Source organism: Rhinopithecus roxellana, chromosome 7, assembly GCF_007565055.1.
Source record: "Rhinopithecus roxellana isolate Shanxi Qingling chromosome 7, ASM756505v1, whole genome shotgun sequence".
In the NCBI taxonomy this organism is placed as follows: Eukaryota; Metazoa; Chordata; class Mammalia; order Primates; family Cercopithecidae; genus Rhinopithecus; species Rhinopithecus roxellana.
The window spans coordinates 92,681,877-92,826,055 of NC_044555.1; the positions used below are offsets into that span (position 1 = coordinate 92,681,877).

Genomic DNA, 144,179 nt, shown 5'->3' on the forward strand with positions numbered 1-144,179 from the left:
TACAGGAAGTTTTGGGCAAAAAGAAACCAAAACTTAAACATTTCTGGAGACACTGCCTGGGCCACCCTCCTGGAATGAAGATCTGAGGTCAGGGTAGCTGGAAAAAAAAAAAAAAAAAAAAAAAAAAAAAAATCCTTCTACAACTTTTGCCTTCTCTTGGATCGAAGCACGACCTCTACTCTGAAACAGAGTCATACAGCTCCACTCAGTGGCAGTCTCTAGGTAGTGCACCGAGAGAGTCTGCAGCAGCCACCCAGACCCAATGAATCAGAACCCTGAAAGACAGAGGAGAGGTGGTTATGTTATTTTATTTAATCCCCACGAGGTTTTGATGTGATGCAACATTTGAGAATTTCAGGCCAAACTTGTGCTTTCTCTATGACATGAGAACTTTTTAATTTAATCCCCACGAGATTCTGATGTGCTGCCACATTTGAGAATTTCTGGCCAAACTCGTGTGGTTTCTCTATGACATGAAGGCTTTTTCTGATGCCAATTAGTATGGCAGGAGGCACCTGGGCAAAGCAGAACCTAGACCCTCTCTTTGCTCTTTGCATTCTCTTCTCAGGAGTTTCCTTCTTTCTCATCAACTATCACTTCTCAGTGCGTGATTATGTATTAGGTGCTGTGGTGATATAGCATGGCACAAGACAAACAACATGTCTGTTCTCGTGGGGCTTACAGGGAGAAAGACAGCAAATCTATACTTACAGATGGTGATAGGTTCTATGAAGGTAGTAGACAGATATAGCACTGAGACAGAAAATAACCGAGGTTAGAGAAGGCCTCTTTGAGGAGTTGACATTGAAGCTGAGACTTGAAGGTTGAGAAGAAGCCAGCCATGGGAAGAGTAGAAGCAAAGTCTTGCACACCAAGGAGCAAGCTTGGCAAGCAGACTGCAGGCTAGATTTCGGCCCACCCTACACCTCAGCTGGATACCTTTGTGTAGAGAACAATCTGCACAATCTTACGTGGGAGTAAGGGGTAAGGGGATTGTTCCAGCAGATGGAATTTCATGGGTAGGAAAGAATATGTATTCTAGAAATTACGAGAACAGTGCCAGGCAAAGACTAGATCACACAGGGTCTTATGGGGTAAGATAAGGAGTTTGTATCTTATTTAATTCACAAGAAGTCAGTGAAGGTTTTTATTTTTTATTTTTTATTTTTATTTTTTAATTTTTTTTGAGACGGAGTCTCACTCTGTCGCCCGGGCTGGAGTGCAGTGGCCGGATCTCAGCTCACTGCAAGCTCCGCCTCCCGGGTTCACGCCATTCTCCTGCCTCAGCCTCCCGAGTAGCTGGGACTACAGGCACCCGCCACCTCGCCCGGCTAGTTTTTTGTATTTTTTTTAGTAGAGACGGGGTTTCACAGTGTTAGCCAGGATGGTCTCGATCTCCTGACCTCATGATCCGCCCGTCTCGGCCTCCCAAAGTGCTGGGATTACAGGCTTGAGCCACCGCGCCCGGCCGAAGGTTTTCAAACAGGACGACTGAAAAGATATGAATTATATTCTTTAAAAAGCTCCCTAGTTGTGCAGAGAATCCACTGGAAGGGGAAAAACCAATTAGGAGGCTATTGAGTAGTCGAATCAGAAATTCTAATGGTTTGCATTAGAATGAGAGTATTAATAGTTGAAGAGGTGAGAAATGGACAGATTTGAGAGATGTTTAGGAGGTAAACTGACGGAATGGATGTAGAAAGGAATTAAAGAGGGCAACCAGGTTTCCGATTAAAGCATCTTGGTGGGTAGAAGTGCCATTTCTTAAGAAGGAAGAACAAGCAGAGAGGAGGAGCAAATCAAGAATGACATTTTAGCTACTTCAAGTTGGAGAGATCTGTGAGATACTCAAGTGGAGATGCCAAGTCAAATTTGTTATAAACTTGGAAGAGGGGTTTGAGACACAGATATCAATTTGGAAATTATAATCACTGGGTTATCTTCAAGGCCTTGAAACAAAGATTAGATCACTGAGGGAAGGGAGTATAGAGAGGCAAAGTCCCAGAACAGAGCCCAGAGAAACTCTAGTTTTGGGGGAATGAGGTGAAGAGTGGCCAAAGAGGAGAAAACTCAGAAAATCCTGACAGAAATGCCATAGAAATCCTGAAAGAGGCTGTTTAAGGAAGAGTAATGTGGGTAGCTGCTGCTGAAGGATCAAGGAAACCGAGAATAGAAAGAGACTGATGGCTTTGACCACATGGTAGTCATTGCGGACCATAATCGGAGCAAGGGCACCCAAAATAAGAAGTGGTGGTCAGAGTGTGGAATTCTTAAGATTTTTTAATCTTGAGATTTTGGGAGTGATGTATATTTTCATTAAGAAAGGTATAGGATCCTTGGCATGGTCCTGAGAGTAAGTGGATGAGGTAGGGTAGACGGCAAATCATTGGAAATGTAGAAGCTAAGAAACAGAAATGTTTGTGTGTTCAATGGCAAAATTGTCAAAAATTTGGGGTGGAGAGAAAGTGTAGTGAAACTGTGGTTGCCAAGCAGCCTTGAACGTACTCATGACCACAAATTTTTAGTCAACTTAGTCAACCAATTTTCAATATTTTTATCTGCTTCATTTAGTGGCAAGGAAAAAGTAATAGAATGCAATTCAACTAGAGTTGGGGTTTTGCCTAGTAGATATGATAGACAGCTGAGAGGAGAAAGGGAATGGAGTGACTTTAACATGAGTAGGTATTGGTTTCCTATTGCTGCTGTAACAAATCACCACAAACTTTGTGGCTTAAAATACAGACTTATAATATTAGAGTTGCAGAGGTCGGAAGTGTCATTGAGCTGAAATCAAGGTGTAGGCAGAGCTGTATTCCTTCTGGAGACTCTAGAGGAGAATCTGTTTCTTTGACTTTTCCAGCTTCTACAGCCTGCCCACATTCACTGGCTTATAGTTCCCTTCCTCCATCTTTAAAGCCAGCAACATCAGGCCAAGTCTTTCTCATACTGCCATCTCTTTGGTTCTCTCTTCTAATTTCCTCTCCCACTTTTAAGGACGCTTGTGATTGCATTGGGCCTATCTGGCTAATCCAGAATAATCTCCCTATCCTAAAGTCAACTGATTAGCAACATTAACTCTATCTGCAACCTTAATTCCCCTCTGCCAGGTAACCTAACAGACCCACAGGGTTCTGGGGATTAGGACACGGGCATCTTTGGGGAGGCCAGCATTCTGCCTGTGATAATAACAACACATAATGGATGGAATTTATGTAAGTAGGCAAATGAAGAAGATGGTAGGAAGGTAGAGTGAAAAAGTGGTTAGGTCAGCAGATTGGGGAAATAATCTGATGGAATTGAAACATTGTAGCAGTAGAGAAGAAATTTTCTAAATGGTGCCATTTCTGGTAATGGAAAGTGGAAAAGGCTAGTGTAGGACCATGGGGGTAAGTATCTGATGTAAGGTTATAGAAAAGATCAGACGAGGAGGTCATGGAAGTGGAATTCCAGGGCATGGGATGAGTCATCCCTGTGGGTGTTAAAGTCACCAAGAATGATGAACAAACTTCAGTGTAGGGAAGAAGACTGAGGATGCAAGGAAAGGCATAAACCCCACAAGTTAGATGAGCCTGGAAGTGAAAAGGAGCCTGTGGTGGTGCAGACTTGCCCAGAATTGGAAGAATGGAGCCCTGACATGCAACTCCACTCCCAGGGACTGAGCTCAAAGTCACAGAGTCTGTGCAATGACACCCTTAGGATGTGGGGGTCAAGGTCAAATCCCAAGAGAGATCAGCATTCCAGACTGTCCCCCACCCTTCTCATGGCTTCCACGAGCAGCAGGAAGTGCTGGACTTGAGGACTGTGGGCTCTCCCCCGCCTGGAGGGAGATGGCACTCTTGTGCCAGATTAGGCACAGAGTAGGCACCCACAGCCTACTCTGGCTGTGACACAGTAGACTAGGAGGCAAGCAAGGGACCAAGTCACTCCCTGTATGTGGGGGGCGGGGGCAGGGTCTCCCCTGGGGAGTGAGATCCCTCATTGTCCCCAGCCCCACAGCAGAATCACACTAGGTTGCAAAAGCAGAAATCTCATAGGAGGCCAGGGAGACGATCCCAAGAGAGAAAGGAAGAGGGGATAGCAAGGCCCTTTGTAGACAGTCAAGCCCTAGGCAGGGAGAAGAGAAACACCATTCATGGTGATAGTGATTCCAAAGCCCTTTGCTTCATTTAGCAAACATTTATCAAACACTGACCTGGTGCAGAGCCCTGTGGCAGGCACTGTGGGTGCTACAAACTTGAGGCAGGCCTGGATGTTCACCCTAAAGGGCCTGTGCTTTCTTAGAGGAGCTAAACCATGTCCACACATATCACTGTCATTCAGGATAGTGTCTGGTTAGGGTGGTGGGGGACAGATATAGAAAAGTGGGCTGCCTGTAGGCAATGAGTTTTGAGCCAGGCTGTAAAGGAGATCTTTGGGCTGGTCTTCCAGGGGTGTTCTCTGCCATCCCAACATTAAGTGGAAATCTCTGAGGGTTGTTGTGGCTTTAGGTCTCTCCCTCTGGCCCACTTTGACCCTGATGGTGGGTCTGCAAATGGAAAGGACTTGGCCACTTCTGTTGACTGATAGACGGAGGTGGGGTGGGGAAAGAGAGCACCTTTCCCTAAGAAAATCTGAAATCCTGGGTTGTGCCAACTACCTGGCTTGGCAAAGATCAGGTGTCATTGGTGGGATAGCTGGAGATAAAGGAAAAGTAGCAACTACATACCAGAGATAAGGGAATGTGACATCCTGGATGGGTCTGCATCTGCAGGCAACAGGCTCAGGCAGATAACCAAGGCTATGGAGATTGTTCCATGGACCTCTAGCTCACGTACTTGCCATGAAGAGAGCCCCAATGCGGGAGCTGGGAGGACACTCTCCCTCAGTTTCACTTCAGGTAGTTTCACCTCACTTCTTGAAAGCACACCTGCTCAGCTTTTTCCTTTCTCTTCTGTTTGCTGGTGCTAACTAGTTTCCCCTCCCTGGGACTTGGAAACAACTGGTAAGATAGTTTACTGCCACTGCAACAGAACCATCTCCTCCAGGATCTGCCTCACTCCTTGACAACAACTTGCTCCATAACAAGCCCAGTGCCCAGTCCTATCTCCTTGCAGAAAGAAGCAGCTACTGCTGTGCACTTTTTGCCCTAGAGACCTCAAAATTGACAGCAGTCATCACATTGTGTTTCACACTCATTGATAAGTGGACAAGGCAACTGAAGAGGAAATGATTTAGTATAAACTGGAGTCTCGGCAAATATATTGGAACGTTGACACTATGCAGCTGGGAGGGCTCAGCTTCCAGAGGTCTGAGCTAACCTCCACCCCAAAGAGGGGCATAGGAATGATGGGGGAAGAGGCACTAGGATGTAAACCGTGAGCAGTCTGTCATCTTTGGATTTCATCAGTCAAACAAGCAAGAGGTACAAATGACAGTTGTAAGGAGGCATGGCATTGGTGAATGGAAGGCACTCAATAAATTTGGTAAATGAATAAATAAATGGTTTAGTGAATAAGGTTGATCACTTTAGGCAGGAGGTGAAGAAGATCGGAGGGCACTGACCAGGCAAATACAGAAAAGAATGGTGGTACAGGCCAGGCGCGGTGGCTTATGCCTGTAATCCCAGCACTTTGGAAGGCTGAGGCTGGCAGATCACGAGGTCAGGAGATTGAGACCATCCTGGCTAACACAGTGAAACCCCGTCTCTACTAAAAATACAAAAAAATTAGCCGGGCATGGTGGCGGGCACCTGTAGTCCCAGCTACTCGGGAGACTGAGGCAGGAGAATGGCGTGAACCTGGGAGGTGGAGCTTGCAGTGAGCCGAGATCATGCCACTGCACTCCAGCCTGAGCGACAAAGCAAGACTCCGTCTCAAAAAAAAAAAAAAAAAAAAAAATCGTGGTACAAAGAGGAGTATGCGTCCTATGGAAGGCAGGAAACCTACTTAGTATAGTAATTACATAATAGTCTCCATATTGCTTCTGGGCCTTGCAGAACCTAAAATGTTTCCTCTCTGCCCTTTACAGAAGTTTCCCCAATCCAGGGTCCCTCCATATTGGACCACTATAGTGTTGCTAATAATCGTAAAATTAAAAGGACAGGACTTGTGTGGACCTAAAGGCTAGCCCTGGACACTAAGGCCTCAAAGAAAAGGTGGAGTTCTGGATTCTGAGTTGTCCTAGAGCTTAAGGGCCTTGATCTTCATTGGACGCAGAGCATGTCAATCTGAAGTTTTCAGCAAATGAGCTTAGAGCTCACTGTGAACCCCTGGTTGACCCTCCCGGTCCCGCCCCCTGTCACTTGCCAACCAGAATCTTTCCCGCCTTGTCTAAGTCCTCTCAGGCCAGCCTTGGCAGGAGGCTCCTGGGATTGGCTCACTGCCCTCCCCACCTTAGGGTGTCCTCAGAGACAGACTCTTATTCCCTCAGTAAGGAGACAGACTCTTATTCTCTCAGCAGCCAGACCCTCACCTCCCCTCAGCCACAACCACCTCAGAGGCCACCGACTTCACCATCGTCACCTCAGCCTAGTCGCCACTCCAGTCGAGACACTGACTGGCGTCATGTCTGCCACAGGGGATCAAGACCCGATCCAAGAGGACCAGGAGGGCCCAGTGAGCCAGGAGAGAGCACAGGCCGAGGCGGGAGGTGACCGGGAGGCTGGTGACTCTGGCCCCGACAGTGGCGACATGGTGCCCGTGGCCGAGGTGGCCGGAGTCACAGGGCCCACGAGAGGCCTCAGGGAGGAGGAGGGTGAGCAGGCGGCAGGTTTGGCCACAGCCCCTGGGGTCAGGAACCCCGAGGAAGACTCGGAGATCAGGATAGTAGTGGAGATGGTGGAGGAGGAGGAGGAGGAGGAGGGGGAGGAGGAGGAGGAAGAGGAGGAGGAGGACGAGGAAGAGAGGAACGAGGCGGGCAACTTTGACTTGGTCGTGGCCACCCATCGCTACCCCATAATAGGCTTTCGCGTGGAGTTTCTGGACATGGTCCAGTCCCTTCTCCACCGCATCTATCACAATGACCACATCCTGATCGGGATGCGTGGCGGCCGCCTGATGCAGAGGTCCCGCACTGCGGCGCCCAGTGGCTCAAATGAGCCCCCACTGTTGCTGGTGCGTGAGAGGCTGGGCGTGGGGGCCACGGGCCCTGAGGGCGAGGGCTTGGGCCTGCTCCAGGAGGCCGCGTCGGTCCCAGAGCCTGAGGTGCCAGCAGACTGGGCTGAGATGACCAGGGAGCCTGCAGAAGAGCCCACAGAGGAGGCCTCAGAGGAGCCCACAGAGGAGGCCACAGAGGAGGAGCTTTCAGAGGAGGCCGCAGAGGAACCGGCCACAGAGGAACCGGCTGCAGAGGAGGAGGCCACAGAGGAACCGGCCGCAGAGGAGGCTGCTGCCCCCGAGGGTGAGGAACGGGCTATCTGCAGTGGCGGGGAGGCAGGGACCCGTGCACCCGAGGGTTCTAGGCAGGGCCGCGGTGCATGCACAGCTGGTGAAGAGGGTGGTGAAGTGGGGGTCCGGGCCTCGGGTGGTGAAGTTTGGGTCAGGGCCCTCCTGAAACTTAAGGCCAAATGTGTCCCAATGAGTCGAAGCCCAATTCTCTAATGACCTCTATGGTTTTGAGAAAACATGCTGCCCTCTACCAACCTGTATTTAATAGGAGATCTGAGACCATCTATGCCATTTGGGGGGCCCACAGATGAATGGCCGGGTAGATAGGAGTTCAGGAGGGAGCTCAGCAGGAAACAGAAGGGACACCAGAAAGAAAAGAACAGGCAAATGGCAGACATCCTTTTTGGTTCTTAGCTTTTCGAAGTGTAAAGATTCTTGGAAAGTTGATCCCCAAATGATGAAGTGATACATTGGCCCTTGGTAAAAATGAAACATTCAGGGGGGTGAGGAACCAATGAGCTTCACCATAGAATTTGTCTTTTGAGGTAACAAATATTTTCCCAACAAAGTTCAGACCAAAACACTTGGAATGAGATCAGACACAATGATTCTAATCTCTTCTTCTCCAAAGAACTAGAAATAATCAGCAGCTGTGGGTGGGATATTTACTGGAAAAAAGGGAAATAGTGTCACTGTGGAAATGATCAAGCAGCAGCAACGTAAGGTCCATGGAACTGTTGTGAAAACAGGAAGATGGCCAGCTATTCCTTCCTTAGTTAAGTCTATCCTCCTGCTTTTCCTGAGGGTGGAGTACGGGAAGCCGCTGCTAGTTATAAATTGGGCTATATTTTCTGCGAATGTCGGGTCCCAACGTCTCTATTATTCTTCACTAAAGAAGTCACTAAACATCAGCATGAAAAGTGGGATGAAAAGGCCCAAGATGCTGCAGGCAAGGAAGAGAAAGAACAAGAAAAAGAAAGATGCGAAAAACAAGGTGAAGAACTCCAAAGGGACCTAGACGCAATAGAGGGGAAGCTGAGAAAATCCAGGTATCTGTGTATAGCTTTGAGAATCACTCAACTATTCCTGGCATTTACCTGTTACTGACAGTTTTATTTAAAAAAAAAAATTCCCAGTAAATTAATTAAGAAAATGTTTCAGTTTAAAACTTCAATTTAACTTACTTAAAATGTTACTAGAATATTCATGTACCTAGTAATATGAACTGCAGTGTGTTCTGAAATATACTTCATGGCTACTCGTTTGTTCATGTTGAGGTCTTTTGTCCTCTAGCTTCAGGACTACTAACAAGTGTCAAATGTATCAGATCTACTACCTAAGACCAATATTTGTGTAGAAAACAGTTGCCAGATGCAGCATCTAACTTTGTTGGGCCACACATTAGTTGGGCCTTTATTAGCCACAGAAATGCAGGCATTCATAGTAACTAGGAGGCAACTCAATGCCTTTTACAAAGTGACTACTTACAAATAGCAAAAAGCTAAGAATTTCAAGTAGGACCACATTTAATGACTAATACCTAAATATTTGTTTAGCTATATATCTTTGTATTTTATGTGACAAATGAAAAGAATGTGTGTAATTAAGTCTTAAGGCATATCTGTCTTTGAGTATATTTAAATGGTTAATATTTTTTCTTCTTTTTTTTTTTTTTTGCATTTTCACAGCTGTATATTTCATAACAGCTTCTTTCCCATATGGTAGATATAGAAACTAAGGGTCTGGGAGGGTAAGGGAGTATCATTTGTGGAACTAACACAGGCTGTTAAAGCTCGAGAGATTTATTTAAATCCCAAAATTGCCTCTCATATAAAAACAACAACAACAAGCTTTTCTGGTGCTAGGGAGACAAGGTTGGTGTGAGCATATGACTGGAACCATCAGTTCCACAAGCACCCTGATATCTAAGCTTGCGAGTTACAAAAGGAAAATGTGTTCTTCTCTACTTGTTTAAGATATAGCACACAAATGTTGCAGATATACACAGAGCTGGCCATTTTCTTCTATTTAGAAAGTCACTGGTGCTGCTTAATGTACCATTGTTTATTTTTTTCTCATTTCATTCCATAGTTGGGAAGAATAGAAAGAAGATGAAGAAAGAAGACTCTGCTGTTCATTGTTTTTATTTTATTTTATTCAGATGCCTGCGAGAATTTTAACACATATCATTCCAAAGTTCTTTACCTCAAAAGTGGTATCTAGTGACATCTAACTTCTATCTTTCACAAATATATCTGACAGTGTTTGTTCAAGTTAAAAATAAAAGTTTGTTTTAAATGAATAAATTGAAACACGGGGAGATTTTTCAATAAATAATTCTTGACTCAAATCTCTCTTTTACCTCTTTGTTTTGGCCCACCATACCTTCATTGAAAGGTATTACTTTCCACCATTTGGTAAGATTGTTTTAAATTCTTTTACTGCAGCCAAAAGTCAATTAAAATGTCAAGTTTAAAACCACTTTTGAAAAGAGAGAGATGGGGCTCAAGTCTTTAGAGCTGTGCTGTCTACTACCTTAGTCACTAGTAACGTTGTGGCCGCTGAGCGCTTGTAATATGGCTAGTCTGATTAATATGTCTGTAAGTGTGAAAATAATATTGCAAATCTTACTAATGACTTTCATGCTGATTACATGTTGAGATGATAATACTTGAATTAAAATGAAATATTAAAGTTTTTGTTGGTTTCTTTTTATTTTCTAATGTGGCTACTAGAACATTTAGAATTACCCATGTAGATCACATTATATGTCTATTGGGCAATACTGCTCTAGAGCACGGTTTTGAAGAAAACTTCGTGGATGACCCAGGTTGCCTAGAAGCCACATGGTATTGCTGAGCTTGGGCCCAGACTTTGATTTGGAGCAGTGGTTCTCAAAGTTTGGCCCCCAAGCAGTGTCATCAGCATTACCTGGGAATTCTCAGACTCCACCCAAGACCTACGGAATCTGAAAATCTAGGGTGGAGTCAGCAATCTGTGTTTTAACAAGCCCCCCCCAGGGGCTTCTGATGAACACTAAGGTTTGAGAACCACTGGTTTCAGGCAACAGAGGAAGAAGTTCAGCACCTCCTGTAGAGCCAGGGTTAATTCACTGGCTCCGGGCTGTTCAGGTAAACTGAAAGGGACAGCAAGGGATGGGCTGGGGAGGAGACTAGAATTCACAGGGGCTGAGGCCTAGGGGGAAAAATGCATAAAGGAAAAAGTCGGGTCCAAAAGGATACAAACATGATACCATGTATATGACTTCTAAGAAAACATGCAAATGATCACCATATATTGATTGTGGGTACATACAGAGAGACTAAAAGGTGTGCATGTAAGAGATGCATACAAGTGTAGCATACAGAAAGACAAGCACATTTGAGATGGTAGTTACCTCTCAGGGAAAGAAAGGGAGGGGCATTCTAGTGGAGAAGGCTCCACAGCAGGCATCAACTATATTTGTAATGTTACATTTCTTAAGCTGAATAGTAGATGCATGGATGTTTATAGTAATGTTTTCTACAATTTTGTGTAGGTCTGAAATATTTCTAAAGTGAGAAGGGGAAGGGGAGTAGTCCTTCCCACATCACTGGGGCAGAACTTACAGGAGGCTGAGAATTCTAGAACCCAACCTGGCCTTTGAGGTCATTATGAACGTACATTTGTCATGGAAGGAGATAAACCATTAAATAAAACATGCTGTATTTGTTTATTTAAATATTTCAAATATTTAGACATATGGGATATGGATCCCAAGTTAAACTCTTGTTCTAAACCCTGAACATGTTACATATGAACCAGGCTCAATATCTGGCCTATAAGTCCTTTCCCTTTCTCCCTCCATGCCACTTTGTTACCTGAACACAGTAGGGCCCCTTGCTTCTGAAAAGTGCTTGTTCCAGTAGCCCATCTTGCTATAGGACTTGGACTTTGTCCCTGACGCAGGCTAGAGTGCAACCACCAATCACCTTGTCTCTTCTGCTCCCCCCCACCACCACACCCCCTCTTTATTCTCCAGGTGTTCAAACCCAAAACCTCTTCAGTGGCCCTTCTCCCCCATACCAACTATCAGTGCGCACCTGAAAGCCATCAGCTTGGTCAGGCACACCTGCGTGGACTCCCTTTACTCTTAGCACCACCTCTTAAGAACATTTTACTTCTCTGACAACCTTCAGCTCTGAGTTGTCAATATCCTATTTGATTTCCCGTCCCATGTCACAGACAGAGATGGACTACAGAATACGCTTTATTAAATTTATTTGCTTTGCATATATCATAAATCAAAAAAGCTAAAGAAGTAGAAAACTTGTCAGAATGTGCCTTTAGGCATTTAAAAAGAACTTAATCTCTTCATTTAAAAACAGCTTTGTTGTTAACTGTGGAAAAGAAATTGTTATTGGAGAGTTCTCAGAGTGAGAATAACTGAATACAGGTTCACTGTGAAAAAAAGGAAGAGAGGTGTAACAGCTGTGTTGTTAATTGTGGAAAAGAAATTGTTATTGGAGAGTTCTCAGAGTGAGAATAACTGAATACAGGTTCGCTGTGAAAAAAAGGAAGAGAGGTGTAACAGCTGTGTTGTTAATTGTGGAAAAGAAATTTTTATTGGAGAGTTCTCAGAGTGAGAATAACTGAATACAGGTTCACTGTGAAAAAAAGGAAGAGAGGTGTAACAGCTGTGTTGTTAATTGTGGAAAAGAAATTGTTATTGGAGAGTTCTCAGAGTGAGAATAACTGAATACAGGTTGACTGTGAAAAAGGGAAGGGAGGTATAACAGCTAATCTACCAGGAGTACCCAGATAAAGGGCATCTACCTTAATATATTGTTCACTATGGGAATACAAAGGAAATAAAATTCACTCAATCAAAATAGCATTATCAAAATGGCAAAGGCACGGTATCAGGAAAAATAGATGTTATATAGAGAAAATGCAACATTTAGCATGTAATTGTACTGTGTCACATTATACCAGCATCAGCAAAACCCAGCACCAAGTGTTTAGCTCCGACACCTCACTACCTCTCTGGATTTTTTTGCATGGGGCAGCACCCCACTCAGAATATAAAGGCACAGTCAGATGTCCAGGTCTTCATTTCTGTTTAAGCAAAGCAGCACAGTGTAACAGAGGCAGGCACAGTGACAACTATACTGAGAAGTCACTTCTGGGTCTCCTAGAAAAATGAGCTAGGTTTACTGCCCAGACATCCAAAGGGAGCTCTCCCTTAGTGTTTGGTGGGTTTGGGGGATGGAATGAAGGGAAAGACATAGAAAGGAAGATTTAACTAACTTCTAGTGAACCTAAATGAGATTCTAGGGTGGTCTGCATTTCAGAAAGCCAGCCAATTAAGGAACTGGCTCTGGGGGTAAAGGTGCCTACATCTTCATCCTTAGCCGAGGAGTTCTTAACGGAGGCTGTGCTACAAAAGAAAAAGACTGTGTGGCAAGATGGGAAGGGAGGCATCAACATTTGCTGGGCTACTTGCCCCCACCCCTCATAGCTGACCATCCCTCTCATTCTCTTTCTCACTCTCCCTTTTTGGTCTTCCCTCTTCTCCGTGGCTGGGAGATGAGTGGGTCACTGGAAGGTAGTGTCTCTCCAGCCTAGTAACTTTTGAGGTGTGTGCCCCTAGGAATGAGGGTGGGGAAAAGCTGATTTACCCACTTAACGCTTCCAGGTAGCAGAAAGTTCATTTCTCAGTGGCTTTGGGATTGCACTCTTGCTTTGGACTAAAACCTTGTGAAGCAAAGATAGCTGAGGGAAAAGGACAAGAAGCTACATGGAGTTCTCCACCTTAAGGCTGGAACCAGAGAGGAAGGGGTTCCAGTGGCCCCAGATGTGCATTGAGGCAGTAAGCTTGCCATAAGCCTGATGGAAAGTACAGCTTTTGGCATCTGTAGAACTCTAATTTCAATAGGGTCTTCAGTGCTTAACAGGATATATGTGATAGTGATTTCTGTGTGATCAGAGAGGGTCACGGTAGTATTGGGACAAGAAGCAAAATGCTGATGGACTAACTATCCAGAGGAGTAAGATAATTCCCAAGAAGCATTCTGCATCATAGGGAGGTGCTCGCTGCAGCCAGGCCTGTGACAGGTTGACGTGAGGCATGTCCAAAGAGGGAGTTTTGTGTAAGTGCTCTGCGTGTTACTATCACCCAAGGAGAAAGCATCAGGGGCCCCCAGGGACACAGGGAAGATGTGTCAAGCGGTGATAGGCTGTGCAGAAATTTTCTTGGAGACCCAGAATTTTCACTTCCACCACCTCTTTTAGGAGTCTTTGCAAAGTTTGGAACAACAACCAAATAATTGCAGCATCTATCTAGGCTCATAAAACCTAAAGGCCAATCTTTGGGTCAAATCATCTGAATGTTTCCATTCCAAAGTTAAAGACTTTGCAATTCTACAGCAGTGCAAATGTTTTCCATAGTTTTAATAGAGGAAATGCTGGGTTTCTGGGTGCTGGCAGTGGCTATATGGAAGGTTAAGCATTCATGGCATTTATTTCATTCAAATAATTATGTTTTAATTCACATTTCTAAGGCTACTTTGCTTAATAAATTCTTATTTTGCTTAATAAATTCTTATTTTGCTTAATACTTATTTTGCTTAATAAAAGTGGTCACAGTAAAAAGATCACTACATAGAATTAATACAGCTATTAGCAATTATCATTTAAAATGCTGATGCTTGGCCAGGCGTGGTGGCTCACGCCTGTAATCCCAGCACTTTGGGAGGCCGAGGCGGGAGGATTACGAGGTCAGGAGATCGAGACCATCCTGGCCAACATGGTGAAACCCCGTCTCTACTAAAAATGCGAAAACAAAATTAGCCGGGCATGATGGCGAGTGCCTGTAGTCCCAGCTACTGGGGAGGCTGAGGCGGGAGAATGGCGTGAACCCAGGAGGCGGCGCTTGCAGTGAGCGGAGATCGTGCCACTGCATTCCAGTCTGGGTAACACAGCGAGACTCCATCTCAAAAAAATAAAAATTTTTTTAAAAAATGCTGATGCTTCACACAAGAGCTCTTTATTGCATCATCTCTGCCATGTAGCTCCATGCTTTGGCTTTCTTCCTGGCCAGGGAAAACCAGACAGGCTCAACTGGCTCAACTGGCTTCTGGAACTTGGCTGGGAGAATTGAAGATCGTTTGGTTTCTTTTTCCATGGCAGGCACTTGCAGTATCTTCTGAGCTTCAAATCCAACTGGAACCACAGCAAATAACACACAAGCAATAAGGAGTCCCAGAGATATTGGGGTATGTTGCTTATGGAATGCCAAAATGTTTCCTCCTTTCAGGCTTCCTCTGATCCCCCTGCTCTAGTGCTTTCTAAACCCTTCTCCCTTTGGTGCCAGACTTCTAAAATTTAGGGCCTGTGTGATGCCATGTGTGATATGTCAAAGGTGTAAAATCAACATGGCTATGGCCACAGGGCCCTGGGCATGGGAAGGCCTGGGAGGTAATACCTATGCCTATAACTGCCAATCTTTGGGTGGTTATTCCTGGATTGTCTTACATCTTTGAACTAAGACCAGAGGGAAACATATTGTATCTGCTTAGTTTCTAAAATTTCAAATAAGGTAATGTTATTTGTGTTTGCCAATCCATGATTTCATGTGAAATGAATTGATTGATGACTCAATAGATGCACCCAGTAAAAGTTGATGGTAAATAATATCGCACCAACCCAACTACCCCAGTCAAGCAGACTACCTCCCTACTCCTAATTCGACTCCCTCCCTCATCCTGCTTATCGTCAATTGACTTAGTGACTTAGACTCAACCAGTGGTTCTCAATCCTGGCTACACATTAGAATCACCTAGGGCTCTTTTAAAAATGCCAATGCCCGTGCTGTTTCCTGAAGCAAATGAATTAGAATCTCTAAGGATGGAGCCAGGACCATCTGTAATTTTTTTAAAAACTCACCAGGTGATTCTGATGCACAGTGACAGTTGTGATTCACTTGACAGGAGTATAGTGCCCATGAGGCCATTAAAAGCTGTGAGCAAGTCAACTGCTGCTATTTCATGGCCAGAAAATGGGTTCCTGAATTCCTGGTCTAATTTCTTCATGAGTGGGATTAAGGGAGAGGACAAAGATGGTTCAATATAAATCCATCCTCCACTCCCCTGCTCCTGCTGAAAAAATTCTCTCTAGCACACAACTCTTTCTGGTGAGATCACATTTTGTTATGTCCCAGTAGAGTATTCCTCTCAGCTGTCAACATTTCCTCACCACTTACACATCCCTGCTCAGAATACAGAGAGGCTTAAACAAGCCTTCTAAATAATTAAAAACAATTGAATATCATTGGGCCTTAGAGTGAATTATTTTCAACAGTTTCATTGGAGATGTAGAAAGTGAGAGAACACCTCTTTGCTATGAACTGGAAAGTGACTTGGTACTTTCCTCTTGCATACCCAACCAGAAGGATGTTTCAGTGAGTGACCACAGTTTTGTGCCTAGACAGCTTCTTTGATGAGGCAAAAGACTGGAAGACCCTCTGAAAGTTATATACTGGACTTGTATTAGTCAAAATAATTAGATTTTTCTAAAATAAGCTGTATCTAATTAAAGAGCCACAAGAGAAATCATTAAGCTGACTTGGGAGGTAAGAGACCAGTATTACCTGAGCTTGAAATTGCAAAAGTTTCACTACATTTTGCCGGGGCTGTTTTCCAAGAGGTCAGGATGTATGCTTTTACCTGATTTTGTAGGCTTAGGTGGCTTCATCTGTGCTCTCTTCTCCTGTTTATGGACACTGGAAGTGAAAATCTTTTTAGGTTGGTTTTCATTTTCAGGGCCAGCTCCCTTTAATACAAAAATGAAAACAGAAAGCTTGTAAGTTCTGACATTAAAATGGCAGATTGCTTATTCAGAGAACCATAGAGTGCAAGCCCTGTCCTGGGTACTATGAGTTTAACAGTATCCAAAAGGAAAGATTAGAGATATATGGATAGATAAGGAGAGAAATAGCATTGAGACTTTTGGCTTAAAATTTAGGTTCACAAAACCTAAGCTGGCTCAAGTTTACCACCTTTCAGACCAAAGAGAAAGAGCTGTCTAATTTTACAAATAGTGAAAGCAGGTTAACAAGAGAATTATTGAACTTGAGAACAACCTTTTCCTTAGCACTTTACCAACACTTAACAGCAAGCTAACAGAACATGGTAGTTGCAAACAAATCTGATCAATTCATTCAAGTGAGTTCCATAAGATTTCTACTTTTCAAAACTAGCTGACATATGACTTGAAGCATTTCTCACATTAGAAAGTAATATACCTGTAGGTCTTTCCAAAATTCTGCAGTTTATTCTTTTCAAATTAACCTCTTCATAATTGGTCTAAATTAGTGAGTTTATATACACTAATGTATCCCTCCTGACAAAAGCTTTAATCAGGCTGAGAGCAGTGGCCTATAATCCCAACACTTTGTGAGGCTCAGGCAGGAGGATCACTTGAGCCCAGGAGTTCAAGACCAGCCTGGGCAACATAGTGAGACCCATCTTCACAAAAAAATTAAAAATTAGCTGGGCATGGTGGCATACACCTATAGTGCCTATAGTTGCAGCTACTACGGCGGGGATGAAGGGGAAGGATAATTGAGCCTGGGAGGTTGACACTGCAGTAAGCTGTGATTGCGCCACTGCACTCCAGCCAGGACGACAGAATGAGAACCTGTCTCAAAAAAAAAAAAAAAAAAAAAAAAAAGAGGCTTTAATAAAGGTGGACTTTACCCCTGTGTGATCCTGCCCCCGTGTAAATACTAACGATGAAAAAGAAAAGACCTTTAAAGCAAAGAGTTACACAGGTCCTCGCATGGTCCTTCAACAAATTTAGTAAGCACTTAAAAGTATAGCAGCTTAGACATATCTCTTGATATGTGAATCTGGTATGTTTCCTTGAGTCAGTTTTCTGCAGGTTTGATAAGAGGAGAAAGGCACCATCCCATCAGCTCTTATCCACATGTGGTAGTTAGCCTAGTTTACCACATCACATTTTATAACTTACAGGTAGGTGCCACACCAAACCAAATCAATATGTAGAAATCCAAACATCAAACACAGAAAGGGAGCTTGTTTTGTACTGATACGGAAAAGTGCCCAGAAATAAAATGTTAAATGAAAAAAAAAACAGTATTTATAGTTTGATTCCATTTATAAACATGTAGATAGATAGATAGATAGATAGATAGATAGATAGATAGATAGATAGGCATAAAATATCTGTAAAGGTAATCACTCAACTCTTACCCCAGTTATTACCTTTAGGTATTTTTTTAAGCTATGAGGATGCAAAGGCATAAGAATGTTACAATGGACTTTGGGGACTCTGAAGGAAAGGGTGAGAAGGCGGTGAGGGATAAAATACTATGAATTGGGTTACAGTGCACCAAAATCTCACAAATCACCATCAAATAACTTACTCATGTAAACAAATACCACCTGTTCCCCCCAAACCTTTTTTTTTAGGGAAATAAAACATTTCCTTTTTTATGGTAATAAAAAATTAAAAATTAAATAAAATGTCTTACTCCTTATTTCTCAACCAATTTTGTGGAAACTTGCTTTAGAATATTGAGGGCAGAATTTATTTTGTAGATTCTCTCTATATTCATGACTTTACACAACACCCCCCCACACGCACATGCACTTTTGAGAAAGGGTCTCACTCTGTCACCCAGGCTAGAGTGTAGTGGCGTGATCTTGACTCACTACAGCCTCCATGCCTGGACTCAAGCGATCCTCCTACCTCAGCCTCCCACCTCAGTAGCTGGGAATGTCAGTGCATGTCACCACACCCAGCTATGTTTTTGTATTTTTAGTAAAGATGGAGTTTCAGCATGTTGCTCAAGCTGGTCTTGAACTCCTGAGCTCAAGGAATCCACCTACCTTGGCCTCCCAGAGTGCTGGGATTATAAGCATGAGCCACCGCACCTGGCCTGCACAAACCCTTTAAGAGCATAAAAGCAGGGCACATTTGTATAAATGCAAAGCAAGTCTTTCCCTAAAGACTCCTTCTGCCTTGATTAATGCTCCCAAAGAGAGGGGGTGCTGCATGTCCGCAAAGTTCCCAATAGAAGCCTAATCAGTGATTCCAGCAACCTTTTTGGAGTGTTTTCTTGGCTACCCCAGGTCCTACCCCATATTTAGGCTCCTTAGGCTCAGCATTGGCTCCAGCTCTGCTCTTAGTTTTCAGCTCTTTCATAGGAATGTGGGCCTTGAAACTCCTCTGCTTCTGCTTTGCCATAGTTATCCAAACTGGCTCTGAGACAGCATAATCTGACTGTTGACCATCAGGCTTTCCTGAGAAAGAAATGAAAGGAGTTAGAACTGAAGCAAGGCAGGCAGGGTCTTGAGCCTGGCTGGGGCTTACCCACAATAATATCCCAAATGGGACCCTTGTTAATTGCCAAAGGAAAATAAACAGATATCAACCAGAGAAGCCCCCCCTTTTTTGGGCCCTCCCTACAACTTGGCAAGGCAGGAATTCCTTGGGTAGTAAAGGAGCTGTACTTAAAAGTGGGCATCCTGTCCCTTTACTGGACCCTTCCTTTGTCCATCCCTCGTCCCATCTGCAAATCAGGGTAGGATAACGCTTGCCAGGGGTGGGCTGGGAAAATCCAAGGATGCCAGAGGCTCAGGCCATTGATGCCATTCCTCTAACTCCTAGAAAAATCTTAAGAGTATTTGTTACTTAATAGTCCCTCGTACAAGTGTGTGGTTACATAAGTGTGGTTACAGGAATATAAAAGACTTTCCCAAGGATGGAGTGTGAAGGTCCAAAGGTTTTGGGAAACATTAGTGCACAAAAGATCGCCTAGCTCTAAATTCTTAGATATTTCAGGTGAGCGAAGACACATTTATGGCAAATTAAGATTTCAGGCTGAGAGACTGAATATAATGTTCTACTATTGAGTTGGCTTTAAAAATCCACATGGTGTTAGGGAGGGGCTTAATGCATGTAAACGTATTTTGAGAAAAGCATAAAATTCCATCCAAATGTAAGGTGTGCAGAGGGTGAGGAAGAGGGAATAGGGAGATGGTCATGTGTCTACTGTGGAATGTAGATGGATGTCCAGAGGGGGACCCTATTGGGAAAGGGAAGACTCAAAATTAACTACCTCCAAATCTATTAAATCTAGAATGGGGCACTATTTTGCTCCCAAACCCATAAGCCAGCCCTGTCAAAGCCACAATTCAGTAAGCAAGGCTAGAATAGACTTTAATGCCCATTCAAGGCTTTGATTTCCAGTTTTTCTTTCCACTTGATATCTACTTGCCATCTGGAGAGATAAAAGCCTTACCTGGGATCTTGCAAGCAGGTTGCTTCTTGGCCATGCTTTCAGATTTGGGCCTGCTCTGTTGCTTCTCTGCAACGTTAGATATTTTGGTGAGGTTCCCTGCAACATGCAGGAGCCCCTGGAAAGTGCTTGTTGTGATTTTATGCCCCCTGTCTACAGAGGATGAAATTGGGCCTGAGAGCACTGAAGCAAGCTGGTTGAAGTTATCTTGTTTCTCACTCTTATACTTCTGTGAGGAAGGGGCTCTTTTCAGTCGAACTCCAAAAAGCTTTTCAACATCATCCTGGTTGGATAGGTTTGCATGCTCGTTATTATTACTATCACCACTCTCAAGATCTTCTTTCTTAGAGCAAATGCCCCCAGAAGTGGATGTTTGCCCGGCAGGGGCAGTGGTGAGCTTCCCAGGTTTGGTAGCAGGGGCCAGGATGCTCTTTATGGGGTGTTTGGAACCTTGGCTGAATTTATTGGTTTTCTTTGCAAAAGCTTGATCTCTTCGTAGGAACCAGTTGTCAGAATTGCTCTCAAAAATAGATCGCCTAGCAGCAGCATTCACAGAACTTGAATGAACCTGTTGCTGGAAAGGGCTACTTGGAGGCAGGTGCTTCTCACCGCTGCTCTGCTTTACAGGTACATTCGCTGGGCCCTTTGATGACATCTGTGGCTGGAATTTAGACCTATCTGAGGCTTGGGAAGAATGTTTGGGAGGCAGCTGCTTTTTAGAATTCCTCCACTCTTTAGGAGAGCTGGCAGAAACAGAGGAGACTTTTTGCTCATACTCAGGTTTCCTCAAGCCCTGGGAAAGCTGTCTGGGAGACAGCTGCTCTTTAAAACTGCTGCACTTCCCAGGAGCTCTCTCTGAATATGAGAAAACTTTCTGTGGGTCTTCAGGCCTCCCCAAGGGCTGTAAAGGGTGCTTCATAGGTAGCATCTTTGAAGAAATGCCTCCCTTAGGATTAGCACTCCCTGAATCTGAGAAAACTTGGTGCTTGATTTTAGGCTTCGACAAAAATTTGGAAGGAAGATTGGGAGGCAGAGGTGCCACTTCACTGCCCCTCTTAAGAGCAGAGCTCTCTGAAAAGATTTGCTGGGCCATAAATTTCACAAACGACTGGGTTGGACGCCTGGGAATCCGTGATTTCTTAGAAATGCCTTCAACAGCCATTTTCTCTAGACGTGAGGTCATTTCCCGAACTTTAGACCTCTTTAAGAACTGGGTAGCGTATTGGGGAGGCAATGGGCTCCCAGAAATGCCTGCCTCAACAGCAGCCCTCTCGAAATTTGAGGACAGTTGCTGGACTTTATTTCCCACGGTAAACCAGGAAAGATATCTGGGAAGCAGCTGCTCCTTAGAAATGTCCTCTTCAACAGTAGTGCTTTCTGGATGTGCAGAGAGTTGATACAGTTCCTCAAATTTAGGGGTCACCCATGGCTGGGAAGTGTATTTGGAAGGTGTTGGTGCCACAGGACTGCTGCATTCTGCAGAAGTACTCATTGAGTCTAGGAACTTAGGCCTCTCCGAGGGCTGGGAAAGGCATCTGGGAGGCAGCGACTCCACATAAGTGCCTTCCTCAACAGCTGTGCTTTCTGAGATTTGCTGGATTTGAGGATCTGTCAAGGACGGAGGAGAATATCTGGGGAGTAGTGGCTCCACAGAAATGACTCTCTCAACAGCAACGTCCTCTGAACCAGAGAACATGTCTTGTTGAACTTTAGGATTCATTAAGGGCTGGCAAAGAAGTTTAGGAGGCAGCAGCTTCATAGAAATGCTGTCTTCAACAGCCATGCTCTTTGGAGATGAGGAAACTTCTTGCTCCACTTTAGGGTTCACCCATGGCTGGAAAGGGTGTCTTGGAGGGATTGGCTCCACAGAACCACTCTGTTTTACAGAAGTGCCCACTGAACTGGTGGGGACTTGTTGCTGAACAGTAGGACTCATAATGGGCTGAGAAGGGCATCTGGAAGGCTGCTGCTGTGTAGAAGCATTCTGCTCTTCAGGAGTATTATTTGAAGCAGAGGAGACTTCTTGTTGGTCTTTGGGCTTTCCCAAGGCCTGAGCAGGGTGTCTGAGAGGCAGGTCTTCCTCTGAGCTGCTGCAATCCTCAGAACTGTTGTACTTTTCAACATAACTGCTTGATTCTGTGAAGACTTCTTCATCTTCAGGCTCTTCTAAAGCCTGGGAGGGGCATCTGGGGTCCAGCTCCTCCTCAGAGCTGCTCAAGTCCTCAACAAAACTTTTTGATTCTGAGAAGACTTCCTGTTTATCTTCAAACTTCCCCAAGGACTGGGAAGAGTGACCATGAGCCAGTTCTTCAGAACCATCCCCCTCCTCAAGAATATTCTCTGAATCTGAGGAGACTTCTTCAGCATCAGGCTTCCTTGAGGACTGAAAAAGGTTTCTGGGAGGCAGAGTCTTGGCATAAACATCTCCTTTGGCTGTAGTACTTGTCATACCCAAAACACTTGCTGTAAAGGCCTGGTGAACATTTCCAGAAGGCTTTTCTTTGCAGATAGTTTGAACATCCTGGGCTGACTCCATTTTGGATTGGGCCTTTGATGAATCAAAGCTGAAAGCTTCTTTATCTTCTAACTGGATATGAGAAGGAGGCATAGACACCTGAGCCTCTGCTGCTACTGAGAGAATGGCTTCCTCTTGGGTTGTAGAAAGACTTTCCACCATCAGTGAAAGAGAAGCTCTGGCTTCTGTCTTCTCAGCTCCAGAAGCCACATCTTCATGGTATGGTTGTGGATCACTGACCATGGAATTGTCCATGTTTTCAGGTATGGGCTGTGTTGCTGATGCTTTTCTGGATCCGAAATCTATGCCATCATTTCTCCTTCCCATGTCATCTTTATCTGAAAGCAACCCCTGAGGGGTAGTGGTTTCTGGTTGTGGAGTTGTAGGCTGCTCCATGTTGTCCTTCTCCAAGGACAAGTGCGAGAAAGGGACATTCCTGGCAGTCTTATTGGTAGGCGAAGACCCAGCTCTATCGCCCAGGCCATACCCTTCACTGGATTGTTTAAGGCTTCTTCCTTTGAATTCACACTCACTCAATCCTGAAATACTTGCTCCTTTTCTTCTCTGTCTTCTTCCATATGCTGCTGACATTGGATAGCTCTGACTCTCAGAAGCATCAGTGTTTGGAGCCTGGTCTGTTGTCTTCTTATCATACATCTCAGTATTGTTGTTCTGTTCCTGGCTTGAGGAATCTGCACCAAACAGAAATAAGGAAGGAGAAATGCATGTGACTTTGACTTCCTAAAATAAGAATACTGTGCCCTGGCCCAATGGTACCTATTTGCTACTGAATTTCCTAGTATGAGGAAGTAGCTATTTGGAAGACAGAGGGCAACTTGGTCACTATTAGGTTTCTGCAGTTGGACATTTTTAAGCCAAAGAGAAATCCTAGTTCTAGAAACTGATTCCAGGGTTGGCTTATCACCTTTTTACCAATAGTCTGGTCCACCATTCAGTGTGAGACACATCAGAAGGCAAATTTTGAACCTGTAACAATGACTACCTTTGGGGAAACTGACTAGGGAAGGAGGAATGGAATTTTTTACTTTCTAATTAGCATTTCTATTTTCTACATAATATTTATCTGAACTACTTGAAATTTCATATCATGTGCATGTATTGCTTTTTTTTTTTTTTTTTTTTAGACGGAATCTCATTCTGTCACCCAGGCTGGAGTGAAATTGAAAAATTAATTATGGTTCTATTTTACACTCTACCCAAAAGACAAATTTCACACTTTGAATTCATACCTCATACCAGGCTGCAATGGCACAATCTCGGCTCACTGCAACCTCTGACTCTCAGGTTCAAGCAATTCTCCTGCCTCAGGCTCCTGAGTAGCTGGGATTACAGACACATGACACCACGTCCGGATAACTTTTGTATTTTTAGTAGAGATGGGGCTTCACCATGTTGATCAGGCTGGTCTCAAACTCCTGACATTGTGACCCGCCTGCCTCAGCCTCCCAATATGCTGGGGTTACAGGCATGAGCCACCGTGCCCGGCCATATTGCTTTGCTTTTAAGAAGGGGTCAATAGGAGTTATCTGGGAGGCAAGATTATGGCCCCCTTTTCTTCTTTTTTTCTACCCTCATATTAAAACAATCCTACTTGTTTTTATTCCCAAGATGCAGATTGGAGACATTGTTAGCATGTCTCTCCCACTTGGAAAGACAAAATAGTATGTAGATATTCATGCTGTGAGCTTTTTCCAAGAAGCAACACAGGAACTTAACAGAAAGAGTGAAGCCAGGTGACAATAAACTATAATAATCCATTAAAAAGTGGGCAAAGGACATGAATAAACAGTTCTCAAAAGAAGATATACAAATGGACAACAAACATATGAAAAATGCTCAATATCACTAATCACGAGGGAAATGCAAATTGAAACACAATGCGATATCATCTTACCTCAGCCAGAATGGCCATTATGAAAAAGTCAAAAAAACAATAGATGGTGGGATGAATGTGATAAAAAGAGAATACTTACACACTGCTGGTGGGAATGTCAATTAGTGCAAACTCTATGGAAAACAGTATGGAAATTTCCCAAAGAACTAAAAATAGATCTATGATTCAATCCAGTAATCCCACTACTGAGTATCTACCCAAAGGAAAAGAAGTCATTATATCAAAAAGACACCTGCACACATATGTTTATTGAAGCACAATTCACAATTGCAAGGATATGGAATCAACCTAAGTGCCCATCATCCTATGAGTAGATAAAGAAAATGTCAAGCACAAGGTAGTAGTTGTACAGATTACTCCTCTCCTTTCTTCTGGTACTTTTTTTTTTTTTTTTTTTTTTTTTTTTTTTTTTTTTTTTTTGAGACAGTCTTGCTCTGTCGCCCAGGCTGGAGTGCAGTGGCGCGATCTCAGCTCACTGCAAGCTCCGCCTCCCGGGTTCACGCCATTCTCCTGCTTCAGCCTCCCGAGTAGCTGGGACTACAGGCGCCCGCCACCTCGCCCGGCTAGTTTTTCATATATATATATATTTTTTTTTAGTAGAGACGGGGTTTCACCATGTTAGCCAGGATGGTTTCGATCTCCTGACCTCGTGATCCGCCCGTCTCGGCCTCCCAAAGTGCTGGGATTACAGGCTTGAGCCACCGCGCCCGGCAGTTTTCTAAGGAACTCACTTTGATCCCCAGATGGAAGGGCCCCTCGCTGCCTTTCTTCCCTCACTATCTGCTGCATCCCTAGCTCCATCTAGTGGTTTCATACCCAGCATACGGCGCTGAGAATAGCTGACTGCACTCCAAACCACTTCCATGATATGGAAAATCAACTAAAGAAAATGTGATACTACTCAGGCATAACAAAGAATGAAATAATGTCTTTTGTAGCAACTTGGATGAAACTGGAGGCCAATATTCTAAGTGAAGTAACCCAGGAATTGAAAACCGAATACCACATGTTCTCCCTTATAAATGGGAGCTAAGCTATGGGTATGCAAAGGCATACAGAATGGTATAATGGACACCGGAGACTCAGAAAGTGGGAAGGGTAGGAGGGGGTGAGGGATGAAAAGCTACATAATGTATGCAATGTACATTACTCGAGTGACAGGTGCACTAAAATCCTAGACTTCACCACTATACAATTTATCCGTGTAACCAAAAACCACTTGTACCCCCAAAGCTATTGAAATAAAAACATTCTTTAAACCAATCATATGTAATATACATGCAAAGAAATTCTTGGAATGCCTTAACAATTGCATTGGTCCACAGGCTTCAGGTCAAGCACAAGGTAGTAGTCGTACAGATTACTCCTCTCCTTTCTTCTAGTTCTAAGGAACTCTCTTTGATCCCCAGATGGAAGGGCCCCTCGCTGCCTTTCTTCCCTCACTATCTGCTGCATCCCTAGCTCCATCTAGTAGTTTCATATCCAGCATACAGCGCTGAGAATAGCTGACTGTGCTCCAAACAACTTCCATGATATGGAAAATCAACTAAAGTATCTGCCCCCATGGATACTGACTCAGTTCTATCCTCTGTGTGTAAAAGAGACAACTATTAAAAAATAAAGCTCAAAGGCTGGGTGCAGTGGCTCACGCCTGTAATCCCAGCACTTTGGGAGGCCGAGGCGGGTGGATCACGAGGTCAGGAGATCGAGATCATCCTGGCTAACACGGTGAAACCCCGTCTCTACTAAACATACAAAAAAATTAGCCAGGTGTGGTGACGGGTGCCTGTAGTCCCAGCTACTAGGGAGGCTGAGTCAGGAGAATTGCTTGAACCAGGGAGGCGGAGGTTGCAGTGAGCTGAGATCGCGCCACTGCACTCCAGCTTCGGTGACAGAGTGAGACTCCGTCTCAAAAAAATAAGTAAATAAATAAATAAAAATAAAGCTCAAAAAGATTTTTTTTTAAAGTACTCATTTAATCTTCCTTTTTCTTTCTTTTTTTTTTTTTTCTGGAGAGTTTTGTGGTTTTCTTAGTTTTCATGGGAAAATGTGTTTAGGAATATCCTGTCTTTGAACCCACATGTGAAATCCTTTGTGGCAAAAATGTAACATAACTGTTCAACTTAATTTGAGGAACTGGATTTTTTATCAAATATTACTTGAAATCAGCTTGCCACCAGCTGGAGCTAACATCAACATATCCACACGCATAAACACATAGAGAGATTTTCACTCTGGTGATATTTGTTGTTTGGGGATTTGATAGGTGTTGGCTGCCAAGGACATCTGTCTGCAGCTGCATAACCCCTCTTTGTCCATGGATGTGGGCAATAGTATCATTATTAAGAAAGTCATTTTCTCTCTACAGGAAGAGAAAGGCAACTTTTAAAAAATGATTTTTTGGCCAATTATGTTATTCCTTTCTGGTTCTTTTGCTGAGGAAGAATGCTGAAGGGAAATCAGTGACTGTCCTCCCGTAACTGGGCTCACTGAGGAACTCAGCATGTACGTTAGCCTCAGAGAGGATGAAACAAATTCACAAACAAAATACCTCTCTTGTTGGAAATTCATTTAGATAAAGTAAGAATCCAGGTATGATCCTTTACCTGAACCACACACAAGTGGCAATTGTATTACTTTGGCAGTTTAGATGGAGAAGCCTGGACCACATTTTCTGCATATAAAATTGAAAGCTCTCTGAAGACCAAGGGCAGCAGTCTTGGGTAATTCTTGGGTACAGCTCCTATCAACGTAGCACTGTGCAATGAAGTCTGTCATACATGTTTCTGAGTGAGGGTGAAGATATGCTAACCTGCACTGTCCATTCCCAGCTTCTTTTGGTTGGTTTCTTTTGGTTTGGTTATACTCTTTTCTTCTTCAGAAACCAATGGAGGGTTTGGCTCCTCCTGCTTTGGTTCCACCTGAAATAGGAAAAGAAAGAGCTTGAATCCTACTGAATTGCTTTCCAACCACTCCTGCATGGTTGCCAAAGAAAAAGCATCAGGAAAAATAGTTCTTGATGCTGGGCGTGTAACAATACCGTTAAAGATGGACGTTATTTCAATGGAGATATTTCCAAGGATTTCTTAATGGAATTGTTTCCCCCAAGAGATCCTTGGGGATCATTTTACCTATTGAAAGTGGTTCATCCGGGTTTGGAGTTTCTAATGTCTGAGTGACACACTGCAGGGATCTCTCTAAAATACCCTGGAAATGACTGAACCACACTGGAAGGTCACGAATCTGAAAATGGGGTCGTTGGGCCTGACAACAATCATGCCCTCGGCCATATTGGGATTCTCAGATTTGCTTCACCAGACCTGTGAGCTAAATTCAAATCCTTTTTGGCTTCTTTTCAGGGAATTTAATGAAAGCATGAATTATCTCTTTCCAGATCAAAAGAAGAAAAAGAATTGGGGTTTTGTTGGGAGGGAAAGGAGAAAAAGCTGAAAGGTTCAGCCCTTACACTGGATGGGCTGAATTTGGTTTAGTATAAACAAAGTTTTCTGATGATTACAATACAGCTCTGGAAATGTCAGTGTAGCACTGCACTGAACAGTGTCCGGAATTTGCTTAGTGTAAGCCTTTATGTCATACATGTAAAGACAAACATACAACTCTTTACACTCCCACTCAAAGTACCTGTGCAAACAGACACAGCTCATAATAATTTATTTTTGAGAAAATGTGGCCAGATTGGGCTAGATTCAAAATCTCTTCATCATTTACTTGCTGCGTGACCTTGGGCAAGTTATTCTCTGAATCACTGTGTCTACATCGAAAAATAAGAGACCAGGAGAAACCTCCTGTGGGACTTGCAGATCTAAGAAATTACAGAGCAGGGAGAAAGTGGTAGTAGTCCCTGTGTCATAAATGATCCTGGATCTTTTTTATATTCATCCACATGACAGGGAGAGAGTCATAGGGAAGAAGTAGATGTTCTGGCCTTATCAGAGGGTAATGCCCAGGCTTTTTCTCAACTAGGCTATACAGAAAGAAGAAAGTTAGAAGGGTCATACTGCTTCCCTCAGCCAACCTTCCCCATCTCCCAGGTTTGTCATGAGGTATTCAGGGCATAATGCATGTATAGGGTTTGGCACCTCACAATTGGTCACCCCTTCTTTGACACCAAACTAAGAAGGTACTCTCAAGGCCACCAGAGGGCTTCCCTCTGCCCCTCTGCTCCTCCACCTGTTCTTTCAACTCGTATTTTGTCTACAACCTAAAGTGAAATTGAGATGCCTAAGCTAGAGGCAAGATGGTGGGATGAAAAAAGTGCTGAGCGGGAAGTCAGAAGACTGGATTCTGGCCCTAGCTCTGCCACCACCTGGGTGTTTGACTTTGGGTAAGTATCTGAAATTATTTGTGCTTTAACGCCCTTCCCTGTAAAATGTTTATACTATACAATCTTTTAGTCTCTTCACCTCTGATTTACAGTCTCTTCCCTTTAGCCCAGAATCACTGGCGAATTCAGTTTTTTATCAAAGTGAGTTTTGTAGCCAACTGACACATCCTTTTAAACACTAAACACTAACATTTTTTAATCCTTAACTTTAAAAACAAAAACAAAAACGGAGTTTTGCTCTGTTGTTCAGGCTATAGTGCAATGGTGTGATCTTGGCTCACCACAACCTCCGCCTCCCGGATTGAAGCGATTCTCCTGCCTCAGCCTCCTGAGTAGCTGGGATTACAGGCATGCGCCACCACACCTGGCTAATTTTGTATTTTTAGTAGAGATGGGGTTTCTCCATGTTGGTCAGGCTGGTCTCGCACTCCCAACCTCAGGTGATCCACCCACCTCGGCCTCCCAAAGTGCTGGGATTACAAGCATGAGCCATTACACCTGCACCTAATCCTTAACTTTTACTAAAAGCCTTTTCCAAAAGCATTATTTCTCTATCTTTTTAAACGGGGATCACAGAAAATTATCTACTTTTTCTAGATGACTTGGACAAATAATGAAATGATCTATTACATTGGACTATGATACAGTGTGACCCTGAAGGACATATTGAGGTGGGCAAGGTTCTTGAGCCCCTATATTAAAGGGCCCCAGATTATTTCTGTCGTTCTCTCTGCTATCAGCTGTCACTTCTCTTTGCTGTCAGGTCTGAGTCTGATCTGTGGCCATGTTTTTAGCACAGTAGATCTGCTTCCTAGAAAGTCATGTGGCATCTATTTGGAGATCTTTGAATGGGTTAACAACTAAGTTCTGGATGTTTAGGGTTGCTGAAAGCTTGACCTCCAAATAAGTGGAATAGTGCTGCAATTTGTAACTCATGAGTCTCATCTGATTAATAACTGAAAGAATCCTGATCTGGGCTAGGGTTGAATATTCTCTACAAATAGGGCTGAGTGAACTCCCAGATGTTAACCCAATAAGCTGTTTATGGGGGTTTAAATCATTCACTGTTTCTGCTTCCTTTTAGTCCCTTCTAATATAAGTTCCACATGGATAGGAAACCACACCCAATAGATGCAAGCTTGCTCACCCTTCTGGGGGTGTCAAGCTCAGGACAGCATCCTTGACTTTGCCAAGCTTACTTAGGGCATGAGTCTCCTACACCATACTATTTCCCTAGTAGTAGTTTGCAAAGGTTGGAACTCATCTTTTCTTATACAAGAGTTTAGTGCCCTGTCTCTTGAAGGACTTACAATCACTTGAAGGTTCTTCTTTTGTTTGTGGGGATTTAAAGTCATCTTGTGGCGAGCAGCTGAAGAATCCAAACAGCCCTCGGTGGTGGCTGGGGTGCTGAAACCAATGGGCAGCTGGGTGCTGCTGGTAGAGGCAAGCGTGGCAAATGCAGTCAAGGACTGTGAGCAATCAGGTCCGGATGATAACTCAGAGAAGCTCTGGAGAAGGTGGGAGAAAATAGACGAGTCAATCCGTATGCTGTTACTGGTCTCAAAAGTTGGATATTCTTCTGGCTGAAGAATTCCTAAAGAAGAAATCCTTCATGAACTACTGTCCCCTTTTCTTACATTTCCTGTCAATAGGCTTATTCATTAGAGGTAAGCTCCATAATTTTGCTGGTTTCCTTGCAGATGAAAACAAGAAACAGGAAGAAGTTTGGGTTACTCCTCTGCTTAGAAAGCTTTCAGGGGCACCCCATTGTCCTCGGGATGGGAATACAACCACTTAATTGAGTTTGCAAAGTCAGAGAGATGGCCTGTTCTCTTGTCCTAGATCCCCTTCTTATCAACAGGACATCTGGCTGGGGTGAGAGGCACAACCAGTTATCAGTGAAACCCAGCAGAGCTCTGGGATTTCTATATTGGAGGGTTGGGTGGAGGGAGGAAATTAGGTTGGAAGAGGGCCTGTCTGCAAGGTGCATTTTCATAGACAGCACACTACCTTTTATTTATATTGACAATTCATGGGTGCAAGACTGATGGGAGGACCCTCGGGAACTGAATGCTCCAACTTCCAGTGGGATAGTGATGGAGCCTGTAACCCCGTCCTCATTATGGTTGGCCTCCATATCTCCATACAACTTGGTTCTGGGACACCTAGTTGAATTCCTCTGTAGGACCTTCAAAATAGTCTCCTCTGGGCTTCTGGACATAGCATTTTCTATATCTCAAAGAGCCTCCCCAGAGCTCTTTCCATTCCTAAGAAGATTTCGATTTCTGTTAGCAGAAGGCCCTTTGAAGATCAGCTGGTAAACTGTCTCTGCTAGATACTAGTAGCGAACGATATATTATAATTTGGCAAGTAGACAGAATTTCCACTTGTGTTTACCCACCAAATTCTCTTCAGGCTAGTTTTGCACAGTGCCAGGGATCCCCTTGGTACTTGCAGCTTTCACATGCCTTCATGGTTCCCACAACCATTGTATGTTGATGCAATGATAACCTTAGCTACTACCTTGGTTATGAAGATGACACTGTCATTCCAGTGCATGGGGACTTAACACAGTGCTAATTGGTCAGGCTGATGACAAATCCTGCAGACCATTCTGCTTTGGATTCAGGGAGAAGACAGTTGCCTTTTGTGGGATCAATCACACAAAAGTAGGATTGATCCCAAGATTTCCTTTACTTCTTTGTGCAACTTTCATCTATGAATTTATATACTGCCTCTTCCTGATATCGTCTAGTTAGATTATGTTATCTACTGGAAATATAAATTTGGTATCAGTGTATAGAGTAAAAGCTCTTCTTTTATTGTTCTGAACGTCTTTCATACTTCAGAGTGGTGTCATAGTTCTGGTCTTTTGGGGGTGGAGGATAACATCTATGCTCCCACTAACCTCACATGATCTGTCTTCCTTTTATCCCTGACCACATTACCAGCCATTTCCTGCTGCAGACACACTGCTGGTCTGCTGTTCTTCAAGCACTTCAGGCATGCTCTCCCCTTAGGGCCATTGTGCCTGCTGTTACCTCTGCTGGGCATGCTCTTCCCCCATGTCCATGTGGCTAGCTCCCCTACTTCCTTCAGGTTTTGATTCAAAAGCCACCTTTTCATGGCCAGATGTGGTGGGCTCACGTCTGTAATCTCAGCACTTTCGGGAGGCTGAGGTATGCAGATCACCTGAGGTCAGGAGTTTGAGATCGGCTTGGCCAACATGGTGAAACTCTGTCTCTACAAAAAATACAAAACTTAGCTGGTGTGGTGGCAGGTGCCTGTAATCCCAGCTACTCGGGAGGCTGAGACAGGAGAATCACTTCAAGCTGGGAGGCGGGGCTTTCAGTGAGCTGAGATCACCCCACTGCACTCCAGCCTGACCAACAAAATGAGAGACTCTGTCTAAAAAAAAAAGGCACCTTTTCAGTGATGTCTTCCCTAGCCAATCTATTTAAAATGTTTGAGCCACTTCGTATCCCCTTCCCTGCATTGTTTTTCTCCCTGTCACTTTTCTCGCTGTCTGACATACTATACGTTTTCCTTATTTAGCTTGCTTATTGTCCATGTCCCCCATTACAATATAAACTCCATGAAGAAGGGTTTTTATCTGTTCTATGTACTACTGTATTGGGGATACAGTACCTCCAACTGTGCTTGTAGTAGTTGCACAAGCACTACATAGTAGTTGCTCAAACATGTTTTTAGAACTGGTGACTTGATTATGTTAAAGGCTTCCACCAGAAGTTGCTTTTCTGAGATGTCATCAGAGCAAGCTCCTCTGTTCCCTGTATTATTTTAGTTATTCTTTCTGAGGCCTCACTAGCTCCAGCCAAAGGTAGAAGGAGAAAAACAAGGAGGTCTCTGAATCTGGAAACCCTAAAAGAACACCATACAACTTGCTTTGCACGAAAGCCAACTTATGATGCCCACATGGCAAGTAAACACATATTTAATAAATATAAAGACCTTTCAATTCAGTTGACATCCCAAACCTTGTGGTATAAACACTAAAGATACTTAGTTTACTTTAGTGAAACTCATTCTATAGCATAACAGAAAAATCACGCTCAGCAAAAATCTGGCAATTTCTAGATTGGGTATGTGCAGGACAGAGTTTATCTGTTTCCAATCACAGCCTAAGCCAAGAGTCCATCAAAATTAATAACAGCCACTGATCTCCCTGTGTGAGCTCGACTCTCACTAAGGAATCTATAGACATCAGTTTAAACACAGACCCACATCCATTCTCAAACCAGGGCTAAAAATTAAAGAGCAAAACCATCAAGCATTCTCCTCATCTGACTATGGAGCTCAAGCTCAGACATGTGATTTAAAACAGTCTTGAGGGGGGTGCCCAAGATGGCCGAATAGGAACAGCTCCAGCCTCCAGCTCCCAGAGTGAGCAACACAGAAGACGGGTGATTTCTGCATTTTCAACTGAGGTACCGAGTTCATCTCACTGGGGCATATTGGACAGTCGGTGCTGGTCAGCGGGTGCAGCTCGACCAGCAAGAGCTGAAGCAGGGTGAGGCACTGCCTCACCTGGGAAGCGCAAGGGGGAAGGGAATCCCTTTTCCTAGCTGAGGAAAACTGAGAGACACAGCACCTGGAAAATCGGGTAACTCCCACCCTACTACTGCGCTTTAACAAGGGTCTTAGCAAACGGCACACCAGAAGATTATATCCCACACCTGGCCTGGAGGGTCCCACGCCCATGGAGCCTCCTTCATTGCTAGCACAGCAGTCTGAGATCTAACTGCAAGGCGGCAGCGAGGCTGCCAGAGGGGCGCCTGCCATTGCTGAGGCTTAAGTAGGTAAACAAAGCCGCTGGGAAGCTCGAATTGGGTGGAGCCCACCGCAGCTCAATAAGGCCTGCCTCCCTCTGTAGACTCCACCTCTGGGGACAGGGCATAGCTAAACAAAAAGCAGCACAAACCTCCGCAGATGTAAATGTCCCTGTCTGACAGCTTTGAAGAGAGGAGTGGTTCTCCCAGCATGGAGGTTGAGATCTGAGAACAGATAGACTGCCTGCTCAAGTGGGTCCCTGACCCCTGAGTAGCCTAACTGGGAAACATCCCCCACTAGGTGCAGACCGACACCTCACACCTCAAATGGCTGGGTACACCTCTGAGACGAAGCTTCCAGAGCAAGAATCAGACAGCAACACTCGCTGTTCGGCAATATTCTATCTTCTGCAGCCCCTGCTGCTGATACCCAGGCAAACAGGGTCTGGAGTGGACATCAAGGAAACTCCAACAGACCTGCAGCTGAGGGTCCTGACTGTTAGAAGGAAAACTAACAAACAGAAAGGACACACACACCAAAACCCCATCAGTATGTCACCATCACCAAAGACCAAAGGCAGATAAAACCACAAAGATGGGGAAAAAGTAGTGCAGAAAAGCTGGAAATTCAAAAAATCAGAGTGCATCTCCCCCTCCAAAGGAATGCAACTCATCGCCAGCAACGGAACAAAGCTAGACGGAGAATGACTTTGACGAGTTGAGAGAAGAAGTCTTCAGTCGATCAAACTTCTCAGAGCTAAAGGAGGAACTATGTACCCAACGCAAAGAAACTGAAAACCTTGAAAAAAGAATGGATGAATGGATGACTAGAATAATCAATGCAGAGAAGACCTTAAAAGAACTGATAGAGATGAAAACCATGACACGAGAACTACGTGACAAATGCACAAGCTTTAGTAACCAACTCAATCAACTGGAAGAAAGAGTATCAGTGATTGAAGATCAAATGAATGAAATGAAGCAAGATGAGAAGTGTAGAGAAAAAAGAGTAAAAAGAAATGAACAAAGCCTCCAAGCAATATGGGATTATGTGAAAAGACCAAATCTACGTCTGATTGGTGTGCCTGAAAGTGACAGGGAAAATGGAACCAAGTTGGAAAACACTCTGCAGGATATCATCCAGGAGAACTTCCCCAACATAGTAAGGCAGGCCAACATTCAAATTCAGGAAATACAGAGAACACCACAAAGATACTCCTCGAGAAGAGCAACTCCAAGACACAATTCTCAGATTCACCAAAGTTGAAATGAAGGAAAAAATGTTAAGGGCAGCCAGAGAGAAAGGTCGGGTTACCCACTAAGGGAAGCCCAACAGACTAACAGCAGATCTCTTGGCAGAAACTCTCCAAGCCAGAAGAGAGTGGGGGCCAATATTCAACATTCTTAAAGAAAAGAATTTTAAACCCAGAATTTCATATCCAGACAAACTAAGTTTCGTATGTGAAAGAGAAATAAAATCCTTTACAGACAAGCAAATGCTTAGAGATTTTGTCACCACCAGGCCTGCCCTACAAGAGATCCTGAAGGAAGCACTAAACATGGAAAGGAACAACTGGTACCAGCCATTGCAAAAACATGCCAAAATGTAAAGTCCATCGATGCTAGGAAGAAACTGCATCAACTAACGAGCAAAATAACCAGCTAATATCATAATGGCAGGATCAAGTTCACACATAACAATATTAGCCTTCAATGTAAATGGACTAAATCATCCAATTAAAAGACACAGAGTGGCAAATTGGATAAAGAGTCAAGACCCATCAGTTTGCTGTATTCAGGAGACCCATCTCACATGCAGAGACACACATAGGCTCAAAATAAAGGGATGGAGGAAGATCTACCAAGCAAATGGAGAACAAAAAAAAGCAGGGGTTGCAATCCTAGTCTCTGATAAAACAGACTTTAAACCATCAAAGATCAAAAGAGACAAAGAAGGCCATTACATAATGGTAAAGGGATCAATTCATCAGGAAGAGCTAACTATCCTAAATATACATGCACCCAATGCAGGAGCACCCGGATTCATAAAGCAAGTCCTTAGAGACTTACAAAGAGACTTAGATTCCCATACAATAAAAATGGGAGACTTTAACACCCCACTGTAATATTAGACAGATCAACAAGACATAAAGTTAACAAGAATATCCAGGAATTGAACTCAGCTCTGCACCAAGCAGACCTAATAGACATCTACAGAACTCTCCACCCCAAATCAACAGAATATACATTCTTCTCAGCACCACATCACACTTATTCCAAAATTGACCACATAGCTGGAAGTAAAGCACTCCTCAGCAAATGTAAAAGAACAGAAATTATAACAAACTGTCTCTCAGACCACAGTGTAATCAAACTAGAACTCAGGATGAAGAAACTCACTCAAAACCACTCAACTACATGGAAACTGAACAACCTGCTCCTGAATGACTACTGGGTACAGAACGAAACGAAGGCAGAAATAAAGATGTTCTTTGAAACCGATGAGAACAAAGATACAACATACCAGAATCTCTGGGACACACTTAAAGTAGTGTGTAGAGGGAAATTTATACCACTAAATGCCCACAAGAGAAAGCTGGGAAGATCTAAAATTGACACTCTAACATCACAATTAAAAGAACTAGAGAAGCAAGAGCAAACACATTCAAAAGCTAGCAGAAGGCAAGAAATAACTAAGATCAGAGCAGAACTGAAGGAGATAGAGACATACAAAACCCTCCAAAAAATCAATGAATCCAGGAGCTGGTTTTTTGAAAAGATCAACAAAATTGATAGACTGCTAGCAAGACTAATAAAGAAGAAAAGAGAGAAGAATCAAATAGACACAATGAAAAATGATAAAGGGGATATCACCACCAATCCCACAGAAATACAAACTACCATCAGAGAATACTATAAACTCCTCTACACAAATAAACTAGAGAATCTAGAAGAAATGGATAATTTCCTGGACACTTACACTCTCCCAAGACTAAACCAGGAAGAAGTTGAATCCCTGAATAGACCAATAGTAGGCTCTGAAATTGAGGCAATAATTCATAGCCTACCAACCAAAAAACGTCCAGGACCAGACAGATTCACAGCCGAATTCTACCAGAGTTACAAGGAGGAGCTGGTACCATTCCTTCTGAAACTATTCCAATCAATAGAAAAAGAGGGAATCATTTTATGAGGCCAACATCATCCTGATACCAAAGCCTGGCAGAGATACAACAAAAAAAAGAGAGTTTTAGACTAATATCCCTGATGAACATCGATACAAAAATCCTCAATAAAATACTGGCAAACCGAATCCAGCAGCACATCAAAAAGCTTATCCACCATGATCAAGTGGGCTTCATCCCTGGGATGCAAGGCTGGTTCAACATATGCAAATCAATAAACCTAATCCAGCATATAAACAGAACCAAAGACAAAAACCATATGATTATCTCAACAGATGCAGAAAAGGCCTTTGACAAAATTTAACAGCCTTCATGCTAAAAACTCTCAATAAATTTGGTATTGATGGAATGTATCTCAAAATAATAAGAGCTATTTATGACAAACCCACAGGCAATATCACACTGAATGGGCAAAAACTGGAAGCATTCCCTTTGAAAACTGGCACAAGACAGGGATGCCCTCTCTTATCACTCCTATTCAACACAGTGTTGGAAGTTCTGGCTAGGGCAATCAGGAAAGAGAAAGAAATAAAGGGTATTCAGTTAGGAAAAGAAGAAGTCAAATTGTCCCTGTTTGCAGATGACATGATTGTATATTTAGAAAACCCCATGGTCTCAGCCCAAAATCTCCTTAAGCTGATAAGCAACTTCAGCAAAGTCTCAGGATACAAAATCAATGTGCAAAAAATCACAAGCATTCTTATACACCAGTAACAGACAAACAGAGAGCCAAATCATGAATGAACTCCCATTCACAATTGCTTCAAAGAGAATAAAATACCTAGGAATCCAACTTACAAGGGATGTCAAGGACCTCTTCAAGGAGAACTACAAACCACTGCTCAGTGAAATAAAAGAGGACACAAACAAATGGAAGAATACACCATGCTCATGAATAGGAAGAATCAATATTGTGAAAATGGCCATACTGCCCAAGGTAATTTATAGTTTCAATGCCATCCCCATCAAGCTACCAATGACTTTCTTCACAGAATTGGAAAAAACTGCTTTAAAGTTCATATGGAACCAAAAAAGACCCCGCATTGACAAGACAATCCTAAGCCAAAAGAACAAAGCTGGAGGCATCACGCTACCTGATTTCAAACTATACTACAAGGCTACAGTAACCAAAACAGCATGGTACTGGTACCAAAACAGAGCTATAGACCAATGGAACAGAACAGAGTCCTCAGAAATAATACCACACATCTACAGCCATCTGATCTTTGACAAACCTGAGAGAAACAAGAAATGGGGAAAGGATTCCCTATTTAATAAATGGTGCTGGGAAAATTGGCTAGCCATAAGTAGAAAGCTGAAACTGGATCCTTTCCTTACTCCTTATATGAAAATTAATTCAAGATGGATTAGAGACTTAAATGTTAGACCTAAAACCATTAAAACCCTAGAAGAAAACCTAGGTAATACCATTCAGGACATAGTCATGGGCAAGGACTTCATGTCTAAAACAGCAAAAGCAACGGCAACAAAAGCCAAAATTGACAAATGGGATCTAATTAAACTAAAGAGCTTCTGCACAGCAAAAGAAACTATAATCAGAGTGAACAGCCAACCTACAGAATGGGAGAACAATTTTTGCAATCTACTCATCTGACAAAGGGCTAATATCCAGAACCTACAAAGAACTCAAATAAATTTATAAGAAAAAAACAAACAACCCCATCAAAAAGTGGGCAAAGGATATGAACAGACACTTCTCAAAAGAAGACATTCATACAGCCAACAGACACATGAAAAAATGCTCATCATCACTGGTCATCAGTGAAATGCAAATCAAAACCACAATGAGATACCATCTCACACTGGTTAGAATGGCAATCATTAAAAATTCAGGAAACAACAGGTGTTGGAGAGGATGTGGAGAAACAGGAACACTTTTACACTGTTGGTGGGACTGTAAACTAGTTCAACCATTGTGGAAAATGGTGTGGCGATTCCTCAAGGATCCGGAACTAGAAATACCATTTGACCAGCCATCCCATTACTGGGTATATACCCAAGGGATTATAAACCATGCTGCTGTAAAGACACATGCACACGTATGTTTTTTGCAGCACTATTCACAATACCAAAGACTTGGAATCAACCCAAATGTCCATCAGTGACAGACTGGATTAAGAAAATGTGGCACATATACACCATGGAATACTATGCAGCCATAAAAAAGGATGAGTTTGTGTCCTTTGTAGGGACATGGATGCAGCTGGAAACCATCTTTCTCAGCAAACTATCACAAGAACAGAAAACCAAACACCACATGTTCTCACTCATAGGTGGGAATTGAACAATGAGATCACTTGGACACAGGAAGGGGAACATCACACACTGGGGCCTATCGTGGGGAGAGGGGAGGGGGGAGGGATAGCATTAGGAGATATACCTAATGTAAATGACGAGTTAATGGGTGCAGCACACCAACATGGTACATGTATACCTATGTAACAAACCTGAACGTTGTGCACATGTACCCTAGAACTTAAAGTATAATAATAAAAAATAAATAAATAAATAAATAAATAAATAAATAAATAAATAAATAAAACAGTCTTAAGAGGATGTCTGTTGTTAGGTTTAGAGTATGTTATGTGAGTATAGATTATATGTATATGTTACGACTTCCCTTAACTCACCAGTGAGTTAAATAAACTATACACTCTCTGAACTCTATGCAGTATTTCTCAATGTATGGCCTGGAATCCCCCAGCACCAAAATCACCTGGAATGAATGTTGCAAAAGCACGTTTTGGGGACATATCAAGGCCTAATGAGTAAGAATATCAGGGGAAAGGCTTTAGAATAGTTTTAACAGGGTTTCCAAATGAGTCTTCCAGGAGCCAAAGTGGAGAACCACTGCCTAGTCCTCTAGCATGACGAGAAAGGCTCCCATTTTCAAATATGAGTACAGCAAGTTCAGGAATAATCCTGTCAGTTGCCTTAGAACAGGAGTCAGAAATATATGGACTCCTTTTGGGAAGTGTGGCTTCTTCTTAGGCCTTCTTAGGTCCTCTTTCCCTCAGTCCTATTGGTTAGCAGCAACCTAGAAAAGTTACCACACGGTGGCTCATGCCTGTAATCCTAGCACATTGGGAGGCCTAGGAGGGCAGATCACGAGGTCAGGAGATCGACACCATCCTGGCTAACACAGTGAAACCCTGTCTCTACTAAAAATACACACACACACAAAAATAGCCAGGCATGGTGGTGCACACCTGTAGTCCCAGCTACTCGGGGGGGCCAAAGCAGGAGAATTGCTTGAACCCGGGAGGCAGAGGTTGCAGTGAGCTGAGATTGCGCCACTGTATTCCAGCCTGGGCGACAGAGCGAGACTGTCTTTAAAAAAAAAAAAAAAAGTTACCACAGGAGCCAACCACAGGATTTTATGAGTTACCCAAGAAAAGCAAATAGAATCCCTTCCTGGCAGAATTCTGAAAGAAAAACAAATGGAGAAAGTGGGACACCTTTCTCTACTTTTCCATCCTCACTCCCCTCCAACCCTACTTCTCCTTCCATGCACTCTGACAGCCGACATACCCTGTCCGAACCCAATCTGCATATTATTTTTTCTTTTGTATAAATGTAAGGGGTAGAAGCGTAGTTTGTTACATGGATATGTCGCATAGAGGTGAAGTCTGAGCTTTTACTTTTACTGTAACCATCACCCAAATAATATACATTATGCCCATTAAGCAATTTGTCATCCCTCACCCTCCTCCCTCGCTCCCACCCTTCCAAATCTCCAATGTTTATTTTCCACACTCTATGTCCACTATGTACACATTATTTAGCTCTCACTTATAAGGGAGAACATTTGGTCCATTATGCGTATTATTAAGTACGGCTGAGATGTTTTCATTTCTTCTCCTGTGTTTTAGAGAGAGTTTAGCACAGACATCTTCAGATTAATATCTGGAATTAAATGGGCTCCTCGTGCCTCAACATCTGGGAGACGTGCCCGGCCTGGTACCTACTAATCCAGAATCTTCTTAGATAAGAAACCTGGGTTGGACCTCGGGCCAGGGGAAAGGATTCTTCAGCACTGGTTGTTAGAGAGCTGAACATTCCTTTGCTGTTAGCTGGGATAAGGGCTTCTCTTTGGAAAATAATAACACATTTTCCCTTCTGTCAAGTTTCTAGACCCAGTGCAAAGGAGTTTAGTCAATAATGCACATTTTGGTAGTCCTTTTTAATGATTTATTTTTCTGTTGTATGATGCTAGGGTTTTCCCCTTTTGAGCAGGGACAGAGAGAAGGTTGACTGTCTTCTTGGAACAAAGGAAAGCTCTGATTGTAATGTCTTAAATAAGGGGATTACCAGGTGGCTATTTAGGCCCAGATTTCATCAAGCATTTGGCCCATAAAGCTGTCACTCTGGGAAAAAATACATTCTGAAACGGACACTGGGATGTTGGAGAGTTGGGTTCTATGTGAGTCAAAACTAAAAGCATGTGTCTGTCTCCACAAGAAGAAACAATTCTTGGTGGGAAAAGTGGTTCTTGGTGGGAAACTTCTGCACCAAGAGGTACTGGCACAGAGTGTGAGACCCAGTAATGGCTGTAGGGATTTTAACTCCCTGGATGTAGCAAAGTGCCCATTCCTGAGAGTTCCTGCACAGCTGCTGCTTCATTCAAAATCTGTGTTACTTAAAGCTGTTGTGGTCAATATTTTTGCCAACTTGAAAGTTCTTGAAGGTGGAATTTCTGATATTCCCTGCAGCCCCCTCCCCCTTCTGTCACAATCTCTTCAATTTCTTAACTAGTATAGAGAATAAGAACATGGACTTTGAAACCAAATAGGCCTGAATATGACATCCTAGCTATACAATTTATTGGCTGTCTGACCCTGAGCAGGTTCCCTAGCCCTTTTGAGCCTCAGTTTTCATGTCTGTAAAATGGGAATAATCATAATACATACTTTGGTTTGTTGTTGTAAAGATTAAATAAAATTATACAAGGAAAGTGCTTAACACAGTGCCTGTTACATAAGAAAGTCTTGATAAATGTTAGCTGTTGTTGCTATTGCTGGGCATTGGTTATACAAAGTTAGATGACTGCTAGAGGCCACATAGTTCAGTGAAAAGTGCTATGGATTTGGTCAGGAGTCCTGGGATCAAGCCCCAGCTCTATCTTTGATTGGCTCTGTGGCCTTGGCCAAGTCACTTCACCTCTTTGAACCTCAATTTTTTTTCATTTACAATGAGAGTCTTTCCTATCTGCTTTACAGAGTTACTGAGAGAATCAAATGTAACTATATATGGAAAATCACTTTGAAAGTTGTAAATTTTTGTGCAATCATGGGGGAGGGAGCATTATGTTCTCCTTTGATGTATTAGAGGGTTTTAAAACTAAAATTTTATTTTATTTTAGAGACAGAGTCTCACTACATTGCCCAGGTGGAAGTACGGTGGCTACACACAGGCATGATCATAGTGCACTACAGCCTCGAGTTCCTAACCTCAAGTGATCTTCCTGCCTCAGTCTCCTGAGTGTCTGAGACTACAGACATACGCAGCAGAGGATTGCTTAAAAAAAAGATGGCTCTGTGCTTCGGAGACTTATTTGTATACAATGCTGTGGAATTATGGTGTAAGTCATCCAGGTAAAGCATGAGACATTACAAAAAGAGGCAAACTTGTAGCACTCTAAATTAACTCCTTATTAACCAATTCAGTGGAATAACTTAACCCTCAAATGTTAACTACCAGCATTTACCCTGCAATGTGACTGAGGCCAGGGAATTTAATCAGCCCAAACTTTAAGCTGTAAGAATTTTACCCTGACAAGGTATATTGACAGCTTATCTTCACAGGTGTGGAACAAAGGACAAAACTCAAACTCATCCCTCTGCTCACCTGAGACAAATGCATATTTGATTGCTTCTTCTGATGTAAAAATGTAGATTCACTGAGGAAGATGAAGGCATAAGTGACTATTCCTCTATCCCCTCTCATATGTAAATTGTGTATTCAGTGAAAAACTGATCAAAGACTCAAAACAACGCAACTATTTGTCTCTTATCTTCCCACACCTTTTAAAATTGTGTTCATCTTTCCCCAATATCCACTTTTTCCCCTTTAAACATTGAAGTCCTCAAAATCATCTTTGGAGAAAGGTACAGACCTGCCTCCTAGGTGCGCATCCTTAACCAGGGCAAAATAAAATTTTCTAATTGTTTCTGACAATTTGTCTTAGGTACTTTTCTGGTTTACAAACCCAACAACAAAAAGATAAATAACCCAATTAATAAATGGGCAAAGGAGAAATCGATATTTCTCCAAAGAAGATACACAAATGGCTAACAAGCACATGAAAAGATACTTAACATCACTATTTACTAGAGAAATGCAAATCAAAACCACAATGAGATACTATTTCACACCCACTAGCATGACTATAATTTTTTTAAAACAGGAACCTAACAAGTGTAATGTAAAGCGGTACTGCTGTTGGGGAAAACAGTTTGATTAAACATAGAATTACCATATGACCCAGCAATTCCACTCCAGGTATATACCCAAAAGAATTGAAAACAGGTGTTCAAACAAAAATTCGTACACGAATGTTCATAATAGCACTATACACAATAACCAAAAGGTAGATAGGACACAAGTGTCTATCAATGGATGAATGGCTAAACAAAACGTGGTACATCCATAAATTGAAATATTATTTAATCATAAATAGAAATGAAGTACTGATAAATGTCATGACATGGATGAACCTCAAACACATTATGCTAAGTGGAAGAAGTCAACACAAAAGCCACATATTGTACGATTCCATTTACGTGAAATATCCAGAGTAGGCAAGTACAGCGATAGAAAGCAGAATAGTTGTTGTCAGGGGCTGGTGGGAGATACGAATGGTGAATAACTGCTCAATAGGAACTGGGCTTCCATTTGGGAGAACCAAACAGGTTCTGGATCTTGATAGTGGTGATGATTGCATCACATTGTGAATGTATGTACTGTCACTGAATTGTATACTTTAAAATGGTTAAAATGATACATTTTATGTGATCTGTATTTTACCACAATAAAAAATGTTATCTAATTCAATTCTTCCACTAATTCAGATTATGCATCCCAATTAATCTGATTTAGTGGTATCCTGCAGAAAATACTTGTAGTCATAACCCAGATCCATAAAACAATAAGCATCCATCCACCTACTACCAGTCTGTGCTTTAACTTTGGTTTTAACCTAATTTGTTTCTTTGTTGACATATCTAACTGAGGGCTGCTTCACTTCATAGGATCTTTTAACATCAAAATAGAGTTTTGTTCTGACTGGTCAATTCTCTTCCTTAAAAATTAGGTTTCTGTTTACTTTTTATTTCCAAAGGTTAATCATTCTAAACTCTACTTCACTCTCAGAGCCCTTTCAAGTTCACCAACAACCAATTCAATTAAACACACATTAGTTTGAGAATGGAAGTGTTGATATGGGCACGCACTACTATACGCTGATTGATATTATCTGGTTGACAAACCTAGACGTATGAAATAGACACATCACCCTCTCATGTGTCAACTGATTTTTCACATGGATATGTGTCTATCAAATAATATTATATGCCTTAACCTCTGATATTTTCTGGATTTCAAAGTAGAGACTATGCTTCAGTAAAAATCTCTATTTTTATCTTCATGAAATAACTCAAAACATCTGCACACTTATTTTTTCCAAAATACTATCTTCTCTTGCTTATACATTAAAAAGGTGATTATTTGGTTCGTAAAATTGGATGGAAAACCACCATGCAAATCAAAAGCCAAGAATGTCAGCTCCTTCCCCAATCATCCCCCTAGTGTTGAGCTCCAGCGGGAGAATAGATGACACAAGAAGAAATTATGCCTCTGATCTGTGAGCCCCCTCAACCTGCCCCTTAATATATACTCACCTGAGTGGCTGTCAAACTCTCATGTGGTAAAGCCTTCTTTTGTGGATTCTTAGGTGACTCATCATCGAGAGAGATTTCTACCAAGTTCTTAGAAATTATGTCAGGTTGGATAACAGGTGGGATGATGCTGAGTCGGCGTTGGCGTGGTGGTGGGTTCTGTCAAGAGGGAGAATAGAAGGAACAAGTTAAAACCTGTGTGCTCTCACCCAAATTAGTGGTTTTCTCTTATTCTTTAATAAGAGAAAGGAATCCAAAGTTGGTTGAAGAACTAAGAATCCAAAGTGAAAAAAATAAGCTCTGGGAAGAATTTCCTACCTCCCCGTCTTCATTTCTAATACCTACTCAAACCAAAGACTACTAGCCTTGATTTCCCCTCTGGGGTGCTGCACACTTTTGCCAGTCCCCAAAGACAGAAACTTCAAATTGCTTGTTCGTGAAAAATCAGAATCCTGATGTTATCTCCTTACTGGTGTTAAATACAAATCTTATTTAGTTCTGATCTTTCTTTTAATGTCTGAATTTGACTTTGGAAGTCCAGTTCTCGTAGAGGCGAATCTTTGAGTTATGACCTGGAATTGGCATCCAAACTACACTCTTTGTTCCTATTATTCCATGAATTATTTGGATTGAATCTTGACTGTGTTAGTTGCTTATCTTAATCCTGTCAAGAATGACTTTCTGGGATTTTAAAGAAAATCTACAGAATTTTAGAATCTATAGATTTTAAAGAAAATCTATGGAGTGGTTTCCTAAAGGGACAAAAATTGATCATTTGGGTTTTCCTTGGGATTCAGCAGACAGTTTAGTTGATTCCATTTTGAAGAAAATGGTACACTTGACTTTGAGGCAGTGGTCCCTGCCATGGTCCTCTTGATGTGGGTCAGAATCCTTGCTTTTTATGTTTAACAAACACTGGCTAAGCATCTACAATGCATTACATCCCATTCTAGGAAATGGGCCTACAACAATAAACAAAACAAATTCTTGCTGTCATGAAGCTGACATGCTTGCTTCTGTTGTGGACTCCGCTCAGCTCAGGGCAGATAGCCTTCAGACACTGTAGCCAAAGAAGGGGCCACAGTGAAGCTTACCGAAGTTATGCTCCTGGGGTGCTCCTGGCCAGGTTCTCCAGTGCTTCCTTATTACTACCAGGCCCCATTGGGAGCTCTTAGGGAGAGGCCATATCAACCAACTCCAAGCCCAGCTTTAATAATAATAACTACAGTAATGACAACTAACTTTTACTAAGGGCTTACAGTGTGCTAAGCAGGGAATGCTCTCCATAGATACATCTCACTGAAGCCTCACAACAATTCTTTAAAGCATTTGCTATTGTGGGCTCCGTTTTATGGATGGGGAAAATGAAGTTTGAGAGATGATGTAACTTCCTCTAATTCTCCCAGTGGCAGAGCAAGCATTTGAAAGGTCTGTCCAGCTTGATGGCCCTTGTTCTTGATCACTGTGAACTGGTGTCTCCTAATTATAAGGGCCAGAAAAGGGAGAGCCCATACTGAAGGCCAAGTTCAAGATGTTTAAAGGCAACAACCGGAATAGATGGTGTGCCTGCTTCCTTAAGAAGGGCTGAGGGACAGTCAAGACCGTGAGCAGTAAGAAAAACTGTTTTGAAGTCTCAGTTTCTTAAATGACTAAATTCAATTTGATTCAACAACAGCAAGATGCTAATAATCTGCCATTGTATCTTTTTAACTATTTGTGCTCAAATAAAGGGAACAGAAATGTCTTGGAGAGTAATGTAGGCATCCACATTCCTAACACTTCAGATGGGACATCAGGTAAAAATCTGGCAGGAAATAAAATCGGTTCAGTGTCAGTATTTCTGACATAACTGTATACCTGGATTTCTTCTTTCACAATCTCCTAGTTGTTCTGAATGTCACTTAATCCATTAGAATCCTGCCCCTTCAAGAGAATCGATCCCACTGGCCAATTCCATGCTTGCCCCAGCTTTTATGTAGCACTGGGTGTCAGGACCCTTGACTTAATGCTATCAACCATCCTTCCATTTGGAATTGTCATTTTGGTACTTAAGGGACGTTTCCCATGCAAAGGTTAGGTTGGTTGTTGATTACTTAGGTCCTATTAATACCCTATGCTGTCTTCAACCTTGTTTTCCAGGGTATCAACTAAGGGATCAGGCCAAAAGTGTGAGGTGTAGGCCCAAACCAAACATTTAAGAAAGCTTGCCTTTAGGCTATTGTGGCCTTCCCCAGCCACTTCCTTGTGAGAAGTAATGCCCGTAGAATATTTTCCTTTAACTTTCACAAAAAAATAATTTTTTTTAAAAAAATAGAATATCTCTGCTATATGAGTCTCTCTGTTGCTGGGACTAAGAGAGGAGGGGAAAGATGGAGGAGTCCAAGAAACCAGTTTCCTCTTTCTGAATGTGAGAACCCTGTGCCACTTGGTCATGGTCATGAGGCTGCAGGGAGTGTAACTATGGCGGTGAGTGAAAGCTTGTGTTGATGTTTAAAACTGAAGATTGAATAGTTCATGGAAATGACTTTTCCTGCTGTAGTACAAGAGGGCAACAGTCTTCTGACCCTAGGGGCTGCTTAACAACTTTAGGGTCAACACTATTAGTGTCTACCTCAGTGTTTTCTCCTCTATAGCTAATGGATCCAGAAGAAAGGAAACCAGAGTGAGAGATGTGGGGTCTTAGCAGGCATGTCAGAAATAAGCCCCACTTACCTTTTGCCAAATGGAAAATAATCATATCTCCAGTGGAGAAGGGTCTCCTTGTGTGACTTTCCCACTTACACAGGGACCTTTGGGCATAATTCCACCCACAGGCTGAGATGGGGAAGACAGCTGTTAAGGGTTGTCTCCTTGACAATATCTCCAGCTCCCCCTGAAGCATTTCTGGATCACAGATATAGTCTGACTGAGTAATGGATCCCTACCATAAGTTTAGGATTAGCTGGAGGCAAGATGCTACATTACGTAGGCACTAAGGTGTACCCTTCTTTCTCTTCAGGCAGGTATAAAGAAGTTGAGTATCTTGGAGTAATGGAAAGATCATGGGGTTTGAGTTTAATACACCTGGGTCAGATTTCCAAGTCTACAACTTACTACCAGGGTGAACTTGAGCACTATCTTTAACTTCTCTGAGTCTTCATTCAATCCTCACAAGCAACCCTTTGAGGTAGATGTTAATATTATAACCACTGTAGATGAGATAAAGAAGGCTCAGAGAAGTTAATCAACTAGCCCAGGGGTCACACAGCCAGTTAGTAGCAGAGTAAGAATTCAAGCATAGATCTGTCCATTTCTGATTTCTGACTCAGCTGCCCATGCTCGGAACAATTCCACTTTGTTACCTCAGTGATCTTGGGGCCAGTAACCCAGAATGCACTTGTAGGCACATTTTGAAGCACAGCTCCAAACATGGCTCCAGACACAACTCCAGACACATTACTCCTAGGTTTAGGTAGAGTTCTGGAAATACGGGATCTCTGTGTAAGAGAGAGAGAAAAACTTGAGGATTGGTATGCCAGCATATAAACAGTGGAATGTTGCTGTCAAAATAATTATTCTTATGGTATGTTAAGAGAAGTGAATATAGGCCAGGCACGGTAGCTCACGCGTGTAATCCCAGCACTTTGGGAGGCCAAGGTGGGAGGGTTGCTTGGGCCCAAGAGTTTGAGACTAGCCTGGGCAACATGGTGAAACCCTGTCTCCACAAAAAGTACCAAAAAATCATCCAGGCGTTACAGGCCTGTAGTCCCAAGTACTCGGGAAGCTGAGGTGTGAGGATCACCTGAGCCTGGGAAGTTGAGGCTGCAGTGAACCATGATCATGCCACTGCACTCCAGCCTAGGTGACAGGGTGAGATCTGTCTCAAAAATAAAATAAAATAAAATAAAATAAAAAAGAAGTGAATATGGCAACACTAATCAACACTGTGTGCCAGGTAATAGGCACATTATATATTTATACATTCTGTCACTCAAGGCTTACAACAGCCCTGTGGGGGTAGGATCAACTGAGAAGCAGAACCAAGTTCCCACTCCTTTTAATTTTGGCAGGGTTAGAGTAGGGAACAGAAGAGAAGTAGTTCAATTAGACACTGATGCTTGAGTCCACTATTACCTGCCGAGGTCTGCCTCTCTGGGGATCCATAGAAGGAAACATTTTACTTGCTGATCTTTCAGGCTCAGGACCCAACATGAAGATGCTATCATGGGATAGGGCTTTGCTCCCCATGCTGCTCTTGACCCTGGACAGAAAGGAAAGGTCTTGTAAAAGCAACCCAAGGGCCATGGGAACTGAAGACAAACGTATGTTCATAATATGGCCCTACCATAGATACCTCAGAGGGAGAGCAGGGATGCATATGTGCTGACATAGAAAGCGGCTCATGAGATAGTAAGTGAAAAAAAATAATGGTATGGTCACATTTAATATATACACACATATATAGTTCACATTCAAAGAAAAAAATCTAGAAGGATATCCACAAATTGTTAGAGGTGGTTCCCTCTGAGGAATGATGCATTAGGGACAGGAAGGAAATGTTCATTTTCTACTTCACGTCCTTCTGTATAATTTTACTTTTTACATTATGAGCATATATCCTTTTTACATAACAGTCTTACTGAGATATGGTTTATATACCATACATTTTGCCCATTTAAAGTATATAATTCAATAGTGGCAATTCTGGGGAATGGGAGGAAAGGCCGTGAGTTTTGCTATTATTACAGTGAGAATTATAAAAGATCTTTTACGCCCAAATTTCTCTCTAGTGTTTTTGTTTTGATTTTAAAAAATATCAAAGACCTTCTCAGATACAGGAGGCTCTCATTCATCAGATCCTTTCCTCTTTCACACAAGAGCTCTACAATATATCTATCCTATTTTCAAAGTCATCCTATGTATCAACTGCCCCTCCCTTCCCCAAGCTTGCTAAATCCAGATGAAAATACCTTCTGATTGGGAATGGTGCCAGGTTGATGATAATTACATGTTAAGAAAGATCAGAAGAAAGATAAAAACAAATGAAAGGCTAAAGACATGAAAGACTCCTTTTTGGAGTGTGGTAATGTATTTTACCTTTTAAAATTTTCAACCAAAGACATCACAGGAAGAGCAAACTACAGACCAATATCTCTTATGAACATAGATGCAAAAATCCTCAATAAAACACTCATGAACTGAATCCAACAGCATATAAAAAGAATTATATACCATGACAAAGTAGGATTTACAAGGAATGATCGGCTTAATGTGTGAAAATCAGTGAATGCCAAACACTATATCAATAGAATAGAAACAAAAACTATATGACCATTTCAATAGATGCAGAAAAAAACATTTGTAAAATTCAGCACCCTTCCATGATAAATGCACTCAATCTTGATAGAAGATATCTGTGAAAAATCACGGCTAATATCATGGTGAAAGGCTGGATGTATTCCCCCTAAGATCAGGAACAAGACAAGGATGACTGCTTTTATCATTTCTATTCAACAGTGTATGGGAGATTATAGACAGGGAAATTAGGTAAGAAAGTGAAATTAATGCCATCCAGAATGGAAAGGAAGAAGTGAAATTATCTCTATTCACAGATGACGTAATTGTGTATATAAAACTCTTAATGAACACACTAAAAATGACTAGAACTAATAAACGAATTCATCTAAGTTGAAGGATACAAGAATGATATACAAAAATTGTATTTCTATACACTTGCAATGAAAAACTTCAAAATGAAATTAAGAAAACACTTCCATTTACAATAGCAACAAAAGAATAAAAACAGGGGCAGAGCAAGATGGCCGAATAGGAAGAGCTCCAGTCTCCAACTCCCAGCGTGAGCGACACAGAAGACAGGTGATTTCTGCATTTTCAAATGAGGTACTGGGGTCATCTCACTAGGGAGTGCTGGATAATCGGTGCTGGTCAGCTGCTGCAGCCCGACCAGCGAGAGCTGAAGCAGGGCGAGGCATCGCCTCACCTGGGAAGTGCAAGGGGGAAGGGAATCCCTTTTTCCAGCCAGGGGAACTGAGACACACAACACCTGGAAAATCGGGTAACTCCCACCCCAATACTGCGCTTTAAGCAAACAGGCACACCAGGAGAATATATCCCACACCTGACCGGGAAGGTCCCATGCCCACGGAGCCTCCCTCATTGCTAACACAGCAGTCTGCGATCTAACCGCAAGGCAGCAGCGAGGCTGGGGGAGGGGCGCCCGCCATTGCTGAGGCTTAAGTAGGTAAACAAAGCCGCTGGGAAGCTCGAACTGGGTGGAGCTCACAGCAGCTCAAGGAAACCTGCCTGTCTCTGTAGACTCCACCTCTGGGGACAGGGCACAGCTAAACAACAACAACAAAAAAGCAGCAGAACCTCTGCAGACGCAAACTACTCTGTCTGACAGCTTTGAAGAGAGCAGTGGATCTGCCAGCACGGAGGTTGAGATCTGAGAAGGGACAGACTGCCTTCTCAAGTGGGTCCCTGACCCCTGAGTAGCCTAACTGGGAGACATCCCCCACTAGGGGCAGTCTGACACCCCACACCTCAAAGGGTGGAGTACACCCCTGAGACGAAGCTTCCAAAGTAAGAATCAGACAGGTACACTCGCTGTTCAGCAATATTCTATCTTCTGCAACCTCTGCTGCTGATACCCAGGCAAACAGGGTCTGGAGTGGACCTCAAGCAATCTCCAACAGACCTACAGCTGAGGGTCCTGACTGTCAGAAGGAAAACTATCAAACAGGAAGCACACCTATACCAAAACCCCATCAGTACGTCACCATCATCAAAGACCAGAGACAGATAAAACCACAAAGATGGGGAAAAAGCAGGGCAGAAAAGCTGGAAATTCAAAAAATAAGAGCGCATTTCCCCCTGCAAAGGAGTGCAGCTCATCGCCAGCAACAAATCGAAGCTGGTCAGAGAATGACTTTGACGAGATGAGAGAAGAAGGCTTCAGTCCATCAAACTTCTCAGAGCTAAAGGAGGAATTACGTACCCAGCGCAAAGAAACTAAAAATCTTGAAAAAAGAGTGGAAGAATTGACAGCTAGACTAATTAATGCAGAGAAGGTCATAAACGAAATGACAGAGATGAAAACCATGACACGAGAAATACGTGACAAATGCACAAACTTCAGTAACCGACTCGATCAACTGGAAGAAAGAGTATCAGTGATTGAGGATCAAATGAATGAAATGAAGCGAGAAGAGAAACCAAAAGAAAAAAGAAGAAAAAGAAATGAACAAAGCCTGCAAGAAGTATGGGATTATGTAAAAAGACCAAATCTACGTCTGATTGGGGTGCCTGAAAGTGAGGGGGAAAATGGAACCAAGTTGGAAAACACTCTTCAGGATATCATCCAGGAGAACTTCCCCAACCTAGTAGGGCAGGCCAACATTCAAATTCAGGAAATACAGAGAACACCACAAAGATACTCCTCGAGAAGAGCAACTCCAAGACACATAATTGCCAGATTCACCAAAGTTAAAATGAAGGAAAAAATCTTAAGGGCAGCCAGAGAGAAAGGTCGGGTTACCCACAAAGGGAAACCCATCAGACTAACAGCAGATCTCTCGGCAGAAACTCTCCAAGCCAGAAGAGAGTGGGGGCCAATATTCAACGTTCTTAAAGAAAAGAATTTTCAACCCAGAATTTCATATCCAGCCAAACTAAGTTTCACAAGTGAAGGAGAAATAAAATCCTTTACAGATAAGCAAATGCTTAGAGATTTTGTCACCACCAGGCCTGCCCTACAAGAGACCCTGAAGGAAGCCCTAAACATGGAAAGGAACAACCGGTACCAGCCATTGCAAAAACATGCCAAAATGTAAAGACCATCGAGGCTAGGAAGAAACTGCATCAACTAACGAGCAAAATAACCAGTTAATATCATAATGGCAGGATCAAGTTCACACATAACAATATTAACCTTAAATGTAAATGGACTAAATGCTCCAATTAAAAGACACAGACTGGCAAACTGGATAAAGAGTCAAGACCCATCAGTCTGCTGCATTCAGGAGACCCATCTCACATGCAGAGACATACATAGGCTCAAAATAAAGGGATGGAGGAAGATCTACCAAGCAAATGGAGAACAAAAAAAAGCAGGGGTTGCAATCCTAGTCTCTGATAAAACAGACTTTAAACCATCAAAGATCAAAAGAGACAAAGAAGGCCATTACATAATGGTAAAGGGATCAATTCAACAGGAAGAGCTAACTCTCCTAAATATATATGCACCCAATACAGGAGCACCCAAATTCATAAAGCAAGTCCTTAGAGACTTACAAAGAGACTTAGACTCCCACACAATAATAATGGGAGACTTCAACACTCCACTGTCAACATTAGACAGATCAACGAGACAGAAAGTTAACAAGGATATCCAGGAATTGAACTCATCTCTGCACCAAGCAGACCTAATAGACATCTATAGAACTCTCCACCCCAAATCAACAGAATATACATTCTTCTCAGCACCACATCGCACTTATTCCAAAATTGACCACATAATTGGAAGTAAAGCACTCCTCAGCAAATGTACAAGAACAGAAATTATAACAAACTGTCTCTCAGACCACAGTGCAATCAAACTAGAACTCAGGACTAAGAAACTCAATCAAAACCGCTCAACTACATGGAAACTGAACAACCTGCTCCTGAATGACTACTGGGTACATAACGAAATGAAGGCAGAAATAGAGATGTTCTTTGAAACCAATGAGAACAAAGATACAACATACCAGAATCTCTGGGACACATTTGAAGCAGTGTGTAGAGGGAAATTTATAGCACTAAATGCCCACAAGAGAAAGCAGGAAAGATCTAAAATTGACACTCTAACATCACAATTAAAAGAACTAGAGTGGCAAGAGCAAACACATTCAAAAGCTAGCAGAAGGCAAGAAATAACTAAGATCAGAGCAGAACTGAAGGAGATAGAGACACAAAAAACCCTCCAAAAAATCAATGAATCCAGGAGTTGGTTTTTTGAAAAGATCAACAAAATTGACAGACCGCTAGCAAGACTAATAAAGAAGAAAAGAGAGAGGAATCAAATAGACGCAATAAAAAATGATAAAGGGGATATCACCACCGACCCCACAGAAATACAAACTACCATCAGAGAATACTATAAACACCTCTACGCAAATCAACTAGAAAATCTAGAAGAAATGGATAATTTCCTGGACACTTACGCTCTCCCCAGACTAAACCAGGAAGAAGTTGAATCACTGAATAGACCAATAGCAGGTTCTGAAATTGAGGCAATAATTAATAGCCTACCAACCAAAAAAAGTCCAGGACCAGATGGATTCACAGCTGAATTCTACCAGAGTTACAAGGAGGAGCTGGTACCATTCCTTCTGAAACTATTCCAATCAATAGAAAAAGAGGGAATCCTCCCTAACTCATTTTATGAGGCCAACATCATCCTGATACCAAAGGCTGGCAGAGACACAACAAAAAAAGAGAATTTTAGACCAATATCCCTGATGAACATCAATGCAAAAATCCTCAATAAAATACTGGCAAACCGGATCCAGCAGCACATCAAAAAGCTTATCCACCATGAGCAAGTGGGCTTCATCCCTGGGATGCAAGGCTGGTTCAACATTCGCAAATCAGTAAACGTAATCCAGCATATAAACAGAACCAAAGACAAGAACCACATGATTATCTCAATAGATGCAGAAAAGGCTTTTGACAAAATTCAACAGCACTTCATGCTAAAAACGCTCAATAAATTCGGTATTGATGGAACGTACCTCAAAATAATAAGAGCTATTTATGACAAACCCACAGCTAATATCATACTGAATGGGCAAAAACTGGAAAAATTCCCTTTGAAAACTGGCACAAGACAGGGATGCCCTCTCTCACCACTCCTATTCAACATAGTGTTGGAAGTTCTGGCTAGGGCAATCAGGCAAGAGAAAGAAATCAAGGGTATCCAGTTAGGAAAAGAAGAAGTCAAATTGTCCCTGTTTGCAGATCACATGATTGCATATTTAGAAAACCCCATTGTCTCAGCCCAAAATCTCCTTAAGCTGATAGGCAACTTCGGCAACGTCTCGGGATACAAAATTAATGTGCAAAAATCACAAGCATTCTTATACATCAGTAACAGACAAACAGAGAGCCAAATCATGAATGAACTTCCATTCACAATTGCTTCAAAGAGAATAAAATACCTAGGAATCCAACTTACAAGGGATGTCAAGGACCTCTTCAAGGAGAACTACAAACCACTGCTCAGTGAAATAAAAGTGGACACAAATAAATGGAAGAACATACCATGCTCATGGATAGGAAGAATCAATATCGTGAAAATGGCCATACTGCCCAAGGTTATTTATAGATTCAATGCCATCCCCATCAAGCTACCAATGAGTTTCTTCACAGAATTGGAAAAAACTGCTTTAAAGTTCATATGGAACCAAAAAAGAGCCCTCATTGCCAAGACAATCCTAAGTCAAAAGGACAAAGCTGGAGGCGTCACGCTACCTGACTTCAAACTATACTACAAGGCTACAGTAACCAAAACAGCATGGTACTGGTACCAAAACAGAGCTATAGACCAATGGAACAGAACAGAGTCCTCAGAAATAATACCACATATCTACAGCCATCTGATCTTTGACAAACCTGAGAGAAACAAGAAATGGGGAAAGGATTCCCTATTTAATAAATGGTGCTGGGAAAATTGGCTAGCCATAAGTAGAAAGCTGAAACTGGATCCTTTCCTTACTCCTTATATGAAAATTAATTCAAGATGGATTAGAGACTTAAATGTTAGACCTAATACCATAAAAACCCTAGAAGAAAACCTAAGTAGTACCATTCAGGACATAGGCATGGGCAAGGACTTCATGTCTAAAACACCAAAAGCAACGGCAGCAAAAGCAAAAATTGACAAACGGGATCTAATTAAACTAAAGAGCTTCTGCACAGCAAAAGAAACTACCATCAGAGTGAACAGGCAACCTACAGAATGGGAGAAAATTTTTGCAATCTACTCATCTGACAAAGGGCTAATATCCAGAATCTACAAAGAACTCAAACAAATATACAAGAAAAAAACAAACAACCCCATCAAAAAGTGGGGAAAGGATATGACCAGACATTTCTCAAAAGAAGACATTCATACAGCCAACAGACACATGAAAAAATGCTCATCATCACTCGCCATCAGAGAAATGCAAATCAAAACCACAATGAGATACCATCTCACACCAGTTAGAATGGCAATCATTAAAAAGTCAGGAAACAACAGGTGTTGGAGAGGATGTGGAGAAACAGGAACACTTTTACACTGTTGGTGGGATTGTAAACTAGTTCAACCATTATGGAAAACAGTATGGCAATTCCTCAAGGATCTGGAACTAGATGTACCATATGACCCAGCCATCCCACTACTGGGTATATACCCAAAGGATTATAAATCATGCTGCTATAAAGACACATGCACACGTATGTTTATTGCGGCACTATTCACAATAGCAAAGACTTGGAATCAACCCAAATGTCCATCTGTGACAGACTGGATTAAGAAAATGTGGCACATATACACCATGGAATACTATGCAGCCATAAAAAAGGATGAGTTTGTGTCCTTTGTAGGGACATGGATGCAGCTGGAAACCATCATTCTTAGCAAACTATCACAAGAAGAGAAAACCAAACACCGCATGTTCTCACTCATAGGTGGGAACTGAACAATGAGATCACTTGGACTCGGGAAGGGGAACATCACACATCGGGGCCTATCATGGGGAGGGGGGAGGGGGGAGGGATTGCATTGGGAGTTATACATGATATAAATGATGAATTGATGGGTGCTGACGAGTTGATGGGTGCAGCACACCAACATGGCACAAGTATACATATGTAACAAACCTGCACGGTATGCACATGTACCCTAGAACTTAAAGTATAATAAAAAATAAATTAATTAAAAAAAAGAAAAAAAAGAATAAAAACATGAAAGTAAATTTAACAAAAGATGTGCAAAACTCATAATCTGAAAACTGTAAGACACTGATGAGAAAAATGCCAAAGACCTGAATAAATTAAAGGAAATCCCATGTTCATTCATTGGAAGACTTAAACTTGTTAAGATGGCAGTACTTCACAAAGTGATCTACAGATTCAGTGCAATTCCTATTGAAATTCCTGCTGGCTTTTTTTTTTTTCCGGAAAATTGATCTTAAAATTCATAGTGGGCCAGACGCGGTGGCTCAAGCCTGTAATCCCAGCACTTTGGGAGGCCGAGAAGGGCGGATCACAAGGTCAGGAGATCGAGACCATCCTGGCTAATACGGTGAAACCCCGTCTCTACTAAAGAATACAAAAAACTAGCCGGGCAACGAGGCGGGTGCCTGTAGTCCCAGCTACTTGGGAGGCGGAGGCAGGAGAATGGTGTGAACCTGGGAGGCGGAGCTTGCAGTGAGCTGAGATCCGGCCACTGCACTCCAGCCTGCCTGGGCGACCGAGCCAGACTCCGTCTCAAAAAAAAAAATTCATAGTGAAATGCAAGGGACCACAAATAGCCAAAATAATCTTGAACAAGAGGAACAAAGTTGGATAACTTATACTTCAATTTCAAAGCTTACTGTAAAACTACAGTAATCAAGACAGTGTAGCACTAGCATAAAGATAGACATATAGATCAGTGGAATAGAGTTGAGAGTTCAGAAATGAACCTATACCTTTATGGTTGATTTTCAGCAAGGGTACCAAGACTATTCAATGAAAAAATAATAGTCTCTTCAACATATGGTGCTGGAGCAACTGGGTATCCATATGCAAAAGAATTAAGTTGGACCTTTATCTCACACCATATATATAAAAATACTATAAAGACACATGCACATGTATGTTTATTGCAGCACTATTCACAATAGCAAAGACTTGGAACCAACCCAAGTGCTTATCAATGATAGACTGGATAGAGAAAATGTGGCACATATACACCATGGAATACTATGCAGTCATAAAAAAGGATGAGCTCATGTCCTTTGCAGGGACATGGATGAAGCTGGAAACCATCATTCTCAGCAGACTAACACAGGAATAGAAAACCAAACACCGCATGTTATCACTCATGAGTGGGAGCTGAACAATGAGAACACATGGACACAGGGAGGGGTACATCATACACTGGGGCCTGTTGGGGGGTGGGGGGCTATGGGAGGGATAGCATTAGGAGAAATGCCTAATGTAGATGATGGGTTGATGTATACAGCAAACTACCATGGCACATGTATACCTATGTAACAAACCTGCACGTTCTGCACATGTATCCCAGAACTTAAAGTGTAATTTTAAAAATTAACTCAAAATGGATTAAAGGCCTAAATATGAGAGCTAAAACTATAACATTCTTAGAAAAAACATAGGATTAAATCTTTGTGATCTTGGATTTGGCAATGGATTTTTAGACATGACACCAAAAGCTCAAGTAACAAAAGAAAAACAAATAGATAAATAGTGACATGGTTTGGCTCTGCGTCCCCACCCAAATTTCATGTCAAATTGTAATCCCCACATGTCGAGGGAGGTACTTGGTGGAAGGTGATTGGATCATGGGGGCAGTTTCCCCCATGCTGTTCTCGTGATAGTGAGTGAGTTATCATGAGAGCTGATGGCTTAAAAGTGTGTGGCAGTTCCCTGCTTGCACTCTGTCTCTACTGCCACCATGTAAGATGTGCCTTGCTTCCCCTTTACCCTCTGCCTTGATTGAACTGTGAGTCAATTAAACCTCTTTTCTTTATAAATTACCCAGTCTCAAGTAGTTCTTTATAGCAGTGAGAATGGACTAATACAAATGGATTTCATCAAAATTTAAAATGTTCGTGCATCAAAGGTTACGAGCAAGAAAATGAAAAGATGACCCACATAATGGAAGAATATATTTGCAAATTATATATCTGATAAGAGTCTTGGATCTGAAACATATAAAGAACTCTTTCTTACTAATAGGAATTCTTTTTATTGAATTCTTAAGGAATTCAATAATAAAAATTTAAATAACCCAATTAGAAAATGAAAAAAATGATGTGAATAGACATTTCTCCAAACAAGAAAGATATACAAATATCTTTTCCAAAGATATACAAATGGCCAACAAGTACATGAAAAGATCCTCAACATCACCAGCTGGCAGGGAAAAACAAATCAACACCATAATGAGATGCCATTTCACACCCAGTAGAATGGCTAGAATCGAAAATTCAGTTCAGATAATAACAAGCATTGGCAAGGCTGTGGAGAAATTGGAACACCCATACAGTGCTGGTGGTGCCCCCATACATTGCTGGCATTAAAATGGCCCAGCCACTTTGGAAAACAGTCTAGCAGTGCCTCAAAAGGTTAAATATATAACGACCATTTGACTCAACAATTCCACTCCTAGGCATATACCCCAGAGAAATAAAAACACATATCTGCCCCAAAACTTGTACACAAATGTTCATAGCAGTATTATTCACAATAGCCAAAAGGTAGAACAACCCAAATATCCATTAACTGATGAATGGATAAAATGTGGTATAGTCATGCAACTGACTACTATTCAGTAGCAAAAAGGATGAAATTCTGATACATGCTACAACATGAATGAACCTTGAAAACATTACACTGAGTACAAGAAGTCAGTAACAAAAGACCACATTCCATTCATGTGAAATGTCCAGAATAGGTAACTCCACAGAGAGAGAAAGCAGATTAATGATTTCTAGGGCCTGGCGGGTGTTGGGGGAAGGTTGAATAGGGAGGACTGGTCAATGGGTACAGGAGTTTATTTTTGAGGTGATGGAAAAGTTCTAAAATTTATTATGATGATGATTGTACAACTCTGTGGATTTACAAAAAAATGTTGAATTTTACCATTTAAGTGGTTTAATTGTATAATATATGAATTATATCTCAATAAAACTGCTACCAAAAAAGAAATCAAGTTCTTGATGCATGATTTTAAATGAATGACCTTTGAAAACATACTAAGTGAAGAGAAGCCAGTCAAAAATAGCCACATATTGTATAATTCCATTCATGTGAAATGTTCACAATAGGCAAATCCATAGAGGCAGAAAGCAGATCAGTGGTTTGAAAGAGGAGAGGGGAATGGAAAATGACTGCTACTGGGTGCAGAGTTTCTTTTTAGGGTGATGAAATGTCCTAAAATTGGGTAATAGTGATAGCTGCACATGCTAAAATGTAGAACTTTGTAGTATGTGAATGACATTTCAAGAAAGCTGTTATATAGAAACATAAAAATTTTAAATAATAAAGTTATTCCTGTTAGGTAGGAAAAAATGTGTATATGTATATAAAAGATGAGATTAGACACGAAAAAATAAAAGAAGAAAAGAAGAAAAAAAGCAAGTAAGCTGATACATGCTACAACATGAATGACTCTTGAAAATATGCTAAGTTAAAACATGCTAAGTGAAACAATCTTTGTATGATTCTACTTACATAAAATATCCAGAATAAACAAATTTATAGAGACAGAAATTAGATTAGTGGTTATTTAGGGGGAAAACTGTTCATTGGTACAGGGTTTCTTTTGGGGGGGATAGCAATGTTAAAAAACAGATAAAATAAACTTTAAAATGTTTAAATGCCCTTTTGGTACTTATTGTCTTTATTACAAAACAATACATATATGTTGGCACTTAAAAAAAATATTTAAATGGTAACTAGAGTAGCAGCTTGGGCATTGTGGAGCTAGCACCCGCCCTGTCTTTATGAGCCAGTGGGGCCTTCATATGGATATATTTGATAATGACACACTATAAGGACAATCTCATGTTATGGGGATCAAAGCAGAACCTACTCTAAGATGGCTTGTGCGCCAACAAGAGAGGAGAGAAGAGAGATGTCTGCTACTTTTTACTAAACTCCTATTTACCTTTTCCCTATAAAACTCTGCTATCCGGGTGGCCCTGGTGTTGGAAGCAACGTAGTCTGCTTTACAAAACAGCAGTCCAGCAGAAAATTACTGTGACTCTCTAGATAAACACTTAATGGGCATATATATGATTGACTCAGCATTGAGAGAGTAATGTTTCCAGACATCTCTATATACACGCATATCCTCAGTATGCACACATAACACGCTTTCATTCACCGCTGCTCTATGATCTACTGGCTCAGATCAGGTTCAGAACCAGTGTAGCATCTGTGACTACCTTGCCTCCTCTGCTTTGTGCAGAAAAACTGAGAGGAAATTTTGGGCTGTGAGTGGGCTTAGAAATGTCTCTCATTTCCATGCTGTGCATTAACCAGAGTGAAGCTGTTGAATTGGCTCTATCGTGCCAAGCCCTCCCTGATCAAAAGATTAAATTAGCACCAATTGTGGCCAAGTTTGTCAGAAATGAAAACTCTTGTCCACTTAACATATCTAGTATTCATTGATCTGTTCCCTGGAGACAAAAAGAAAAAATAAATAAAAAATCGCAAATAAAATCTCAGCCTTTAAGGGCAGTGAAGTATATTATTATAACATCACTCATTAAGAAATCAATTGAAGGAACGGGATTTGTCCATTCCATCAGATACAGCTTAATACAGTCTTGGAAATAGATGTTGGCCCTATGGTACAGGCCAGGGGAAGGCTGGTCATAAGTTTTGTTATGAATGATTGCTTCAGTGAATGAAGAAAGCTGATATCCCTTCCCCAGAGTGACATTTTCCAGGGTTTCTTCCCTTAGCACATTAAGCAAAAGACTGAGATCAGGGGTGATCTTCAGACCCCCTAAGTTAAATCCCCACCTTCTCTCTGTCTCTCTCTCTCTCTCTCTGTCTCTCTCTCTCTCTCTCTCTCTCTCTCTCTCTCTCTCTCTCTCTCTCATTCACGTGTACACACACTTCTGGAAAGGAAGGAACAAGTAAGAGGGAGAAATGTAGCACTTTAGCAGAGATAGTAAACCTGAATGCCCCTCCCTGACCGACCTCCAGGTTTTAGCAGGGCTAGTCTTAGTCTTACTGAACACTGCAAGGCGATGGACTATAATAGTGTTACTTGTGAGGTACTACATAAGCCCCTCTTTCAAAACCGTCTCCCCTACTTCCAGCAAGACTATCTGAAATTCCTCACACTGGAGGCACTTATGAAGGTTGTTCTTAAGGAACCGTATATGATAACTATGAGGCCATTATGTTATGGAATGTATTGGGGGAGGTATTGGGGGCAGTGTAACATGTCAGCTAACTGCCTCATTCCCTGAAGGCTTTGCCTGGTTGGAATGGGCAGCAGGACCGGTGAGCTCTGTGGGGAGTCCAGGTAAGTCTGGTATTTAAGTCCAGGAGAACAGTCCTAAGTAGAACTTCATAGAGGGAGATTTGATTGATCAGGAGACAGCTGGGGATCCTAGGTGTCCAGATCGCACAACAGGATGTGGAAATTTGGGCGCTGCAAATGAATATCTGAATAGCGGTGGCAGTGGTAGCTGGAAACAGTCTTCCTCATGCCCTCTGTGACTATAGCATTTCCCCTAGTCTCCTGGGATGGAAGGAGAAAGGGATCTGGGTTGTTTGCTTGCGTGTATGTTTTTACAGCAACACAGTGATTTCATGCTCATGACCCACCCCACTCACAGCTAGATAGCTTTACTATATGAGGCTTTCATCACTCGTTATGAGATCTTCACCAGATCTGTAGTCTGAGAGCCAGGCAAACAAACCAGACCAAGCCTCCTGAATGATGCAGGCCCTCCTTACCAAATCAAACAGGCCTTCAGGTCCTCATTGGCTGCAGGCCCCACATCTCAAGTTATTTTTGTTGTGACAGGCAGGGCTTCCCCGAATATCTGCACCCTCTTACTCAGTGCTCTTGGGAAGTGGGGTATGCATTTGCAATGCTCCAACCCACTGAGCTGTGCAGCTCAGACAACAAACATGCATATGCACAGAGAGAAAAGCACCACTTCCTACCCCAGACATGACTGCATTGGCAATGGCTCCAAGCCTGGCCCCCACAGGTGGGGACTCTTGGTGTCCCTGATTTGGCTGCCGAAAGGTGACCTAGATCCAACTGTCTGCCTCTTCTCCTGTCCCCATCACTCTCCACCCCATCTGAGCTTACCTGGCCTTAGTTGGTTGATTTTCCCGAACAGGCTCCAGAGAAGAGATGTTAATGTTGCTGCTGGATGAGCTCAGTTCTAGCATTTCTTCTTCCTGGGTATCTTCAGCTTCTTTTTTCTTCTTCTTACCAAAAAAGCTCTTAAGGGCTTTAAATTTGCATTTCTTCTTTCCTGGAAGTGAAAAATGAAAATGAGACAGAGTATGATGGTAAAAGGGAAGAAAGGAGAGGAAATAGGGCCTTCATGACAGGAACGAGGACCGTGATCCCACCCAGGTGGCCTGCAGAGCTTGTACTCAACCCCAATGCTGACAGCACCCTTCAACATTCATTAATAACTCAGTAACAAAGTGTCTGAGTTACTGGTGAAAGGAGAAGCCCAGGCCACAGCTTGTGATCTCTGGGCAGCCTCTATTCAGGCCAAACTCACTAGGAATTCACTTGCCTCTCAATTTCAGCTATTAACATACACACCTCTTTCTTTGTCCTAAGAAGTTCATTCATGTGAAGCAATGATTGAGCCAATGAAAGCACTTGGTACTCCCCTGACTCTACCCCAATGGCTGGAGTCATTGCAATCCAATAGGAGAGCCAAGCTCCCACATGTGAAAAACACTTCAGAACCCTTAGAAATCCAAGTCTAAGTGGGAGTTGATACTTCCCAGCCTGCATGCTCAAAGGATGCAGACCCAAAGAGTGAGTGCGGTTGGTTAGTGCAGTCCAGGAACACTTCCTTGAGGAAGGAATTTATGAGCAAGGGAGATGGCTGGGAATCAGAAAGAAGAAAGAGCTGCCCAGGCAAAGAAGCTGCCTGTGTAAAAGGCATGTCAAAATCAGATACCAAAGAGTTTTTCAAGGAGTGTGTGTGTGTGTGTGTGTGTGATGATCATTGTGTGTGTTCTTCAACTCTTGCCAATTGGTTTGGATTATCTACAGGGCTGCTGCCCTTTACACATGCAGATAAATGAGAGTTTGTTCTGTCTATAATAATTACCAGGGCAGCAGTGAGGAATGTGAGCTTTAAATGCTCTTAAGGTTCTGTCTGTTTGGGCTTTATTTATTTATTTATTTATTTATTTTTGAGACAGAGCCTTACTCTATCACCCAGGCTGGAGCGTGATGCCGTGATCACGGCCCACTGCAACTTCCACCTCCTGGACTCAAGCGATCCTTGCACCTCAGCGTCCCCAATAGCTGGGGCTATAGGCACGCACCACCACACCTGTATTGTATTTTTTGTAGAGACGACACTTCACCATGTTGCCCAGGCTAGTCTCAAACTTGAACTCTTAGATTCAAGTGATCCACCCGCCTTGGCCTCCCAAAGTGCTACGATTACAGGCATGAGCCACCACGCTGGGCCTCTTTGGTTTCTTAATAAGCATTTGTTTTTATTGTGTTTATTAAGAAACTAAAGGGGAGAAGGGGGAGAGGGCTCGTGCTGCATTCTTCAGAGGGAAGGAATTAGCTCTTATTGATTTCACATGCAAAAAGTGCCAACTAAATTGTCTCATTCCAAGTCCCAACTGTCTGGTCTCCAGAAGGTCTCATCAGCACAGCAATTCTGTGCTGGCAACGAAGGGTCCAGACAAGGGAGTTGCCAATGCAGCAGCCATCATGAAAGGCTTAATGGTGTAATGGAAAGCACCATCCAAGTGTCAGAAAATTCTGGAATCCTAGGCTTGAATTCACTATCAATTAGCTTTGTGACCTTGAGTAGGTCACTCAACCTCTCTGGGACTCAAAAGGAAAATTAAAGGATTGCACCTGATCAGCATCTCCCAAAGTGTGTTCAGAGGGATGCTCATAAGGTTTGTTGCATGAGAAAGGGATCCGTAGTCCAGTCAATCTGGAAAATTCTGGATGAGACAAAGTCCAGTAGTCTTCTTTTCAACAAAACTTTTCTGAAACTTCAAAACGGTTATGTATATGGTGAAGTTCCAAGAAATCAGGCAACAATACTATCTCCCAATGTGTGTAAGCAGAATGTCTGGCAAAACACACTTTGAGAAATGCTGAACTAGAGTTCCTTTAGCTCTGAAACGCTATGACCTATTTGTGCACCGATTGCTCCTGAGCCTGCCAGGGTAAAGGTTCCTAAACTTCAAGGCCTGCCTTAAGTCCAGTTTCCCACCAATCAGTGAAACTCATGCTTCTCTCTGTCCTCTGAACACCTAAAACTTGGCTGTTAGCATCACAAGTTTTGCATCTGAATGTTCTTAGCCTACTCACTCATTCACTCGTTCATTCATCTATTCAACAAATATTTATTAAGGTCAAATACTTATCATGTTCTGGGTATCCGTGAGGAAGAAATAAGTTATAGTTCCCTATGTCTTAGCTACTACCCCCACATCAAGGCTGTGGGCAAGCCCTCCTTAGCATCCAGCACAGTGCAAGGCATGCAGTAACAGCTGTGTCCACGTGGGGGCGCAGAATACCAACACAGTTTATCACTTCCCTTGACTTGAGACCACTGAACAGAGTCATCTTTCAGCATACTATAATTTAAACACTGGCCCTTATAGGAGTTGATGCAAATTATAAATGACATAGGTAAAGAGCTTAGCATATGATCTGGCATGTAGTAAGTGCTCAATAAATGTGAGCTAGTGTTAGGGACTCAGTAATTACTTGTTTATCAGGGCTGGATTCAATTCTGTGTTCATTAGAAGCAAACCCATATCTATAACTGAATAGTGAACTGTACAATATGCAAAATTGGAGGCAGAAGCCAGCATGGAATAGAGCAACAAAAGATTTTAGGACTGTTTGCTTGATAATTGCTGCTTAAGTAATTTCTGTTTTGGATGACTTCCGCAATTTCTTATCTACTAGAATGTGCCTATATAGGGGCATGGTTGGGAAAACTTCGCAATTCTACCTAAAGAGAGAAAGAATAAAAAATGAAAATGAAATAGGAAATGTATATTTTCTCCAAGATCCCTTTTAAAAATGTTTTCAGAAAAAAGTTAATTTCTACAATAATAAAATATTTAAGACGGCACGGTGGCTCACACCTGTAATCCCACACTTTGGGAAGCCAAGGCAGGAGGATTGCTTGAGCTCAGGAGCTCAAGACTAGTCTGATCAACATAGCCAGACCTCATCTCTATTGAAAATTAAAAAGATTATCTGGGGGTGGTGGTTAGTGCCTGTACGCCCAGCTACTCAGGAGGCTGAAACAGGGGGATTGCTCAAGCCCAGGAGGTTGAAGCTGCAGTGAGCTATGACAATGCCACTGTACTCTCTCCTGGGCAATAAAGTGAGATCCTTCCGCCTCTGCCTCCCACGGTGCCTGGATTACAGGTATGAGCTACTGTGCCCAGACGATTTACTGATTCTTGACAGGTGGATCTCATTCTGGCCTTCTGAAAGGGGAACAACTTTATGCTCAGAAGATTTAGAAACACAGCAATTGTTGCCCCTCTTGCTTCAAAATCCCATAGTGGAAGAGAGGAAAGCAAAGCTAGGGAATTTGAGTTGCAAACCTGCTTCTAATAATACAGCAAAGACAGGGAGAAGAGAATCAGCAGCTAGTAGCTCCATTTGTGACACAATCTATAAACACTGAATAACTGGATAAAAACATGTCTAATAAACTATTTAGGCTGTAATAATGAATTCAACAAACATAATCATTGTATGAGCAGACAAAATTATACATTAACACATTTTTATGTTCCTAAATTAACAAAATGACTAGTGACTTTGGAAGTGTAACAGGGGCTAAAAGTTAAGTATGCATATAGTCCAATTTCCCCCCAATTTTCCATTCTTTTCTGGGCAGAAACAACAACTTATTTTCCCGCAAAGATTCAACAACAGCTAAAGCAATGGGTGTCTCTTTTAACTATGGACCCCAGAGGGAAAAGAATGTTTCCATTCCATCCTGTAGTGTGGCTCTGAGTGTAGTGGTGGTATAGCTTTGTTAGCAGGGAGCTGGGGAGACACAGAGAGATGGCAACTGCCATACATGGTAAGTTGGCTGCTGTTGCTCTAGGTCAGTGACTTGAAAGCTGGATATGGCCTTTGTGACAACCCACTGCCAGACATACAATGTCAGCAGCAAGGGTCTATGTCTTTGGCCTACTTTCCATTAGGAAACCGCCCTACCCCTAACTGTATCCAACACCCCCCACCCCCGCTATCCCATGTATGGAGACAAGCCCTGGTCTCAGTCCTGGGAGTGAGATACAAAGCTGGATACTGTCTACGTGCTATGCTGCTTTTGAAACTCGAATGGAATCTGAGATTGTTGCCATATATTCAAGTCTATAAATTTGGTCTTTGAAGCTTTATTTTTTAAAGTGTGGTGGGAGCACCTTTAAATCACCAGCAGCTGAGCCCTCCACAGGCTGTTTTTCAAAATCTACGAAAAGCACAAAGGGTAGAGAGATCTAGACAGCAGGTATGGGTAAAAACTCACATTTGTACCCAGCAACGTTTATATAGGTCACCTATACACTGGGTAACTTATGTCATCACAGGGTACAGCAGTTGCAGTCAGTGAGCTGACAGCTGAGAGGTGACAGCTGTCTGGACTTCTATAACAAAGCCATTGATTTCCCTGTCCAAGCCCAAAGACTGTGCATTCCCAAACAGCAAGTAGCTTTCAATATACTCATCCAGTCAGGGTCTGCAGTGTGTCACATGCCAGAAAACAGCTCATTGAAGACTGTTTTCTCTTCAGGGAAGAAAACACAGCTAAATCGAATGAGAAATGGTTGCCTCTAAGTTGTATATTTGCTTATCCATCATGCATACAGGGAACCCATATGAATTGAACTCAATGAGCTTTTAAAATGCATCGCATAATGATGACCTTGTTCTCTTGCATTGCTGCTTGGAAATAAAACTTTTTTTTTTTTTTTTTTTTTTTTTTTGAGACGGAGTTTCGCACTGTCATCCAGGCTGGAGTGCAGTGGCGCAATCTCGGCTCACTGCAACCTCTGCCTCCCAGGTTCACGCCATTCTCCTGTCTCAGCCTCCCAAGAAGCTGGGACTACAGGTGCCTGCCACCATGCCTGGCTAATTTTGTGTAGTTTTAGTAGAGATGGGGTTTCACCGTGTTAGACAGGATGGTCTCGATCTCCTGATCTCGTGATCTGCCCGCCTCGTCCTCCCCAAGTGCTGGGATTACAGGTGTGAGCCACCACGCCCAGCAATTTTTTTTTTTTTTTTTTTTTGAGATGGAGTCTTGCTCTGTCGCCCAGGCTGGAGTACAGTGGCATGATCTTGGCTTGCTGCCACCTCCACCTCCCAGGTTCAAGTGATTCTTTTGCCTCAGCCTCCCAAGTAGCTGGAACCAGCCTCCCAAGTAGCTGGAACTACAGAGTCCTGCAACCACACCCAGCTAATTTTAAAAAATATTTTTAGTAGAGACAGAGTTTCTCCATGTTGGCCAGGCTGGTCTTGAACTCCTGACCTCAAGTGATCCACCCACCTCGGCCTCCCAAAGTGCTGATACTACAGGCGTGGGCCACCGTGCCTAGCTGGAAAGAAAACTAAGCTTTCCTCCCTTTAATCTCCCAACAGCCACCTTATTCTCTGGGCAGCCCTGACTAGTTCTAAAACTTCTAAAATCGTACTCAAATATTTGGTCTTACAAAAAAAAAAAAAAAACTTGAGAACAGAGAAAAGGCATTTCCTTACTACCACTCTTCATCAAGATGTGCTGTGCTGCCATCTTCTTTTGTAGGCATCTGTTTAGTTCATATACAAAAAGATAGGTCAGTTGGTTTGTTGGTTTGGAAGTTGGGTCTGCTTTGGTGAGAAGGCCTTTCTCTCATTTATTCATTCATTCATTTATTTAATATTTTGGAGCACCTAATCTCTCTCTCTCTCTCTCTCTCTCTCTCTCTCTCTCTCTCTCTCTCTCTGACACAATACTAAACAGTGATAACAGAGAGATGAAGAAGACCCAAGCACTGCCATTAAGAATCCGTGATCAGGCTTTCAGCATCCCCTGCCCCACATCACGTGTGAAGCCAGGTCCCCAGGAAGCCACAAGGAGATTCCCCTCTGTTCTTCCACACAAAGTTTTCTGTACCATACACCACTAAAGAAAACTCGGCAAAAGAATGGAAGAACAACCCAATAAATTGTTAAATTCAATTCTGTCTTTACACTCAATGTCTCACATTACATCTTATGATTTCTTTTTTATTTTGTGTGTGTGTGTGTGTGTGTGTGTGTGTGTGTGTAAAGCTTATCATTGTTTAGTGACATTTGCCTCCCTTTCTAATTGTTCCATGCATGATCACCTATCACTCACAGATTGCGCCACAATTTAGGCAAGGGATACACAAGTAAGTTTTGCCAAAGAGAATTTTTGTCAATTGAATCCTATTTAACAGAAGCCTGTGGAGGCATCTTTTGTTTCTACCTCCTTTTACTCCTCAACAAATTAATCTCTTGCTTAGATCTGAATTACTATCTACAGTAAAACCTCAGTTGAATTTGTCAGATCATGGTCTGTTCTGATTGCTTTTTTTCTGATGAAGCAGAAAAAGCCTTAGTAAGTAAAATCTAGTAACCATTTTCAAAGAAGATTGCAGGACCTCAGGCAAATCTTTGACCATCAGAGTTGGAGGTGACAAAGAAGAAATTAGAAAACTGAAAAGTAAACGTCGTGACTTAGTCTAATGATCTGAGCTTATTTTCTTGTGCCTTGCTTCTTTGTCCTAGGAGCTAAATAAACACAGTAAACAAATCTAATTCTGGTTATCAAAGTTTTATTGGGTTACTTACCCTCATCACTGGCCTCCAGAACTTCCAGACTGTCACAAATTTCACTTAGTGATTCAGCCATTGTAGGATGACTAAAATAAAATAAAAAGCAAAAGATCATCCTTTGATATTCAGGGCGTAATGCAATCCTTTCACCCTACCCCTTATCCTTCAGTTATATTCTTAAAATAGCCTAGAAAACATATACAAATGGAATTGCCATTACAGAGAATTATCCTTCCTTTAAAAAAAACAATGATTCTGAATGATTCCATTTACATAAAGTGTCCAGAATAAGCAAATACATAGACACAGAGAATGTCTTGCTTAGGGCTGGGAGGGTTTTTTTTTTTTTTTTTTTTTTTGGTGGAGGGGCCCGGGGGGGTTGGTAAAGAGTACAAGATTTCTTTTTTTTCTTTTTCTTTTCTTTCCTTTTTTTTTTTTTTGACAGTATCTTGCTCTGTTACTCAGGCTGTAGTGCAGTGGTGCGATCACAGCTTACTGTAGCCTTGACCTCCCAGGCTCAGGCAAAACTGCCACCTCAGTCCCCCAAGTAGTTGGGACTACAGGCACATGCCACCACACCCAACTAATTTTTGAATTTTTAGTACGGACAGGGTCTTGCTATGTTGAACTAGAACTCCTGAGCTCAAGCAATTCTCCTGCCTTGGCATCCCAAAGTCCTGGGATTACAGGCATGAGCCACTGTGCCCGGATAGGGTTTCTTTTGGAGATGATGAAAATGTTCTAAAATTGATTGTGGTGATGGTTGCAAAAATCTGTGACTGTATTAAGAAGCATTGAATTGTATACTTTAAATAGGTGACTTGTATGGTATGTGAATTATAGCTCAATAAAGCTGTTACCAAAAAAAGACAAATACAAAAACCTGATCTATTGTTTTGTGAGTTGGGGCCCATTAACTTTGGATGCCTATTACTATTCATGGTGTGCCCAGGGAGACAAAATTGTTTTGATAAATAGCAGAGCCACAAAGAAAAGACTGAAACATCCGGCTACATGAAAATTTCAGGCCGGGTACAGTGGCTCTTTCCTGTAATCCCAGCACTTTGGGAGGCAAAGGCAGTAGGATCATTTGAGCCCAGGAGTTTGAGTTGAGGCTGGGCAACATAGCAAGACCTCATCTGTACAAAATTTTTTTAAAAATAGCTGGGCATTGTGGCATTTACCTGTAGTCCCAGCTACTACGGAAGCTGAGGTGGGAGGATGACTTAAACCCCGGAGATTGAGGCTGTAGTCAGCCGTGATCATGCCACTGCACTCCAGCCTGAGTGACAGAGCAAGACCCTGCCTCAAAAAAAAAAAAAAAGTAAAACTTATGGAAAAAAATAAGTCAATAAAAGAATGACAAACTGGAAAACAATACTAGCAACAAATATGACAGATACAGGGGCCAAATTTCTTAATTTATAAAGAACTCATATAAATCAATAAAAGACAAACAACTTGGTCTAAAAGGGACAAAGAATACAAAGCAGTTAGCAGAAAAAGAAATACAAATAATCACATATGAAGAGGCTCCGTCCTACTAATAATGAAAGAGATAGAAATCAACACATCAAATGAGTATTGCCATCTATCAGATTGTCAAAATCCTTAATTTGGATGATATTGTATTGCTGACGAAGGTGGGAAAAAATAGGGACTCTCATACACTCTGGAGTAAATAGTTCTAACTCTCTAAAGAGCAATTTGGCAATATCTATCAAAATTTAAAATGCACATACCTTTTGATCCAGGAACATCACTTCTCGAACATTACCTTATAGATAAATAGTCACACTTGCACACAACAATATACAAACAAAAATGTGTGTCACACACAACCAAAGAGATCATGAAAAGGATAATTCTCCCATGACTCTATGTCATACTTCTAAGGAAGCATGCCAGTTGATAATCAAACTTTTAGAAATCAATGTTGACATTATATTTAGAGACAGGGCCTTGCTCTGTTGCCCAGGTTGGAGTGCAGTGGTGCAATCATAGCATCCTCAACCTCATCAGCTGAAGAGGTCCTCCCACCTCAGCCTTCATAGCAGCTGGGACTACAGGCATGCTCCTCCATGCCCAGCTTATTTTATTTTATTTTATTTTATTTTATTTTATTTTATTTTATTTTATGTTATGGAGAAACGGGGTTTCACTATGTGCCCAGGCTAGTCTTGAACTCAAGTGATTCCCCTGCCTTGGCCTCCCAGAGTGCTGGGATTACAAGCATGAGCCACTGTGCCTGTCATAAAAGTGGGCAAAGGATATGAACAGACACTTCTCAAAAGAAGACTTTTATGCAGCCAACAGACATATGAAAAAATGCTCAGCATCACTAGCCATCAGAGAAATGTAAGTCAAAACCACAATGAGATACCAGATACCATCTCACACCAGTTAGAATGGCAATCATTAAAAAGTCAGGAAACAACAGGTGCTGGAGAAGATGTGGAGAAGTAGAAACACTTTTACACTGTTGGTGGGACTGTAAACTAGGTCAACCATTGTGGAAGACAGTGTGGCGATTCCTCAAGGATCTAGAACTAGAAATACCATTTGACCCAGCCATCCCATTACTGGGTATATACCCAAAGGATTATAAATCATGCTGCTATAAAGACACATGCACACATATGTTTATTGCGGCACTATTCACAATAGCAAAGACTTGGAACCATCTCAAATGTCCATCAATGACAGACTGGATGAAGAAAATGTGGCACATATACACCATGGAATACTATGCAGTCATAAAAACAGATGAGTTTGTGTCCTTTGTAGGGACATGGATGAAGCTGGAAACCATCATTCTCAGCAAAGTATCTCAAGAACAGAAAACCAAACACAGCATGTTCTCACTCATAGGTGGGAATTGAACAATGAGATCACTTGGACACAGGAAGGGGAACATTACACACCGGGGCCTGTTGTGGGGTGGGGACAAGAGCGAGGGATAGCATTAGGAGATATACCTAATGTAAATGACGAGTTAATGGATGCAGCACACCAACATGGCACATGTATACATATGTAACAAACCACGTTGTGCACATGTACCCTAGAACATAAAGTATAATTTAAAAAATTGTAAAAGTAAAAAAAAAAAAAAAGAAAGTTTGTACGTGTGTGTGAGGGGTGGGGGATCTGACGAGCACCATAACACAGAGAAAGAGTGCTATATTCATCCGCGCCAGAAGGCCGTAGAAAGGCAAGCAGAGACTTTGCCCCTATGATAACTCTCCTTGAGGTATTGCTGTAACTGAATGAACTATTGTAAAGTGGAGTTAAGTAGATTCTAGAATCCCCTTGCCACTCCAGATCTGCTCTGTTCCCAGACAGCTACGCTGCCATTGCTGTTTCATGGGTGGGCTTCAGGCCCACCCTGTCCTGCTTTCTAGCTGTAAATCCCGGATGCATCTCCAGAGTTGGGGGGTGGGAGGGCGGGAGTGGTGGCCACAGGCTGTAAGGCTAAGGAGAACTTGAGAGTTCACATAGCCAGAGTGACTGAAGCCTTAGAGAACAAAAGTTCCAAGTCACCATGAGAACTGACAGGGCTGTGGTGTCAAGATTGCTTCAGACCCACTTACCGAGATGCCCTGTGGTTCCCCACAATTCCCCCTCACTGCCACAAGTAATAAATCCAATTTGTTCAATGACAGGTACATTCCTGGCTGAAAGGTATTGATACTTTAAGTCACTCAACTTTTATGAGTTAATATTACAATTCTGCCTAAAGATGACTGAGTCCCAGGCCCTCACAGTGATCAATAATTACCCCCCTCAACACACATGGAGACACATGCACACACACACCCCCTCTACTCCATAACCACAGCGCCTTTCTTATCATATGCAGACCTTCAAGAGAGCCCACATCAATGGATTTACACACCAATGCATTGTCCTAGAAAGAATGACTTTACCCTTGGCATTACTGTCTCTGCTAGTTTTCCAAGATCTGGAGATCTGGCAGGAGCAAAGAGGAAGGAAAATTCAACATCTGACTGGACACAGTGGCTCACACCTACAATCCCAACACTTTGGAAGGCCAAGGTGGGTGGATTGCTTGAGCCCAGGGCTTTGAGATCAGCCCGGGAAACATGGCAAAACCCCATCTCTAGAAAAAATACAAAACAAATTAGCCGAACGTGGGGGTGCATGCCTGTAGTCCCAGCTACTCAGGAAGCTGAAGTGGGAGGATCACTTGAGCCTGGGAGTTCGAGGCTACAGTGAGCCATGATCACGCCACTGCACTCCAGCCAGGGTGACAGGGTGAGAACCTGTCTCAAAAAATAATTATAATAATAATTCAAAAGCTCTTAGGAAATTCAGAGGGAGAACAGGAGGAATTTGTGTCACTAGTAAGTTCCTGGCCATCTTAATAAACACAGCATTCCCCCCACCCCTGCCGCTATAGAAGCCTTTTTAGACATTGGGGAAATAAACTATCTTAGAGAAGCCTGTGGGAAAAAAAAGCCCGTTAACCAAAATGTGAGGCCATGGTAGGCTAACATTGTCATTGACCTACCACTGTCAAGTGTAGAAGATAGAAAGGGAAAAAAAAACACTAAAGAGAAAAATATGAAAGTTGAGGGAGAACAAAGAAAGAGGGCATCTTGGCTGCATCTGAACTTTTAGAGCACTAATAGAATCATTGCATTTAACCCTTGAGCTTAGACTGTCCTGTCTGAAATTCTTTGTAGCATACTTGCCTTATTTCCCCCAACCAAATCTTAAAAGCCCTGAGGCTTTTAGCAGGCACTCTGTTGACAACGCCACCATCAGCCAATCCAACTGGACATATGAAACTGTCTCCCCTCCTAAACAACCCAGCAACTACAGCAAAACACAAATCTCCCCTTGAGTTCAAATTCTCTTGCTGTTACCATCCCATTCCTCTGCATCTCTTTAAAGTAAAACTCTTTAAAGAGTTATCTATACTTACTGCCTTTATGTGCTCACTTTCTATTCTCATGAGCTCTCTCATCAGGCTTCCAAACTGAACTGCTTCCAAGCCAGTCCACCAACACTGCGCTTGCTGAATCCACCAGTTCCTTTAACTTTCAGCAGCATCTGATGTGATTGGCCACACCCTTCTTTTTGAATAATTTTATCACTTGTCTTCTGGAACACCACACTCCCTTAATTTTCCTCCTACCTTATTGGCTGTTCCTTCTGGGTCGCCCTTGCTGGATCTCTCTCCTCTCCCTGATTTTGAAATGTAGCACTGCAGGGCTCTGTCCTTGGCTCTCTTCTTTGTCTACAGTCACTTCCTAGACCCTCACCATTAAATAGAAATGTTAACGTGAGCAGAATTGCAAGCCACGTATTTTCAATTTTCTAGTAGCTACATTTTCAACAAGAAAAAAGAAACAGGTGAGACTGCTTTTAATAATATATTTTATGTAACCCAATATAACCACCATATTATGATTATTTCAACATATAGTCACTATAAAAATAATATTAATGGTATATTTTACATTATTTTTGTTCACAGTAAGCTGCCACATCAGCTGCATCAGCCTCCTGCTCCAAACCCCCTAGTGGCTTGCCATTAAGCGCAGAGTAAAATCCCAGCCCCTTACCATGGGCCTTATGTGATGCAAGCCCACCCCCATGTTCCACTGATCACCAAACCCGCTACCCCCCTACTTCATCCCTTCACCTAGCCTCACTGGCCCTCCTGGTAATGCCCCCTTTCAATCTCAGGATCTTTGCATTTGCTGCTTTCTCTGCTTGGAGGACTCTTTCCCCAGATAGTTGCATGACTGGCTTTCTTGCAGCATTCAAGCATCCAGTGTTACTTCCCCCAGAGAGCACATCCATGATCATCCTAGTTAAAATGTTCCCACTCTCTCTCCATCCCATTATTCTTTTTTAAATTTATTTTTTATTCACTTTTTGAGACAGAGTTTCCCTCTTTGTGCCCAGGCTGGAGTGCAATGGCGCGATCTTGGCTCACTGAAACCTCCGCCTCCCGGGTTCAAGTGACTCTCCTGCAGCCTCCTGAGTAACTGGGATTACAGGCATCAGCCACCATGCTCGGCTATTTGTGTATTTTTAGTAGAGATGGGGCTTCTTCATGTTGGTCAGGCTGGTCTCAAACTCCCGACCTCAGGTGATCCGCCCACCTTGGCCTCCCAAAGTGCTAGGTTACCAGCGTGAGCCACTGCGCCAGGCCAATTATTCTTTATTAACATCTTCATAGCCCTCACTGCTGCCTAAAATTATATTCTATGTTAATTACTAGTTTCTTGTCTGTCTTCTCAACTTGAATGTAAATTCCATAAGGTCAGGGTCCTTGTCTATTTTGGTCATCATTGAATCTCCCAGGACCCAGAATGGTACCTAGAATGAAAGAGGCAAAGGATTCACTGTTGAATCAGATGTGGTGTGTCAGGGGAATAGCAGGCACTCAGTAAACGTTTGTTGAATTAATGCATAAATTCAATAAAAGAGAAAAATTCTTCATTTTTTTATTGAAAAATTCAATAAAATCCACCTTTGTGGATTTTACTCTGAGCTTGATGGCAAGTCACTCGGGGCTTTGGAGCAGGAGGCTGATGCAGCTGATATGGCAGCTTACTGTGAACAAAAAGAACGTAAAATACACCATTGATATTATTTTTATAGTGATTATATGTTGAAGTAATCATAATATGGTGACTATATTGGGTTAAGTAAAATATATTATTAAAATAAAAGTGGTTCCTATAAAAGAACCACCTTTGTGGTCAGAAATTTCTTCAGACACAGAGGCATGCTATAGGGGGCAGAGGAAGACTTGTCTTAGAAGAAGAACCCCCTTGTTTTCCAGTTTACCAAGACCTGTCTTCCCTCCCAGCCCTGGATTATTCACCTGTACAGAACCAAGCACTCTTGGACCCCTCTTTCCCTTGATACACAGAGCCCATTCCTAGATATCCTAGCCAGGTGAACCCAGAATGTGGAACCCCATTCAGCTGGGCTAGGTCTGGACCCTCACGGAGAAAGAGGTTTCAGTAAAAGAAATGCTGCCTCTTCCTGCTTTCCAGCCACCACCTTTTCTGTCCTTTTGCCCCCACAAGCTGATCTTATTAAACAAAGCTTTCCTTCCCAAGTATCTCCTTTTAGAGGCATCACTGTATTTCTTTCATGTGCCTCATTATGGCTAATATCAATTTAAAATAAATTTGTTCCTTAATCATACCATGATTCATTGGTAGTGACCTTGGGGCTGCCTTCTCTGAGCTATACTTTTATTTATGATATTTAGAAAAAGCTACAGTCACCTCACAATCTCAAAAAAGGCACAGTGTTCTCTCTGAAATACAACCGTGAGCCTCCCCTGCTTAAACTTGTCCACCAGCTTCCTGCTGCCTGCAAGATAAAAGCCAAGTTCTTAACACTCAAGGCCCTCTGCAATCTGGTGTTCTCTGCCCGCTGGAGGGGGTCCAATCTCCCAGCAGCCCACCCCGACTCACACCCCCATGCTCTGACCTCCCAGAATCACCATGTTCTTTTGTTTTCTCTGTGTTCCGCACAGGTTGTGCACTTGGCTTGGAACATCATCCCTGTAATTCCTACATCCTTGAAATTACACATATGCTTCAAGACCCAACTCAAACGTACTGGCCACCCATGCCCCATGCTCTCAGCCTTTTGCACATACCTCTTGTCATAGCTGATATCACCTTGAGAACAGGGACCTTGTTTTGATTATCTGAGTATTACCAGCACCTAACGCAATACCAGGTACGCAGGAGGTGCTCACTGTATATGTTTATGGATGGATAAATGCAGGGAGTGGAGAGGGTCTTGCAGTGGCAAACAGAAGTCAGTGGAAAAAGTGGTCTTTTTTAAACATATGGGGACACACTGAGACACACTCTCAGTAAAAGACCCTTCTGCATGAAGTCCCTTGAAAAAGCTGGCAAACTGAATAAGGGAAGAGGAACTATATGTTTTTATCCAGTAAATTATGACAGGCTTTCAGAACCACTTCCAAGGACCAAACATAGTCATGTAATAATGGTTATCAGGAAACCTGGCAGAGCAGAGGTATGGAGTCTCCTTATCAAGTCATTATTAAAGTGCTTTGTTTGCTTCTCTAGGCAGACCCCAGATGCTTAGGCCCCAGAGCTGCCTTTTCCTTCTCAAACTGACTCATTGGAGGATTGAACAAGGGCTCTGGGGGAAAAAGAGGGGGAAAAAAGGGAAAAAGGCCCTTCTTCCAAGGTTGTTGAATTTTTTAAACCACAGCCTGATTCAGCTTCAGGGATTCAGAAGACTTTTCCTGACAGCTCTGTTGCCCTCCCAGAATGGATAATGCTAATGGGAAGCAGCTGGCCTCATGTTGTTGGTTTTCTTTAAACAATGTAATAGGATGGAATGTATTTCATGGAGTCTGTGGTAAACAGAATTCTAAGATGACCTACAAGATTCCCACCCCCTGGTATGCATGTCCTGTAAATCCCCTCTCCTTCAGCGTGGGTGGACCTAACCTAATCAGGTGGGCCTCTAAAACAGAGGGTTTACAAACACCACATGCTCTCACTTATACATGGGAGCTAAACATTGCGTGCGCATGGACATAAAGATGGGAACGACAGATACTGGGCACTGGGGACTACTAGAGGGGAGAGGGTGGGAGGGAGCAGAGTTGAAAAACTACCTATAGGGTACTATGCTCATTTCCTGGGTGATAGGATCAACCATACCCCAAACCTCAGTAACATGCAATTTCCCCATGTAACAAACCTGCCCAAGTACCCCCGAACCTAAAGTAAAAGTTGAAAAAATAAACAAAACACAAACTTGAACATAAGTAAAAAAAAAAAAAGGAGGGTTTAGCGATCAGATAATAGAAGCCAGAGACAGTCAAAGCTGCAGCAGATGCTGTCCTGTTGGCCTTGAAGTAACCAACTGCCATGTTGTCAAAGGCCACATGGCAGGGCATGACATGTGGCTTCTAGTAGCTGAGAGAACCCCTTAGCTAACAGTCATCAAGAAACCAGGGACCTCAGGCAGGGCACAGTGGCTCACGCCTATAATCCCAGCACTTTGGGAGGCTGAGGCAAAGGATCACTTGAGCTCAGGAGTTTGACACCAGCCTGGGCAACACAGGAAGACCCGTCTCTACTAAAGATACAAAACGTAGCCAGGCATGGTGGCGCATGCCTGTAGTCCCAGTTAAGGCTGAGGTGGGAGGATTGATTGATCCCACGAGGTCGAGGCTGCAGTGAGCTGTGATTGCTCCACTCCAGCCTGGGTGACAGAGTGAGACCCTGTCTCAGAGGGGGGACAAAAGGAAACCAGGAACCTCAGCCCTATAGCCTCAAAAAACTGAATTCTGCCAACAACCATTCAGTTTAAAAGATAACCCTGTACCTCAGAGGAGACCTCAGCCCTAACAGTGATTGAGCCTTGGGAGACCCTGAGCAGAGGACTCAGCTAAGCCCAGTCTGGAGTCTTGACTCATAGAAACTGAGAGATAGTAAATTTGTGTTGTCGTAAGACAGTATTTTTTTTGTCATTTGTAACACAACAATAGAAGACTAATAGAGTCCTAGAGGCTCTAGCTCTAATTGCAGTTGAAACCAAAACCAGGGTAGGTTTGGAGCCATGTAAACTGCAACACAGACCTGGTATAGAAGCACCCAAGGGGATTATATGCTCCCTTCCCCCAGTACACCCCACTGCAAACACTTCTTTACAAAGAACTTAAGTTGCTACTCTCTCAAGCGAATTGTCAGCTGGACTGATTAGACCCTGCCAAAATGTTAGAACATGCAAAATCCCTTTAAAGACTCAGCTTGTTTGAGATGGCTTTCCCTACCCCCAGGACAATGTCTTTAACCCCTTTCAAAATATTTTATTTGAGACAGGGTTTCACTCTGTTGCCCAGGCTAGAGTGGAATGGCATAATCATAGTTCACTGTAACCTTGAACTGAGCTCAAGCAAGCCTCCTGCCTGAGCCTCTTGAATAGCTAGGACTTACAGGCATGTGCCACTATACCCAGCTAATTTTTAAAAAAACTTTTCTTGTCATGGTGGGGGGTCTTGCTATGTTGGCCAGGCTGGTCTCAAACTACTGGGCTCAAGCAGTCCTCTTGCCTCTGCCTCCCAAAGTGCTGGGATTACAGGCATGAGCCACTGCACCCACCCTTTCAAACTATTGCTATATTTTGTGCCCTCAATCAAGAATGTGTGCATCCACCAAGCAGTGGCTAAAGAGCCCTGGAGTTGAACATTCTGAGGCGTGGTAAGAGGAGAGAATGGTGGTGATTGGATTCTTCTAGAGGGAGTGTCTGATGCCAGGATGCCAACTCATCGAGGAACCAGGAACCACCTTAAATGAAAGTATCAGAAAGGGCCCTTATACCCCTTAATTGAAAAATAAAGTATCCTCCAGGGGAAAGGAGGCTATAATCATTCCACAGCTTCCTCTTTTCTTGCAGGAGGTTGGCAGGAGAGCACCAGAGGTCCAGCCAGCTCCTGAAATGCAGCCCTTGGACACTCCATAATGAAGATGGCTGCCCTTCTGATTACACAATGCGCCCTAGGAGTCCTACTCCACGAGTCCACCGGTAGTCATGGTTCCACTGTGGGAAGTCACCCCACTGATTGGCAGAGTTCATTTTGTGGGGTAGGGGTTTGATACCAAGTTCCACCCAGGATACAACTACATCCATGCACAAATCAGGGCTGTGGGATGTAGACGAAATGATTGGCATTTGCCCAGCAGGGGCCAAGAGCAGCAGCAGTTCTCAGCAAGCCCAGGGCCAGCTAGCTAGCCTTGAACTTCTGTTTGTTTGTGCTCCTAGGAGCAGGTGTGAGCACCCTCATGGGAACCTGGGTAGAAGAGGAGAACAATCTTTTTTTTTTTTTTTTTTTTTTTTTAGATTGTGTCTCAGTCGCCAGGCTGGAGTGTAGTGGCAGAGAACAATCTTGATGGCCATTTATGCTGGCTCTGAGAGCTCTGGGTAGATATATACCCAAAGCAGAAACTGATGCATGGCTTTGGTGGCCCATTATTATATTTTTTAATTTGGAAATTTTGTATTGATGCATTATATTTGTACATATTTACGGGGTACATGTCATATTTTGTTACATGCATAGAATGTATAATCATTGAGTCAGGGTATTTAGTAGATATTCATCACCTCAAATATTTATCATTTGTGTTGGGAACATTTCAAGACCTCTTTTCTGGCTATTTTGAAATATACAATATATTATTAATTATAGTCATTCTACTCTGCTATGGAACATTAGAACTGATTCCTTCTATCTAACTGTATGTTTGTATTAACCAACCTCTCTTCATTCATCCCTGCCACCCATACACCCTTCCCAGTCTCTGGTAACTATCATTCTACTCTCTACTGCCATGAGATCAACTTTTTCACCTTCCACATATGAATGAGAACATGCGTTATTTGCCTTTCTGTGTCTGTCTTATTTCGCTTAACATAATGTCCTCCAGGCTTATTCATGTTGCTGTGAATGACAGGATTTAATTCTTTTACACAGCCAAGTAGTACTCCATTGTATATATATACTGCATTTCCTTTATCCATTCATCTATTGATGGACAGTTAGATTGATTCCATATCTTCACTACTGCGATGGCACACTGCTTAAAATGACATCTTCAGCAAATTCTGCAAAGTCAACCCTCCAAATGTCCATGGATGTCAGTAGCAAGACATACCAGGGAGAGAAGGTCACCCCTCTACATCCCACACCCTCAACTGTGGGTATTTGAACATCTGGATCATCAAACAGATGCCCAAATAGGCTCTAGGGGATGCCTGCCTCAGATACTTGCTGCAGAGCAATTGTCACTGAGGCCTTTCTTACACACTAGGAGGCCAGAGAATAATGGAATCTACCGTCTCCACCTCGTCATCACGAGGAAGCCCATTTCAGAAATACCTCTGAGCACCCTGATTGTCATCCAGCAAACATGCAAAGAACTTGGCCTAAAAGGTCCTTTCTGAGATCTCTCTAGTGGCCTCAAAGCCTAGCAGACAGGGAGTCTTCTTCCGTCTTTCAATCCACAAATGCTATGATCAAAGGCTCTGTTCTTGTGCAGTGAGGGGCAATTAATATTATACAACTAATCCAACTAATGAAATTTCTGAGTCCTCAGTCTGTGCCAGGCAGGCACTGTAAAAAATTATTTTATGTGCATTATCTAATTGAGTCCTCACAAGAATCCTATGTAGTAGGCATGGTTATTTTGCTTTTATTCTTTTCACCCCCATTTCCCAGATGAGGAAACTGAGTCTTGCTGAAATTAGGCAGTCTGTGCAAGGTCATACATGTTGTGGGTAATAGAGTTAGGACTCAAACCCAGTTCTGGATTTTAAAGCCCATGATTCGACCACTATACTCTTCTCCTTCCTCACTTGGCAAAATCTGGTCAATTTGAAATGCCCACTCACTGCTACCCTAAAGAATCTTCCTTACTGGTCTATTATATGACCCGAAAATAGAATAACTCACCAGGCCATTAGCAGCCCCTAACACCTTTGCAGATATTTGTTGACGTTTTAACAGTGCACAGAGTCCTGCCAAAAATGACCCACTAGATAGGTATATTGTGATGAGGGATCTTAAAGGAGATAGGTCTGCAGCATGGGGACCCTTGGGTGGTCAAGCTGAAGTGCTGTTCCAGCACTGGGGAGGGGGGACAGGAAAGCATGAGAACACTAGGAGACTCAAGAGAAAAGTCAGAATTGAGGGGCCCTAAGGATGGACTTCACAGCTTTGAGCATGTGCTGGGTGCCAAGAGCTCTGCCCCCAAATGCTCTGCCAGTTCTCAAGCCCATCCCAGCAGAATGTGTCTAAGGCTTTTGATCTTATTGTTGAGTTACTGCAGTAGCTGTTATTACTGCTTCTAACCGTCAATAATACACCAGTTGAGGGAGAGGAAAAAAAGTAAAAGTAGAAGAAGGCCGGGTGCAGTGGCTCACGTTTGTAATCCCAGCACTTTGGGAGGCCAAGGTGGGCGGATCACCTGAGGTCAACAGATTGAAACCATCCTGGACAACATGGTGAAACCCCGTCTCTACTAAAAATACAAAAATTAACTGGGTGTGGGGGCGGATGCCTGTAGTCCCAGCTACTCGGGAGGCTGAGACAGGAGAATCGCTTGAACCTGGGAGACAGAGGTTGCAGTGAGCTGAGATCATGCCACTGCACTCCAGCCTGGCAACAGAGCGAGATTCCATCTCAAAAAAAAAAAAAAAAAAAAAAAAGTAGAAGAAAAGGGGGTTGCTAGTGGAGGATGTGAATTTTACATAGCTCATTGGATTATGTGGGATTTGATATAGATATCTCCTGCCCTTAGAATTCAAAAGCCATCAAGGAGTGGAGACACCAGGAGTCATTCTCTGGCCAGGGGAGGAAGGGGAGATAAGGGAGAAAGAACAACCAGTCCTCTGGAATGTGTCCCCAACCCAAGCTGAGCTATCTGTGTTCTTTGTGCAGGCACATTGTAACTTTCTGGTTTCATCTTGCAGCCTTTTGGCCCACGGGGTGGAGGTTGGGGAAAGCAATCTCAGCATCACCCCATGGTTATGAGAAATAGCCTTTGGTCTCCCAGTTCTGGAGGGATATAGAAGTCTCTGAGTGAATTTCATCTTAGCAGGAAGGGAATGGGCATAAGGAGGGGTGATGCTGATGTCGTTGTACCCAGAGGGCACATACCCACAGAAATAAAAATGCCACAGCCAGGTGCAGTGCCTCATGCCTGCAATCCCAGCACTTTGGGAGGCCGAGGCCAGAGGATCACTTGAGCCCAGGAGTTCAAGAGCAGCCTGGGCAACATAGCAAGACCCCATTTCTACAAATAAAATTTCTAAAACTTTAGAACATTTCTAAAAATTTTTTAGAAAAGAAGTAAAAATGCCTCCAAGAATCTGAGATCACTGGACATTCTCAGTCAAGGTGACATCTGAGCCTTTAGGACCTTAGATTTCTTTAACCCTAATCCCATGGACAGCCCTGCAGCTTGGCAAAGGCAGCTCCCTACCTGGAGTTGTGGGAAGAGTTATCCGAAGGTTCTCCAGCCCCAAATCTTTCCTTTTACCCCAGCCATGGCACCACCCTCTCTTTCTACCTGGCCTAAAATATCCACCATCAGAATCATTCCCCTTGAATCAGACAACAAAGTCAGAACGTTATTTCCCAGAGCCTGTCTCATTAGTAACCCCAAGGTCTTTATGCACAGCTACTATGTGCTCAGACCTGTTTCAGGCGCTATGTTGGCAATGACAAAATAAAATCGTTAACATTTACTTGAAAATGAATATGTGCAAATGCTGTTCGAAGTGCTTTGGATGCATCATCTCATTTAAACCCCAGAGCAATCCTATGAGGTAGGTACTAGTTATCTTCACTTCTCCCCCATTTTGTAGATGAGGAAACAGTAAGGCTAAGTAACTGCCTAGGGCACATGACAACTTCGAATTCTGAAGGTAGGATTTGAATCTAGGCAATTTGACTCCAGAGCCAATAAGTGCTACAGAAAATGACCGATTCCCTGATGACAAAGAGAAAGAATAGACATGAAACAACTGAGAATAGAACTACATTGGGAATCAGAAAGCCTGTGTCCCGAAATTTGCTGTTCCAAAAAGTTGTCTTTGCAGCCTTGCCCGAGTCAGAGCCACTCTTTGGACCTCAACTCTCACATTTGTAAAATAATATGAGGCAAAATTATCATGTGTTAGGACAAGGATTCTCAGGGTTAAACTCTAGGGCAAGCTTGTCCAACCCACGGCTCCTGTGCTGCATGAGGCCCAGGATGGCTTTGAATGTGGCCCAACGCAAATTCACCAACTTCCCTAAAACATCATGATTTTTTTTTTTTTGCGATTTTTTTTTTTCAGCTCATCAGCTATAATTAGTGTATTTTATGTGTGGCCCAAGACAATTATTCTTCCAATATGGCCCAGGGAAGCCAAAATATTGGCTGCCCCTGCTCTAGGGCACTGGCTACATATAGGAGGAGTCTGTAGGCCCCAAGAGTTGTGGAACAAAAAGCTGGAGTGTACTTTACTTACATGTGTGGTATAGGGGGCTAGATGCCAGAAATGAGGCAGAGGGGTAAGATCAAGCCAGAAAAGGGTGTCCATAACACATGGAAAAGCTGAGAATGGCAAGGAACAGCAAAGCAAGGCTAGTATGCTGAGATTTAGATGTAAATGAGGTCAAAGAACAAGAGAAGGTGAGACTGAAGGGGAACAACATAGGAGGCCATCAAGCGTCAAGCTACAGAAGCGACCAGAAGGTGCTTGTACGGGTGGCTCCATCTACAGCAGGAAGGACTAAAAGGGACCTCTCAATGCAGGCTGAAGTCACCATGAAAGGCTCAATAGAGAAGGCAGAAGTTTTTGTTGTTGTTGCTGTTTTTTTGAGACGGTGTCTCGCTCTGTCACCCAGGCCGGAGTGCAATGGTGCAATCTCGGCTCACTGCAACCTCTGCCTCCCGGGTTCAAGCAATTCTCATGCCTCAGCTTCCTGAGTAGCTGAGATTACAGACATGTGCCACCACACCTGGCTAATTTTTGTATTTTTAGTAGAGACGGGGTTTCACCATGTTGGCCAGGCTGGTCTCAAACTCCTGACCTCAGGTGATCTGCCCGCCTTGGCCTCCAAAAGTGCTGAGATTACAGGCATGAGCCACCGCACCCGGCCAAGAAGGCAGAACTTAAGATGCTCCAGGTGCTAGGCAGAAAAGTTTGCTGACAGCTTGAGCACTGAGGTACTGAGAGTCAGCACAGATGAGTTACGGATGAGGACAGAGAGAGCAGGTGACATCCACAAACCCTAGTGACCAGGAAGGAGTGAATAATGTGCCCAAGCTCTTCCTCCTACAGTATGCTACCTAGAAGGAAAAGAAAAGTGGCAGTGAACCCCAGGAGAGCAGAAATCTGTTGGGCTTCTCTAAACTTCAGGCACAAGAATCCCTAGTTAGAATGACCTAGGAAAAAGAAAAAGCCACACTGGGAGTAGTATCTGTCCTCACAGTGACCAGAAGAAGCTCCTAAATGGGGGTGGCAGGTGGCTGGCCCCTGACCCAGCTGGACACTGCCCTGTTGTCCACTTGAGCATGAGAGAAAAGCATACACCAGCATGTGAGGAATAAATGTGATGCATAGAAAGTAGCACAGTGCTTGGCACAAAGAAAGTGCTCAATAAATAGTGGGATTTTTCAAAACTCCCATGACAGATAAAGGCAAACTGTGAGTATAAGGTTCGAGGAGGAAGGCTGTAAGTAAAGAGCATGTGTAACAATCACTGATTCATTGGCACTCACTTGCAGGGATGCTGCTTCTTCAGTTGGAGTGGGGCCCAGGAACCTGCCAGCCCAGAACCTTCCAAGTGATTCCTGGGAGGTGAGGGCTCCAAATACCTCGCTTTAAGGAAACTCTGCTGTAAATCACCTTGGGTACAGGTCATGGCTGAAACAGAAAACCTGAATTGGGAAGCCATAAGAAATGGATGGCAGCTAGAGTGTGGATTAATAGACATTGGAGCCTCAGGAAAGTAGGAAGGTGGGAGGGGAGTGGATGGTGAGAAATTACCTGTTGGGTACAATGTATACTACTAGAGTGTTGGGTGCACTAGAAACGGAAACTTCACCAAATATCCACACTGTATCACTCATATAAAGCTCTTGACAAGAAGCATAACACACAGTAAGCACTCGATACATGTTCACTGTTATTGATATTACTCTCCCTTCTGCACAAGGAGGCTGTCCTCCCCATGGTGTTAATGACCTGTGTTCCCTGCTCTTCAGCAGTTTCCCTAAAGTAGGGGATGAGACGTTCTGCAGTTACCCGCAATATGTCCGTGTAATGCAACTGCACTTGTACCTCCTACATCTACATCTAGAATAATAAATAATAAAAAGAAATGGATGGTAGGGCAAGCGTGGTGAAGAAAAAGCAATTTGAATGATATCTAGAGAGAATTGTGACCACAGATGGAGGGATTTTTCTTCTAACAAACACTTCTAAGATGTGAGCCTCCAATGAGGCCTCCAGCAATTTTTGGACAGTTCAAACCCCAGCTCTGCGATTAACTAGCTGTGAGGCCTGGGGCACATGGAGTCCTTTCTTGGAGCCTCAGTTTACTCCCCTAAGGACTAAGGGGTTGAACTAGACTTGAAGTCTAGGGTTCTTTTTAGCCCAGGCATTCTTGGATTCCATTATTTCCTGAGATGATCTTTCAAAGTTCCCAGTTCATCCTAGAGTAGCCAGATTTTGCAAAGGCTCACTATAAGCCCTCCCTGAGTTGGCCAATGGAGGCCCAGCCTTCACAGCAAGCCTTTTAGAAGACTTTCAATATTGCAGAACACTGTCTTACTTTCAGATTGTTTAGAAACCTAAGCTATATTTCTCATTAAAAAATGCACAGGCTGGGTGTGGTGGCTCACACCTGTAATCCCAGCACCTTGGGAGGCCGAGGCGGGTGGATTAACTGAGGTCAGGAGTTTGAGATCAGCCTGGTCAACATGGTAAAACCCCATCTCTACTAAAAATACAAAAATTAGCCGGGCTTGGTGGCATGCACCAGTAATCCCAGCTATTCAGGAGGCTGAGGCAGGAGACTTGTTTGAACCTGAGAGGCAGAGATTGCAGTGAGCTGAGATTGTGCCACTGCACTCCAGCCTGGGCGACAGGGTAAGACTCTTTCCAAAAAAAAAAAAAAAAAAAAAAAAAAAAAAAAAAAAAAAAAAAAAAAAAAAAAAAAAGCACAGGTTCACAGGTTGCAGATTTAACTAAAAATTCCCCACTCATTATTTCCTCCACTTCTAAAGAGAGCTACCTCATCCCAAAGAGTTTCCTCCTTCCTCTAACTCTGAAGAAGCAAACATAAGCCATTTCTGTATAAAATAAGTCTCAGGATCATTGATGTTTGGCTTCTGGAGCCACAAGGACAAAAGGAACAAACATTCTTCACATGTGGAGTTAAAATCATGTCCTTCAAAAATAGGGCATGGCTGGGCATGGTGGCACATGCCTGTAGTCCCAGCTACTGGAGAGGCTAAGGCAAAAGGATTGCTTGAGCCCGGGAGTTCGAGGCCAGCTTGGGCAACACAGCAAGACCCCATTTAAAAAAAAGGTTTTGGAGGTTTAGTGAGGATTTTCCCCCTTCTCTTTCCCTTAACAGGTTTCTGGATACCCCTCCAACTATCATAAATGAACAGTGAACTAATGCAGAAACCTCTGTTCATATGCTTGATGGCAAACTCTAGAGAGGAAACTTTCCCTGCCTGATCTACTGGGTTCTGTTGCAAATCTGAGGAGGCAGATGCGCCTGTGCTCCCAGGACCCTTTCCTTTCTCCCATTGGCTCAGAAGACTCTCCCTCTGACTTACTTTCCTCTCCATTTTCCCAGGACAGTTGGGCTTATGGAAAGGGAAGATCTAAATGCAGTAAAGAAGAAGTATCACGATCCTTAGTTCATAGGATGGGCTAGTTAGTCCTTAGCTCATGAAGTTCACAGGCCAGGAAATAAAATAAAGACCTCGTTAATGTAAAAATGCAACATGACTTTATCAACCTTCTGTAGCAATATTTTTCTGAAATACACTGCCTCCTGTGCTGTTGCTCTTTTCTTACTCATATCTGGACTTTCCCAGGTCCAAATCTCTTCTTTTCTTGTTCTCTTGTTTCTATTTCTCATTTTGAACATCTCCCTTATATGTTATAGTAGATAACTGAATTATATTGTTCTAAGTTTTTGTGTTTGTAGCAAGAAATATGGTTCAAAATGTTCAAATTAGATGGGTAAAGTATTTTTTTTCTACTTTTAAAAGTTCAAGCAAGTTGATTTAACAATATAGGGCCCTTTGTTAATTTTTTCTCCTGGGGCCTTGGCCTCATTAGATGAAACTCTCCCTCTTCCTATCAGGCTGGGAAATTTTTGAGGACCAGAACCTCAGACTAATGCAGATCTTGACAAGCTGTGTGGCCTAAGGTAAGTCATATAATCCCTTCATGCCTCAGTTTCCTGATTTACAGAATGAACATGATAATAGAAGGGTATAGGGACAGAATTTAGGAGATGAAGGGAATAGGTAGAATGAAAGAAGTATGAACATCATAATAAGTCTTTGTGTAATGCTCTTGACTCTCTGATCCAGTAGTTTCTAAGCAGATGTGCTTTTGTCACAGAAAGAGAAATCTGGCACTTTGACCTTCTGAGGAGGAAGGATAACATAATTGTGAAAGGCTTAGGCTATGAAGCTGAACAAATATAGGTTTGAATCCTAGTTCTTGTCAATTACTAGGTGTGTGATCTTGGGCAAGACACTGAACTGCTCAAAACCTAAATTTCTTTAGCTGATAAGTGGGGCTAAGTGTAGTACTTTCATCATAGGCTAACTGTGAAGATTCATTCATTTAATAATTGTTCATTGAGCTCCTAGTATGTGCTAAGAAGAGCCCAGAGCAGTGCTCAATAAAGAGAAGGGCCCTGCTCTCACAGACGGTTTGGTGAACTAACTCACTACATTAGTCCATTTTGCATTGCTCTAAGGGAATATCTGAGGCTGGGTAATTTATAAAGAAAAGACTTTGATTTGGCTCATCGTTCTGCAACCTACATAAGACTGCCAGCATCTGCTTCTGGTGAGGGCTTCAGGAAGCTTCTAATCATGGCAGAAGTAGAGCTGGTTTGTGAAGATTACATGGTGAAAGAAAGGAAGGAGGTGGGCACAGTGCCTCACGCCTGTAATCCCAGCACTTCGGGAGGCCGAGGTGGGTGAATCACCTGAGGTCAGGAGTTCAAGACCAGCCTGGCCAACACGATGAAACCCCATCTCTACTAAAAATACAAAAATAGCTGGGCATGGTGGCGCATGCCTGTAATCCCAGCTACAGGAAGCTGAGGCAGGAGAATCACTTGAACCTAGGAGGCGGAGGTTGCAGTGAGCCGAGATCATGCCACTGCACTCCAGCCTGGGCAGCAAAGTGAGACTCCATCTCAAAAAAAAAAAAAAAAAGAATAAAGAAAAAAAGAAAAGAAAGAGAAAAGAGAGGAGAAGAAGTTCCAGGCTCTTTTCAACAATCAGATCTCATGTGAAGTAATAGAGTGAGAACTCACTCATTACCACTGGTAGGGCACCAAGCCATTCATGCGGGATCCATTCCCATGACCCACACACCTCCCACTAGGCTTCACCTCCAACATTGGGGATCAGGTTTTGACATGGGACTTGGAGGGGACAAGTATCTAAACTATATCACTCATATAAAGCTCTTGGCATGAGGCATAACACACAGTAAGCACTCAATACATGTTCACTATTATTGGTATTACTTTCTCTTCTCCACCAGAAGGCTTTCCTCCCCATGGTGTTAATGACCTGTGTTCCCTGCTCTTCATCAGTTTCCTGAAAATAGGGGATGAGACTTTCTGCAGTTACCCATACTCTCTCCATCAGCCCCCCAGTAACCAGCAGGTTTGTCCAATGGTTACCTGTATTGGGGGTTAGGGCCCATGGATGTGTGAGGGCAAAGCCAACTGGATCCAATCTGTGCCCTTGGCCCATTAGCCACCATTGGATCAATAGGCCACAGATATGGCTTGAGTTTCAATCCCAGACTCCTGGGAAACTGGTTGTCCCCAGAAAGCCTCTCTCTGGGTTCACAGAATGGAGTGACTTCTTTGGGGCAAGTATCAAGCCCAGGTGAGGCTGCTCAGGCTCCTCATTAACTGTATTTGTGACCACCCAGGCCCTGTGCTTTTAATCTTTCACCCGAGTCTGTTCTTAAACAGTTCAGACTGCTCTTTTGGACACGGCAGTGGCACAACAAGGAAAATCCTTCCCCTTTCCTCTTCTCCAGAAAGGACTAAATGGCTTACCTATACCAACAGCAGAAACTTTCATTTCCTTTGGCTATCCCAAAGGAACAGAAATGGAATCATGACTAGCTAATTGGTTAATGGTCGCTCTTTGTTTGTCAACATAAGGTGACAAGGGAACTCATACTTACTGAGGGCAACCTACGTGTGCCCTACCTGATTTAATCTTTGTGACAACACCATGAGGTAGGAATCATCTTCATTTTACAGATGAGAAAATTAAGGCTCAGAAAGGTTAAGGCATTCACCTATGGCCACATGGCTAGTAAGTAGCATTGTGAGGATTCAAACCCATATTGGACTCCAAAGCCCCATGCACTTTCTACTATATGGTACCAAAATATTTTCCACATGTGTACATATGTATCTGTCAGTCCAGACACTCTGCCTAAGTGGCTGAACCCTTGGGCAGTATGGCCTTTGATGGCACACTATACGCTGCTCTTTTTTCCTGTTGAATCAGATGCCTTGCTCCTTCATTAGGAGCCTGGGAGACAAGTTTGTCCATATAGTGCTCTGGCTTCCCAGCCCCAATACAGGTAATGTCAACATAAGGTGTCTGGGATGTCCTGCGATACCCTGGTCAGGTGACCAACAAAGCAGGGCCTAACATCGTGAGGAACTCCTGGTTTCCTGCTGCTCTCCGGTACAACCTTCCCAGTTCAGACACTTACATTCCAAATTTAAGACAGTTTTACCAAGGCAGGAATTTTGTACTGAATCTGGGTGAAAGCACAGCAGTAATGTGCAAACTTATGGCACAAACCTTATACTTCCAGAGGGCTTTTTACTCTTCAGAGCACATCCCAACAATGCTGTAGCATAGACAGCTAGGGGAGAAGCATTTTATTGTTCCCACTTTGCGGATGTGGCCAAAGAGGCATGGGAACATGCCTAGAGGAATCCTGTGAGGGCAGAGAGTTGGAGCTCTGCCTCTGAAGTGACCTTTAAATAATGTTCCAGGGGAGGTCTTGTTTTTAAGCCCTGCACAAGCATCACTTACATGATGACAATTACTATACTTATCACAAATCTCTAGCAATAATTACTAACATCTCTCAAATTCTTACTGTGCTGGATACTGCTACATGTTTTATTTCTCATGCATAATTTAATTTGATACTCACCATCTTGAAAAGTAGGTACCATTGTTACTTCTTGTTTTGCAGATGAGAAAACTGAGGCTCAGAAGGCCTAGATGACATACTCAAGACCATAAAGCTAGAAAGTGGTAGACTGTGGACATGAACCAAGGACTATGCTCCACTAGATCATAATGTCTCTAACACTGAATCCAATATGAAAGCCACCAGCCACATGTGGTTGTTTAATTTTAAATTACTTGAAATAAAATAAAATTAAATACTCAGTTTTTCAGTTATACTAACCACCCTGCAAGGGTTCAGTAGCCACACGTGGCCAGTGACTATCTTATTGGACAGCAGAGATAGAGGTCATTTCCATTATCACAGAAACTTCGAGTGGACAGTGCTGGTCTAAATGCTCTTAAGGTGGGTCCTCCTCAGACTTCTACTCTGGGAAACTGTTATTAGTTTAAGGTAGAATCTCATAATCTAGGGATGATTGACATTTGGGGCTGCAAAATTCTTTGGTGGGAGGTAGGGGATGGCTCTTCCTGCTCATCCTTGGATGTTTAGCAGCATCCCTGGGTCTCTAACCACTAGATGTCAGTAGCATACCTTGGCCCCAAAAATGTCTCCAGACATTGCCAAATGTCCCCTGGGGAGCGAAATTATCCCCCACATGCCCCTGTCACCCTCCAGTTGAGGGTAAGTACTATACATGCATTTGAAGTAATAGCATGCAACAGGGGCCCGCAACCCCCAAGTCACAGACCACTACTGGTCTGTATCCTGTTAGGAACCGGGCCACACAGCAGGAGGTGAGTGGCAGGTGAGGTGAGCTCATCCAGCTGGTAGGAGAACAAGTACCTACCTTGACCCTGAGGTACTGGGTCAAGGTAAGTACCATATATGTATTTGAAGTAATCAAATGGCAAGCCTTCACTAACTTAACTTGGCCTTCTGAAAGCAATCCAATTCACTAAAACTAATTTCTTCTAGCGAATTATAAAGTTTATAGCAATTTGAATTGAATGGGAGATTTTAATAGCTATTGAAGATTTCATGAAAGAGTAAAGCAGTAGAAGGAGAGTAAAGATGCCAAGAAAGGATTACTATAATACATTGTAGGATTCATTGCTCAAATTTGCTATCCATTGACCGTAACTATGAAACTGTGAAGGAAGGATAAGAAGCAGATTGGTTTAAAAAGCTAAAAGAACGCTAAAATAGAAAATCGATTAGGAAATGACAGGGGCAATTACATCGCATTTTACATTTTGGTTACTAATTTCCAGAAATAACACACAACAAAAAATTGTGCTATATGAGAAACTGAGGAAAGAATTCTAAAAATGCTAAAGTTGACACAACTGAAAATGCACTTTCAAAGGATTCAAAAGAAGCTAGTGCACAAAAAATAAGTATATGAGGTGATGGATATGTTAGTTGCCTTGATTTAATCCTTCCACAATGTATACATATATCAAAACATCAGGTTGTACACCATAAATATACACAAATATTCCATTGTCAATAAAGAAAATACATAAATTATTTAAAAGAAACAAATGTAAGCATTCCCATATAATATGCTGAAATTTTGGCTCCTGATGAAATAAGATACGTTTCCGCATTTTTCATATATTCCCAAGGAAACCAAACCTCCCTATAACAAATGGAACAGCCCTTAGAATGCTGCTAAAGACCAAATGAAACCTATTGACTACATATTTAGAGAAATCTCCAAAAGCTTTTAAAATCATTTTCTTCTAAATGAATTTTTGCAAAGACTTAAATACTTTATGTTCTAAATAACTGAAAGAAAAAACTTTAGGTAAACTGGTAAATATGGCAAATAATATATTCAAGAAATTACCCAAGAGCCAGTTTCCCCCTAACTCCCTACAGAGGGTGAGGCCAGGGGTCTGGGACAGTACCTCCTCCCTCCGACCCCTACACTGGTACCTGCCACTCCAATGGCACCTATCAATCCTCCTATTGCTCTCATGAATGAAAAATGCAACTGAGTGAATGCAAGCTAGCAAAATGCGACGCCCAGACTGAGCCCCTTGCCAGGGGAGTTAACAATCTTTCTTCTAAAACTAGGGGAAAAAAAAAAAAAAAAAAAAAAAACCAGGAAAGAAGGGAGGGAGAGAAGGAAGTGAAGTGCCACAGAGATCTCTAATGACCACATTAAACACTCCTAATTATAGTGAGGAGTGGAAGTTGGGTCTGATCTGGCAGGCTAAGCTGCAGCTACACATTTTTGGTGGTTTCAAAGGGCCTAAATTTGCCTTCCCCAACTGGAATGTCACATAGAGTCAAATTTCATGTTCATCATTGTTCTCTCTGTGCAGCTAGGTATGCCACAAGGTCTCGGGTTCCGGAGAACTGGTTGCAGATGCTATGGGGAGATGGGCCCAGGTCAGTAGAGGGCACTTCAGGATTGGCTGTCTTCTAGCAACTGAATTCCAGGGGGCTACTCAGGGCCAAAAGAGAATGCATGGATCCCCAGAATACCAGCAACTGGACCTCATTACAAGTCAATATTTATGGCTTCTAATCTCAAATTGCAACCCACACTGCTTCCAGGGGCATCAGGGAAGTTTTGCAGCCAAGGGGAGCAGGCTGACACATAATTTACAATAGTAATTCCCTGGTCAGGTGTCAAGTACCTGTTGCAGAAGCTCTCAGCCTCGCTTTCCTGAATCCTGTTCTTGGAGTAGGAGAAGCTGACTAGCATGATGTGAGGGGCTCACTATCCTGGATAGATCCCCAAGATTACCAGCAATCACTGGAGTGACACAAAAGCATCCAGGTCCTGTTGAAATACACATTATCAGGAGTTAATCATTAATGTCTACTAACCTGTCATCACAGGTCAGTTGGCTAAGAGCTAGCCCCTGGGCCACAAGATGGCAATGTGTTGGCCAAGAGGAAATCCACGGCCTAGAAGGCCAAAGGCCTGGAGAAGACAGGCTTGAAGAGAAGGGCAAAGTTCAGGCCCAGAACACGTGGAGTGGAAGGCGTACTGAAATTGGAAATGGGTTGTAACAGGAGAGACTGGGTTTGCTAAAAACAAGGTTGCCTTGGGCTAGGCACAGTGGTTCATGCCTGTAATCCCAGGCCGAGGTGAGAGGATCACTTGAGCCCAGGAGTTTGAGACCAGCCTGGGCAACATAGCAAGACCCTGTCTCTATAAAAAGATTTTTTAAAAATTAACCAGACATGGTGGTAGACACCTGTAGTCCCATCTGCTTGGGACGCTGAGGCGGGAGTTTTACTTGAGCCCAGGAGTTCAAGGCTGCAGGGAGCTATGATTGTTCCACTGCACTCTAGCCTGGGTGACAGAGTAAGAGACCCTGTTCAAAAACAACAACAAAAAGTTGCCTGAGCTCACCATTTTGCCTTAGGCTGAATTGACCTCTGCAGCAGTCCCAGAGAGAGGCCACAGTATCCCACAATGTATGATTTTGGTCTACTACTCAGATGACGATCTTTCATCTATCCAAGCTAGACAGCTCTATGCTGGGAGTCAGGGTACTCAGGAGTCTAATCTTGGTATTGCCACTGACTGTATGACCCAAAGAGAATACCTTAAAACCTCTGGGGCCCACTTTGTTTACCCTTAAAGTGAAGACATTGTCACCCATCCCACCATTACAGGGTCTTGTCAGATTTAAAAAGTTATTTTGCTTTGCCTTCATCTCCTTTTATACTTGTGCGATATGGTGTCACATAATTCAAGTCTGCTGCTCTTTTCTCCCTTCTTCCAATAAGCATATTCACCACTCTTGATAATTCTCCTGTAACCTGCTGTCCTTCCATCTCTATGAAAATAGTAACAGAACTTAATAACTAGTTATCTTGAGCAAGATCTATATCTACAGTAACTGGTTAGGAATTTAAAAACCCAAACTGGGTTTTTAAACTACAGACTCATTTGATTAGAGCAAAGTGCCACTGAGGCTCTTGGCATGGAGTCAAGACCCACAAGAATGTGGATGGCTGCTCTGAACATACCCATTCCACCACTGGCCAGACATTTCAAACATCTCCACTATGATAAATGTATATATTTATATATAAAATCTGGACTGCGACTGTATGCGGGAGAGGAGACTGTGAACCAATCCTGTGTTTCTGCCCAAATTTGAATTTCAAGGCCTATTGGGCTTCCTTGAGAAAGTGCAACCCTGCTGATTTGGCCAAGTTGTGATCCTAGGAAACCTCCTTGTGTTGCGGGGAGGTGGGAGTGTTAGGGGGATGGAGAGTGCGAGAGTGTCCAAGGTTTACAGGGGGAGCAGTGAATGTTTGAGCCAGCACCATTTCCCTCCCAGTCTTCCTCTCCCACAACACGTGGAGCCTCGGAAAAAGCTCAAAGAAGAGGACCCGAGAGTTCCTGCATGTGCTGGCTTCCAAGTGCTCCTACTCTGCTTTACATTCTCTCCTACTGAGCTTATGTCCCCACCCTCCACCTCTTGCAAACTGTTGTTTACTGGCCTGGTCACCCCCTAGAAGGCAAGCTCCTTAAGTGCATCTTGGTTCAGTCAACAAGATTCCTTCAACAAATACTTGTGCCAGGCACTGTGCTTGCTTGGCTCCAGGAGGGGAAAGGAAAAGTTTCTCCCAGAGGGCTCGGCACGAAGCTAGCTACAGTGTAGGTACACACTGTTTTTAAATGTATACCAAGTTTCCTTTCCCTTTTAGGTCCTGTGAAACACTCTATGCCACTTATTTGTAAAGGCCCTGGCTCCTTAATCTCAAATGCCCTCTTATCATTTCTCCTGTACCTTCAGCCCAGATTCAATAAACATGAGCTCGGACTGAGACTTCTTCACCAGAGGCCATAAGAGCAAGCCATTTGGTCCACTGAGTTTCCTCTTCCAACCTAAAGACCTCAGGCTGCTCCAAATTCTCTCCACAGAAAGTAGATGTTAGGGTGAAGGGGCCCCAAGAAAGGCCCCTTGCTCATTTGCAAGTAGGAAAATCTAACATAAGCTAGCACTGAGCCCTAGGGAGAAAGGGCTTGGAAGCTCACCTGGGAGTAAAGTGCTTGCTGTTATCATCTCCCTTGGCCCTCCCAAAGCACTCACTGACAATGTCTCTGTCATCTGGTGCTACCATGAATTACACAGAGAAAGCCTTGTAACATCCACAGCATCCATTCAAGGCCATAGATTGAGGGCACAACAGTGAGATGATAGCTCTGGAGACAGGATTTTACAATAGTTGTCAAGGACACTTTTTTATGGGGATCAGCAGCATTTCAAGAGTCCAGGCCCACTCACCAGCAGAAAAATGGGAGCATGTTATGGTACTGATCTTGGGGAAGAAGCAGAAATGGGCAGCCAATCTACCCACACGTCCATAACTGAACCACTTCACTTTAGCATTCCAGGTGGAGCACCATTAGAAATCACATGGAATTCTACTTTGGGCCTGCAGGCTAGAGGCTGCCAGTTCTTGTTCATACAGTGTGTTTCCATGTAGGGAGAGAATTGCAGGGCCGGATGAACCCATGCAACTCCCAATGACTGGAGACTTGCAATGAGTGAAATGGGTTTCTGGCTGTGATTCCAAGTTGGAATAGTTAAGGGAAAAGAAGAGTGTTCACTCCATGATTGAAAATTGGCAATAATCATGTACAATCACATACCCACTAATTAACCATATGACTAAATCCATTTTGGTTAATATCTTCTTCCTTTTGGAATTGCTTGCAATATGTAAACATATGCACACACAACATCCAAAAACAACACTGTGGACACATAATAAGAATATACTGCTTGGAGATAATACCCCATCAAGCAACTGGGAGACTGCATATTGTACAGCTTGGAACAAATTTAGAAAATTAAGACAACTCGGAAAATTTAAGGTGATTCCTCTCTACTCATCCGTGTTTCCCTCTCTCTTTCCACCCCTCTCTTTGCCTTCCTCTCTTCTCTCTTCCACTTCTTGGCCCCAGTCCCCCATCTCCCTTATCTCCCTACAAGATCATTTATTGTCAGTCATGCTAGCTGCTTGCTGGCTGCTTACTAGTGCCAAAACATCATGTTCCGACGTAATTGAGCCACATTATTTGACAGAATTATTGCCGTCAGTTACTTGAATGGTGTTACTAATCAATGAAATGAGCCTTGTAAAATCCAGGTTTGTGGGGTGCTTTACTTTGAGATGATGTGGGCTAGGTTTCTTGACACATAGAGAATCTATAGCTTTGTCCAGTCTCTCTCCCTGGCCTGTCTGTTATATAAATATCACCCTTGTGCATCTCTCCCTTCTCATACTTGAGCCATTTCTTACAAACTCTGGCAAAGCCAAGGCTGTAGGAGTGCCACAAAGTACCCCTGCACCAAGAAGTAGGGAATTGCGGTGTGCAGGACAGGAAACCCTGGAAATAACTAGGTATTTCCAGGTCAGTCACTGCAGCTGGGCCAAGTTCCCCTTTGGTGCTTCCCTCCTTCTTGCCTTTGCAAGTCAACCAACGACAACTGCAACAGCCTTGGGAATACATTCGACTTCCCGTCCTGGCCCCTCCGTCCCTGGGGCTCAGGTGAGCAAGGTAGGGGTGCCGGGCAGGAAGGAGAGGAAGCGTGAAACGCAGAGAAGCCTCAAGGCCTCCAGCCGGCCCTCATTTCCCCACGTAGAGTTGACCTGTCTCTGTGTCCCCCGACCTGCTGAGTCCCGGAAGCTGGGTGGAGGGCTCTCCCGCTGCTGAGCTTTCCCACGCACACGCACACCTGCGCGAGCTCTCCCAGGAGGACACCGGCCCCAACCGGCGGGCTGCACAGGGGAATGATGTTGCAAGTTCGAGCCCAGAGGTGTCTCGCTGCCCGCCGCCCGCCCCCGGGTCATTCCTCGCCGCCCGTCTTTGCGGCGAGCGCACCACTTGGGCGGGTAGGAGCCCCTGCAAGGCCGGCTGGCGTTCTGCCACCCTCCACTCCATGGTGTCTAGGGGGAGTAGGTCATCTGCGCCCGCCACTTACTCTGAAATCTTGAGGCAAGCATGAAAGCTAGCCATGGTGCTGCTGAGGGAGCCGCTGGCCGGTTACGTGCCTTGCCTGCTGGGGTGCATGGGAGCCCGCGCTGTGGGCATGCCCTTAGAGGCCGCCACGTGGGGGCAGCTCGGCACTTCAAGCGCCCACACGCACTCAGCCCCAGACCCGCAGGCCGAAGCAATAACCAGCCAGATAAAATTTCTTCTCCAAGGCCTCTCGCTGTCTTCTGATCTCGTTCCAAAAAGGGCTGGGCTTGTTCCTTACATGACTGGGAACTGTTAACTCCCCTTTTTCCTCTGTCTCCATCTTCCCGCCACTACTGCATCCTTAGTGCAAAATACCAGATGCTCTTTCTTAGCCTCTCTGTATCCCTGCAGGGCTGAGTGTGAGAAGTAATTTGGAGATGAAACTCTAAGGAAAGAGTAGAGGCTTTTATCCGAGCAGTAAAGGACACTCAAGGGCTTTGGGAAGGAGATGTAAATAAGTTGCTTTCTGGCATTTTAGATGGTGCAGGCTGGAGGGAGAAGGGAGCGGAGGGGAGAAGAGAGAAGACAGGGAAGAAAGAAAATTTAAGTAGCAAAGCTGCAAGCATTCCCATCTAGATGTGAGCACTGTTTTTGAGGTGTTCTAAGCTGTTCTTGTTCAGTCCTAAGGAAAACTATTTATTCCCTTAGCCAGTCTGGGGCCGTGAACCAAAAAAGCAAGAATTTCCGTAAAATTGTGAAATATTTTCTGCTCTTGAGATGAAGGTACCTACCAAAGGTTGTGTGTACACGGGGAACCCCAGTTATAACATGGCTTACACTACATGGATTCAGAGATGTTGAAGATCAGATTGTGTCCACAGAAAACCAAAAGAACTGGAGAGAGAGAGAGAGACAGCGAGCAAAAGTGTGACCTAACGTTGACTGCCTGGAAGACCCAATAGGGCACTTTTCCCAGTCTCAGTCCCATAAAGAGGCGTGTGTCCCTACCTTGGTCTCTGAGATGCACAGATCTGCAATATTTTGATTTTTTAAAAGTGCCTAGTGGGAGTGCGACACGCAAAACAAATGCAGATGCAGGTTTTTGGCTTTTTAAAATGACTTAGAGGAATCAAGAGTTTCAAAAGGTCATGATTTCTCCTGTACATGTATTCATGAGGGGAATTAAACACTGCCCAGCTGGGCCTAATCTGACAGGCTTTCCAAATTGGGTTTGCCCAAATAAGAATAAGAAGAAAGAAGAAATTTAGGCTGGGGTCCCTTCGGGGGGTCTTGGCACGTCTGGTAGCAGAGGCCTGTTCTTCCTTTCAGCCTGAAATAGGCAACACCCTGCTTCTGGAATTTCATTGGGTGGGTAGGCTGGGGTCTCTGGACAGGGCGGTACATGCGACCCTCTCTTGTTAACTTTAGGGAAAAGACACATAACTGAACAAGTACTAGATTTATGTTGTAGATGCTAAATTCTGACCTGTGGCTAGAATTTCTAGCTAGAATTCCTTTCTAACTCAAATTTGTGGTTAGTTCTCCATTATTCATATGTGGCTGTTGCTTACCCTCTTAGTACATTTCCTATAATTGTGTTTTTAATCAAAGAATAACTTCTGGAATACCTACCCCAGTTGTAATGTCAGCAGGCAGTTAAGAAAGACCAATTTTAATATTGGCCAGAAAAGAAGCTAATTAGAAAGGCAAATCTGTATCATTCCCCTCCCACCCAAATAGAACACACTCTGAAAACGATGAGCTTTAGCGTTTGGATAATGCATGCTTTGTGATTGTCTGTGTAACTCCTTCCTTCCATTACTTCAAATAATCAGAAGTAGAGAGTCCACAGAAAATCCATCTTATAATCCCCAAACTGCATTGATGGCTCCTTCTACTGAAATCTGATAGCACCTGTGGTCAAGGCTCTGTTGTCAGAGTTGTGTTCAAATTCTGACACTGGTTAAGTTTCTGAGGTGTGGTAACTGCATTGTGATTGTGTAGGAAAATGTCTTTGTCCTTAGGAAATACATGCTGAAGTATTTAGAAAGGAAGTGTAATGATATATACAATTTATGCTCAATTAGGTCAGAAAAAATGCATAGGATTGTGTGTGTGTGTGTGTGTGTGTGTGTGTGTGTGTGTGTGTGTGTGTGTGTATGGTGAAAGAGAGAGAGAATGATAAAGCAAATGTGGTAAAATGCTAATAGTTGCTGAATGTAGGCGAGGCATATATGGGTCTTCATTAGAGTATTCTTCAACTTACCTGTAATTTTGAAGTGTTTTCAAAATAAAAAGTTAGGAATGAGATGCTTGCTCTGCCTGCCTTTACCAACTGCCTTACAGCAAATTATTTACTTTTTGTAAACCTGAGTTCCCTTGGCTCAAAAGTGGAGATATTAACAGAACCCATCTCAAAGGGTTGTTTTGTTATGAGGATTAACATGAGATAATAAGCGTGATGCCTTTAGCATGGTGCCTGGCCCTTAGGAAGACCTCAATAACTGATGGGAATTGCTATTACCATACCATTTCCAGTCCACATTTTATTATATACTGTCTTTTGTCGTCCTCGTGGTGTTTCAAATGCATATAACTTTTCTCCTTAACTTAGATTAAAAGTCTCCAGAGGAAAAAAAAAAAATTCTTACATTTTCTTTTTTTCTTTTCTTTTCTTTCTTTCTTTCTTCCTTTCTTTTTTTTTTTTTTTTTTTTTTTTTTTTTGAGATGGAATTTCGCTCTGTCACCCAGACTGGAGTGCAGTGGTGTGATCTCCACTCACTGCAACCTCTGCCTCCAGGGTTCAAGTGATTCTTGTGCCTCAGCCTCCCGAGTAACTGGGATTACAGTGTACACCACCACACCTGGCTAATTTTTGTATTTTTTGTAGGGATGGAGTTTCACCATGTTGACCAGGCTGGTCTTGAACTCCTGGCCTCAAGTGATGCACCTGCCTCGGCCTCCCAAACTGCACATTTTTTTCTTATATTTGTCATGGTACAGTGCTGAGTGAATCATAGGTAGTGAATAAAACACCTTGTTGAGGGACTTTGTGGTTACTATTCTGTGGGATCTGTGATCATAGCATTGACTTGAAAATGACCACATGCCCAAAAGCCAATCATTAGAACAGACCAGTAGAAAATGTTAGAATAACATGGTAGGAGCTGGATAAGGCTGGATAAGAAGATAGGACTACAAAAACAACTATTTGGGGAATAGATTTTTTTTTTTTTTTAGCTCTGGATTTTGGAAAGTGTTCATCCTTTGTAAATCCCAAGAGGGCATACATTCCATTACTTGGCATTCCGGATGGGAATAACCTCTACTAAGAATGTTGGGCACATTCTTAAGATGCCGGGCCGATAACGTAGATTTCCAGGTGCCACATAGCTCAGTCACTTGCTTCCAGCAAAAGATAAAGTACAAACACCATGATGACTCCCCCCAAATCCCAGTTCCTAGATAAATGCCTCCATTGCTTTGGGGGAAATCTGATCTTCCTGGCTCTAACCAATGATTCCAGTGAGTCTAAAACATGCAGGACAAATTTAACTGAAACCTTCAGGACTGACTCAAACCTTCAGGACTGACCAGGCTTTTTAAACATGCGGCTCTAGAAAAATCTCTATAATCGGCCGGGTGCAGCAGCTCATGCCTGTAACCCCAGCACTTTGGGAGGCTGAGGCGGGTGGATCACATGAGGTCAGGAGTTCGAGACCAGACTGGCCAACATGGTGAAACCCCGTCTCTACTAAAAGTACAAAAAATTAGTCAGGCATGGTGGCTGGCACCTGTAGTCCCAGGTACTTGGGAGGCTGAGGCATGAGAATCGCTTGAACCTGGGAGGCGGAGGTTGCAGTGAGCAGAGATTGCACCCCTGCACTCTAGCCTGGGTGACAGAGCAAGACTCTGTCTGGAAAAAAAGGAAAAGAAAAGAAAAATCTCTATAATCAGTAGATCCAGAAATGGAGAATAGTGAAACGTCCTTACTTCTGAACAGGTGCAAACCATTCCAGAAGGTCCCTCTCACTCTCTGTCTCTCCTCCCCTTCCTTTGGCTCATGTCTCCCTGCTTTCTCTTTCCCAATCCCCTCAGCCCACCTCCTGAGGCTCACTGAATGAGCTCCTACTAAAGGCTGGCAAAGATGTGGGTGGGTTTAAGGGTGAGAAATGAGAGCGACAAAGCCCTTTAGTGTCTACATCCATGTGACCCTGCTGATTAGAGCATCTCAAATGGAGTGACATCTCACGAAGTCCAGGAGGATGAGCTAGAGATCTGAGTTATGGCTTCTATGGAGCCATTTCACCAGGCTTCTCAGAGTGCCTTGAGAATATCTGCCCTCACAACGCTCTAGGGAGGCTGAGGGCAAGTGGGACCACCAGATCCAGAGTTGTCCTTAAGGGAGCTAGACTGGAAGAAAGTACACTTGGTAGGGCAGGGACCTTCCCCAACCCTCCTCCAACATTTGTAAACAGACCAAATCTGATATAAATTCACATTATGGGCAAAAAGTAGGAATGGGGTGGGGGAGAGCCAGCAAGATACTATGGTGGGTTAGGGGGAGGAGAGGTTGCCTCCTAGGGAGGAATGCTTACATAATGATGCTTATATAGACTTTTGCTAATGACAGTTATCAGTCCTGACTACTTCTTCCTCCCCCTCTTCCCATTCCTCCTCCTCTCCCATCAGGCAGTATTCAGAATCATTGGAAATCTCTTGGCTGGGGTTGGAGTAGCGGGGGAGGAAAAGTTGCCATCATTCACCACACTCCTGGCTCGTTCTTGTAGTGGAGGAGATTTAGAGGAAGTCTGTATAGTATAGAATGTCTACAGTGCAGTTTTATTACTTTTGGGCTATATATCCAATAACATAACACAAACTTGGCTCTAGGTGTGGTCCTAGGGGATCTGCCTGACTGAGCAGAGATGAGTGGAGTTTGTAACTAGACATTGCACAATGTCTCTAAACACACACCTGTCCATCCACCTGGCTGCTTGTTTGCCTGTATTTCAGATTGTCCCATTCAGGAGTGGAAACTGGAACTCAGATGGGGTCAATGATGCTATGAGTAAAGGTGCAAGGATGTGGAAGGCCCTTGCCAGTTTCTTGCTGGATGCCTTCATCTCCTTTCTCCTGGCTGCACGAAATTCTAAAATAATTCCCTCCACTCCCTCCAGCTCTCTGGTCCTCAGGAGCCTGAGATTGGAACAGTGCTCAGGAAGGAGGAAGAATCCAATTTTTTTCCTCACCTCCAGCCATATCCAAAGTCATAGTCTCCAACCTGAAAATCCCCAGCAGGGAGAAAACACACACATTTATCACTCACACTTCACTTAGCCCAGAGCTTGGAGGGGTGAGGCACTGCCCCCACAGGCAGCCTTATGCAAAACCTGCTTGCATCCCCTCTCCACAACCATCAGCCCGGGGAGCAAGGGCCCAGCCAGGGATGTCACCCCCACTGGAGGAGGGACACTCGTTTGGCATAGTAAATGGCATTTTTACCACCTAGCCGGGCAGAGAATTGTTGTGGCTTCCTTGGCCAGGCAGCTAAGAGGAAAGCAACCCCCTGGGTCTGGAATCAGTGATTCACACAGGCCTACCCAAACAGCCTCCTGCTGTCATTTTCTTTCCTTCCTTCCTTAATATCCTGGAGAAGGAGTTTTCAGTGCTTCCTCCTGGGCTGCTGACATCCTGAGCTGAGTGACTGGTCAGTGGGACAAGCAGAGGCATGTAGCCAGGGTAGCTGGCCTCCAAAAACTTCCCCAAAAGACAAAGAAAAAAATGGCTGGAAAATTCTAATGTAGACAAGGTATAAAATGATGAAACATGTAAGCCCATCTTTACCCTTCACCACCACCATGTCCCTATCTACCTCTTGGTTTCCTTCCAGGAAACAAAAGAGCCATGTGTGTGTGTATACCTATAGGTACATATATACACACACATATATGTATATATATATATATGTATGTATGTACATACATATACATGTGTGTGCATGTAAATGTATATATATGTTAACTGTGTGTGTATATATATATAAGTTATCACTATATATATATATATATTTATATATATATTTCTTTGCTATCTTAGCAATCTCTTCCTCACAGGCCAAGGTGTTCTTCATACTTTGATAACTGCAGGCTCTTGAATGATCCTTGGGAAGGAAAATTTGAGAACAGATACACTGACTTCTCTCTTATACTCAGTCCCAAAGTCTCTGTCCTTTTTCCTTAGCATCTCAGAGCCTTGCTGTGTGCCTGGTGACAACAGCTGGTAATAGTAATCAAGCCAACGAATCGATGCATTACTTGTTTCCAAACACAAAGAGCGTAGGCCTGTGGAGAGGGTCCCCAAAAGAGGTGTTAATGGCAGGAGGTTCGAGTATCATGCTGAGTACAGTGCAGAGGCTATTTGAGTTGAAGTGGGGTGGGGGAAAGGAAGGTGTAGATTTTCAGGCCACCTCCTAATATACCACCTACTCAACTACAGAACTGAACTGCCCTGCTGAATTACTGCCATCCTCAAGATGACTTAGCATTTGTACTTCAATGTTCACCTACACAAGGGACCCAAGAAAAGGGGATAAACAGAGGAACAGAAAGGGCTTTTCTTTTCAAATTAAACTTTCTATTTTGAGGTAGGTTCACAAGCAGTTAGTTCACATGTAAGTTGTAAGTTATCACAAGTTGTAAGAGAGATCCCACATACCCTTTACCCAGTTTCCCCCAATGGTAACATATCATTAATATAAAACTTGGTATAATATTAAAACCAGAATATTAACATCAATGCAGTCAAGATGCAGAACGTTCCATCACTACAGGGATCCCTCATGCCGCTCTTTTATAGCCACACCTGTTTCCCTCCTTCCTTTTCCTTAACCCCTGGAAGTGACTAATCTTCATTTCTGTAATTTTTTTCATTTTCATTTGACATGTTTTATAATGGAGTCATGTAATATGAAACTTTTTGGATTGGCTTTTTTTCACTTAACATAATTCTCTGGAGATTAATCCACACCATTCTATGTATCAATACTTCATTCTTATTTTGTCATTGAATGTCCATGGTATGGATGTATCACAGTGTGCTTAACCATTCACCAATGAGGCACAGCTGAGTTCTTTTCAGCCAGTCTCCATCCAGATGGGAGATATATTTCCTTGAAAATTCATGAAAAGAATGTCAAACCTCCCGATATCCAAGGTGAAAACAGAGCCCAAGAGCACACATAGCAGCTATGTGCCCACAGCCTGCTGAGGCTCAAAAACTGACAGTTCGCCCAAAGCTCTGGGCCTTGCTTCTGCCCTGCAGGGCACTGAGACTAATGGGTGCTTTGATAAAGGGGTATGGGAAGGAAGCAGGCAGTCTTATTCAGAAACTTGAATCTGACTTCAAAGCAACTAAAGAAATGAAATGGCAACCATATCCCAAGGGAGTGGGGGAGCAGAACTTCTGCCAAATCTGAAATCTCTTGCATATTTTTTTTTCTGACCTTTTGGGCAAGACGCAGGAGGAGGACTCACTCCTAAATGACTTCCTATAGGGCCTATAGGGAGCTATATGGTTTCTCTCAACAGTGGTTACCTCTGGAATGAGAATTCGGGGTGGGCGGGATCTTTCCTTTTTAAATTAATGTACTTCTGAACCAGATCGTTTTTTCCCACAATGAGTATATATTCTACTTTTGTCAACATAGAAAAAAGTGATTTTTAAAAGTCACGGTAGGGTGTGGCACGGGGGAATGAAAACAACTGCAAAGGCGTTCTGAATGGAGAGTCCCAGTTGAAAAATGTCTTGGGCGTTCCTTCACTCCTACTTTTTTTATTTTATTTTATTTTATTTTGAGACGGAGTCTCGCTCTCTGCCGCCCAGGCTGATGTGCAGTGGCCGGATCTCAGCTCACTACAAGCTCCGCCTCCCGGGTTTACGCCATTCTCCTGCCTCAGCCTCCCGAGTAACTGGGACTACAGACGCCCGCCACCACGCCCGGCTAATTTTTTGTATTTTTTAGTAGACGGGGGGTTTCACCGTGTTCGCCAGGATGGTCTCGATATCCTGACCTCGTAAGCCGCCTGCCTCAGCCTCCCAAAGTGCTGGGATTACTGGCGTGAGCCACCACGCCCGGCCCACTCTTACTTTTATTTATTTATTTATTTTTATTTTTTACTTTTTTGTGATTAAAATAAAACTTTTTAATGAGACATTTTGCATTTTCATTTTTTCACAAGTCTTTAAAATGGTTATTTTACATTTAATTTTTTATTTTTAAGTCTTGGGGGTACATAGTAGGAGTATATATTCATGGGGTACATGACATATTTTTTATACATATATAGATACAGGCAGGCAATACCATCACATCATGGAGAATGAGGTATCCATTCCCTCAAGCATTTATCCTTTCTGTTACTAACAATCCAATTATATTCTTGTTATTTTTAAATGTCAATTAAATTATTATTGACTATGGTCGCCCTGTTGTGCTATCGAATACTAGGTCTTATTCATTCTTTCTATTTTGTTGGTATCCATTAACCATCCCCTCCTCTCCCCCAGCTCCTCACTACTCTTCCCAGCATCTGGTAACAATCCTTCTACTCTCCATGTCCCTGACTTCATTTTGATTTTTAGATCCCACAAATAAGTGGGAACGTGTGATTTATCTATCTATCTATCTATCTATCTATCTATCTATCTATCTATCTATCTATTTTAGAAACAAGGTCTTGCTCTGTTTCCCAGGCTACAGTGTAGTGGTGCGACCTTAGCTCACTGCAGCCTCAACCTCCTGGGTTGAAGCGATCCTCCCACCTCAGCCTCCAGAGTAGCTAGGACTACAGGTGCACGCTACCACATCCAGCTAATTTTCTTTTTTAAATGTTTTGTAGAGACAAGGTCTCGTGATGGTGTCCAGGCTGGTCTTGAGCTCCTGGCCTCAAGCAATCTTCTCACCTAAGCTTTCCAAATTGCTAGTGTTACAATTTGAACCACCGTGTGCAGCCCCACCCCACTTAATTTTGGGGGCACCCACTGTTTAATGCTTTCCTCTGACCCCCAACTTAGTCTCAGTAGACTGAACATAGCCTCAGGACCTCAGACACTGTGCCCCCTGTCCCCTCCAAACACAATGTTTTATCTGGACTCTGCTCCCACATGCAGGAAACTGTTTTCTGATGCATGATGATGAAAGGCATATATGGGTCAATCAGAATCAGTCAGATTATGAAAACCCTGTTGGAGCCGATGTGAAAAATCTCCAGAAACACAGTACCATCAACCTGTGGGGAAAGACATAAGGACCTCAGGAAATCCTTTCATTTTTTTCTAATGTTGATAATGAACATTTCAGCCACAGCAGTGTATTTCTCAGTTAGGACAGTTTGACTGGACAATGGCCAGGACCGTCTATGACAGTAAGATTCTGACCCACAACCTCTACAGGCACCAGCCAGGCAACCAGACCACAGTCTCTCAGCAATCACTCCAGAGCAGTCAAGACATGGTCAATCTCACATGCCAGATTCACTATCTTTGCCGCTGTCCCTTCCACTTCCAACTCAGGAATAACCACAGAGAGTGAAATAGGTCCCGCACACCAATCATGTAGGATGCCTCATTTCTAGTTAAACTGGTCCAGCTTTCCCTTGCCAACAGCCTCCAATCAGGGCATACGTTTAGCCTTCCCTTTGTTCACTATAAAGCTTTGCCACTCCCTGCCTGCCTTTGAGTTTCTGCCAACCCAAAACGTGGTGACTGACCCCCTTGCTATAGCAAGCTCTCGATAAATACCCTCTTTTGTTCTTGTTTGGGTGATCTTTGTTTATTCTACAATGTCCTACCACATAGCCGGGTGCTTGCTCCAGCCTGCTACCTGCCACTGGCCAGGGCTGCCCATGATGTCCACACCGGCACACTTGAACTGTTCCAACCACATTGTAATCGAGCACTTTCACGGTTAAGTACTGTCCCCACCCTACCTTTTGGCAACTTGGTAGCTTGGTGTAGTGATAAAAAATATATTAATATTGAGGCCAGAAACTCCAACACTTATTAGCTGCATGACTTCAGGCATGTTACTTACCCTCATTACCACATCTGTCAGGTGGAGGGAATAGTGTCCTCTGGATCTCTCTTGTGGAACTGTTGCTGCATCTTGGAGGGAGGCAGCCTTGACCTAGAGAGGTATCTAAATGTTTGGGTCCCTGTCCCTCAAAGCAATGGTTTTAGCCAAGCGTTCACTGCTAAGCAGTGGGATAAGAAGGGAAAACTTAACAATTCTCAACACCTTCATGTGGGAAGTATGGATCAGGCTCTGGCCCAGGTCACTGAGAAGTTAGCATACCTGGCTTTTCCTGATCTTCTGGCCCATGGCCAGGGAAAAGAATGCCTATTCTTGTGATGGGATTGTGAAAAGATTTATTGAGGAACAAATGAAAAGGTCCAGGAGTCTTTGTTTTCTTCTGATTTAGCCACACATGGGGGCTTTGGGGAAGCCACTTTAATCTTCCTGAGTCTCAGTTTCCCCATCTATAAAGTAGTAAAATAACCTCCACCCTTCCTGAATGACTAGATCATTATGAAGATGTGATGGAATAATGTATGTGTTTAATTTGTTAAGTGTTATACCGTTGCAAGTAACGATTCTTAGGGGACATATATTTACAATGGGAGTCTTGGCAAACAGAGGCCAAATGAGGAAGGCAAAGGTTCTTCAGGTTTTGGAGCTGGGCTCCAAGTTCAACCCTAAGGGCCCTGCCCCTTGCAAAGGCCTCTCCCTGACTCCTCATGATCCTAGAGTGCCCCAGAAGTGGCTTTTCCATGTCAATGAGCCCTCATCCCTTTTAGAGTACGCTCAGAAATGAAAACCCTTGCTTTCCTCTCTCATATACAACACTTAACAGTCTACAGGTCTTCCTCCTACCCTGGCTCCTCACAGAAGCGGGTTTTAAAGCTGGGTTGTTTGGTAACATCTCTATTCTGGCACATGCTGCCTTTATGAACTTAGGCAAATTATGTACTCTCTGTAACCCAGTTTCCCCATTTGTAAAATAAACATGAAAATAAAATAGTACCTGCTTCACGGTATTGTTGGGAAGATTAAGTGAGCTAATATGTGTAAACACTTAACAGTGCCTGGCACTTAGTAGGTGCTTGATAAATGTTAGTTACTGTTATTTTCGGGCAGGGCAGGGTATGCTATCCCCATTTTAGTCAACTGTAGAACTAGGATCAAAACTGGGACCCTTATTCTAAGAAAAGTCATTCTTTTTTTTTTTTTTTTTTTTTTTTTTTTTGTCACTCTATCGCCCAGGCTGGAGTGCAGTGGTACAATCACAGCTCACTGCAGCCTTGACCTCCTGGACTCAAGCAATCTCTCTACTTCAGCCTCCCAAGTAGCTGGGATCACAGACACACGCCACCATGTCAGGCTAATTTTTTGTAGAGACGAGGTTTCACCATGTTGTCCAGGCTGGTCTTGAACTCCTAGGCTCAGGCGATCCACCCACCTTGACTTCCCAAAGTGCTGGGATTACAGGCCTGAGTCACTGTGCCCAGCCTTAAGAAAAGTCATTCTATAAAATTGAGGGCACTCAAGGAATACAAGAAAATACTAATATTTGCAAACCATATATCTGATAAGGGATTCATATTAGAATATATGAAGAAAAATTCAACAACAAAACAGCTCAATTAAAAAATGGGCAAAAAACCTGAATAGTCATTTCCCCAAAGAATATACAAATGAAAAGATAACAATCACTAATCATCAGGGAAATGCAAATGAAAACCACAATGAGATATTACTCACACCCATTAGGATGGATACCGTTTTAAAAACGGAAAACATTAAGTATTGGTGAGGATGTGGAAAAATTGGAACCCTTGTGCACTGTTAGTGGGAATGTAAGATGGTGCAACCACTGTCAAGAGCAATACAGTGGTTCCTAAAAAATTAAATATAGAATTACTTCACAATCCAGAATTCTAATTCTGGGCATATACTCTAAAGAATTGAGGCCGGGCACGGTGGCTCACGCCTGTAATCCCAGCACTTTGGGAGGCCGAGGCGGGCAGATCACGAGGTCAGGAGATCAAGACCATCCTGGCTAACACGGTGAAAACCTGTCTCTACTAAAAATACAAAAAACTAGGCTGGACGCGGTGGCTCACGCCTGTAATCCCAGCACTTTGGGAGGCTGAGGCGGGTGGATCACAAGGTCAGGAGATCAAGACCATCCTGGCAAACACAGTGAAAACCCATTTCTACTAAAAATACAAAAAAATTAGCTGGGCGTGGTGGTGGGTGCCTGTAGTCCCAGCTACTCGGGAGGCTGAGGCAGGAGAATGGCGTGAACCCAGGAGGTGGAGCATGCAGTGAGCTGAGATTTCGACACTGCACTCCAGCCTGGGCGACAGAGCGAGACTCTGTCTCAAAAAAAAAAAAAAAAAAAAAAAGAAGAATGGAAAGCAGGGTCTTGAAGAGATATTTGTGCACCCATGTTCACAGCATTATTCACAATAGCAACTGAAATGTTCATCAATGGATAAATGGATAAACAAATGTGGTATATACATATGATAGATGATTCAGTCCTGGGAAGGAAATTCTGACACATACTACAAAATCAATGAACCTTGGAAGCATGCTAAGTGAAATAAGCCAGTCACAAAAAGACAAATATTGTATGAATCCACTTGTTTGAGGTACCTAAAGTGCTCAGATTCATAGACACAGCAAGTAGAATGGTGGTTGCCAGGGGTTGTAGGAGTCAGGGGGAATGTGGAGTTACCATTTAATGTTACAGAGTTTCAGTTTTGCAAGATGAAATCCGTTCAATGGATGGCAATGATGGTAGCCCAACAATGTGAATGTAGTTAATGCCACTAAACTGTACACTTTTAAATGGTTAAGATGGTAAACATTATGTTATATGTATTTTACCACAGGCTTAAATTTGTTTAAATTTTAAAACTAGTACAGTGGCTGGAGAGAATATAGACACCTGGTATAAAAGGAAGATCAGAATTGGGAAAATGCTATTAGAAGAACAGTGCCAGACCCTTTACCAGCATGCCACAGTTCTCATCATCTTGTTAGGCTCTTTCCAGCCTAATGATTTCTGTCAATTTCAGAAGGACTTTTCCCTTTGGAATCCAAGAAAGTAGGGAATGAGGTTTACTTATGTGTTAATACACCACATACGTTCAAAGAAGGAAAACAACTCTTTTCTTTCCTAAGTAGTAAATTGCTCCTCTAACGGTATGACGTTTTCAAAAGGAACCTGATCAAGAACTTCCCATAGCTTTTTTTTTTTTTTTTTTTTTTTTTTTTTAATGCTTTAAGTTCTAGGGTACATGTGTACAACGTGCAGGTTTGTTACATATGTATACATGTGCCGTGTTGGTGTGCTGCACCCATTAACTTGTCATTTACATTAGGTATATCTCCTAATGCTATCCCTCCCCCTCCCCCTCCCCCCTCCCCACCAAAGGACCCAGTGTGTGATGTTCCCCTTCCTGTGTCCAGGTGATCTCATTGTTCAATTCCCACCTATGAGTAAGAACATGCGGTGTTTGGTTTTCTGTTCTTGCGATAGTTTGCTGAGAATGATTGTTTCCAGCTGCATCCATGTCCCTACAAAGGACACGAACTCATCCTTTTTTATGGCTGCGTAGCATTCCGTGGTGTATATGCGCCACATTTTCTTAATCCAGTCTGTCACTGATGGACATTTGGGTTTATTCCAAGTCTTTGCTATTGTGAATAGTGCCACAATAAACATACGTGTGCATGTGTCTTTATAGCAGCATGATTTACAATCCTTTGGGTATATACCCAGTCATGGGATGGCTGGGTCAAACGGTATTTCTAGTTCTGGATCCTTGAGGAATCGCCACACTCTCCCAAGACTAAACCAGGAAGAAATCGAATCCCTGAATAGACCAATAGCAGACTCTGAAATTGAGGCAATAATTAGTAGCCTACCAACCAAAAAACGTCCAGGACCAGACCGATTCACAGGCGAATTCTACCAGAGGTACAAGGAGGAGTTGGTACCATTCCTTCTGAAACTATTCCAATCAATAGAAAAAGAGGGAATCCTCCCTAACTCATTTTACGAGGCCAACATCATCCTGATACCAAAGCCTGACAGAGATACAACAAAAAAAGAGAATTTTAGACCAATATCCCTGATGAACATCGATGCAAAAATCCTCAATAAAATACTGGCAAACCAAATCCAGCAGCACATCAAAAAGCTTATCTACCATGATCAAGTGGGCTTCATCCCTGGGATGCAAGGCTGGTTCAACATACGCAAATCAATAAATGTAATCCAGCATATAAGCAGAACCAAAGACAAAAACCACATGATTATCTCAATAGATCCCATAGCTTTTAAGGTTAAGACCAAACTTCTTAGCAGACTCCTTAAAGGTCTATCATGATCTGGCCTTGGAAGCCTGCTGACTTTGCCAGCCTCAGCTATCACCCTACTTTTCCTTGATCCTCTGTTCTACCACATTGGTCTTCTTGCAGGCCCTCCATGGAGCCTTTGCACATACTGTTCGCTCTGCCAGAAATACCCTTCCCTCCGCCCTTTGCCTAATTAAAGTCTAGTCATCCCTCAGGTCTCAGCAAAATCCTCACTGCCTCGAGGAAACCCTCCCTGATCTCCTGAAAAGTTAGAACATCCCTATTATGTGTCCTCATAGCATTTACCTCTCCTTTCTAGATTTTTTCACAATTGTATTTTAACATTCATTTCTTGATAATGTACTTAATGTATTACTCGCCAACTAGTCTATACATTCCATGGGGGCCGGGACCATGTGTGGCTTCGTTCATCACTAGGGCCAGCACAGTGCCTGGCCATAGTAGAGTGCTAATAAGTATTTGTTGAATGAATTAAAGAATTAATTGCAAACAAAAAGAAATAATTTTTAAAATGAAACTGATAGACAGTCAAGTTTCCAAAGTACAGAGATGTCTGATCTTAAAAATCCCTAATAAAAGTAGTGGGGTGTTTCTCTGGGTCTTGAAGCTCCTCAAAGCCCCTTCTCTTAAAATGATTATATTCTGATTAAATGGGACAGGTTTGTAGGAACTGTATCTATTTCTCTCCCTCCATATCCCAACTTGCCTGCCAGTTTTATAGCTCTCGAGTGCACCAGCTCCATGCATCAGAGGTACATTCTGCTGATGCCCATCCAGCCCTGTTCGCCACCCCCTTAACCCAGTAGGCATAATGCATGACCCAGCATCAGTGTAGCTACAGCAAGAGGATGGCAGTTTCTTTGAGCTCCCCGCTAAGGGCTAATAGGGTAGAGGTCAGAGGTGGATGGCGAAGTCCTGGGTACCTGGAATGCAAAAACTCAGGGTGACGGGCAAAGACTCAGGGCTGGTGAGGAGGGGAAGAAGCACCCAGTTGCCTACTCTGGAGTCAAGTCGAAGAATACATAACTGCTGCTATCCACCTATCCCCTAAACCCTGCCTAACTGGAGTCAGGAAGGAACTGTCAACAGATTCCAGATGGGAGTCAGAAAGATATTTTTCCTCCAGAACTTGGCACCTCTGTTCATCTGCAGAGATTAACACAGACCTAGCAGACAGGGTTGCCTCCTGATTTATGAGGACTCTATGACAAGGTAGTCTGGGAGCCAGGAGAGGTGGGATTCCAACCCCCACGTCCTTACGTCTGGAGAGCAACATTTTTGTGGGAGGAAATGCAAAGTCAATTAATTTTTGACACCATGTAAAAAACTGGTATTTCCTGACCCAACACCAGGGCAGCCAGAAGTTTATAAATGAAGACTCTATGGTTCCTTTGTTTGAAAATACGTAAGTTGTTGTTGGAATAAAACAGCTTTGGTTCTTTATTGGAAATATTCTGTGTTGGGTAAAGAGAAGCCAGAAGCATGTTCCACTGACGTATGACTTCAGCATGGGCAAGCTAATGAAATGTACACTGTCAGCCTGGGCTGCAGAGGCACATGGCAAGAGCAAGCTGCACATTGTTGCCAGAGTCAAAGGAAGCCCACAGAGTAGGTGGAAATCAAAACAAAACTTTCCAAACTTTGCTGAAGTGTGCCTTGGACAAGGTGGCTTTGTGACTGTGCCTGGCCTGATTCTTCTCTGCGCTTGACCTCTCAGTCAGCACCTTTAGGACTTTGCTCATGCTGGTCTTCAGCCTCTCCTGCCCCACTAACTGGGATGTCAGGGACCCTAACCTGGGCAGGTCCCCACTTTTCTTTTGCTATGTTTCTTCATCTAGGAAATGAGAAGTTCAGACCAGAATCTAGTAACCAGATATTCTCTCTGGTGCCTCCAATTCCTCACCCCATCTGTCTCTCTTCCTTCTAGGTGGGTAAACAGCTAACATCTCTTCCAGGAAGCCTTGCCGCCTTATAAATTCTACCTGGCCCTACACTACATAACCACATTCAAGTCATTTCATGGGTGCAAAAGCTAGATAGGTCCTTGGATACAGGAACCATGCTTTCTAGTTCTTTTGTCTCACACCCCATCTTCAACATGTAGTGGAGTTTTCTTGTAAAACTAGTATACAATCCAGGCTGCTGACTGACTAGCTGAGTAATCAGGTGATTACTTACCGAAGATGAAAGAAAATTAGAAGAATTTTTGAAAGAAAATCAATAAAAACGAGAATTAAATGGCATCAAGTATGGTTAAAAACAGGGATTCTAGAGTCAGTCAGCTGCAGGCTTAAAATCCATCTTTACTGAGTATTAACTGTAGGTTCTTGAGCAAGTCACTCCCACTCCATGTGCCTTAGTTTTCTCATCTATAAAAACAGGGATAATAATAGTCCTACCTTAGGGTTGTTACCAAGTTTCAGTGAAATCATGAATGAAAAGTCTGCGGCATAGTACCTGGCATATAAGAAATGCTCCAAGAAATGTTAACTCTTTTATGTTGATGATAGTGATGTGAACCCATCCCAGGAGGGCTGATCCCAAGGCAGAATGTCCACAGGCTTGGCCCACTGTTTCTTTCTCCCCACTCCTAAAAAAGTAGATGTGATTTCTAGAATCTTGAATAAATGCTCGGTTGCCGTTGGAATATTCACACTTGACTTCAAGGAGTCAGGAAGTGGTGATCGAGGTCTTCTTTTACTTGTCCTCATAATTTAAGGAAAAGTCTTTAGGAATCATGGAAATTCAAGGAAACATATGTGACCTGTTACAAATGGTGGACATAGGAGCATTGGGGAAGGGAAAATATAGATTTGGGGATATCAGCAAACTCTGTTCTTCGAAGTGTATTAAGAGTGCAAAAGGACACATAAGGAGGGAATCCACACAGAATCCAGAAATCCCTACTCAGAAACACCTCAAAGCTGGGCCTCTCTCTTGTTATCAAGCTGCCTATTGGACATCTCCACCTGGATGTCCCATGGGCATTTCAAACTCAACTTGTCCAAAGTTGAGCTCCTTCTCTCCCCTTTATTCATAATCTCTTAAGCCTCTCCTTATCACCCAATTTTCCAAATTAAGAAATGGAAGGTCATCCTCAGCACTACCTTCTATCTCAGCACACGACTGTCAACTAATCCACAAGCTGTGTGGATCTGAATTCCTAAAGAGCTCCCTAATGCACTTATGGCTTGTCCTCCTCCACTGCACTGCCCCCAATTTATCAACTCTCCTTGGACCAGAACAATATTCTTCTCAATACCTCCTTTGCTATTACTCAGTTAATTCCATCCCCCTGCCATCTACAAAACTACCGGAGGGAACATTGTAAAAGTCTAATCTGCCCAGATCAATTTCTTGCTTTCAAAATACCTCCCTGTCTTCCCAGACCCTTTGCAGTGAAGTGAAAATACTTGGAGAGACATGAGCCCTGGCCCCAGCTAAATTGTTTCCAACACTCTTTCTTCTCATGGGGGCCTCAGACAGTTTACATCAACAAGAGGAGGGACAGATTATAGGTCTATGAGCTGCCCTAATTCATTATTGGTATGCTGTGTTATTTTACTCTTGTATGCCACCTCTATCCAAAAAGTGCTCCTCTTCCTTCCCCTCCTTTGACTTGGTGAATCTTACCCACTTTTCAAATTTTACTCAAACCTCACCTCCTCTTTGTATGTTCTCCTTTCACTACAGTCTCTCCTTTGCATGCTAATGTTCCATATAAGGCCTTGAACATGCTCCTCATACTGTAATTGTCTGCTCAAACTGAGGCCCCTCCTGGGCAGGGACCATATTTTACTGATCTCTATCTTTATCACTCAACACAAGACTGAGACCAAAGAAGGCATTTGAAAAGGTTTGTGGAATGAATTCATGGCCTCACTAAGTCCCTATTCCCAGTAACAACAGGTCAGTGTCTAATGAGAGCTCCCAGACTTTGGCAGGGATGGAATCTGAGAAATTTCAAGGGACTTGAGGTCTGGCCCTGGCTGGTACTCAATGTGAATGACTTTTTGTCCCAAGCCCAACTGTTCCATCTCCACTCCCCAGAGAAGAAGCACAGAGAGAAACAGGGCAGTGGCACTATCATAGTCTTGATCCTCTGGTCACATAATTCCTCTGCCCTCTTCAAAACCTCCCTCCAACCCTCAAGGTCTAGTGTGGAGCTTTTCCATGAAGAAAGAACATTCTCACCTGAGTCCAGGAAGGGATTCCTTCTCCTCTGAATTCCTGTAAAGTTCATTGCCTGGGCAAGTCTGAGACATTGAGGCTCAGAAAGAGAAGTGACTTGCCATAGACCCCAAGTGTCCTGGGGAATGTGATCAAAATAGATTCCTGCACCAGACCCTAGACCTATGAAATCAGAATAAGGAATAGTGAAAAGCACTAAATTATCTCATGCTATGTCTATGTTGTGTCTCCTCAACTGGCTTACCAGGGGCTGATGGCAGAGGCTCTTTCTTCTTAGTTCTCTGTGTCCTCCATAGCCCCAAACTACAAAGCTTTCTTCGTTGACTAACCCCTGGGCTCTTTCCCCATGAGAAAATTAAAATGAATAAAGAAACCCAACTTAAAGTTAGTCTGAGAGCACCAAGGAAAAGCTGGCCTTGGCTGTGGCAGCTTCCTCAGATGCTGCTGTCTGTCTGATTTTCTAAGTGCCAAGGTTATCCTTAACCAAAATTATTCCACGTTGGAAGGTCCTATCTCTTAGGATGATAAAGGGTCATTTACTTGGACCCCCTCAGACATTTTTCTCAACTCTCTTTTGGGAAGAAAACTGAACATTCCAAAACAAACAAATGAACACACCAATGCATGAATACCTGGACATACACTGAGATCACAGTCTTTTTTTTTGAGACAAGGTCTCGCTGTAACCTTAGTGTGCAGGGGTGCAATTGAGGCTCACTGCAGCCTCCAACTCCCCAGAGTTCAAGTGATTCTCATGCCTCAGCCTCCTGAGCAGCTGGAACTACAGGCATGTGCCACCATGCCTGGTTAATTTTCGTATTTTTTTGTAGAGACAGGATTTCACCATGTTTCCCAGGCACGTCTCTAACTTCTAAGCTCACGCGATCCTCCCACCTTGGCCTTTCAAAGTGCTAGAATTACAGGCATGAGCCACGGCGCCCGGCTTGAGGCCACAGTTTTATACTTTGTTGATTTCTATCACTAGCCTGGGCAATGATTCCAGATAATCAAGATGAACCACCTCACAAAGGTTCGTTACAGTCACTAGGCTGAGCTCATTAAGGCAGGAAGGTAGCCTCAGACATTGTAGTAACTCTTCTGACAAGGAGAGTGACAAAATAGGCTTTCTGTTTGAGCCTCAGTTTCTCAGAAATTCCCACTGAGCCCCTTCCCCAGGATTCTGACCAGGTAAGGTTCTACTTGGCTGAGAAGAAGGCCAGAGTTATCTAGACCTCAGGCCTAGGCCCCCACTGACTCCACTGACCCTGCCCTCTGGGAAGAAAAGTGGTCTGCATGCTTGTCACCCATCAGAAAATAGACACAGGATCAGCCCCAGCCTGACCTCAAAGGTTCTTTTCCATACTAAAAAGCCATTGCCCTGTCCCTGGGCCTTTGGGCACAGTTGGATAGTCAGGAACCCTGGTGAGAGGAAGAAAGGGAGCTCACTCATTCACTTGTGTCACTAGTCATCCCATCCACAGAAACGTGGCCAGCAAGTCCTCTCTAGAGCCCATTAACACTCATGTGCATCCAGAGCTTCTCTGGTTACCCCTCTGGGAGTAGAGGGGTGACCAGGCAAGCTCCCCTGAGAAGGATGCCTAGGAGTTGAATATCCTCAGGCAAGACAATTACCTCAAGTCTCCAAAAAAGTACAAGATGTTTCCTGGGACGCCAGAGGGTCAGTGTGGGGAAGGCTATGTTAGGTTGTTAATTTCCAAGGGCAAGTGCAGAGCGAGAAACAAGAGATAAGACCTGAAATGTCAGGCACCAGGTTGACACTACAGTGGAGGCAAGATTGAAAAGCAAGGATGTGGGCAAAGTGAGAAAGCCCAATTACATTGGGGATGGCAGAAGTGGGAGTCGGGTAGGAAACTGAGGCATAACTATAGGTCTCAAGGTCATGAGCAGATCATACTAAGTTAAAGCCCCAGGTCCTGGATGGATACTAAGGTTTTCTAGTGGGGCCTCAACAGGACCTTGCCCTCAGGGAGTCTGAAGTGTAGTAGGGCCTTTCTGTACTTAAAGAAGAAACTGCAGTACCTCCTAGCCTTGGGTCCCTAAAGACCACCAAAATGTTGAAGCTAGAAAAAGTCATTGGCATGATGGTGGGCCCTCCTCTGTGTGGGAAGGTGTCACTACTCCCCACTCCTGCAGTGGTTTTGAGTTGTTTTGTTACATGTGAGATGGACTGGCCCCGACTTGGCCACATTCTCTTACGGAGTTTTCAGTGTAGCTAAAGAAATATATTTGCCAAATCAGGCTTGCTTCGTTATCAAGGGTTTCCTGACTGATGCACTATGTTCCTAAAAACTGATATAATGTGACCACCAATCCCTGAAGGCACCTAAGGAAAGAAACATTCCAGTTTCACCCTGGCCTATGCAGCTTGATAAGCACTAAGCTCATCCATTTTCTGGGCCTTATTCTTATTAGCTGAAATCAGTGGAGGCCCAAGGACCCATGAATCATATGAACTTTCTGATTTTCTGATACCTTTTGAATCTCTACAATTCCATGAAAAGGACAATAAACCCTTATGATCCTGGTGGAAGGAAGGGGAGCCATTCCATCATCTTTCACTCTGGGACATTTTTAACAAGAATAAGAACTACTGAGCTAGGCTTGGTGGTTCACACCTGTAATCCCAGCTACCTGGAAGCTGAGGGAGAAGGATTGTTTGAGTCGAGGAGTTAAAGGCTGCAGTGAGCTATGATTGCATCACTGTACTCCAGCCCTGAACGGCAGAGCAAGACCCCATCTCTAGAAATAAATACATAAATAAAGAATTCCCATCCAATGGAGCATTATTCTTCATGCGAGGCAGTATGTAGAAGTGCCTTACCTACATTACCTGAACTAATTCTTACAACAGCCCTAGGGCAGAGGTACTATAAGTAGGTCCACTTCACAGAAAGGTTTAATGACTTGCCCAAGGTCACACAGCTAATCTGAGGCAGAATCTAGATTCGAACTCAGGTCTATTGAATCCCAAAGCCCATGCTCTTAACCACTGCACCTGTGTATCTCAAAGCAGGATTTTGGTAAACATGAGCAGATTCCCAGGCCCCACCCCAGATCTGTCAACTCAGAATCCCGAAAGGTGGGGCCTGGGAATCCACACGTTTAACACCACATCAGGGGCTCTTCTACATTCAGAAGTTTTAGGGCCCTGGTGACACTATATGGCCTCCTGCATTTGCCATACAGTACAGGCAAGAATGGGTAAATCTTCCATGCCAACCCTGACACTGCTCAGCAGTTTTCCCAGCAAATGTACCACCTGGGAATGGTCACTGAAAGTCTTTTATCAGGCCAGGACAGTCGAGCCCCTTCATCTAGAACAGGGACTCTTAGCCCTTATGGGATCATATACTCCTTTGGGAATTTGTTGAAAGCTCTGGGTCTCTCCTGTTTCCCACACAGGCACATACACACAGAGGCCCACACTCCTTTGGTGGCCTCCCCTGACAAAATACACACATAAGCCTTTGCATATATTTTCAGGGAGTACACATAGATCTTCTGAGGCCCCTTCATGAGCCACTCTGTTGCTCAAGGACCCCACATCACAGAGACTTCTGATCTAGAAATGTGAACACAGACTGGGTCCAGTGGGCATGTTGTTTTCTAATCTTTTCTATGTTAGAGATGCATACTGGAGTATTATAGATGATATGATCTGTTGTCTGAGATTTGTTTGCAAATACACCCAGCTATGAGGGGATGAGGGGCATGGGGAGCAGAAAGATAGCTCCAGCAAGGTTGCCCATAAGATGCTCATTGTAGAAGCTGGGAGATGGGTACATGGGAATCCATTCCACTGGTCTCTCTACTGTTGTGTATGCTTAGCAATGTCCATAATCAAAAGTTATATAAAAACATTAGAGTGAGTGACATGGCACGTGAAATGTGAATTATATCTCTGTCAAAAGACAAAAATTGCAACAAATTCAGTTTAAAGATATGAATTGGCTTTAATTGTGATTCTAGAATCTAGCAGCACCTCATCCTATAAAACAGAATAAGTGTTCACATGAACTGAGCAGAGGAGGTTGGTTTTATAGACAGAAAAGGGCTGAGGAGAGCAGAAACAGAGAACAAAAAGCAAATTCCAAAGTTACTTTCCTTGTAAAGGTTAAAGCAGAGGGGACTTTTCATGCTAGCTAAAACTGGCTTGTGGTATTTGGCTATTCTCTCTCACTCTTTTGATTTCTCAGATCAGATAAACAACTTAGTTTCAGCTTGGTGAAATGCAACCTTGGCATGAGTGACTCTGTTTTGGTTTGGTCTGTTGGGTCTAGTGCAGGAGCTCAGTCCAAATCAATGGGCTCCCATAAATTTTATTTAATATCTTCATAAGACTGCTTTTAAAAAAAATTAAACTCCTTATCTGATCCATCTAAATCTGTCAGTGGACATGTACTAAAGGCCAAGAGAGAACCATTTAATTTCCTGTTTGCTGTTCTTTAAAGTCATAACAGTTAATCAAAACCTCTTGATCTTGCTAAGATGGCAGAACCACACCAAGCAGGCCTCATTAGGGAATTGAGAAGACCAGTTGCTGTATATGAAGGGCTACATGCACGAGGACTACTTGCCTCTAATAATAGACATTACTCTGCTAATAGCACAATAATGATAATCATCATTTACATTCCATGGTTAGAGCACTTTGTAAAAGAGACATGAAACTGAGAGCTACCAATACCCTCTCTAGAAGAAAAAAAAAAAAATAGCAGAGATTCCATTAACAGGCCTAATTCTCTGCTGTTTAAAGCTTGGAATGAAAAAGATGTTTCCTTAGTGGATTTCAAAGTTCTTAAAGCTAGCAATCCTTAGCAAGTTCCCATAATAATCAAAAATGCTTTCTATGCAGGAAGATATGGGGGTGGAGGGTGAAGAGTACCATCCCTACCTGTGTGCAAACATCTGCAAAGAGGCTCCCTCCTCTCCCTTCTTGTCCTGAAATGCTAAAGGGACCTTCCCACCATAAGCTCCGCCCCATCCCCCCCCAAAAAAAACAACAAAAAACAAAACAAAACAAAAAAAACCACTCTGGTTCTTGCTTGGGAGGTAAATAAACCTATAGCCATCTGCAGAGTTGGCTTAACCACATCTTCTTTTTTTTATAGCATATGTTCCTCTACCACTGCAACTTCTTTATAAAACGGGGATGACAATGGTCCCTGACTCAGAGGGTTGATGTGAGGTTTAAATGAGATTTTCCGGGTGAAGACCTCAGAATGAGGCCTGGGTGCACCACAAACTCTCAATAAATGTTAGTTATTCTTATTCATGCTGTTTTCTTTGGCTCACTGCAGAACAAGCCAAGCCATTCCTTGGATATAGCAGAATGATACCCGAGAGTATCCATCTGGCCCCTTCCTCTCTAGTGGACTTACAAAGGACCAGGCTGCTTAAGCTATCCAGGGGGCAGCAGGTTGGGAGGAGGAAGTAGAAGGGAGGTGGAGATAAAAAGACAGTAGAGTCTTAGCTGGGCTTAGAAAGACCTAGAAGTCTGCTCTGTCCAATCGCACACACTGGTGTAAGTTGCCCATCCTCCTTCTTTTCTTTAATCTGCATTAGTGATATCTCCATGCCTTCTTTTTTCCTTTTATGACTGTCCTTGATGTGCATTTTCCCCAAATTTCATCTGGATGTGCACTAGGCCAGAAGGAAATGACCACAGAGTGTGATACCCACCTCTAATCTTTATACAGGACTGGCCATCAATTTGCCAATCCCACAAGTGTGATGACGTCACCTCTAATTGAGTGCACTGAATCAGTGCTTCACCATTCAAATGATAATTGTTCCCACTCTCAGATTCTCCAAATGGAAGTCCTACTTTAGCACCACGTTAGCAGCAAATGGAGAAGTGGTAGCCATCCTTCCCAAAACCTGCTCCTTCTTTATTCTCTTGTTTCAATTAGTTTTGTTTACAATAACTTTGGTTATTTCTTTAAACGATTTTTCTATGCAGAAGGCCATGAAGGCATTTTTAACCAGCCCAACCCTCTAAAGGATGCTCTCTGAAGTCCAGCCAGTCAACGACACTGTGAGGGGAGCCCTGTAATCTGCTCTTCAAAATACACCCTGATCCTTATTTTGATATTCTGTAAGTGGTGCTTAATAAGGATGCCAACTGAGTAGCCCCAAACAAGACCAAAAGAAACCTCCACAATTCCTGGTAAAAAAAAAAAAAAAAAAAAAAAAAACAGAACATCTGATTTTCTGTAAGTCGAATCTTGAGTGTCTCTTGGATGGAATTTTTAAAATAAAAAATAAAAGCAAATCCTTATTTAGTGGATATAACAAAAACTGTAAGGAGACAGTAACCAGCATGCTCAGAACAAGTCCAGCTACCCCTGCAAAACAGACTCCACTGCCACTGATCACAGCCACATTCCTCTGGGACCCTGGAGACTACATCTGCAAAGAGTCACAGGTTTTTGGGGCCTGGTGAGCAAGGGTCAACAGATGACAAATTGTGTGGGACCCAGAGCCCAAAGAGCCAGTTAATATCTCTCCAACAATGGCCCTTCTAGAGGACACTGGCCCCATTTTTCTCTTGGTCCCATTGTTCTGCCCAGGACCCAGGGTTTCAAGGGCAGGCTCCAGCTGCTTTTGATGACAAGACTCAGTTGTGAGAAACCACAGATGGGAAATGGTGGCATATACACTCTGGGCCACACTTACAGAGGCCATTACAGCAGGGATATTCAGCACCCAGCCATCTGGCCACTGCAGGAGCAGAGCAGCACCCTGCCTTTTGAACAACTCTCCAAGGAGCCCCTCTGTCACCAACTTATCACCGTGCAGTCCTGTGATCCTCTGGATTTCTTTTTATGTCACTGCCTTTCCATCCCCAGCCTGGTGCCAGATGCCAAATCAATAGCCACTCTTGTGGGGCCAAACCAGGAACCCAGGTGTTAGCAAAGCAGCTGGTTCTTCCAGGCAATCTGGACCCAGCTATAAATATGGCGGTCACGCGGAAGGGCACAGAGCTGGGGAAGAAATGCAGCAAGTCCACTTTTCCTTAGGCATGTGGAAATCATATGCTTTGCTGATTGCTGTAACATTTTTTTTTCTTTTGAGACAGGGTCTCACTCTGTCACCCAGACTGGAGTGCAGTGGTGCGATCTCAGCTCACCACAACCTCTGTCTCCCAGGCTCAAGCGATTCTCGTGCCTCAGCCTAACGAGTAGCCTGGGATTACAGGCGTGTGACACTATCGCCCGGCTAATTTTTTTGTATTTTTAGTAGAGATGGGGTTTCACCATGTGAGCCAAGCTGGTCTTAAACTCCTGACCTCAAATAATCCACCCCCCTCAGTCTCCCAAAATGCTGGGATTACAGGAGTGAGCCACCGCACCTAGCCTGCTGTGACAAATTTTTAAAACAATTTTAGATTGGGTTCACTCTGATTGCCAAATCTCTACTGCTAACTGCTGTGCACACAGGGAAATCGCACCGGTTTTTGTTATGAGTGTAAGTCAGGAATGGATTGAAAAGCCATAGATGTGCTGTAATAAACTCTCAGACTGGAATACAAAAATATTTTAATTCCCTTGGAGCCAGACCTGAACCTCAATGAACTAGAACCTTCTTGACCAGTGACTTCAAATAACCAGCAATTTTCTCCTGGCTTGCCTCAACCCTTTATAGGAAAATGAACTATCTCTTGTGATATCACAAGAGAGTGGAAAAAAAATTGAAGTGGGGAACATTTTCAGCACATCACATTCAGTCCAGTCTCTATTTCTCTATCTCTGGCACTTGGTCATTTGTTGTCAAATTTGAGTGGGCACCAAAATCATCTGGAGTGCTTGCTTAACAAAAAGAGTCTCAAACTCACTTTCAGTCATTCAATTGGAGCATCAACTAATATCCAGAAAACACCTGCTATATGCCAGGCACCATGGTAGGCACCAGGGATCCAACACTGAAGAAGAAAGAGTCCCTGTCCCCAAGAAGCTTACAATTTAGTGAACAAAACAGGCAAGAAAGAAAGAAGGTAATAGCAGGCATCTATGAGTGCTATGAAGTAGATAAAACATGGAGGTGATATGGAGAGACTAGGGTGGGGTTACGGTTTTAGATAGGGTGATCAGGACAGGCGTCTTTGAGGAGGTGACATTCTGCTGAGGCCTGAATGGATAGAAGGAGTCAGCCATGGAAAAGGCATTATATCAGAAGAACGAGCAAGTGCAGAGATCCTGCTGTGATAAAAATACGCTTGGTCCATTCAAGTGCAGAAGGACAGACAGGGCCAGGTGCAGTGACTCACGCCTGTAATCTTAGCACTTTGGGAGGCCGAGGCGGAAGTCTCACTTGATCCCAAGCGTATGAGACCAGCCTGGGCAACAAAGTGAGAACTTGTCTCTAAAAAATATGAACAAAATTAACTGGGCATGGTGGTGCATGCTTATAGTCCCTTCTACTTGGTAGACTGAGGTGGGAGGATCCCTTGAGCCCAGGGAGGGCTCCAGCCAGGACAACAGAGTGACAGAGTGAGACCTTGCTTAAAAAAAAACAAAAACAAAACAAAACAAAACAAAACAAAAAAACAGGGACACAAATCCCAGAGGGGTCCAAGAAGATACATTTTCAACAAGTGCCCTCCTCCTCCAGGTGATTCTGAGATACAGGCCCGGTTGAAAATTCCTAGAATTGACTGTCATTCAGAACCCTAACCCTGAGGGTTGAAACATCACCCCAATCAGCAAACCTGTGCTAAGTGCTATTTACTGAAAAGAGAAAAATTTCCCAGAATTATGCCCGGTACATAGTAATGTCTGATGAATGAATGGCAGCCAGCACCAAAAATCTCCTGATGCTCAATGAGTTCATTTTCAAAGAACCAGAATTTTCTCAAACAAACCTTCATAAAAAGTAAAATAAAAAGCTGTTTCTTCTTGCCCACTAATTACCCAAGAAAGCATTGTGAGAATCTCCCACTTTCTGAGCAGCCATGTCCAGGGTAGTCACTGCATTCTGAGGTAGGAGCTCAGTCTCACCGTGGAGCCCTGTGGGCTTACAAGAATAAGAACTGATTGAATCAGCTGAGCTCACAATTGACATCAACCAGCTGTGACTATTGCCAACTGGGCCCCTTGGAAGGCCCACATCAGAATTTCTTGATGCCAGATGCTACCTAGAGGCTGCTGGGAGCCTGGCTTATTCACTCAGGAATCCTGGCCAGGGCTGCTGTCTGGCCTGCCCAAGTCTCCTGGAATCTCTGCATGATACAATTGGGTAACCAGAGTCTGGGTGATGTTTTGGGGCCTCTCTCCTGTCCCTTTATGCATCTCTCCCAACACCTCTTACCTCAGGCAGCCAGGACCACGTGGGGCAACTTTAACCTGGACCAGTGTTGGTACCTGGTGCCATACATAGGCAGGGTTATAAAATCTGCACTCCATATCTCTTCCTCTCCCTCCTGCTTCCTTTCCCAAACAAAGCCTTCCTGTGGAGGCTTCTACTTCTGGGAAGATGGAATAAATGTACTACTTTTCCCCATTCCTCCCACTAAGTACAAATAAGAATGCTAGACTGTATATACATTACATACATTATATACTTTTTAAAAGAGAAAGAAAAAAGAAGAAGATTCAAAGGTGGAGACAGGGGCCAGACATGTGGGGTCACACCTGTAATCCTAGCATTTTGGGAGGCCACGGCAGGAGGATCCCTTGAGCCCAGGAGTTCTAGACCAGCCTGAGCAACAAAGGGAGACCCTGTCTCCACACACACAAAATAATAATAATAATTATCCAGGTGTGGTGGCACGTGCCTGTAGTCCCAGTTACTCAGGAGGCTGAAATGGGAGGATAGCTTAAGCCAGGGAGGTCAAGGCTGCAGTGAGCCGTGATTGCACCATTGCACTCTAGCCTGGGTGATATTTCGAGGCCCTGTCTCAAAACACAAACAAACAAAAACGACAACAACAAAAACAAAGGTGGAGAGAAGAAGGCAGTCTAGGGTCCTTAGGACAGAAGTAACAATAGTGATGAATTCCCTGGGTTTTCTTTTTTGGGGGTAGTGGGGGGTGGATTTTTATTCGGGTTTCTCACAGTGATTAGAGTCACTCTGTCTTCAAAACAATCTCAGCATAGGAAACGTGTCACCGAGACTACCCAGAAAAGTCTGAACAGCTAAATAGCACTTAGCACAGGTTTGCTGATTGGGGTGATGTTTCAACCCTCAGGGTTAGGGTTCTGACCTTAAACCTTCCACCAACCCCTTCCATCTCATTCACCTGAAAAACCAGTCTCTATCACATCTCCCTGGCCCCCTAACGATTCCTTCAATTCCCTATTAAATCTGTCTCTGAGCAGGGTAGCCTCCTGTAGTGGGGGCCAGACTGCGACTCGGGAATCAAGCTCAGCTCCCTAGGTTGCAATTTTCTTCTCGTACATTTAGGGTAGGACGCTGCAGTGAATCTCACAGTTAATACTCGACCAGTTCCCCACTCTAACTGGGGAAAGACATTCAAGAGGGTCAGAGTTCATCCATTTGATCAGTTAACTGAAAAAGGATTCATTTTGGTAAAACTTCAATGAGTTATTTGGGATTCTTTAAAACAGGTGGAAGGAAAGGCATTTGAGGGCTGTGACACACTCTGGCCATCTCTGGCCACATGCCAGCTTGCTTGCACCCGTTGGACTCAGCAGGGGGAGGCAAGCCCTGCGGTACCTCCAGTGCCCGCAAAGCCTCCTCCTGGTAATTCTGGGCAGGGCCGACATCTGGGCCACAGCTAGTCCAAGCCTGTCATTGAAGATCCAATCAAACTCTTGTCTGAAATTCCACTTTCTTCTGTCCAATTGGTTGTGGATACCCCCGGGGGCTGGTACTGAGGACTGGGTGCAGGCAATAGAGGCAGACAGACTCAGAGCATGTTTCCATTTACAGGGAACAGAACACAGGTCTCCATGTGACCACGTAGCAGCATGCAAATCGCAGTGATTCTGAATAAACATTTTTTTGTGGGTTGTGGTGGTGGTGGTGGTTGTGTTTTAAACTGACCACTTAGAAGAAATACCTTGGTTATCCGTGATTTTCATGCCTTGTCCCTGCCTCTGCCCCCACCCTTTTTGAGTGGGGTGACTCACTTTTCTGTGTAGAGACTCAACGGCCCAGGCAGGAGGTGAAGGCAGCTGTCAGGAAGGCCCACAGGATCCTTGTGCCTGTTGCTCAGCTTCAGGTCACCAGCTGAATTTTTATAGGAAACTCTTAATGGAGGCAGCAAACAGCTGAAACGAACATTCCCCTCCTGGTTCATATGAAGAGTCTGGTTCTTCTCCCCACTCTTGAATGATGATGATATTCAGAGAAAGCATTGGCGTTATGGAAGAAAGAAAGAAAATCTTCCACTTTGAGCACAGTATCTCTGGCAAACACAGGAGCCTGCAGTTGACAATGCTGCGGAATACACCCACAGTCAGACATTTGTTCCGTAAACAGTAAATGTGTAAGATCAGTTACCTAGAGAGGGCTATCTGTGCTCCAGGCATATGGTTCACATGGGGAGAATGCCACTCAAAGTATCTCCACAGGAAAACAGGGCTCGGGCTCACGCACAACAGATAGATACACACAGCTCACCCAAAATGTCACTGCATGCAGACTTCACTTTGTTCAACATGGATTTTGGTTTTGTGGAATCCAAATGCAGACACTCATTTACCTCACAGCATTGGATTGGATTGTCTGCTGGGTGTATGTGTGTGTGTGTGTGTGTATATATATATTTCTTTCTTTCTTTCTTCCATAACATCAATGCTTTGTCTGAATATCATCATCCTTCAAGAGTCAGGGGAAGAACCAGACTCTTCATATGAACAGGGCCGGGTGGGGAATGTTTGTTTCAGCTGTTTGCTGCCTCTATTCAGAGTTTCCTATCAAAGCTCAGTTGGTGAACTGAAGCCAAGCAACAGGCGCAAGGATCCTATGGGCCTTCCTGACGGCTGCGTTCACCTCCTACCTGGGCCATTGAGTCTCTATACAGAAAAGTGAGTCACCCCACTCAAAAGGGGTGGGGGCAGAGGCAGGGACAAGGCATGAAAATCACAGACAACCAAGGTATTTCTTCCAAGTGGTCAGCTTAAAACAAACAACCACCACCCCCCCCCCCACACACACACACAAAAAGCCCTCAAAAAATATTTATTCGGAATCAAAGACAAAATACTGTGTGACAGCCAGTCTATAGGGGCCCTTTCTCAGGGGCCATCGCTTCCTCAGTCTGCTGTCTGTTTCTTCATACGGAACAGTGAGACATGAGGGCCCACAGAGCGTGTGCTCAGGATGCAGGCTGATGCTGCTCACCTGTGGACACAGATCAAAAGGCAGAGATGCAGAAAGCTGCACCTCTCTCCACCGCCGCGGTTCAGGGCCTCCTGCTCACTAGAGGTTCCAAGACAGCCTCCACCCAAGCCTTCACACAAGACATCTCCTTCCGTCTCAACTGCAGCCAGGCTCTCTGGGAAAGAGCCACAAATGTCATTACCTGCCCACTGGTGAAGGTCTTGTTTTCAGCTGTTGTTTGTTTTTAAAAGAAAAAGAAAAAAACAAAGAAAAGGCTGTATAATCTTTCACACCAGAACCAGCCTGCAGCCAGCCAGAGCCTGCTGGGAAGGGGCCCCTCAGGGATGCACAGGGTGCATATCGATCTGGTCACGCTGAATTTCACAGATCAACAAGCCCCTATCAACTTATCATACAACTGCCCAGCAGTTCTCATCCTCCCACACACAGGATTAGCTCGATGCTGGCTCTGCAGACACTGTCAGCCACAGGTGACAAACCCCGGGCCTCTGTGGGCTTCCTTCTTCACCCAGGGCCAAGATGAGCTGCCTCTCCTGGACTGAGACACAACAACATTCTCTTAAACTAAACTCAGAGCACAAATCCACTCCATCACCAAGAATCACCTCAGGGCACAGTTCCAGCCTCTTTCCTTTGGGGCTTTGAAAACATCTCTCTGACCCAAACAGATAGGTGAGATTGGACTTTAAAGGCAGAAAAAAGGGAATGCTGATGAGTTATGAGGAATAAGTCACAGAACCAAGTTCTCAGCCCTCCACAACACTGTGCCTTTGTAGGGGGAGAGGCATTCACATCCTGAACTGTACCTGGAGATGGAGGAAAATGCAGGAGAGGAGAAGGGAAAAAAACAACAACAAAACAAAACAAAGCAAAACAAAAAAAAAAACGAACCTTTGAGACCAGCCTGGCCAACATGGTGAAACCCAGTCTCTACTAAAAAATACCAAAAATTAGCCAGGTATAGTGGTGGGTGCCTGTAATCCCAGCTACTCAGGAAGCTGAGACAGGAGACTTGCTTGAACCCAGAAGGTAGAGGTTGCAGTGAACTGAGATCGCACCATTGCACTCCAGCCTGGGCAACAAGAGCAAAACCCCATCTCGAAAAAAAAAAAAAAAAAAAAAAAGGAACCAAGTGGCTGTACCGCGTTCTGTGAAAGTCATTTTATGCTTCTTTTGTGGTTCTCCCCTACTCTGGTTGCTTTGCCAAGTTCTTGGGTGCTGGCAGGGCCTGCTCTAGCTGGGAGAGCTGCTGCTCCAGGCATTGGGAGAGCCCTGCTCGTTGATGGTGTTCTGCAACAGGCATGTGGGTGGCCGTGGCAGATGCGGGTGCTCAGGCTCTTGAGCCTGCTCCTCAGAGCGCTGGCAGAGGTCTTCCTCCTCATCACCAGGGGGTCCCTGGATTTTCTTTGTGCCTCATATATCTCAGACTTTGGGCTAAAGAAGCCAACAACTGAGAAAGGACAAGCGATGCCGTCCAAAAAATAAAAAATAAAACAAACCCTATGAAAAGCCCGCTTTCTTTCTCTCTCTCTCTCTCTCTCTCTCTCTCTCTCTCTCTCTCTCTCTCTTGCCAAAAGACCAGAAAAGGGGGAGACTATAACACAATTTGAAAAATAAAAAACTGCTCTACTTGCCCTATTCCAGCCAAACACAACAGAAGAACTGTGGCTTTAACCCCACCCATGCCAGCAGAGGCCTAGAGGGGTGCCTAGACTTCCACCCTCATCAAGCTATATAAGAGGTGCTCCTACCTCTCACTTCTCACCTCATACCTCCCACCTGAGGAGTCCTAGTGGAAAATGAGGAATTTTACTGCAGCTCAGCAGTAATAAGATCTCCTTATACCGTGGTGTCAATGGAAGCCATGTGAGAATGCAGACCGATGTATAAGGAAGAAATAAAGCTGTGCCCATTTGCAAATAGCATGACTATCTACATAAAAAATCCCAAGCAAACTGCAAAAATTCTCCTAGAACTAATAAGAGAGTTCAGCAAGGCCACAGAATATAAGATCAACAGAGAAAAATCAATTATATTTCTGTATATTGGCAATGAATGCATTGATACAAAAATTAAAAATACAATACTCTTTACAATCTTGCAGAAAACTGAAAATACTAAAACAAAGCTAACAAAACATGTACAGAACTTCCTTGCTGAAAACTACAAAATGCTGATGAAAGAAATTAAAGAGCTCAATAAATGGAGAGAAATACAGGTGTTCATGGATTGGAAGATTCAGTATAGTTAAAGATGTCAATTCTCCCCCAAATTATGTATACATTTAATGCAGAATCCCATCGAGCTTTTTCAAAATGTATATGAAGAGCCAGAGGAACTAGAATAGACAAAACAATTTCAATAAAGAACAAACTGGGAGGAATCATTCTATCTGATTTCAGGACTCACTACATAGCTACAGTAATCAATACAATGTGGTATTAGCAGGGGGGGTGGACACCTTGATTAATGAATAAAATAGAGAAACCAGAACTAGACCCACACAAATATGCCCAATCGATTGTTGACAAAGGTGCAAAAGAAATTCAATGTAGAAAAGATGGCCTTTTCAACAAACGGTGTTGGAACAAATGGGCATCAATAGGCCAAAAAAGATAAAATAACGCAAAATGGATGATGGATTTAAATACAACATGTAAAACTAGAAGACTTTTAGAAAAAAACATAGGAGAAAATTTTCAAGATCCAAGTGTAGGCAAAAGTTCTTGGATGTGACACCAAAAGCACAATCTATGAAAGGAAAAATTGATAAGTTGGACTTTATCAAAATAAAACCTTTTTCTCTGTGAAAGACCCTGTTAAGGGGATGAAAAGACTAGGAGAAAATAGCCAATAAAGGACTAGTATCTAGAATATATAAAGAATTCTCAAACTTAACAGCAGAAAAACAATCCAGTTAGAAGACGACCAAATGACATGAACATATACACATATACAGATGGCAAATTAGCATATGAAAATGAGTTCAATATTGCTGGCCATTAGGAAAATAACAAATAAAACCACAATGAGATACCTATCAGAAAGGTTAAAATGAAAAAAAAAAATAGTGAGAACACAAATGCTGGTGAGGATTTGGAGGAACTGGATCATTCATACATTGCTGGTGGGGATGTCAAATGATACAGCCACTCTGGAAAACAGCTTGGCCATTTGTGCTTTTTTGGGGGAAGGGAGAGTTTAAGGGAATTTTTAATATACAAGTAGTTCCTCTCAGTGATTTGAAAAAGTATGAGGCCATATGGAGAAAGTTTAGTAATTTCAGATTTACTTTGTAAAAGCATGTTGACAAATATTAAATCTTATACTTGCATTTTTTTCTATAGAGATAGGGTCTCGCTATGTTGCCCAGGATGGTTTCAAACCTGTGGCCTCAAGAAATCCTCCTGCCTCAGCCTCCCAAAGTTCCTGCCTCAGCCTCCCAAAGTGCTGGGATTACAGGTGTGAGTCACTATGCCTGAACAAATGTTATACTTGCATTTTGAACACTGTAATAATAACATGAAACACAAAACATCCAATGTTAAACACTGATCTGCCCTGCCTGACTTGGATTTAGATATTGAGTATTTTATATTTTATAGAAAGGAACTTTAAAAGTTTTGTTAATGTATGTACTTATAGTATATATCATTATTCCTCACCAAAATTGTCATGAAATTTAAAAGACTGGTATTAAAAGTTTTTTTCTTGAATATTTTAAAACCAGTTTGGATTAACCTTCAGATTTTCAGGGCATGATCGATATACAAATAGAGAACTCAAGAATGGGTTTTAGGACATTTAGGGTAAGTTTGTTTACAGTTGTGACAAAAATATCTTCAACTTTTAGACATAAAAAAAATATCCTAAGCAAACATAAAAGTATTTGGATCAAGTTACTTTTAATGCAAACAATACATTGTGTCAATCAATTTTTAAATCAAATTCTCAAAAGTATTTAGAAAACATTTGTATTTTATAATTGTCAAACAATGCATTTATGTAGTGGAAGAAGATACAAGTAAAGCTTATAGAATCAAAAACTCTCAAACTTTTCCAAGTTCAAAGATAAGAAATTTGCAAAATAAGAAATTATTGATGTTTGTTGGAAAATATGCCTTACTTTTACTCTCAACTGCTTGATGTACAATTAACTGCGTGACATACCATTAACGGCTTTACATAGATTAAGTGTTTGACATACAATTTAATACTTAAAAAGACTGTATCTAAGTTATTTAATAATATTTATAGAGTATTACTTCTCTGGACAGACAAGTTTCACACAACAGTTTTCAACTGCTGAGAGGAATTCACTTGATAATTTTAATCATAATTTAAGATTGATTAAGGAATTAATAATTTATTCAGTAATTTAGATGCAATAAACACCAATAAAAGGAATAATCCAGTAATATCTCATTGTGCAATCCTGCCCATTAATACTGAGCTGAGAATTTAATAGATATTCCACTCAGTTGAATTACATATTTCTATGTGAGAGATTGATCAACAAAAAGAAATAGTTACACAATGTTAAGCTTTTTCCTTTTTCCTTTTTTGTTTTAACAGCAGGTCAGTGATTTAGGGAGGTGGTTAGTACAATGTAGGAACATAGCAGAAAAATACAAAATGTCACATAACACCAATGCCAGTACTTGTCCCATTATGGTTTTAACTAAGGGTATTATTAATTTTTATGTTCTTTTCTTCTTTAAAACATAAAACAAAGTCATTAACTTGAATTTGAGGTATATACACAATACATATGCAATTGTATGCAAAATACTTTTTTCTTTTTTTTTTAATTATTATACTTTAAGTTCTGGGGTACATGTGCAGAACGTGCAGTTTTGTTACATAGGTATACATGTGCCATGGTGGTTTACTGCACCCATCAACCCGTCACCTACATTAGGTATTTCTCCTAATGCTCTCCCTCCCCTAGCCCCCCCACCCCCTGACAGGCCCTGGTGTGTGATGTTCCCCTCCCTGTGTCCATGTGTTCTCAATGTTCAACTCCCACTTATGAGTGAGAACATGCCGTGTTTGGTTTTCTGTTCCTGTGTTAGTTTGCTGAGAATGATGGTTTCCAGCTTCATCCATGTCACTACAAAGGACATGAATGCATCCCCTTTTATGACTGCATAGTATTCCATGGTGTATATGTGCCACATCTTCTTAATCCAGTCTATCATTGATGGACAAGTCTTTGCTATTGTGAATAGTGCCACGATAAACATAAGTGTGCATGTATCTTTACAGTAGCATGATTTATAATCCTTTGGGTATATACCCAGTAATGGGATGGCTGGGTCAAATGATATTTCTAGTTCTAGATACTTGAGGAATCGCCACACTATCTTCCACAATGGTTGAACTAATTTACTCTCCCACCAACAGTGTAAAAGTGTTCCTATTTCTCCACATCCCCTCCAGCATCTGTTGTTTCCTGACATTTTAATGACTGCCATTCTAACTGGCGTGAGATGGTATCTCATTGTGGTTTTGATTTGCATTTCTCTAATGACCAGTGATAATGAGCAAAATGCTTTTCATAAGTAGCATTACATTTAAAAATATTGGAAATGCTATCTGTGCTGATTTGTATTTTGACTTAATAGAACAAGAAGAGAACAACATTCAATTAAAGAAGGCTATGCTGATAATAAAGCTCTTAAAATTCAAAATGTCTTCCTCTCCCTTTGTATTTACCACAGGCTACACAATATCCTGAGAGGATTTATTAGGAGAAAAATGTCAATCACAGCTTTAATAACTTACTTTTGAGGGAACTAATGAGAAAGCAAATTGGAAGGTGAGACTTCATCTGCTTTCAAGTAAGTGGTCTTCATTTTTCTTCTTATAGAAAAAGTTTACATTGGTTTATTATTAAATATATTTAAACCATTAATTTTGCAGCTTTCATAAAGGTCAGCACTTCGTACATACAAAGTCTATGAGAAGACGTCAGCAAAAATCATTTGATCTTAAATGGTGACATCATCCATTCAAATCCTACCTTTAATAGAAGTTAGCTTCAAAAAACTGGGAGTTTTCCTCTATAGTCATGCATTCTTGTTTTTTTTTTTTTTTTTTTTTTTTTTTGAGACGGAGTCTCGCTCTGTCGCCCAGGCTGGAGTGCAGTGGCCGGTCTTGGCTCACTGCAAGCTCCGCCTCCCGGGTTCACGCCATTCTCCTGCCTCAGCCTCCCCAGTAGCTGGGACTACAGGCGCCCGCCACCTCGCCCGGCTAGTTTTTTTGTGTTTTTTAGTAGAGACGGGGTTTCACCGTGTTAGCCAGGATGGTCTCGATCTCCTGACCTCGTGATCCGCCCGTCTCGGCCTCCCAAAGTGCTGGGATTACAGGCTTGAGCCACCGCGCCCGGCCTAGTCATGCATTCTTTAACATCTTGTTAGTTAGCAACAATCAGCAATCCAATTTTTCTTAAGTCCTCATATGCTAACATTTTATAGAGTTCTTCTGTAGTTACAGAAATCCTGTCTGCACCGTCCACACAACTATTACAAACTCCGTGTTAGTATAGTAAACATTCCAGAAAGAAAGAAGAGACTCTTGACCACCAATATTCCACAGTAAGAAACGTGTATTATTAATCACTATCTCCTTTCCATTACTTCCTGTTGTGCGGGAGTTATGTACAACTTCACTCACAGAAAATTTGAAAAGAATGACAGTTTTCCCTGCGTTATCCAGCCCCACGATAATAACTCTGTGCTCCTGGTGACTGAACAGTCTCCATGTTTGGTGAAGAAAATTCCCACTTTCAGGCAGCAAACCCCCCTCCAATCCCCCTGGACTGCCTGGCCGCCCCTGTCTCAGGCTAAGTGGGAGGAGAGAGCCGCGCCAGAGTCTCCACCTCTGCTGCTGGGGCTCCTCCTCTCCTAGCTCAAGCATGTAGCCATCTTGTTGTCAGCCATGAGCCTCGAGGGTCACTATCCTCCCCAAGGCGCTCTGGGCAGCTCCATGTAGACCATATCTTTAAAAAGTTCAACATTCTTCCTATATCATACAACTACTATATGATCCAGCAATTACACTTCTTGGACATCTCTCCCAGAGAAATGAAAACTTATGTTCACATACAAACCTGCACACTAATGCTCATAGCAGCTTTATTCATAATAGCTCAGAATGAGACAGGAGAATAAGGTCTGGAGGCAGGGAACCTAAGGCCATTTCACACTGAATTCCTATAACAAAATTGAAAGGAAAGCCCTAACTTTCCATACCTAAGTAAAAAGGACCAGAGGCTACTCCCTTTGCAAACCCCCACCGGCAGATGGGAAATTGAAAGTATCTCTGATTGTTTGCTTTTTGCGACCAAGTCTTTGTTTGCATAGAAGCGCAACTTTGTAACTTCTCTTTAGCCTCTGATTGGCTGCTTTCCACAACCAATCAGATGTTTGCATAAGAGTGTGACCTTCGTAACTTCACTTCAGCCTCTGATTGGTTGAGGAAAGCTTTTGGCAACCAATCAGACTGATTGCGGATCACCACTTCATTTACATGAGGTAAACATCAAGTGGCCAATGAGAAACCTCTAGAGGGTATTTGGACCTGAGAAGATTCTGTATCTGGGGCCCTTGAGTCACTGCTCCACAGCTCCCGCACTATGGAGTGTACTTTCTTTTTTTTTTTAGACAGAGTTTTGCTCTTGTCACCCAGGCTGGAATGCAATGGCATTATCTCGGCTCACTGCAACCTCTGCCTCCCAGGTTCAAGCGATTCTCCTGCCTCAGCCTCCCAAATAGCTGCGATTATAGGCACCTGCCACCATGCCCAGCCAATTTTTATGTTTTTTTGTTTGTTTTGTTTTTAGTTTTTTGTTTTTAGTAGAGATGGAGTTTAGCCATGTTGGCCAGGCTGGTCTCAAACTCCTGACCTCAGGCGATCCACCCGCCTCCGCCTCCAAAAGTCCTGGGATTACAAGTGTGAGCCACTATACCTGGCCCTGAGGAGTGTACTTTCATTTTCAATAAATCTCTGCTTTCATCGCTTCTTTCTTTCCTTGCTTTGCTGTACGTTTTGTCCAAGTTTTTGTTCAAAATGCCAAGAACCTGGACAACTTGCAGTCAAGACCCTCTACCGGTAACAAAAACTGAAATCAGCCCAGATGGTCTCAAACTGGTGAATGGTTAAGCAAACTGTGACACATCCATACCATAGACTACTACTCAGCAATTTAAAAATAAAATAAAATATATGGATACATGCAACAACCTGGATGAATTTCCATGGAGTTATGTTGTGTGGAAAAGGCCAATTCCAAAAGGTTACATACTGTATGATTCTATTTTTGTAACATTCTTGAAATGACAAAATTATAGAAATGGATATACACCTACTATATACCCATAAAAATTAAAAATTAAAAAGATATTCAGAAATGGAGAGCAGATTAGTAGTTGGCAGAGGTTAAGGAGGGGATTGGTGTGGGAGGGAAGTAAGTGTAGTTATAAAAGGGCAACATGAGAGATCCTTGTAGTGATGGGATGGATGTTCTGCATCTTGATTGCATTAATGTCAATATCCTATTTATCATAGTGTACTATAGTTTTGCATGATTTTATCATTGGGGAAAACTGGGTAAAGAGTATGTGGAATCTTTCTGTATTATTTCTTACAACTGCATATGAATCTATCTCAAATTAAAAGTTTAATTTATAAAGAAACGGCCTTTCTGTTTATCCTCTTCTCTTGAACTCTGCTATGATAATTCTTGCTGGGGTGTCAGTGGGTAGTAAAGGCACTGATATTATCCCACCTCTCACATCTCAACAGGGCTTTCTGGAAATTGTAGAAGGCCAACATTTTGTAGAAAAAAACTACCTTTAAATTAAAATCAAGATACATTGAGACTTGGTCTTAATATGCTTTGCGACACTGGGCAAACTGCTTAGCCTCTCTGAGATTTTATTTCATCATCTGTAAAAGAAATAAAATAAAATAAATAAAAAGTCTTTGAGGATTAAGTGAAAACACTTGGTAAATCTTGGTAAATTATAAAACAGTATACAAAAGGAAGGTCTTCTTCCCTCTCTTCCTCTTTTCCTGTCCTCATTAATTCAGCTGAAGGCAGGGATCATGTCCTAGGTCTTCTTGTATCCCCATGGCTTAGCTTAAGTCTCTGCTCTAGGAGGTGTTTCATAAATGCTGGTTAATGCTGATAATGGCAGAATGCTTAAAGCAAGGGTTTGGCTCTAACAGATTAAAGTGGTTCAGCTCCTAATGGTGAGAATTTGAAGAGCCCTTCATAGCATCCCAGGTAGACAGTGCCCTGCCCTGGGCAAAGCTTTACTCACAGACATCAAGGGAAGGAGAGTCAGAGCCCATGGAACTGGCCAGCTGCCATTTTGGGGAACCAGAGAGGTAATGGCTAGAAGAAAAAGCTTCTCACTTTGACCAAGAACTTTCCTACCCATTATCTCCTTTGCTCCTCACCATCCTCCTGAGGCAGGCATAGCATAGATCATCCCTATTCTACAATTTGCAAACACTGAAGCTAAACAGGATTGTGACTTGTCCAAGGTTCACACAGCAAATGAATCAGTGACACAACTGGGGCTGTGTCCTGAGCCAGATATTTTCCACATCACAGATGGTTACCAAATGGAAAAGCTAAGGCAAATAAAATGCAGGCCTTCCCCACCCCAACTCGGAGCCTCTTCCCAGAGAATTGTGGCTAGGCCTTCGCAGGCCTCTCCACACAACCTCCCATCTAAAGAAGCTGCTATTGCTGCAGGCCTGGCAGTGTTGGGATGCTGCCTGAGACGGCTTCCCTCCTTCCAAGCTCTGAGCTTTCAGTGACCTATTTAAAGGCAGAGAAATCAGTCTGGGGTTTGGGTTTCTCCCGAGCAGGCGGTGCCTCTCACAGATGGCTCTCCAGAGCCTTCCCAGGCACTTCTTCCAACTTCTCCTCGGCGATGACAGCTGGGGGTGGGGTGGGCAGGGAAGCTCACTTCTCATCTGTTCCTGAAGGCCCAGAATGTCCTAAAGAGGCTCCCCAGGAACTAAAAAGAACCAAGTCAGGGCCTCCCTGGAAGGCAGGCTAAGGAGAAGGTAGCAGCTCCCCTCCCCATGCCCTGGCCAGGGTCTGGATACTTTTCCCAGGGACCCTATTTCTTCACTGCTGCTTCCACCAAAGCTCCAGGATGAAACTGAAAGGGAAATGTGAAAATGCAAATGCTGCTTGGGAGGGGAAGTGTCAGAAGCCATTTGCTTGGATTAGTTCATCCATTTGTAGGTTGCCAACTTGGAAAGCAGAGAGGAGTGCTGAGGCCAGGAAGAGATGAATGGCAGAGGAGTGGGGTTTGAGGTTGCAGTGAGGGCTCCTGAGCATCCAGCCTTTCAGTCAGCAAGCTATTCAGCAATCCCTTTCTGAGTGCCTGCCCTGTGTCTGGCCCCATGCTGTGTCCCAGGGGCCACTGTTTCTGCCCTCCTATTGCCCTCAATCTAGAATGAAGGAGCAGAACTCCCAGGGGAGACATGAGGCAAGAGGTATAAAGACAAGAGCATATGCTCAGGCCAGTCAGTTTTGGCTTCCAGTCATCTTATGGGACCTTTGGCAACTGGCCTAACCATTCATTTGTTCATGCATTCATTCACACATTAACCATTCCTTCACTGAATAAGTACTCATGGAGTGCTTATTATGTGCTGGGCACTGGAGATACAGCGGTGCCCTTCTGGAGCTTACAGCCTAATGGGGGAAAAGACAAAGGAAGGGAGTGGGGAGGGGGTGGAGCTCCTTTAGATAGGGTGTTAAAAGAGACCTCTTATTACCATGAAGTCACACTTTAAGAGTTACGCCTTAAAGATCCACAGATGCTTTCCAGCAAGCACTGCCAAACCTGAAATCGAACAGCATCCTGAAGAACCTGCCAACATTTTGCAGACATACAAGACTCAAAAATGGGTCCCTAGCACCTCGTAGAAACCTTCCCCCTTGCAAGGCCTCTCACCAGCATACAGGGAAGTTTGAGCAGGGAAGGAGAAAGGGCCTTGCAATGAGGCTCTTGAACATCCAGCTGTTCGGTCAGTGTGTCATTTAGTACTGGCTTACTCCCTATAGCTCCAAAAAGTTCCTCCCTGTCTTAAAGGCACAGTAACTTAGGACCAGTCGGCTTTACTTTCCTTCATTCATGTGTTCAAGAAGAATCTACTAAACATTCACAAAGAGCTGACACTTCTCTAGAGTCTGGAGATTCAGGGGTGAACTAGATAGCCATGGCCTCTCTGGGAGCTTACAGTCTAGACCATGGGAGAGACAGAGATTAATTAATTACATGAATAATTAATAACAATTGTGCTAAGTGCTTTAAAAGAGACTATAATAGGGAGAACCTCATTCAATGGAGGAGTCAGGGAAAGTGTTCCTAAGGAGGTGACTTCTGCAGCTGAGGCCTGAGGGATAAGCAGGATTTGGCCAGGTGAGGAGGTAAGAGAGGAAAAAGTGCTGTCTTATAAATATGTGGAGGAATGTGGAATCCCAGAAGCCAGATAGTGTGGTACTTTGAAAGAACACACAGGTTGAGACTGGGTGAGGTAGGAAGAGAGGCTCAAGATGAGTTCTGGGAAATAGGCAAGGAGGGGCCAGACAGGCAGAGCCTCACATGCCTTGATAAGGATTTGGGTTTAATCATAAGAAATTTGGGGAGCCACTGAAGGGCTTTGGACAGGAGGCCAAATCAAGTTTGCACTGCGGGGTGTGGGGAGGCAGCCATAGTCAAAGTGCAGAGACAGCTGAAAGGCTGCCATAGTCATCCAGGTGGGAGATTATGACAGGAGCTTTGATTAGTGTGGCATGGTAAAGATGGAGAGCAATGGACAGAGTCCGGACATATTTAGGAAACGGAATCAACAGGACATTGTGATGGATTGCCTATGGAGCTTCAGTGAAGGGAGCCTTCATTCCCGTTCTCTAGAGTGGGTCTGAGGACACACAGGAGAAAATCTTCAAAACCAAGGGCTGAGGACACATAGGAGAAAATCTTCAAAACCAAGGGCTTGGTAAAGACTTGAATGGATGTCACAGGCATTATGCTGAGTGAAAAAAGCTGACCTTCAGGCTGGGCGCAGTGGCTTGCACCTGTAATCCCAGCACTTTGGGAGGCCGAGGTAGGCGGAACACAAGGTCAGGAGACCGAGACCATCCTGGCTAACACAGTGAAACCCCGTCTCTACTGAAAATACAAAAAATTAGCTGGGCACGGTGACACACACAGTAGTCCCAGCTACTCAGGAGGCTGAGGCAGGAGAATCGCTTGAACCTGGGAGGTGGAGGTTGTAGTGAGCCGAGATCATGCCATTGCACTCCAGCCTGGGCTACTGGGAGACAGAGCGAGACTCCCTAAAAAAAGAAAAAAAAAAGAAAAAAGCTGACCTCCAAAGGTTGCATACTATATGATTCCATTTATATAACATTTTTGAAGTGATAGAACTATAGAGATGGAGAATGGATTAGTGGCTATCAGATAAGTAGTATTCCTACCAGGTGAAGGGAATTAAGTGAATGTGATCGCGCGACTGCACTCCAGCCTGGGTGACAGAGTGAGACACCGTCTCAAAGGAAAAAAAAGAGGAAAATAAAAGAAAGCATTCAACAAAATGAAGATACTATTAAAACCAGGTACTGCCCCCTGTTTTCAGGAAGCCTCCAATTCAGCCCTGTGGACAGGGAAATAAACGAACCTGTGCCTAGGGTGACATTCATGAGTCTGGGAGACTCATACTGTGTTAAATAAAGGGGGTGGGAAAAGAATGGAAAGGGTAAGGGAAACCATGAGGACATTTTAAAGAAAAAAACTAAGAGTACTTAGGCAAATTAGAAGTTGAGGTTACAGAAGGAATACCTTAAAAGTCTTTGAAAGACCAGCCCGCATATTTTTTTTTTTTTTTTTTTTTTTTGAGACAGAGTCTCGCTCTGTCGCCCAGGCTGGAGTGCAGTGGCGCGATCTCGGCTCACTGCAAGCTCCGCCTCCCGGGTTTACGCCATTCTCCTGCCTCAGCCTCCCGAGTAGCTGGGACTACAGGCGCCCGCCACCTCGCCCGGCTAGTTTTTTTGTATTTTTAGTAGAGACGGGGTTTCACCGTGTTCGCCAGGATGGTCTTGATCTCCTGACCTCGCGATCCGCCCGCCTCGGCCTCCCAAAGTGCTGGGATTACAGGCGTGAGCCACCACGCCCGGCCGGGCCTGCATTTGTTAATGTGTTCACAGGTTATTAACTCTTTAACTGAAAGTCTGATGAGTAAATGCCAGGGAAACTTCAGCATTGGGAGCCCCCTTAATGGCATGTCAGCGGAAACAGCTGTGTCCTACTCGGGACATGTTACTTCTTTAATAACTCCCTCCTGACCAAAACTCATCTTTTAAAGAAATAGACTATTTTTAGATATATAGAATAGTTTTAGGTATATAGTAATATATAGGAATAATATATATAACTATATAATAGTTTCCCCATAGATTTTCTGTCCTTTAGCTTAAGGCCAGACTCCCTGTTACATTCCTAATCTTACCTAAGAGTAGATTTTCACAGGGGGAGACTACAACATCTCTCAGGTGAGAGAAGAAGGGAACAGGGAATATGGGTAAGAAGAGGGAGAAGTCTTCTCTTTCCTGTATAAGTCTGCCAGGGCCTGTGTGGACGACTTATCATGTCAGGGCACATCCTTCACCCTTCTTATTCATTGCTGAGAGCTCAGTTCAGTAGGGCAGAGCAAGCAGGCCCATGATGATGAGGAGGAGTAGAAAGAGAAAGATGACATGAGCTACCATGTTTCAGGTACCTACTATGTGCCAGAAACTGTGCGTGCATTTTCTCTAATTTTCACAACAAATCTTACAAAGAAGGTAGTACTGTTAGCACCTTTTAAAAGATGTAGAAACCACTTCAGATAGGTCGAAAAGTTTGGCAGAGTCAGATTAAGAACCCAGGTCTAGTCTTGTCCCAGATGTCCACTTTGAAGGAGACCATAATAGGGAGGACTTCATCTGATGGAGGAGTCAGGAAAGGCCTTCCTGAAGAAGTGTCCAAAGGCCTCTTCTCTGGACGCCCTCTCCTTCCTTAGGAGTCAGTCAGAACTTGCTCACACATGGCTGTTAGGCTCCCATTTCCCTGGTGACAGGGAGTAAGATGAAGATAAGATAAAGAGCCAGAGGATGATCAGAACCCCAATTTGGTCACGCGTTTGGATTCAACTCTTCTGTTCCATCGAGTTGGGCACCCCCGACCCCACCCGAAAACCGAGGAGGCCTAAAATCTGCACAGTGTAATTTCAGAGTGTCTACCCCTCCCCTCATTTGCTATACCTGAACTTGCAGCCTTCCTTAAGCCGAGCCCTCTTTTCTCCCATGTCGGGTAGGGACCCACTAGGTCCTCTAAGCTGTCGACATGCAAACCTCTCCAGGAGAGACCACATGCCATGGTGGCTTCACAGTGAATTCCAAGTGAATCCCAAGTAGGATAGAAGCTTCTGATGGATGTGGAGATAAAGAGAGATAAATAAGTTAGCAGGGAGAAAGACCATAATAGAATATGGGGAGAACTGAAGAATGATGTTGGGGAAGGCGTGAAGTTGAATATACTAACTTTGTGAATGTTTCAGAAGGGAAAACCAGTGTCTCCTAAGGTAGCCAAACAACAGGCTTAAAGTCTTGATGCAAAGAAAACCAATAAATGAAACCTGGTAGTGAAAAAATGACAACAAAGAAGAACATTAAGTTAACTCTAGTTGACTCTGGGTTATGGGAATATGGAGAGAGAGAGAGAGAGAGAGAGAGATACATACATATATATATATATATATATATATACATATACATATACATATACACACACATATATATATAATCTGTGTGTGTACACACATTAATATAATATAGTACAGTAATATGTACATCAAGAAAGAGAGGTGTCCCCTGGCATCCAGGAGCTCGCCTGGTACCATCAGCTAGGTCTTGGTGTTGGTGGTAGCTGTCCTTGCACTTACAGCTGGACCATGGTGATCTTCTGTTGAGCATGAACAATCTCACAGAACAGCAACATCAGACAAGGCCACTCTGTGAC

The 144,179-nt window shown here is 43.1% G+C and overlaps 1 protein-coding gene and 1 pseudogene across 1 annotated transcript; one reads left to right on the top strand and one right to left on the bottom strand.

Moving 5' to 3' along the window:
• Positions 1-6,542: 6,542 nt before the first annotated feature.
• On the top strand, positions 6,543-9,693 carry LOC104664109 (annotated as a pseudogene).
• Positions 9,694-14,391: 4,698 nt separating this feature from the next.
• On the bottom strand, positions 14,392-97,782 carry KIAA1210 (KIAA1210 ortholog). The gene is given in 15 exon segments (XM_010365531.1): positions 14,392-14,567; positions 16,070-16,175; positions 18,507-18,670; positions 19,672-22,875; positions 26,911-27,024; positions 27,239-27,341; positions 29,754-29,951; positions 44,338-44,493; positions 47,676-47,810; positions 48,448-48,574; positions 62,432-62,600; positions 69,182-69,252; positions 93,839-93,959; positions 97,493-97,733; positions 97,735-97,782. Coding segments are annotated over 15 exon segments (5,133 nt in total).
• Positions 97,783-144,179: the final 46,397 nt, after the last annotated feature.